Source organism: Pseudonaja textilis, chromosome 1 (genome assembly GCF_049901715.1).
Source record: "Pseudonaja textilis isolate UNSWEBS1 chromosome 1, rPseTex1.2, whole genome shotgun sequence".
Taxonomy (NCBI): Eukaryota; Metazoa; Chordata; class Lepidosauria; order Squamata; family Elapidae; genus Pseudonaja; species Pseudonaja textilis.
Genome location: NC_141990.1, coordinates 180,411,030 through 180,555,208, shown reverse-complemented (window position 1 = coordinate 180,555,208; position 144,179 = coordinate 180,411,030). Strand labels below are relative to the sequence as shown.

At 38.0% G+C, this 144,179-nt stretch overlaps 1 pseudogene; it reads right to left on the bottom strand.

Annotated features, from left to right (window-relative positions):
• Window positions 1-38,472: 38,472 nt before the first annotated feature.
• On the bottom strand, window positions 38,473-114,258 carry LOC148127950 (uncharacterized; annotated as a pseudogene).
• Between the last annotated feature and the right edge of the window lie 29,921 nt (window positions 114,259-144,179).

Genomic DNA, 144,179 nt, shown 5'->3' with positions numbered 1-144,179 from the left:
ACCAATCGCCATTTCTAAGAATTGAAAAATGGAGCCAAAGGAGCCCTTTCCTTCTTGTTCCTCTTCTTTATATTTTTTAAATTCAATTTTCAATTCATCCAATTCATTCAGTTCATCCAGAGGTGATGCCATTGTAGAGTTTTATTTTTTAAAAAAACAACAACAACCACCCAATTGTTTTTAGTCATTCAAATATGATTTCCAAAAGTCCCAAAATCATAAGCAATCCAAATACACACAAACTATTTCTTTTAACACTTTCTTCTTTTTTCACTTTCTCTTCTTGGGGTTACCATTTTGCAAAGTTCCAGTTAAAATGTATCCTTTAGAAGTCTTGTTAAGATTTAACTTTAAATTCTTTTGAATTCCAAGCAGCCTCCTCCTTCCAAGTCCTGCCCTTATTCTTTTCCTCTCCCTTCCCACTTATAGCAAAAAAAGGATTTTTTAGTGTTCAGAAATCTTTTTTGTCCCTTTGGCACTTAATTATATTTCCAGTTTAATTACCTGTTGGTGCCAAAGCAGATTTTTCCAATTTTTTTATTCAGATCTTCTCGTTATCAGCGTGAGGAAGGAGAGTGAAGGAAAGAAAAAAAAACTTTCCCTTTTCACTTTCGTTCACTGCTTCTGACTCTTCTTTGGGAGCGATGTATCTTTTGCAAAATTTAAATTCCAGGGTACCTTGGTTGTTACTTTTTGTCCCGGTCAGCCAAAAACTTTCATTTCTTAACTTCCTCCTGCACTTTCTTTTCCAGCTGAGTGCTTCTTTGAGGCAGACATTTCTGACCGCTGCTCTTACCACCTTTGGGAAAGGGAGTTTAGCCAGCTGAGGAGGAGTGGTGCGGCTCCCCTCAAACCCTGCTGTGTCTCCCTTATCTTCACCACATCTACGGGGTGGCTTAGTCCTGAAGCCAGATGGCTCAGGACGCTCTAGTGGCGAGCCCAGGCGGAAACTATGCACCATCGCAGATTCCTGCCTGCCTCTGAAGCCCTGCAAACTGGAACTCTCACAGGGGTTTTGTTTTGAGAAAAATAGGAGGGAACATTAGATATGTTCACTGACAAAGAAAAGAAGGGAGGAAGGAAGGAAGGAAGGAAGGAAGGAAGGAAGGAAGGAAGGAAGGAAGGAAGGAAGGAAGGAAGGAAGGAAGGAAGGAAGAATACCCCCAACCTGACTGCATTTCTCTTACTTGAAGACATAGACTTCCCATTGAGATTCAGCAGGGATGTGAATAGATTGTTTATTGGCTAGATTCATTCTAATTTTTCTTCTGCTGCTGTTTTGGCACCTGACTAATCTTGGCCTTCACCCTGGAAAAAAAAAACTTAGTACGGTTTTTTTTTTTTGGGGGGGGGGGGGAGCTGAATTCTAAAACTACAAACTATATTTGTGATATGTGCCTGATAAGTTATTTGGCAGAACTGTGATCAAAAGAGATCAAGAGGTAACAACAAGTAGAATTTGTAAAGTATACTTTCAGGCAGAGGATGTACAAAAAGTGGATGTTTATTCTTCATCAGATACTTGAGATGTACATGAATTTTATATAGGATGTATATTGTACATTGTTGACTGAGTGAAAGCCTATAATAAAGTGAATAAGCACAAATTATGGAATTATTTGTAACAATATGAAGTTGAAGGTTATAACTGAATAGCAACAGTACTGTATATGATGAAGGTAAAAAACATGCTTGAAATAAAAATGCTGCTATGAAAATGGTGTAAAATAAGGATTTATTCTCTTTGTTGCTTAATGTGCTTAACAATGTGCTTAATAAAGCTTGTGGTGATATTGGACATACAGTTGGAAGCAAAAAGGTTGGTATACTGTTGAGTATATTTGTATGCTGTATTGTTGGCTGAGAACCTAAACATTTAATGTACAAAGCAAATAGAAGTAATTATAAGATTTATGTATTCATTTATACTATGTATTTAGGGACACACAATTAAGGGATATTTAATAGTAATAAGAACCATGGTGTAATGAGGTGTAGAGTTGTGAAAAATAATCAGTGGAAAATCACAACAGTTGTGTTTGATAAATAAAATGCAATGAATGAGTCACACTATAGGAAGTCCTTGACTTAACAACTATTCATTTAGCTGCTGTTTGAATTTAGAATGGCACTGTGTGGTGGTCTGACATTTGAAAATGAGACGCAGGGAAAACGTCTGAGCTTATGCCAGCCCCGAGTAGACCCAGGTACCAGCTTTTATTGAGAACAAAATGCACATACAGAAAACAAGTGACCTCAACAGGATGTTATTTCCACAGGATATATAGGAAGAGAATAAACAGGATGAGAATATACATCTGCGGAAATTCCCATGGGAATGGCTCAGCTATTCCCATGGGAATGGCTCAACTATATACTATGACCTTTCACCGACATATCTGGTCCTCTAAACCGCAGGTCCTAACAGGACAAAAACACCCATAGCAGGCGGAAATGCCCCCACCAGAGGCATTTTTAGTCCCTAGATCTATGCAAAGCTATACAAGGACCCACAGAATAAAATATATTACCACATTCCCTCCTTTTTTATTTATTCAAAGATAGGGGGTGTTTTAGTGGCATAATACACAGTTCCTTCAGCGACTTTCGCGACTTGGTCCCATACGTTGAAAAGCTGAGGTACACATTTGAAATAGATTAGGAATACATTGAATACAGCAACATAACATAATAAGTATAATAACAATTGTCACAACTAATTGAAGCAATGAACGTAACCATGAGCTGTCAGGAAGCCAATCCCATAGCAAAGCCCAAGGTGACTTATCAAAGCCATCTTTTCCTGCTTGTGTTCAGCTATGCGGTCTTCCATATCATGAACAGTTTTTTGTAATGTTAGGCTCATAATTATGTATGAAAATACAACAATGTGAATGAATTAAGGCACAAACTCCTCCTTTAGCAGCTAATATTATGTCTAAAGCATAACGATTTTGTAAAGTAATTTGGCGAATTTCAGACACTTCTTCATTTAACATCTTAATGCTCTTAACAGTATTATTAAACATAGCAACAGTGAAATTATTTAAAATATGAATATCTCTATAGTTCATAGCTATTCCCAAAGGTGGGATAGAGAGTCTGTGTAAGGTAACTTAGGTAACTCCAATTGACATCTATATTGTCCATAGTCTGAAACAGAAACATTAAACAGGATCAGAGTTGTAGCACAGGCTGAAGATATAATATCCTTATCAGGTCCCGAGTAAAGAATGTCTTGACCCTTATGCCAGGACCAATATGCTGGAAAAGTCAAAGGATGCCGCTGTTTGCAGATTAATTTAGTCTGATTCCCCAAAGGAACCTGCTGCATACAAGTTGGCAATCTCAGATAAGCAGTCATCTTTTCCCAGCCTTCACAGCACCACGCCTGGACTGCCGGCATCAAGAGAATCAGGAACCACGGAACGCCATCCTGAGAATCAGGAACCTCCCTCACTGGCACCTGCGAAGACGCCTGTGAATGATCAGGCGAATACATCGACCAGGAACCCAACGAATTTGACCAAGATGTTCTACTGCTGCATAACCACGTCCCCACGTAATCAGCTCAGCGGGAACCCATGCCGGATCCGGAAGGAATTGCACCAACACTCGAGGCCTCACTGCATCTGTAGAAGGAGAAGAAAAATGCCTGCTGGCCGCACTCGCAGGGGTTACAGACAAATTTAAAAATTTAAAGTATACAAGGCTAGATTTAATTGATCTTGAATTGCGGAAGCCCCAGGAGCTTCCCTCCTTTGTATTTAATTTAGCTAACATGTTCTTGAGCGTGCCATTATAACGCTCCACAATAGCCTGTCCTGTGGAATTGTATGGAATTCCAAATTTATGTTCCACAGACCACTGTTTGCAAAACTGATCAAAGACTGTGCTCCGATAAGCTGCACCATTGTCTGTTTTTAAAGTTTGAGGCGTACCAGCAACTGAAAATGTCTTAATGCAATGATTGATGACATGTTTAACCGCTTCACCTCTTTGAGGAGTAGCCATTAGAAATCCTGAGTAAGTATCACAGTCACATGTATATACTTCCAAGGTGCAAATGATGGATACTGAGTAACATCCATTTGCCAAATCATTGAAGGTTTCAACCCCTGGGGTTGACTCCCATAGGAATAGCCGTGCCCTGTTTTGAACAAGTTGGACATTGCTGAATTATGGCAGCAGCTTCTGCAGCAGTAAGCTTGAATTGATGTGCCAATGCTTTAGCATTTTGATGAAAATAACTATGGCTGTCCCATGGCTGGACAGTGAGAACTGAAGTTACAGCACTGTCAGCTTTGGCATTGCCTTGTGATAAAATTCCAGGTAAATTACTATGGATACGAATATGGACAACAAAACACACATTCACACGCTGCTCCAAACATCCTTGCAACAACAAAAGCAAGCGTAGAATATTAGGTGATATTCCAGGAGACAAATAAGAACCTGCTACAAAGGGTAACAAGTTATATACATTACAAAGAATCCACTATTAGATTAAAATCCTGATTTTGAAAATTTTGAAAAGCCAAAACTACAGCAGCAAGTTCTGCCTGCTGGGCAGACTTCTGCTCTGATGTCACTTTTGTATGCCAAATTCCAGATTTATCTTTCCAAACACAAGCACCAAACACAAAAAAATTTTCTCCATCAGTAAAAACTTTAGGAGCATCTGATATACTGATTTAGGTCACACTCTGTCCCATTGATCTCTTTTTTTGCTGACTTTGATCCTCCAGGAGCCCAACATTGCGCTTTAAAATGTCCAGGCTTCCCACAATTAAAAAAGTTTCTTTTTAGCATTTCCTGCCTGGAGAGCCAGAGCTAAAGTTTCTATGTTAAAAGTCTGACTCCCCACCTTTTTGCAATCTGCGTTAGCCTGATCTACTGCTAACTTCAAAAGCAATTCATTCCGGGCAAATTGGTTGTCAATTTGCCTTTCAATAGCCAATTTCAATCTGCTAATGAAATTTTCATAGGGTTCATTGTTCCCTTGTTTGATGTTAGTAAAGGTCTTCTCACCACCTTCGCCGTCAGGGAGAACCCCAGGGCTTGTAAAATTAACTGTGGGAGAAGAGCGAATCCCTCTTCTGGCATTCCATCTCGCTGTCGTTCCACTGTTGTAAAATCACCAGCTCCATAAAGCTGATCTGCAGTAACATTTGCTGTTCCCCTCTGAACTGCCAGCTGTCTCCATTTCTGATCTAACACCAAAAATTGAGCTGGGGTTAGAATCATATTTAACAGAGCTTTCCAGTCAGCTGGAATCATTTTATTTCCATAACCGACTGCTTCTAGCAATGCCTGAGCAAATGGCGATCTAACTCCATATTCTTTTACTGCTTGCTTAATTTCCTTTAAAACACTGAGAGGCAGAGGCTTCCATACTCTCTGTGGATTTAAAGCAGCATCTACACCAATTTCTATTGGATTAAGTTGAATCTCCACTCCAAATTCTACCAAATCATCTCCTGATAATTCCCCTCTATTTGTTGCTTCCTGAATAGCTGCAGTAACTGCATCTACTTGAACTCTTAAAGGCAAACTCTTCTCTTCTGACAAAGTATTTTCAGTGCCTGACAGTCCTCTGGATTTATCTGGAGGTGCTGTCGGTGGCAATATACGTACCGCATGGTAAGGCGGCAAACCTTCTTCGGGGGTGCTAGGAGCGGTTGTTCATGAGTAGCTAATGCATCCATAACTACCCTCCAGGTTAACAAAATTGAAGAAGGGCACGAGGCTCCTCGTGCAAAAATTTCCTATCTTTCTCCAGGACTCTACTTTAATACTACCTCCCTCTGGATAACACGGAATATGTTTCCAAACATACTGTAATAAGTCCTCAATTTCTTTCTTTCCTACTGCATGTCCTCTACTATGAACTCCAAACTTAAACCTATTCCCAGTGATTTCTCTCATTTCCCTAAGGTGCTTTGTCTGAGCTTTCAGAAATCTCCCCCATACTCACGAAAAGAATCTATCTCCGTCCAGCGAAGAAGATGAGGGCCCAGTCGACGTCCACGACGATGAGTATAGGATGCGGGAAACGTATAGCTTTTCAAAGCTATCACGTCGGGGTCACCACTTGTGGTGGTCTGACATTTGAAAATGAGACGCAGGGAAACGTCTGAGCTTATGCCAGCCCCGAGTAGACCCAGGTACCAGCTTTTATTGAGAACAAAATGCACATACAGAAAACAAGTGACCTCAACAGGATGTTATTTCCACAGGATATATAGGAAGAGAATAAACAGGATGAGAATATACATCTGCGGAAATTCCATGGGAATGGCTCAGCTATTCCCATGGGAATGGCTCAGCTATATACTATGACCTTTCACCGACATATCTGGTCCTCTAAGCCGCAGGTCCTAACAGGACAAAAACACCCATAGCAGGCGGAAATGCCCCCCACCAGAGGCATTTTTAGTCCCTAGATCTATGCAAAGCTATACAAGGACCCACAGAATAAAATATATTACCACACACTGAAAAAAAGTGGGCTGCAACCAGTCCTTACACTTACAATTGTTGAACCATTCATATAGTCAGATGATGAAAATTTGATGCTTGGAAGTTGGAAATTGTAATCACAACTATGATTATAAGGGCTATCTATATATGTAAGCTGTGGAAAATTAGAGCAAAAAATATGCTTTACTAGAATGTTTATGGGGAAATTGACAGAGAAATTTTAAGAGAGTCAAACACTGATAGAGAGGTGATTGCTTCTATGTGGGCTACAGCGAGAAGTTAATATTTCTTGAAAACTGAAAATGACTATATATAAGGACATACAATGTGATATGAAAATGGGAGTTGTATATGTCAGAAGAAACAAAACTAAGTTGAAGGGAATGGAATGACCTAAAAATGTGTAGAATAAAAGGTGAAGAAACATGGAGAAGAATAAAGTGGCGCTGCATGAATGAGGATTGAATATGTGTGAAAATGTGTGTGTGTGTGTGTGTGTGTGTGTGTGTGTAAGGAGATGGTTTGATGATGTGGAGAGTATGAATAAAGATCAAACTATAAAACAAATATGTGAAGAAATGGGTTGAGAGGAAAGGAAAGATGGAGATAATTGGATGGGATTGATGGGATCCTGAAAAAGAAAGGGGAACTAAGGCAATATATGAAGCAGTTTGTGCACGTGATAGGAATAGGAATGGTTCACAATGAGAAAAAGATATGGAGACATACTGAATCTTGTTGGTGTAAACTAATTTTATTTATCTTTCCCTCCCTTTTTCATGGCTTTGATATATTTGGCTTTCTGCTACTTATACTTTTCTTAGCCTCTGTAATGTTACTTCTCCTCCTTATCAGATGATACTTCCAGCAGCCAGGAAACTTTATTTGATGCTTCTTTGGATCAGATGCTGCCACTAAGATACATCGGACCTGTTTCTGATTGTAGGAGAAAGGAAACAAGGGAAGCAATTCAAAACCATCACAATGGATCCTTGGTAAGACAGAAATTTTTAGTGGTACAATTCATCCTGGTTTGGGGATATTGGACATTTTTTCTGGGCTTCACAGCTGTCACCTGAATCTCATGGTCAGCATCTTCACCCCAAAGAAATTGTTTTTAAGTACACAAGAAAGAAAATTCTACAAAATCATCCTTCTCTTTCCCTACACATTTATGGCTTGTGTCATTCAGTTCATAGCCTGAAGGAGAAATACAGGATTTCGCTCAGTAGAAGGTAGGCTTAAAGATTGTAAACTCTTCTAATTTAATGGCAAATTGCAGCCACATATAATTAACAGAGCACTAAAAATTTGGAAAATATCTACCAAATGACTTTAAGACTGCTCTTTCTATCTATTCTAAGGCTTGAGATTGTGGCTCACCATAAGATGTAATTAGATGCTCATTGTTAAGCCAAATTGGAATAGATGCATAATAACACCATCATTCTTACTTATTCAATTGCACTTAATTAAAATGCTTGATAAGAAAATTTTCAGGTGTATGGCTTTGAAAACAGTAATTTTAAGCCAGGGTCTCTATGTCTTTAAATAGGGAACAGAATACAGTAATATTAGAATCCAACATGAAAAAAAAACCCCAAAACAAATGTCAAAGATTATTCCACCTCCACTTTCCCCATGGTTAGATTAGCCAGAAAAATTTGCCTCTGATATAATACAGGTAGTCCTTGACTTACAACCACAATTCAGCCAAAAATTTCTGTTACAAAGTAATACATTTGTTAAGTGAGTTTGCCCCATGTTACAATCTTTCTCGTCATGATTCTTAAGTGAATCATTGTAGTTGATAAAATAATCAAACTGTTACGTAAATTCCACATTGACTTTGCTTGTCAGAAGATCTATGATCCAGGGATTCCCATGACCCAGGGACATTGCAATTGTCATAAATATGAGTCAATTGCCAAGTGTCTGAATTTTGATCACATGACCATGGGAATGCTACAACAGTCATAAGCGTGAAAACTGGTCACAAGCTACTTTTTTCAGTGCCATTGTAACTTTGAATGATCATTAAATGAACTGTTGTAAAATGAACTGTTGTAAATCGAGGACTACCTGTATTCTCTATCTTTCTAAAATAATACATTATAAAGGTAAATTGTTAATTTAAAAATCCAGTCTTTTCCCCGGGAAATGATAGCAAAACAACAATTGAGAACAGAGCATATCCAGCTTAAATATTTGCTGGGATAGCTGGACAAGGTATTGTGTCAGTAGAGTCACTTGGGGACAAAACCTAAAATGTGGAAACCCTTTGTCAAAGGAGGCACTGGCATAGAAAGATGTGACCACTTCCTACCTTGTTTTCTGTATTTCAATGAAGAGTCAAGTACCTAACTCTCTAGAAAAACTTCATAGCAATTAGACATCACAGTGACACATTTCTCTTTGAAAACTTCATGCTGCTGTTTCAGTCTGAAGAATGGGAGATATTCCATAATGGGGAGAAACGGTATAATAAATCCTCTGACATGACGGTCACAAAACTAAATCTACTTAGGTGGAAAAAAAGAATATGAAAATGATACTCTCCTTTCTTAAAAGGGCCATGGCTGAGGATGATACTAATTTTCAAAATGTAATAGACTGTTACACTGGCAAAGTTTCTGTCATCTTTCAGGTAATCATCTTTCAGGTAACAGTCTGGAAGGTGTTATTTAAATTCGACTAATGCGGGAGAAAGAAAGAAAAAAACACCATGGGCACTATTTAATTTTACTTGCCAGAGATATTCCTTGCTAAAAAGAATAAATATACAAAGGATGTATGTGAGTGTGGCTGAGAAAAAACTTTCATAAAAGTTTATGGATCCAGTAAGTGCCTTTTATACATTATTCATACATTATTAGACTGAGGATGGGCAACTTACAGTCTATTATGGTAACCTTGGTGCCTTTATAAAAGGCCTCTGCAATCACTTGTTTAGGAGAGAAGAAGATGAAGTCAAAAAGACATAAATGGGCAGAGGAATTGATATTAACATCAATATTCTCACCCATTTGGATCCTTTCAGCCATCTCTGCTCACTTAAGCACAGTTTCCCATACTTCTTTGACAAATCAGTCCTGAAAAAAATGCAGCCATTGAAAAATAAAAAGTTTGCCCATTTCTGTCCTAGATATTGGATTGCCATTGATTCATTTGTTTGATTCATATAGTACCCTAGTGTCATCAGAGCAATTTATAAGCACCCAGGAGGGGGCATAACAGGACAATCAAGCATTTTCAGTTTTCTGATAATAGCATCACAATTTTTACCAGGCCAGTTAGAAGAATGACATATTTGTAACCTCAAATAAAAGGAAACAACTGAGGGGCTTCCATACTCCGGAACCAAAGCAGTTGGCTCATTCTGTTTAATATGATAGTCAATCCTACATGTCCACCAATTTAAAGAAATATTGAGAAGCAGCTAATAAAAAAAATACAGAATTTTCCAAGCTGTTCTATTGTCATAATGGAAAGTCCTTTATCTCCAGACTTTCTTGTCTGACTAAATTCCAAAACTGTACAGCATTTATTGTTTTTGAGGATATATGTAGGAAACTGAAGAGATTTATATAGTGAGTATTCTGCTGGAGCTTTGCGTTTGGTTTGACTTCTTCTGATATAAGAGAATTGTGTCAGTTGGACCTCTTTCAATGCTTATGGAAAGCCAAAATTATATATCATTATTCAGTTGTATAATTTGATCTCAATTATATTCTCCCTTCATGTAATCCATTTCTTTCCAAGAAGTGCATGCACGTGCATATATGAAATGGCCAATTTATATGCACATTGCACAGATAAATGGAGAAACAAGATTTGATTTTAAATATAGCTGCAAAGGCTTTGCAAACTCAGAACAATTAAACACGAGAGAACTAATTTTACCTCATTTCTGGTAAGCAAAAATATTAGAGGAGCAAATGCAAATGACATCCACAAAGCAAAGAAGTGTCAATGTTTTCTCCATCCAACAGAAATCTTTATTTCATTGCCATGCCAATTTATTCAAACTAAACTGTGAATAAATGATAAACTATGTTTAATAGAAATATAAAATATTCATACAGGCTGACATGATTTGTTTCATCAGTGAAAGGCCAAAACAATCTCATTTTAATCTTTTCCCCCTTGTTTGACAGCTCCCTTAAAAGAAGGGAGCTCTTTTCAAAAGAAATTAGGGAGCAAATTGGAGGGTGGAAAGAATAATAAAAGTAATTCCATCAAAAGGCTAGTTACCTACTGATTTTGCACATTTTTATTTTTATTTTCAATAGTAGTCGTTAAATAACATTCCAGTAATTGTATTGCTACTCTACACTGACCTGTTTTTATATGAAGGTCAGCATGATTAACTCAGTTATGGATTTGCAGTGAATTTTCAGAAGTCTAAAATTGGGACGAATTTTTATTTAAAAGATTAAAATACCTTTTATGTATGTATGTAAGGACAAATTTATATTGTTTTTGCTCTGGCCAGCAGTAAAAACTCTGGTTTAGTAACATACATGTGACCACAGTCATGGTTGTGATCTGCAAATAGTCAAAACAGTTTGATTAATCTTGTCTTCATCCTAAACTGAATTCATAAGGGTTTGTAGGCAGAAATTTACAAATTGATATTGCAGAGGATATTTGACCATGTTATCAAAAGAAATGTTCTACCTGTCACTGAATACTTCAGTTTCAACCATAACAATACAAGAGCACACAATAGATACAAATTCAAGGTAAACTGCACCAAACTTGATTGCAGGACTTCAGCAACAGAGTGGTCAATGTCTGGAATACTCTACCTGACTCTGGGGTTTCTTCCCCAAACACCAAAAACTTTACCCTTAGATTGTCTACTATTGACCTCACCCCTTTCCTAAGAGGTCTGAAGGGGGCGTGTATAAGCGCACCAACGTGCCTACCGTCCCTGTCCTATTGTTTCTTTTATTTTTCTTATATGTACCCATTTCATGTATTGATAACTATGTTTATACTTATACCTGTTATCTTATAATTGCTTGACAAATAAAAATAAATAAATAAATAAATAACATCTGAAAGACTAAACAAGAAAATAGGAATGTATATTTGAATGACTCTAAACTTCCTGTCACATTTACACATCATGAAATAGTTCCAATTCAACATCCTTCATCCATCATTCTTTATAAGGATTGGTGATAACTTTATTTGGTTCATTCTATAATGATAAGCTGTTGGAATTTTCACATTTCTTTATAATTCAGGATCAAAAATATATTTTAAAATAACGAAAGTAGAAGAAGCAAACATGAGAGAGTTAAAGAGGACTCACTTTTTTAAGTTTGTTAAAGAGCTTGGAACTTCTATGTTCAAGCTGGTTTCATGGACCTCAATTAAATTTGTTTTCTTTTTCTGATGAGGCTTCCAAGGATAACATGATCCTCTTCATGATGAAAATGGATTTGATGTTGAATTTGATAGTGAGGCTGTTGTGCATTTTAAAAACAAGAATTTACTAACATTTCTTCATAGACAAAATAGAAAGAACTTTAAAGTTAAAGTATATGAAAAAGCAAATTGGTCAAGGGCATCCAACCCTACTCTAGCTACTTCAAATTCCCACCAGACAGTGCATCATGAAGCTGAACCAAAATATGTATCTCTTTTGTACTGTGGGCGGTAGTGCTTCCCTAAGGACAATTATAGTTGAAATGTAGGACAGCCTTCATTTACATTCCCAATCTATCTAGACTCCATTGCATACATGTCTGTTTGTATGTATGCGTGTATACATGTAAGAATTGTAACTAATGTAATGATTTGCTCTTTTTTTCTGGAATGAAAGAACTTCTAACTATGCCAAGGATTGTGTTCTTTCTTTCATTTTATTTTTAAGTTCTGAATTGCTAGAGGAATGTTTACATAGTTCACATCTTTACTAGGAGTGTGTGCAAATTAATAAAATCTGGTGGAAAGGAGCTGAGGAGAAAGGAAAGATAAGAACCTCTGGAGAAGAGCTGGTATTTAGCCAGGACAACTAACTATCGGCTTCCAACAACTAAACAACTTGGAACCAATATGCTGAGCTTGAAGGGGATTGGATTCTACTCTCCTTGCAAATAAATAGCAGAAATCTAAATCTGTGATGGGAAAGCAACATGCAGTAGCAAAAATACAATAAATTCATTAAATAGTTTGAGGTCATTGGCTTTTTATATTCTTAATAATGTGGGATAAAGGCTGCTTCTCATTCTTGAAAATCTGAACTACTCTCCATTGCCATCCCAGTTTTTGTCTCAGGAAAGGTCCATATATATACCATCTATCTTCAGGTTGGTGCTTTGGGCTTCATGCATGTGAATGAAGGGCTGGGATATTTAGCCAGCTGAATGCACTTTGTGTTCCTGTAAGTGAACATATACATCAGCCCTCTTCAAGAAAGAAAATAGCTAACAAGAAGATAATGTGTTCCAGCTTTTTTACTGCATTTTTGTGTTCATCCAGGTGGGTACTTATTCTTCTATTGGTCTGTCCAATGTATGTGGTATCATGCCCTGCCACATACATTGGACAGACCAATAGAAGAATAAGTACCCACCTGGATGAACACAAAAATGCAGTAAAAAAGCTGGAACGCACTTCCTCACTAGTCCAACACATGAAAGCCACAGGTCATAGCATCGACTTCAATGGCACCAAAACCCTAGCCACTATAGAAAACCCCAGCCACAGAATTATCAGAGAAGCCATAGAGATTGAAAAAGACCTGAAAGCATGAATAGAAGAGCTGATTTCACCAGGCTGTCAATTATTTGGAAGCCTGCACTCACAAACAAAAAAAATCTCCACACCACAAGCCAGGCAAACACCTTGGCACAAACAGATCCCCCCTGATGCCTCCAGCTCAAACACACCCCAACCAGACACCCAAATGAAACCTAGCTTCCTAATAAATGATAGCCTTCTGTTTACTCAGAGCCAAGCCACACTAAAAACTCAAACACAGCCCAATCAGGCACCCAGATGAAACCTAGCTTCCTAATAAATGATAGCCTTCTGTTTACTCAGAGCCAAGCCACACTAAAAACCTCAAACACAGCCCAATCAGGCACCCAGATGAAACCTAGCTTCCTAATAAATGATAGCCGTCCATTTACTCAGAGCCAAGCCGCACTAAAAGCCTCCAATACAGGAAACACAATGTTGCCAGCCAATCAAGACAAAAATGCTACAAAACAGCACCAAATTTAAAACAGAAATGGCTGTGAAAGTCTGACTCACAGACGAACACTATACAAAAGCCTGTATATATATATATATATATATATATATATATATATATGTGTGTGTGTGTGTGTGTGTGTGTGTGTATATGGGGGTGTGGGGGTGTGGGGGTGTGTGTGTGGGTGTGGGTGTGGGTGTGGTGTGTGTCTAGGTGTGTTCGGGTCTTTTCCCGTGTAAGATTAAGAGTATCTTGGTGACCCTCATTAATGTCCTTCATGAAATATTAATTGATTATTGCAGTTGGTTATTAATTGTTTTACAATAAAATAATATTTTCATATTTCTGTCTAATCACATTTTTGCTTTCTTCTTCCTTGAAAATATAGCATAAGCCATAGTTTTATATTTTTAAAAAACCTGGCTTGTGAAGTTGGATCATAATAATTCAAAATAACATAGCATTAGACTGTTTTGCTTCTAAGGCAAATTAATTTTAATAATATAATTGACATTTTTTTTTGCATCACTGTAGTTACAACCTTTTACATAAGTCATCATGACAATCTATTAAAACACAATCTACTAATACCATTATAAATATTATGAGGCTTTGTATTTAACAGGAATAAACATGAGCAAAGATAAACAAACAAAATTACATGCGATCTTCAGTTTATGGCCATTCATTCAGTGACCATTAAAAGGTACGACAAGTTTGAATGACTTGTACTTATGACCAGTCTTCAGAGGTTCAGCTCTCCATGGTCATGTGATTGTGATTCAGCTTTTGGTGCCCAGCTTGTGGCTACAACATTACAGCAAGTTGCATTCATGTCATCATGAATTACATTGTTCCCTGCCAGCTTCCTCCAAGTGAAGTCAATGGGGAAGCCAACATGAAGTCAGATGCAACAGTCATGTGAGCTCTTCACTTAATTGCCTGCATGGTCCTTGCTTAATGGTAATGGATTGAGAAAATTGCCATCACTAAATGGCACAATCACATAATCTGCTTTAGGATCGCATTGCTTAGCAATGGCAATTCTGGTCCCAATTGCCATGGACTGTCTACCTATCTATCATGCTTGTATAAAGAAATTGAATATAACAAGTGCAGTATTAATAAAGTGAACACTGGTTTGAATGTCTGGTGGATGTACGCAACAATGATCACACTATAATTAAAATAGAAGTAAAAAAAAACAAGTATGGCAAAATGTCATAGTTCTAACAGGATAAAGTTATACATTCTGTTTTTTTATAATCTACACAATTATGTATAAACATAAGGAAGATCTTTGGAAATCCTACAAATTAGAATTCTATCACTTGAAAACAATACTTGCCACTGTATCATCCTATTCAATTGTATGCAAACTTACTTTTTTATTTTTATTTTTTTGCAATTGTATATATGCCAGTTTCTCTCAACTAAGATCTCATTGTATTTCTGTAAGCCTAATCTGTATCCAAACTACTGTGTCATGTGTTAACATTAATAGCCCAAGAAAGATATTAAGGCCCAAGCTTTTATAAGCAGGAACATAGTTTACCCAATATCTTTTATGCTGTCGTAACATATTATAAATAAACTATATTGAATAAAGAAATTCAAATTTTCCTGGATGCATTATGCACTCGAATGCACTCTACTTCCCAGTGGGCTCTTTATTCTACTTTTCTCATAAATATTCCATATCAGAGGCTGTCATAAGGGAAAAAAAAACAGATTTACAACAATTTAGCAATGAAAATGTACCCATCCTGTACTCTTAAGATCAATCTAGGTTGATCCTGAATCATGCAAAGCTAGTTTTAGAAAAAATTTGGATATGAAAAAGATGACATTATCATTTGATCCAGAATATTTATGCAAAATACCCAATAAAAATGTATCATGGGATGCAGATTGTTTGGATGATTTACTGAAGCAATATGCACATCATCATGTGGTTATATCTTTCAGTATTAATACTGCAGTAAAACATGTCAGGCTTTAAGAGAAGCTTGGTTCCCTACTTAGATGGAGAATAGAATACTTATTAAAATTTTGTAATAGTAGTCTCCCCATTCTTTGACACAAAAGAAGTCTGACAAGAGAGACTATTTGAAAAGAGACAAGCCCTAGTCATTTGTGAAGTGATACTTTGCCCCTCAAATCTTGATAGAGAAAGAGGCAGAACAACTCTACTGAACTTCCTCTGTAACACACACCTCTTTAAGAGGACGCCATCTTTAAAAGGAAGAAAAAAAAAACTATGAATATTCTTTTCTTGACTCTTTTTGATTCTTCCTCTCTGAATATTATTTGTAATATGTAACAATAGAAGTTATTTTACTCTTATGTCACTTTAGAGGAAACCAGTGGTTCCTAATGGACTCATCTCTCTAACCCAATTCATTCATTCTCTTCCCTCAAGTTATCATACGTTGATGAAAGGAGATGTGGGGTTGAAAAGATAACTTCAACCTCTCTCTGTCACACATTGATCCTCTAGCATAGCACTTCATTTGTTGGCCTGATGTCATACAAGTAAAGTCTGTTCTTCTCACAGAGCCTCATCAGATAAGATTATAACCCATGACAAATTCATCTCTAAGGTACAAAGAATTATAGGACTGACCTTAGGGGACATCAGGGAGAAGGTTTGGTCAACAGACATTTCTTTCTTTTTGTCAAACTATAACTAGATAACAGGAAGTGATTAGGTCTGATAGTTTTCTTGGAACGTCTTCAATTTAACAATTAGTGTATACCAGCAGATTGCTTGTAGTGGGAACTTTTCGTTTTGTGCCCATCAAACCTATTCTCAGTAGAAACAAGTCATCTGATTAGGAAACATGTTTAGAATACTGAATGACCAATGGGATAAAGATGGCAGGCAGAATTACAATATAAGCTTGCAGGCAATAGCTTACTAAACTATTCTGGAATAAAGTGCAGTACATTAAATATATAATATTAGAAATAAAACCATAATAAAAAATATAATAAAGCAGCTATAAAGCTTTGAGAAAAATATTCAAATGCTATGATATAACTATACTTACACAGATCAGAATGCTGCAAACCATGAAATTATCTGTGACATTCTATGGAAGCAAACATTGGACGTTGAAAAACAAAATAGGATAAGAAGAGAATTGATGCCTTTGAACTTTAGTTCTGGAGACTCCTCCTGAAAATATTGTGGACAGCCAACACACATGCATCACTGAACAAATTGATCCACAGTTCTCACTCAAGGCACAAATGACCAGGCTCAAATTAACCTCCTTTAGATATATTATGCAAAGTGTCAGCAGCTCTCTAGAAAAGTCTGCAATGCTGCGAAAAGAGAAGGAAAGAAAAGAAGTGGGTGACCAGTAGCAAGGTAGATGAACTCCATTAGAGTGGCAATAGGTGCACCATTAAGAAACCTGAAAGAACAGTTTACAGATAGATCATCATGGAATCTTTGTGGTTGCTTTGAGTTGAAAATGATTTGATAGTGCATTAAAAATAAATAAAACCACAACAGAATAAAAAATGTTAAGTAGTTTTTATAAATATTCTTTATAAGGTTTTTTTTTAATGAAATCATGGAAATAACAAAAGGGAAGGTTTACAGAGACACTCTTATCATGGTTGCATAGGACTGCTAGTTAAGCAAATACCGCATGGTCAAGAACAATAATTTCTTATTATTATGTTATATCCATTCTACAGAATTCACTGCTTCTTCCCACAAAACATTCCCCAGTATTTAGAACTGAAAAGGGTTGTTTTGGAACACAGCGACCCGCTTTCCTGGCAAATCCTATGAAGTTAGCAACACTATAATAAATGTGATATGATGCTAGAAACTATGATGTTCTTTACTCAAAAAAGACAGGTAAAAATAAAAAGCCTGGAAATCATTATAGTATTGTGACATTTCTTTTTCTTTATGGAAAAAGCTCCATAAAGCTATTTAAATATTAACAAGCATACTTCAGAAACAAAATAAGTGAGTTTGAAGAAAAGATAACCATTCAATCGAATTTCATCACTTTAATGAATTATTAGGCACTTATTGACCTCAAAAAGCATCTACTACACATGAATTCTCAGTTCTCCAAATAATTGTTCATTTCAGATGACAATATGGTATTCTTCATGTATACATAAAACAACTACCTAACCCACTGCTGAAATCCACATTGACAGAGAAAGCAAGGTATCATGTATCTTAAGAAATATCTGTGCCTCTTAAGACAAGAGATGGATTCTTTGCCTCTTGAGTTGTCCGATTTCTTGAGTCCCAGTGTTCGTCATTTATCAAAACCAGGAAGAATCATGCTAAATTAAATATAAACAAAAATTTTCACAAAGTATTGCTATGTTTGTACTGACTCTACATATGGAATATAAATGTGTGTGTGTGTGTGTGTGTGTGTGTGTGTGTGTGTGTGTATGTGTATGACTTAAGATTGTTTTACGTTGTGATACAATATGTGTTAAAAGGGCTGTTAGCTAAGGCTTATAAACTGAGCTGTGCATTGAACAATTTTCTCTTGTAAATTTTTATCACAAAGAATTTTTTTTACTGAAGTTCATGATGGCTTTTGTCTGAAGCATGAATGGAACATACATTTCTGCACTGATATAGTCAAAATTCTAGTTCTGAGGCTTTTCCATCTTCTGAACAGACCCTAAGAATTATCCATACATATCTTCATTTATAAAGAAAATACACATATATCATGAAGTGCAAAAGGGCATACTCTTCATGAAGAGACCCTTCAAAGATCTTGTTGATTCCCCTTCAGCCAATTTCCAAGAAACATCATTTTCTGCTAAATAATATATGTAAAAATAAACCCAAAGGCATATAAGGAGGCCAGGTTGTTGTGGGTTGCTTTTTATAGATCACTTCAGAATGACTTCCCTCTTTTCCTGACTTAATAATCACTTACCCAGCAGAGAATAGGACAGTTAATATCTAGATATATAATACAGTGGCAGAACTCGCAACTATTTATCTAATTAGAACCAATTTCATGTCCCTAATGAGATCATCTTTATGGAGGCCATCAATAAGAATTCCAGAAGCCTAAATGGGTATGAATCAGACAGAAAATGTATTTTTGAACGTATTCCAAGTCGCTTGTTCACAGTACTCTATTCTTTCAGAAATCAGACCAGTTTATTCAAATCTTACAAACATCTGCAGAAATGCAATTGAGCAAAGCTACTGAAGCATTCCTAAGACACAGCAATCTACAGGGTGATGAATCTGTCTCTAGTATTGTGCAGAATCAGTCAACCACCTTCAGTGAACGAGGAGCAAAAAAAATGACTGAACTTATCACCATTGCATTTCTACTATCAGGGAAACTTTTCTGTCTCAAGTGAGAAAATACTTTTTTGTCCACTATCTGCAAATTGTTTGGAGGGGGTGTGCCATTTACCGTGAAATAGGGACTGGCTGGATTCTTTCAGTAAGTATAGATATTTTGTATTTTAGTTTTTCTACATACCAATTATGCATCTACTATGAAATCAAAGTTTAAAAAAATCACAAAACCAGAGGGACACCATCAAGCCACCAGCACCCCCAGGGCTTAGAGCTCCCGTATTAATTAACAGTCTTCTGGAAATCTTGGAAGTTCACCTTACCTCTGGAGGTAAGATGCTCCAAAGGGCAGAGGCAGGGGCTGAGAAGGTCATCTTGCTAAACTCCAGTTTTAACCCTTTTATGTACATAACTGTTTTACAATAGAAAAGTAGGACACCAGGTGATTTGCGCCCCTCTTCCACCCCCCATATTATTCTGCACCATGAAACAAATTATTTGATGGATGGGGACCAGGTCTCCAACATCTAGAAAGCTGAACAACAGTGCTCAGTGCTATATCAAGGGAAATTGGATCATTCGGTTAAGGCAAAAAATGACAAAGATCAGACCTAATCTCTACCAGATGTATCCAGGGGTGGGATTCTACCAGTTCACACCTATTTGCTAGAACCGGTTGTTAACATTCTAAGCAGTTCGGAGAACCGGTTGTTAGAAGAAGTTACTGGCCTAATCCTATAAGGAAGGCAGGAAGGAAACATTCTGGTGTTGCTTACAGAAACTGCCTCTCCCTTAATCCTTATTACATTCTTGGCAGGACTAGACTTCCTCTCTCAGGAACTTCTCTGGAGTTTTTTTCCCCTCCTTTGCTGGTACTTTGCTTGTGTGGAGTGACCATTCAAAGTTACAATGGCACTGAAAAAAGTATGACCATTTTTCACACTTACGACTGTTGCAGCATCCCCACGGTCATGAGAGGCCAGGTGAGGAGATGCGTGCCTCGATGTGAGTGATATTGAGTTGGCCATACCCAGCCAATAACATGACCACCAAGCCATGACCACCAAGTCACGCCCACCACCTAAGCCACACCCACAGAACTGGTTGTTAAAAATTTTGAATCCCACCCCTGGATGTAACATAGATTACAAAGGAAAATTCAAAACTGAAATCAAATCACTTGTACTAGTATGTGGCTGGTATAGGGTTCTATGTAGTAACGGGTGCTTACATAGCATGGCAGTTTGTATCATAACCTCCACGAGATTTTAGAAAGCCAGGCCTGACCTTGAAAACTAATTCATCCTGACATCACGTGTCAGTTGCAGGCAAGCCTCCCAGGGGAATGTTCTGGCTTGTACTAGATTACAATTTCTTTGTCCTCCTCATCCAAAGCCTAGATATGCAAATGTGATTTACTTTCATAACCAAAATATTAAAGTACTTAGCTACAGAAATCTATAGAGCTTTGCTTCCTTTCCTCCAAATGATATTCTTCCGATTAGAGTCAAGGCATCCTCAGATCAGATCAGTGCTTTATCTCTGTTTTATTTTTTGGGTGGGTATGGATTGTTTTTGTTTTGCTTTTGCATGTAATTTTGAATAATTATACAGAAATACAATTCAGAAGTATTTTTGTACTGAGAATTAATCCTTAAAGGGTGGCCTGTCATGAACTTTTTCTCCATGCAAGTTAAAGACAGAACTGACATGCCACCCACTTCTCTTTGGGAAATCTTTTACCGTTCAAATGCTAAATTCCCACCAGAGAAATCTGACCAAAGCTACATTCTTGGCTAGACATTGTAGCTGAAACAGCATTCTCTTTTCTCTAGGACACCTTCTGTTCTTCCTTGATGTTCTCTCTCTAGGGTCTGTATTTTTTTGCTTGTCCCCAATTCACGCAGCAGGCTGCTACAGAAAGGAATGAATTAGTTTAGCTGGAGATCTACATTGCTTGGTTACCAAAGTGTTTTGAAAATGTCTGAGGGCAGCACAAAATTAGGATAAAGAACATATGTTGTCCCTTCCTTCTTATATAAATGCAAGAATTCAGGGTTTTTTCCTGTCTTTTTAAATTACATTTCATTTATTATATTAATTTCACAAATATTTTTTTTCTAATAATGGTACCTGTTTAAATGAGACATTGCCAAACTTCTCACTTATTTTATATTTATTACCTAGTTTTCAATTTCTTTTTGGAGTTACACCATGCCAACTCAATTAGTAACTTAAATTCTCTATACCTGAATCTTATTTCTAAGGGGTAATAAAAACTAATGGATTTTTATGCACTTTTTAATGTTTATTTTTGGGACAGACATTTGCCCAGATGTGTTCTTGAAATAATTATCAATACTATTTCATGGGTCAGAAAGTGGGCTGAGAAAATATCTACAGACCCCTCACATCCTTGATATAAACTGTTTCAACTCCTCATCTCAGGACACTGCTATAAGCGAATTGCACGCCAAAACAACTAGATACATGGATATTTTTTCTCTCATACCATCATTTGGTTAAACACCTAATTCTCACAATGCTGTCATATGTTTAAAGATATTTACCCCTAAATATATTTAATGTGTGTTTGTGTTGCTATTATCCTTTATATCTTTGCTACTATCTTTGGGTATTTGCATCTTATGATTGTTGTTTGCATGTACATTGAGAGCTTATGCACCAGAGACAAATTCCTTCTGTGTCCAGTTATACTTAGCCAATAAAGTATTCTATTCTATTCTGTTCTGTTCTGTTCTACTTTTGCTACTAGTATCGTTTCTTTACATTGTTAGAAAACAGAACATCTAGAAACAATGTACAAACTCAAAACAGTAGGGTCAGACTAGACTTTTGACAGTCAGAAATAATATTTTTGACACCTCAATGAGATATGGTTAGAGAGTGAAAAGAGGCTTCAAGTGCTTTCAAGTCATAGGGAATGCTTTCTCTTCTAATTTTATACCTAAAAAAGAAAGTGGTTTATTGCTGGAAGGAAATGGTGACTGATTTCTTCACTCCAAGGCCATTTATTCCAAAGCAACAGCTCCCAACCTTTTGAGCACCAAGGATTGCTTCTGTGGAAAGAGGTTTTTCTGCAGACTGGAGGGGGCATGATTTCAGGTGCTGCCTGCATACCACAGATAGGGCTTCATTTGTTTGCACGACCCAATTTCTGGCATGCCGCAGCCTGGTGCCAGTCCATGGACCAGGGATTTGGGACCCCTGCCCCATAGGTCCTCTTGAAATGAAAACTATTGCAAATTGTGTCCTTTATGGTCTGTTGTATATGAGGAAGGGGTGAGAAGGATCATAGTTATAAGTGGTCCTCAATCTATGACCGGAATTGAGCCTGGAATTATGGTTGTAAGTAATGCTTACTTGATTGCAGGAAATACAACTTCAGCAACAAAGTGGTCAATGTTTGGAATACTCTACCTGACTCTGTGATTTCTTCATCAAACCCCAAAAACTTTAACCTTAGACTGTCTACTATTGACCTCACCCGCTTCCTAAGAGGCCTATAGGGGGTGTGCATAAGTGCACCAATTGTGTCTACCATCCCTGTCCTATAGTTTCTTTTTATTTTTTCTTATAAGTATCCATCTCATGTATTCAAAACTATGTTTATTCTTATACCTGTATCTTGTAAGCGATTGACAAATCAAATAAATAAATAAAATAAATAAATTAAGTGTGTCATCAACCCAATTTTATGACATTTTGCAGTGGCCATTAAGTGAATCATCATGGACATTACACAAATGCCATAGTTATTAACTGAACCCATTGTCCACAATGGGTTGTTGTTGTTTTGCTGGGAACCAGAAGTAAACACAAGTTTCCAACGAGGAATGTCATAAATCATGATGATGTGACCACAGGATGCTGCAAACAAACTGGTTGCCGAGCACACACAATGTGATCACCTGACCATTGGGAGAGAAGGCTGGCTACTGGAACTTCAGATCCATAGCATAAATACCTCTTTTCAGGTCTCTTTCTAAGAGACTGGTTGCAAGTTGGGAGTTACCTATATTTCATTGCCCTTCTCACAGCCTCAAAGGGTAGTACTGTTTCTATACATACTGTAGGTTCATATAAGAAAACATGATGAAAAAATGCTTGTTATGATGTAGCTTCCATTCTGATGTCTTTGGTGGGTGAGATTTCTCATTAAGGCATGAACAATAAAATAAAAAAAAGATCTAGGGAAGAATGATAAAGCTATAATCACTTTAACAGTTAATCGGTTTATATAGTCTTTTTTATTACGAGTCCATACTTCAAAATCATACAAATTGGATCTTTATAACAGCAGGACCGAGCCAGAACATACCATTTTTCCTTTAAACAAATTTTGAGCTAGTGAAAAAAAAATATTACTGTCATTGTTGGTGGAACTGCATTTAGAGTTTTATGGATCCATTCAGTAATGTCTTCAGTTTGTTTCTTCTACTTCATCCTTTCAAGGATGATTGTAAGATAATTTCTAGATATCTAAAAAAAAAAAGACTTAATCAATATTGATGTTGTTAATCCAGCAGCTGCACCTACAGTTTGGTCATCAAATTGATTTCTCTTCAGATGGTATAAATCTTTTGTTTTTTACAAAAGAGAAGAAGATAATTCAGAATAATCAAGAAATGCAAAATCAGATGAAATAAAATTCCCAGATAAACTATTTTCTGGAAATGTCCTATCATTATTTACTACATTTTTCCCATAATTCAAGCGCCTCACCACATAAATTATTTTTTAATAGGTTTCCTTATGTAATCTCCATTATTACACATTGGAGCTTTAATTTAATTAGAAACTGTTGTATTCTGTTACACTTGTGTAATAATCATAATATAGAGCAGAAAAGTGTTCATTATGTCTTCAAACTAATAACCTGTTGGCTTAGGTAAGTGAGCTGTTAAGTTTAGAAACTCAATATTTTAGCTTTGTGACACATTAACTAGTCATTAACATACACACAGCATGCTGCTAAAACTACAGAAGCTATGGCAGTAATTGTGGAAAATAAAGGGGTCTTTCATTCACAGAAATGTGAACCCTGACATAAGGGCTCATTGAAATGTCTTCTGAGGCATTGGACTGTCTTCTGATTTATTGAGAGAAAGATTATTTTTCTTAAAATCTCCTTCCTGTAATATTTCCAGCATAATTTCTTTCTATTCTTTATTTTGAAGTGAGCTGCTAGTCTCTGAATAAACCAGGATGAGAGCTTAGAAAATGCTGACACATAATTTGATATTATTATTGATTTTTCAATATGATCTTATCAACCTGTGTCCTTGAAAAATGCAGTAAAATATTGCAAATTATGAGAATATAATTAACTACGGGAAGACTCTTGTGATTCAGGCATACAGAAGACACCTTAGTGCTGAAGACTTATAATGATTACTGACATCATGTCATAATACCAAAGAGCCTGGATGGTTTAGTAGTTAAGATGCTGGATTAAAAGTAGAGAGATCCAGGTTCCAATCCATGACATTCTTTGGATCACAAGGGGCCATCCAATTTATCTAATAGGGCTGTGAGGGAAAACTGAAATTTATGTATGTTCCCATACATAAATACAGTACAGGGAATACTGAAGGAAATACGGAATCTAAATCTAAACAACAAATAAATATGTGGAACAAAGGAACACTGGTTGATAGAGGAGATAGAAGGAGTTGGTCAGGTTAAGACTGCTAGTTGAGGCCTAGGCCATCCACCCCACTTTTTTCCCACCAGGATCACTTGAATCCTCAGCACCTAAACTGTCTTTGGCCAATTTTGAAAAAGCTGAACAGGTTTGGTCCAGATTAAGGATTGGTTGAGAGATCCAAGGCTATGGAACAGACTAGGAAGTCAAAAAGACATTTCTGAAGAAGGCAACAGGAATGCACTTCCATGCTTATGCCAAGAAAACAGCATGGATATATTGTACCCACCTAGTCTGTAGGCATCAAGTTCAACTCAAAGAATTTACCCAGCTTGTATCAGGAATACCCAATAAAAGTCCGACTCAAGAACTTCCCCTCCCATCAGCATCAGCAAATATGACCAATGGGTAGGAATGGATAGAATTAGTATCCAACAATAGCTGAAGGCCATAAGTTGTTCTTTGGATCAACATTCATTTCCTACTTTTGACTTGACCATCACAAAAATTCTCTACCAAAGTGTTTATCCCTGTTCCGAGTTTCATACAAATAAATAAACCAGAGATGAAAGATTTAAAACACCTGTGTCATTGTGCAATTTTTGTATAGGAAAATATTGGGGAAAGTTATCCATGCTTCATTGAATTCTCAGTACATCTTTCAGTTTCATTTTTAACACTAGTAATTTTAATCCTAATAAGATAAAATGAGAATCTGTGTTCATTTTAATGATTCCTGGAATAATAATTGTACTGAATCACCATTTTTATTCAATATTGATTTGCTGTCATAGGTTCCATTCTTTTTATAATCATTTTACTTTATCTACAGAATATACCATCCTGTTCACCATCACCATCATTCTATCTCCAAGCTGAAGCAATTACAATTATTCATTCTACATTATTTCAAATTTTTCTAATGTTTCTGTCAGCCACCTTTTCACAAAGCTATTTTGCTGTCTTTGTTTCATGACATCAAGTAATATTAGTGTTTAGTGAATGTAATTATGTCATTTTCATTCTACAGTCCTTTAGATGTAAGGACTTGTGTAAAAGCTTTGGTTATCTAGAATTTTAAGTATAATATTAAAAACAGAGTTATTGCTAATTTTAATAGACAAGCTTTATTAATAAGCACATACAATTGCAAGATGTCAGGAAAAGTTCAACTGTATTAATTTTCTCCTTGGCAGCACACAGAATTAGAAACATAATTAATCCTTTGTTTCTCTCCCAACCCAACTCCTTTCAAACCCAGGAATACCTAAGGTAGAAACATTCATCTATTTAAAATCTATTACAGATACCACCATCTATTGAAAGGCAACCACTGGCAAAGTGATTCATATCTTATGGACAAAGGTAGCATTATAGTTGAAAATTATGGAGGACCACCAAACACTAAGATATTCCTTCCATGTGATGAATTGTGATTGAATTTCCAGGAATTTCAAATCACAGATATAAAGACCATACATTTCCTCTTAAATATAGCATGTCTTTAGAATATCATGCTTTGAAGATTGCAGTAGGACCTTAGGATCTTACCATGCTATTTTCTAAAAAAATACTGGAAGTCAGAAAAAACTGTAGGTTCCAAGAATGTTATGATTGTCAGTAAAAGCATTCATCACGATTAACCAAAAAGAAGAGCTTTTCCCAGAAGATAGAATATATTATTGAGGCCAAATATATAATTAAACTAGACTTTTATATGGAACAGTCTAGTTATATATCTGGTATTATTAGTGGGAACATGACTCAAGCTAGCTGATTCCAGTAGAACATGACTTGAGCTACATTATACATTGTATATTTTGTATATTATATACTGTATTGGATATGCAGTATATACTGGATTTTCTGTTTGCATGTTGCAATGATGCAGCTATTTGTAGAATGCTTTAGTGTAGTTTATTACTATTTTATCACACGACTTTATCAATTATGAACCAAACCCAATTACAGTTGACTTTTTTTTTCCAGCAGCAGATGGGAATATGCTATCTTATATTTCTGTGGGGTTTTTATGCTATTGACTAGCTAAGCAAATACACATATCTCTTTCTGTCACTTAGACACATACAAGAGACCGATTGGCTGCAGAAAATTTCATTCAGCAACTGCCAGTCAAATTCCTTCCTCTACAATTTTGATTCAAAATGTTCTAAGAAGATTATTTAAAAATCAGGCTCCCTTATGTGATGCTCATATTCAAATCACAACTTTGACATTCAGCTCTTTTTCCTCCTCCTCAGACTTAACCATATGTTCACATCATCCTTTTTGACCCCCTTCCTGCAAACAGCTTGTAAAGAGTAAGAGCAGACATCCTCCTAGGAAATTCCTCCTAGTATCTGTGGACCAAAAGGGAACAGTATGAATCTAGAAGATTTAGAAAAATTAGTGAGATTCCATCATATTGTACAGATTTAATTTTTATGCTCTCCAGACTTATAAAAGAACTGAGATATACATGCATGCTGAAAACTACACATGATGTAATTTTCAGTGCAGCTGTGACTAAAAGTATACAAAAGGGTGTTTATTTAAAATAACACACAAAATGAATATTAGAGAGAAACACAATATATTCATTGTATCTGGGTTAAGGAAATGCTTGAAAAGTGTATTGTCAAGGAATAATGTACAAAAAAGGGTGTGTATTAGGAAAAATGCAAATGAAAATGCCAATCTTCTGGGGAAACCAATCCTCAAAATGATACATAAATAGGGTTCATTAGAACTTGTAGGTTATAAAATAAAACAAAGATCAATATCTGTAAGCATGTCTCCTTTCCCATTGTTTATTTAGTAAACTAAATATAATATAAAAAATATATAACTAATCTTAAAATTTTGGCCCAGATTATTCAGATTAATCTAACATGGAAAAGTCTCAGAATGTCTGCATTGTCAAAATTGACAAGAGGAGGTTGTAGATGGTATAAAAGCCTGTATGATTAGTATTATGACCTCTGCAAGCTTCCTAACAGATGGCTATATCTTTGAAGATTCTTTTATTAAAAAAAACTAGGGATAATCTTGATTGATACTGGAAGCTGGGAGGGCTAGACTTGAATCATAACTAGCAAGTACTTAGTTTGCATTTGCCTGAAAGGAGGAGGCAAGACACTTCTATATTGTTTCCCAAGAGAACTACTTGGATTTCTCCAAAGAGTCATCAGAAACTCAACTGACCGCACAAATACTATATATTTGTAAATAATGCACAAAAGTATAAGATGAATGTCACAAACTCTTGATCTTTTAAGACATATTTCTTGTTGTTTGTCTTTTTAAAATTATAAAAAGATTAATAAAGTTTATTTTAAAAAAAGAAACTCAACTGAACTTGGGACATCTGAGGAAGTGAAGATGGTTTGGCTAAATAAAACAAATAATTGTAGCAGAATGGTGAGTAGGCTGCTGTTTGTAATTAGTTTAGATAAACAGAGAGGAGACTGCAAGACTCCAGTCTCCAGTGGATTTAGAGTTCTGGGAGATGAAGGAATAGCCATTTTCATTAAACCACAGTCTACACTTTTAAAGACATTGGATTTGCATATTCTTTTTTCTAATCACTTTGGAAATTGTTTGTTAACTGTTTTTCATCTATTGGGAATCTTTGAATTGACTAGTTTTATATCACTGAGCAACTTTCCTTCAATCCTTAGCAAAAGAAGTTTTAAATACAAATTTAAGGGGGATATTTCTTTCTGAAAAGAAATCAAGTTTGAACACATTATTTGAAGGGACTGGGACTAAGAGTATTAGAGGAATGTTAAAGGAAAAGGAAGGAATATAAAGTCGATTGATTTGACCAATATTGCAATAGTTATGTTGCTATCTCTGGTATTTCTTAAATGAAATTTTGCCCATCAGCACTGAAATAATGAGGTTTTAAAATATTTGTTTACTTTATAGGTAAGAGATGGGATATGGAAAGAAGAGATCAATTCTTGTATTTTAAGAGAATGTTATCACTTATTAAAATTGTTGATATTTGTGATGAAGGGGGGAATCACTTCTTTATATATTTCTTTTCTTTTTATGTACTACATTATTTTTCTTTCTTTTCTATTATCTTTTTTTTATTTTGTGCACCTTCTACTTTTTATAGCTTTTATTAGCTTTTTTATCATTGTCATTGTAATTTTTAATAAAATTACTATATAAAAAAATCAAACTTAACTTGAAGGAGACATTAGTTACTATTGTTAGAATTAAGGCAGGTTTACTTGGAGGAAGGTTGAAGACAAAATGAAAGATTCCATTTATTGTGCTACTATTTTTTAAAAAAGAAGAATTTGTTCGTTCTTCTTTGATCTGCTACCTTTCTCCAAATCCATATCCTTTTATCCTCATTCTTCCTTAACTCTCAAACAGTTTGTCTGACCTACAGCATATCCCCTGCTTATTTTTGTGTCCAACGTGTCTTTAGTTCTTCAGATCTTTCCGCTTCCATTCCCATTCATCTTTTATTCTCTCCTGTTATTCTACTCCTTTTATTCTCTCCAACATTTAAATGACCCCCCATTCCTGAACTCTGTTTTCTTTCTATTACGGAGTTCCCCCCTGCCCCCACAACTTTCTTTTTTGCTACATCAGCGCTTGAGTACTTATGATATTATGCTATAGTTACATTCTTTGGTGTAACACAGCCTTCTTGCATTTGGTGGAATGTTATATACTGTACTAAAGAATAATAATACCATTTTCAGATAAAAAAATGTTACACAAGTGGCACATAATACATCATTCAAGGAAGAGGGCTATCTTCCCAATAAACAGTGACTAAAACTTTGCCTGGAAATCCAGTGTTCAGAGGATGATATACTTTGTAATCTTTGGTAAGAACTAGAGCTTTTAAACAGTTGTTGAACTTTTTTTTTTTAAACGATTAACTTGGAGTAGGAGACCTTTTTTGCTCAGTACACCTCGTCTTTACTGGACAATTTGAAGGCTGTATACAGTCTTTTTTTCCAATCCCTGCTTCAAAAAATGGTCAGGGGACTATTTAAAAAAATACCACACTGAAACTTTTGAAGCTATCCAGTGGATTAATGGGTTCTCAAAGGTCTATGGTCCCTGCTATTTTCATCCCATTTTGCCAAGAAATGAAGTCTATGTTACAAGAGTATTTGCAATGCTGAAAAAAACACACAGAAAATCAATTGATTTGCCATCAGGTTGGTGATGCGTGCTATTGTGAGGAAAACATGCAGTGTTGTGTGCTAAGGGGAATATATATATATTGGGGTGGGGAGGGCTGGGATATTTAGCCAGCTGAATGCACTTTGTGTTCCTGTAAGTGAACATATACATAAGCCCTCTTCAAGAAAGAAAATAGCTACCAAGAAGATAATGTGTTCCAGCTTTTTTACTGCATTTTTGTGTTCATCCAGATGGGTACTTATTATTCTATTGGTCTGTCCAATGTATGTGGTATCATGCCCTGCCACATACATTGGACAGACCAATAGAAGAATAAGTACCCACCTGGATGAACACAAAAATGCAGTCAAAAAGCTGGAACACACTTCCTCACTAGTCCAACACATGAAAGCCACAGGTCATAGCATTGACTTCAATGGCACCAAAACCCTAGCCACTATAGAAAACCCCAGCCACAGAATTATCAAGAAGCCATAGAGATTGAAAAAAGACCTGAAAGCATGAATAGAAGAGATGACTCCACCAGAATGTCAATTATTTGGAAGCCTGTACTCACAACAAAAATATCTCCACACCACTAGCCAAGCAAATACCTGGGCAGATATCAGATCCCCCCTGATACCTCCAGCTCAAACACACCCCAACCAGGCACCCAGATGAAACCTAGCTTCCTAATAAATGATAGCCATCTGTTTACTCAGAGCCAAGCTGCATTAAAAGCTCAAACACAGCCCAATCAGGCACCCAGATGAAATCTAGCTTCCTAATAAATGATAGCCGTCCATTTACGTGAAAGCTAAAAGCCTCCAATACAGGAACACAATGTTGCCATTCAATCAAGACAAAAAAAAAAAAGCCACAAAACAGACAGAAGATATTAGAAACACTAATCAAGTAGAACACAGCAAACTCCAAGACTAATAAACAAAGACCAAGACTCCCAACCAAACAGGATGAAGAAAAAACCATTCTGGCACAGCGTAGGCTAGCCCCAAATTTAAAACTGAAACAACTGTAAAAGTCTGACTCACAGACAAACACAATACAGAAGCCTGATGATGGCAGATGAGATTCTGCCGAAATGTTGCTACAACTTTAAAAGTACAACTATAATGACGTGGGAAAATACCCGAACAAAGCTGAATACTATCTATCTATCTATCTATCTATCTATCTATCTATCTATCTATCTATCTATCTATCTATGGATCTTTGGTTGTTCGGGTTTTCTCCCGCGTAAGATTCAAATTATCTAGGCAACGTTTCGATGAAGTCTCATTCATCATCATCAGGCCTCTGTCTTTGGCTCTTGCTTTTCAGAGTGAAATATATATATATATAAATATATATATATACACACACACCATATACCATATACCATATACCATATACCATATACATACATACATACATACATACATACATACATACATATAGTGTGTGTGTGTGTGTGTGTGTGTGTGTGTATGTGTGTGTGTGTGTGTGTGTAAGATTCTTTCTTCCTTTTGCCTCAGAAGTGGAAAACTCATCTAAGAAACTTAACTCCTGTGTTAACAAGAGAAGGATAAGGAGGTGAAAGAAAATCATAATCTTATGAAAAGTGAGTTTCTTTTTAACAAAAGGAAAGAGTGCCAGAAGATTGGCAATGGTGTTCTTACATAGGGATATAGAGATTAAAAGTTAGCATACATATACTCATTTTATCATAGGCAAAAAACTGATTGAAGAGATACAGATGGGTTACTGAGGAAGCCAGGATCTCTGTGCCCTGAAAGTAAACACTTTGTAGTATAAGATGTTTAGCTTTTGAAAAGTATGAAGGTTTATGTTCTAAGTATTGTTCTAGCATTTTCACCCTATGTCCTATCATGAATGAAAGGAATTATAAATATACTGATTATTGGTGTCCTTGAAAATGTTGCAATTTATGACATATTTATTCATTTATCAAATTTCTAAGTTGGCTGACTCATAATGATTCTTTGCAATTTTACAATGAAATAAAGAAACAAGTAAGCACACATACATGTGCACATCCCAGCTGCTACTGAGACAGCAAATTAACCCATCCCCTAACTTGAAGTGATTCAATCTCAGCAAAAGAGTTCTAAAGATTTGTTTAAAGGCAGATAGGATAGGAGAAACAAAACAGAAGGTTCATTTCCAGGGTCCTTTTAGATGACATTGTCTAATCAACAGAAGCAAACAGATTCTGACAATGGTGTAGGATGGTCAGAGGCTGGAGATAGCCACTCCCTTAGATCACTAGGTCGTATGCCATGTAGAGATATAGAAGTAATAACCAGCAGCTTATAGGTAACTAATGCATCTCATGAAACTTTGGAAAAGTGACTCTTGAAGGTTGCTTCAGAGCTTTGATGCAAGATTTTTTTAAAAAAAATATATGGAGACTTGCCAGAGACAGTATATCAAAAATTGTACAAAAGCTTTGGGATATCCCCATCAAATTTTTGTACAAGAGAACAAGAGTTGCTATTTTAAAATATTAAATTGAAGCCCCTTCCTTATAGAAGGAAGGCAAACACAACTATTTAAAGACATTTCTGCAAGAATGCTAAGAAAAAAGAAAGAATTTGTACCAAGAGCAAAACAAATCAGATACAGATGGAAAATTCAATTTGCATTGGAAGTCTTATTAGAAACAAAAAACATAATCATGACAATGACTTCAGAGGCTTCTTCTCTACATGAAAAATTAATTGTTTAAAACTCTTCAAATAAGGAACTTCTCAGCATTGGAAAGGATATTGGAGATGAAGGAAAAAAGAAAATTAGGAAGAGTAGCAGCATTAAATTAGCATTCAAAACAGAAAGGAAGGTATTTATCTCACTGGACCTAAAATAGTTTAATTAATCTAATAAAAGGAAGACAATTTTTAATAAACTCAAAAGGCAAATGCTGATATTGTTTGCTTACAAGAAATGCATATAAAAACAGGCCATGTTAATGGTTTTTTTAAAGTACCAGAATATTTAGCAGCAGGAAAGACAAATATATGTATGTATGTATGTATGTATGTATGTATGTATGTATGTATATAGCAGCCAGATATATTGGTCTTTATATTATATAGACAAGCAAATACAGAAAACGCCCAGACTACATTTTGGAAATAACAATTTCTTCTTTCTAAAAAATAAAAGAATAAAAATAATTATGTTTCCTGGCCTCCATATTGATAATCTTCTTACACATGGAACCTATGACAAAGGGTACAAGGGATAATTCCAGTGAGAAAACACAAAAATATTGGAAATCATTGTGGTGTGTCTCAGATGGACACGTTGTCAAGCTTGCTGCAACCTGCTCTAGGGTAGATAGAAGAAGCCATGCAAATCCACAATGCATTCATGGTAATCCAGAAACCACTTTAAATGCCAAAGTGAATTCCTAGTCCAATTTGCTATGCTTTTCTTTTACACTAAGGTTCCAATGAGAGCTCACATTTCCATCTAAGGTTATAAAGGAATCTGTTTCAAAAACATTGAACTGGATTGCAATTTCACTGGAGTCTTTTCAATTTGTCTGCTTAAAACAACAAGTACCTTTCCCCATAATGGCTAAAAGTGCTTAATTGGTTAGAGGTGATGTTGCTTAGCAACCACTTCATTTTATTATTCTATTTCCTCTTTTTTTAAAAAAAATAAAACACAATATGTTACTATTTTACTTCAAACATGCATACATACATACATCGACACAGTAAAAGATCTGAAACTGAATACTAAAATAAATACTATTTGCTAATATAGATGATTGTTTACTATGCCTATATTAGGATGTTTTTTAAAAAAATATTTTTATTATTTTCTTTCTAGAGCTGCCCAACTCAAACAAGTGAGTCTGGGCAACTTACAACTCTTATAAAATAATTGAAACATTTTAAAAAATCCATTGAAAGAATAAAACACCCACAAAATAAATAAGTATAAACAGCAGCTGGGATGGTTGATCAGCTAACAGTAAAGCCAAATAACAAGGCACTTAACACATTCCGAGTCCCAGGCCTGGATACATAGCCAAGTTTTTAAAGCTTTAAAAAAAGCCAACAGGGTGGGGACATTCTAATCTCCATGGGAAGAATAGTCCATAAGGCAAGGACTACATCAGAGAAAAGGCCATCTTCTAGTTCCCACCAAGCAAATTCCCAAGAAGACAAAGGGTGTTTGAAGGAAAGATGTGCAATGTTTATACTGAAAAAATCCAGGTGACAAAATAAAATAAAATAAAATAAAATAATGAAATGAAATAAAATTAAATAAAATTAAATAATAAATAATAAAATAAAAATAAAATAATAAATAAAATAAAATAAAATAAAATAAAGCTGTTTGGTAAAACAAAAAGTGAACTGAATTCACTAATTGAAAACACAAAATAATTTAGCCAGGACATCGGCATGCACTTTAGAATTGACAAACGTGCAACAATGGCAATCAAAGCAGGCAAGGTCATAGAAGATGACGGAATAGAACTTGAAAATGAAGAAATGATAAAGGCAATGAAACCAGAAGCATCCAAATACATTCAAAGAATTCACAAGATTTTAAAGTCCAGATTGAGTGGTGGAAACATCATAAAAGCAATAAGTACCTGGGCTATACCTGTAATTTGATACTCTGCAGGAATAATTGACTGGGCCCATATTGAGCTGGACAATTTGGACAGAAAAACAAGGAAGCTTATGACTATGAATCATGCCTTGCACCATAAAAGTGATGTTGATTTATTTACCAAGAGCAGAAATTGCTCAAGATCACCTACCAGTAAAGCAGACTGTAGAAGAAGAAAGACACACCTTGAATAACATCCAGAAAAGTGAAGAGCCAATGATTAAGGAAGTACTGTACATAAAGGAGGCCTTTTGAAGGCAACCAAGTCAAAAGCTGAATACAAAAAATAAGTAATTAAGAAGCAAACTGAAAATTGGAAAAGCAAAGCTATGCATGGCTAATACCTGAAAAGTATTGAAGGCAAAGATGACCAAAAGCTTATGTGGAACTGGCTAAAATCAGGAATACTGAAAAAAGAAACTGAAGGCTTTATTTTGGCTGTTCAAGAACAAACCTTAGCCACAAATTGCATGAAGGCAAAGATTCAGCATGTCATCACCAACAGCATATGCTGCCTCTGTAATGAGAGATGAAACAGTTGACCATTTAATCAGTGGGTGAAGCAAAATCTAAACTGACTACCTAGAACAGGGGTTGCCAACCTTTTGGACCACCAAACTCATAATTTTAGATCCCAGGGACCACTAACTTGTTCTGTGGGTGTGGCCTAATTTGTGGGTGTGGCTTGGTGGTCATGTGACTGGCTGGGCATGGCTTATATGTAAATATTATAAATATTTATATAAATATTGGGGGTTTTTATTTAAAAAAGAGCAACTTTTACCCCAAATCAGGCAAAGCAGGCAGGTAGATTGAGTTGCTCACAGAATCACAGATTCATTCAGAGATCTATCTATCTGCCATTGGCTAGCTCAATCTGTCATATAAAATTTGCTCGCAAGCAAACTCATAAAATTTGCTAGCAAGTAAACTCACAAAATTAACTCACAACACACCATGCATGTAAATATTGATTTTTTTTATAAAAAAGAGCAACTTTTATACCCAAAATCAGGCAAAGCAGGCAGAATGAGTTGCTCACAGAATCATTCAATTATCTATCTATCTATCTATCTATCTATCTATCTATCTATCTATCTATCTATCTATCTGCCATCGGCTAGCTCAGTCCCTCAAATTTGCTTGCTGTGAGTCTACACTCAATTTGTTTGCAAGCAAACCTTCAGTCCTAAGGGAGGTCCGGCTGTACTTAAAAGCAGAGCCGAAGATCTAAAGACTAGCTGGAAAGCAAGAAATCCAACCATTTTCTGCTTCCTAACTAATCTAAATCTCCTGGCACAGAAAACAGATGATGGTCAGAAAAAGGAAAAATAGAAATTTAGCAGGCAAGTTTATCAGGTAAGGAGTGAGTGGGCAGGGAGGGTTTCCGCAGTCCATGTGGGCAGCGCAGGCACTTTTGTTTCTGCACAGCCTGGATTAATTGCTTTTGGGGGGGTGCTCTTGGGGTGAGATTTCTCTGCGGCCCACCAAAATTTACTCATGGCCCATCGGTTGGCGACCGCTGACCTAGAATGCCATAACTGAGTTGCTAAAATCATTCACTGAAAACTGTGCCAAAAGTTTGAATTTGAGTATAGTAAAATCTACTGGGAACATCAGGTTGAGAAAGTTCTGAAGAATGAAAAAGCCAAGATCTTGTGGGAGTTCAGAATTCAGACTGACAGGCACTTGGCCCACAACACACCTGACATAACAATAGTTGAAAAGAAAAAAGATTGGTTCACTGACATTGCAATACCTAGTGATGCACAAATTGAAGACAAGCAGCAAGAAAAAATCACAAAGTACAAATTAAAGTTGAGCGACTTTGGAAAAAGAAATAATGTGTTATCCGAATTGTAATTGGGCCCTTGGAGCAATAACTAAAGGCTACTTCACTATTTGGAAATTCTGAATTTATCAGACTTGAATACCTGGATTCTACAAAAAAAACCACCCTACTTGGAACAACTTATATTCTCCGATGCTACCTTAAAAGTTCCTAGGTCCTTGATGATTCATTCATGATAGTTTCAGTTTTCCAAGTTATTGGTACCATTCAGTGGTGGGATTCAATTTGTTTTAACTACTGGTTCTGTGGACGTGGCTTGGTGGTCATGGCAGGGGAAGGATACCGTAAAATCTCCAGTCAGAAGTGGTATTTGCCAGTTCTCTGAACTACTCAAAATTTCCACTACTGGTTCTCCAGAACTGGTCAGAACCTGCTGAATACCACCTCTGGTATCATTGCTTTATGATTTCCAAAGCTTCTTCAATTTTCTGGTGCTAAGCAATATTTTTAACTAGGAGGACTTCATTCTTTCTGAGGAGATGGGTTGAAGAAAGGGTGCTTGGTATGGGAATGAGAACTCTTCAATAGTGATGCAGGCTTTACCAAATCCTTCTGGTTTGCCTTTATAGCAGGGGTGTCAAACTTGCAATGACACATTGTCATCACATGACGTATCGCAGCTCCCCCCTGCCCTTTGCTAAACCGGGGTGAGCGTGGCTAGCATGTGATGCATCTGGCCTGCAGGCCGCGAGTTTGACACCCTTGCTTTACAGTCTGAGCTATTTCTTACAAGGCTTCAATTTTTTTTGCCCTGGATAGAGCTTGGCAGTTTTCTGGGTTTTGCTTCTGTGAATACGTTATTTCATATTATAAATTGTCATTGATCTGTAGCTTCTGTTCTGTTATTTCTAATTCTGAAAGTTGTTCTTTCCAGAACTGGCGCATTCTTTTGAGATATCCTCTTCTTGTTGACGAAACAACTTTTCTTCTAGTATGCCCTCAATTGCTATTATTCATAGTACCTTTAGTTTAATAGGTATTTATCAAATTATTTTAATATAATAAATATATGGGGGTCAATGACCAATCTGAAACCTCCTGAAAGGATCCATGAGCTGAAGAGTTTGAGGATCTCTGGTGTAATGGCAGTCTTGTCAGTGATCTTCAATTTCTCTGGTATCCTGGATTTCAAATAAAACTGAAAGGAAGTTTTAATGAAATAACTCATCTCTTGAATCCCATTTTTGGAAGTGCAAGCTGCTTAGGAAGTTGGAGAGTAACGGAGAGATGTATGACAGAACACAAAAGCACCATAATCAAAAGAGAACCCTAAAAATGAGGCAATTTTTTTTATGACTCATGGAGGTCATAAAAAATCTTTCAGAAAATTGAAAGGCAATCATACTAATACAGGTAGTCCTCGACTTAACAACAGTTCATTTATTACAATGGTTACAATTTGTAACCATTCAAAGTTAAAACGGAACTGAAAAAAGTGACTTATGGCCATTTTTCACACTTATGACTGTTGCCGCATCCTCATGATCACCCAATTTACCTTTGGATGCTTGACAACTGACTCATATTTACGATGGTTGCAGTGTTCTGGGGCCATGTGATCTCCTTTTGCAACTTTCTGACAAGCAAATTCAAAAGCCAGATTTATTTAATAACCATGTTACTAACTTAACAACTGCAATGATTCACTTAACAAATATGGCATGAAATGTCACAAGATGGGATAAACTCATTTAACGAATGTTTCACTTAGCAACAAAAAAATTGGGCTCAATAATGGTTGTAAGTCAAAGCCTACCTGGAATGATTTCTTTGATTTCAGATAGAAACAGGAACTGATGCCTTTGTCTTCTTCCAGAAGAGGAGGGGGAGTGGCCTGTAAAAATTTATTTTAGGAATATAATATTTCAGATTATGATTAAGAAGAAAAGAAACATCATAGTTTTTTGATAGAAGAAAACCCCACCATTTCTGCTTGGGAGGGAAAGTAACTCTCCACAACAAAAGGAAAAAAAAATCCAGGTAAATGTGCTATTATCAGACTGAAAATTACCTAGAATGGCATCTTTCTTTTCCACCTCTTGAACATGCTTGCATGTTACCTTCATACATTCAGGAATCTATCTGGGTTGTTGTTCATTGTTCTTTCCTCAAATCATCATTCATTTTTGTGCCTTAATCATGTTGGTCTCTACATCAGCTTGCTTGCTCACAATATCGTAAACTGTTAGGTGTTGCATAGGCTCACTCTCCTCCTCCTCCTCCTCCTCCTCCTCCATCCATCCATTATAGCAAAAGTATTCCTATTAACAATCATTTTAAGGAAATAAAATACACATACAATGCAAAGGTATCCATAGTTAAGTAGAAAACAGGCTCAGTGTAATCCTAGGTATTTTCTCAGAAATAAGTCCCACTGAGTTCTTGGAGACATATTTCCTGGTAAGTGTTTATAGGATTTCAATTTTAGCTAATGTAAATACTTCTGGTGACTGAAAGTATAAATCAGCAGCACAAAATTAAGATGTGTCATGTGCAATCTTTGAGAATCAAAATACTGCAGATCATCCTATTGGAATTCTCCTACAGAGTTCTAAGAATTCATGTTCCAAGCATTCAAATTTCAAAAATGACATTTTCTCAGAATTCAAGGGAACGTAACCATTACATGAGCTGGGAAGTCTCAGGTATCAGGGGATTTTTTTTTGGGGGGGGAGGGTGATATATAAAGTACATGGAGCAACATCCATTCAGAAGTCTACCCCAGGGTTTTTCTCTGCATGCAACAATATGGATACATGGAATGTTTTGCCATTGCTACAATTCCTGCCAGCAGCTCAGCTGCAGGTAGATGGTTGAGTTCATGGGACAGCATTGTGTACCAAATGGTGCACACCATGGGCCAACAGAATTGGATCCTGATAGCTTTGCGCAACATGGTAAAGCTCTGTGGTGTCATGGTTTTAGATTACAATTGGAAAGAGGATCAAATTCATCCACCACATCCAGGAAGCTTCTTTTTGATCATGATCTAGTCACTACCTCCCAGTCCAATAAGCATGAATGGTAGCAAAATTGGAGTGGGAAGGACTATGCATCTTTCCTTGAGCTTTCGGAGGAAAGTTGGGGTATAAATTGTAAATTAACTTTGAACAAACTCAGTTGTTCAAACAGCTGTGGGTTTGTTTGGTTTTCGTTTTTAGCTGTTTACTTTTTTTACGTTTTATTGGTTTTTAAGACAAACATAGACAAACAAAACATAAAAACATCAAGCCATCTTCCATATATATATGCATACATACAGTGTGTCAATTGCTTTACAAATTGTTTTGTGCTTCCATTTCATAGTCTTCAATTACAATTACATTGCATATCTTCTCATATTTTCAATCAAATATTAAATACATTAATATCATTGTTAATCAATCATTTGACTATACTTTTATTCATTCATGTTTTATGAAATAATCCATATTTGATTTAATTTGTTTTATGACTGTTCATATTATCATCTCAAATCTATCCTACAATCATTTTGTAGATAAAATAAGAAAAGAATACATCTTTATATATTTATTATTTTCTAAGAATCTACATATTTCATTACTATGTTTTATTGTCTAACCATTGATAGAATAAATCCCAAATTTTATAAAATTGTTTATCATCTTGTTCTCTAATTTCAAATGTCAATCTACTCATTTCAGCACATTCCAATATTTTCTGAATGATTTCCTCCTGTAACGGTATTTTCTCATTTTTCCAATTTTTGGCAAACACAATCCTAGCTATTGTTAATACATTTACAATCAGGTATTTCAATTCTTTACTATATATTTCAGGTAAAATTTCCAATAAAAATATCTCTGGTTTCAAGTCTATACGCTTTTTTGTCATTTTTTCCAACCACGTGTGGATTGTAGTCCAGTATTTTTTAGCATCCGCACAAGTCCACCACATATGGTAATATGAGCCAGGTGTCTGATGACATTTCCAACATTTTTCAGATTTGTGCTTGAACATTCTTTCTATTCTTGTTGGGGGGAAATGCCACCTGTAAAACATCTTATACAATTTTTCTTTATATGCTGTTGATATTGTCATTTTATAATTTTGAGACCACAATTTTTGCCATTTCTCTAAATCAATCCCATATCCAAAATTCTTCCCCCAAGCAATCATTGTTTCTTTAACTTGTTCTTCTTCTAGTTTAATTTGTAATAATTTTTAAATCGCCTTTTCATCAGTACCTGTCAAAATCTTATCTAAGTCAGTCAGTTTATCATAGAAACCTTCTGTTTTAGAATCTTTATCATACCTTGAATGTATTTGCGCATATGAAAACCAATTCATCTTTATACCGTGTTCCTCTAGTTTTTGTATAGATTTAAGTTCACCCCTTTCATTCAATATTTCACCATATCTAACTGTTTGTTCCTTTTTATATATTATAGGATAAGGAAATGCTTCAATAATCGATAGCCAAAGTGGAATTTTCAAATAACATTGTCTTTTAATCTTTTCCCAGTTTAACCACAGAGACTCCCATATATAATGTCTTCTAAAGTACCCCTGTGTTTTAGTTCCTTTATACCATAGAAAAGCATGCCACCCCAACAACAGATCATGTCCTTCTAATGTCAACAATCTAGTATTTCTTAAAGTTATTCATTCCTTAACCCACATCAAATTGGCACCATGTTTCTCCAACAATAGACCTCCCCCAATAGGAAGACCCAGCATGTTTTCTAGGCATAAAAAGAAATTAAGCCCCTCCCCCCAAATTTAGGCCTATTTTAAAACATGCAAAATGGGGGGAAGGGCAGGGGGACTTGCCATTAGGAGTGCCCAGCAGGCAGCAATTCCTCGCCACCAGCTGCTCCTAATGGGTGATCATGGCAGAGCACGGAGAGCTCCCTACTCCTGCCAAGCACCTTTGCGGCAGACCCAAGACTTTCAGCACCCGCCGCTGTTGATTTCCCTTCTGCCCATGCTGCCGCTGCGTGTGGAGCTGCCACTTCCACGTTTAGAGCACCACTGCCATTTGGAGTTGCTGCTTCCACGTTTGGAGCACTGCCGCCTTTTGGAGTTGCCATGGTCGCATTTGGAGCTGTCGCCGCATTTGGAGCTGCTGCTTTTGTGTTTGGAGCACTGCCGCTGTTTGGAGCACCACCGCCATTTGGAGCACCGCCGCCACTCCAAACATGGCAGCAGCTCCAAATGTGGAAGTGGCAGCTTCAAACATGATGGCGGTGCTCCAAATGGCAGCGGCACTCCAAATGGCAGTGGCACTCCAAACACCGAAGCGGCAGCTCCAAACATGGCGGCGGAATGGGCAGAAGGGAAAGCAACAGCAGTGGGTGCCAAAGGTCTTGGGTCTGCAGCAAAGGTGTTTGGTGGGAGTAGGGAGCTCTCTGCGCTTTGTCATGATCACCCGTTAGGAGTGGCTGGTGGCGAGGCTGCCTGCAGGACGCTCTAGATGAGGATGCAAGGGGGGGAATTAAGTCACTCCTGAAAAGATGGCCTAGCCATTTTGGGGGGGCTTAAAAAAATATAAGACCTGGCCTTATTTTATGAGAAACACGGTAGCTTGGTAATACAACTCCCAATTAGGCAAACCAAATCCTCCTCTTATTCTAGCATCTTGCAAAAGTTTTAACTTTATTCTCGCTTTCTTACCTTGCCATATATATTTCAACACAATTTTATTTAAATCTTCAAAATAATCTTTTCCAAGCCTAACTGGAATTGTTTGGAACAAATATAAAATTCTGGGTAATATATTCATCTCGATTGTTGATATTCTCCCTATTAATGACAGATATAAATTTGCCCATTTCACCAAATCTAGCACTATCTTCTGCTTAAGTTTGATATAATTATATATAATTATTATAATATATAATTATTCTCTTTTAGTGTACTGCATCTTGCTGTCAAGTGTATCCACAAATACTTGACCTGGATTTTCGTGACCTGGATTTTCAATAGATCCTCCAGTTCTTCCTTTTGTCTTGATAGCATATTCTTTGTCACGATCTTTGTTTTATCTTTATTTATTTTCAAACCAGCCACCTTTCCATATGTCTATCTTTTCTATCAATTTTGATGCTGTTTCTAGTGGGTATTCTAAGATGAAAACCTGTGAATGTTTGCAATTTAAATTCTTCCTTTTTAATTTTCACCCCTTTTATATCCTTTTCATCTCTAATATTTCTGTTTAGCACTTCCAAGGTTAACACAAACAACAGAGGTGATAGTGGGCACCCTTGTCTTGTTCCTTTTCTTATATCAATAGAGTCTGTCAGTTCTCCCTCTATCATTACCTTTGCCATTTGCTTATGATATATAGCTTCTATTGCTTGAATAAATTTTTTACCAAAGCCCATCTGTTCCAGCTTTAATAACATGAATCGCCAATTCACATTATCAAATGCCTTCTGTGCATCTAAAAATATCAAAGCCATTTGTTTTTCAGGGTGTGCCTCATAGTATTTCAAAGTGTCCAAGATTACTCTCATATTATCTTTAATTTTTCTCTTTTGCAGAAATCCATTTTGATCAGGATGGATACAATTGTTTAAGTATTCTTTAAAGTCTTTCTGCCAATATTGAAGCAAAAATTTTATAATCTGAGTTTAGTAAGAAAATGGGTCTATAATTCTTGATTTGTAATGGATCGCCCTCCTCTTTTGGAACAAGTGTAATATAAGCTTCTGACCATGATTTGGGTATCTTCTTCTTTAACATTGGGTATCTTCTTCTTTAACTTCATTCATGACTTCTAGCAATGGAAGGTTCAATGATTCTTGTAGTGTTTTATAAAACTCTGCCAGAAGTCCATCTGGGCCTGGTGCCTTTCCATTGTTTTGTTTCTTGAGTGATTCAATTAACTCATCGTTATATTGCTTTCTAATATTGTTTCAATCTCTTTAGGTATCTGGGTTAGATTAGCATTCTGTAAATACTGTTTAACTCTTTCCTCATCAATGTTCTCTTGTGTGTAGAGTTTCCCATAATAGTCTCGTATGATTTCCTTCTTCTCTTTACTACCATAGCAAATTTGGCCTTGGTCATCTATTAATTGCAATATTTTCCTTGATTCTTTCTCCTTTCTCAGTTTATATGCTAACCATCTATTTGCATCTTCAAAGTAGTTCTGTTTCGCACCTCTGATTTACGTCTTTTTCTATTAGACCCATTTTATGTTTAGTTATATCCATTTTTAACTTAATGTCCTTTTTCTGTGGTATTTTCTGTAGCTCTTTTTCAAGTCCTTTGTACTCATCCTCTAATGCCTTTAGAGGCTAGTCTTTTCATGGTGTTTCTTTTTCTTGTATAGTCTATTATCAAGCCTCTGACATATGCCTTCATTGTATCCCATACATTCTGCATTAATGTATCTTCTTTTTTGTTTTCTCTAAAGAAGAAAGCCAGTTCTTTCTCCATCCACTGTGTGAAGTCTTTTTCCTTTAATATAATATTATTTAACGTCCATCTAGATCTTCTTCTTTGTCCTTTCCATTTAATTGTCATTGGATTGTGATCTGTCCAAGTACTTGTTTCAATATTTATTTCTTGAATATTAGCTAACAATTCTGTTGACATCCATATCATTCTGGACCATGATAAATGTCTATTTGAATAGAAGGTGTATTGTTTAGTCTTAGCATTTTTTTCTCTCCATGTATCTTTTACATTTATTTCATCTATCATTTTAAAAAAGGATTTAGGGAGAGTCTTTCTGCTTTGCTTTGTTGGTTTTTGTGCTGTATAGTCCAGTTTATTATCTACAATTCCATTAAAATCTTCCATCATAACTATATTAGCATAGTCCAGTTCAATTATTTTCATATGTAAGCTGTTTCCTTTTTTTGTCATAAGAAGAGTTATAGGGTATGTATGCAATACCATATGCAATACATTTTATGGTAAATTGATTTAATTTATTTTTCTTTTCTTTGGGGATCGTTTCATTAATGAAAATCAGATTGTACATTTTATTTTATAAATAAATAAAACTTCCACCATAATTATCATGGCTGTTGGAACAGAAAGAAAAGGATTACACGGAAGAACATTTTTGTATTCTTTCATTTGATTGTGCTGCAATTTCTATTTTCATCTACTATTATCTTATATTTGGAATTAATGTAATTAGCAGACGTTCAGGCAGTGCTGGGGAAGGCTATTATAAAAAATGTGAGGATCTCCAAAGAATCCAAGGAAAGTTACAATAAAGAATCCAGGGCTGGTATTAATATTGCCACAAAAAACCTTCCCACAAGATAATCTTTATTTCTTTCAACAGATCAGTTTGTAGTACATATAAAGGGTAATTATGAGGCTTTTATCATTTCTCTGGAGTAATTGTGAGCCTATTTAAGGGCAAACTTTTCCATCTTACCCAATTAAAAAAAATACAAAATTCTTTTCCAGTGTTTGCATATGAGCTAATTTCAATAAAGGAACAGTGCAACTAGTTTTAAGAGGGTTATTTCTGAAGTTCCACTAATTTCAAAAATGTCTACCACAAGAAATTAAGCAATTGTCTGATACTGAAAGCAATTGCAGATTAAAAATCTTCCTGACGCTAGCAACACAATTGATTTTTGTGTGCTGGAGGTGAAGGAGATAAGCACATAAAGTATTCTTTGCCACTTTCATATACATCTTGCTTCATGCCTGAGTGCTGGGAATTAGCCGTTGGTTTGGGTTGCAAGACTATGAGGTTTATGTGTCACTTGTATTACTTTGTGGGAGTTACTTTCATTAATTGTTCTGCATGTTAATGGTCATTTAATCCCATGTTCGACAATCCAGCAAGTACCATTTTATAAAGGTTAATGAAGCCTTTAGGCAATTATGATCTTTATAATACTCCCTGACCTTTGTGAAATAGTTTGGTGGTTCTTCTTTTTAATTGCTATTGGCAGTGAATATTTCTTTGAGTGTATGGGGAATGGTGGAAGGAGGGAGCAGAGAATCTTGCCACTATAAATGTTGGATGTAGAAAAGCTATGCACCAGTTTCATTTAGGTAAATATTTGTAGTGTGTTATTTCCCACCTAAAACCTGGCAACATCAAGAATGAGTTTAGCCCACCTCTTTCCCGGAGCAGAAATAGACAATGCCTGAGATTGCTGAACTTCAGCTCTTATAAACTCCCAAATTAATACATTATTTTGCAACATCTGGAGCATCCCATCACATTCTCGGGGTTCATAATGGTGTTGGCATTTGGGGCATAGTGGATAATCAGGAAAGCCAAGGCAGACTCTTTGTTATAATGTGCTGTGATGTCATATTAATTTATCAGTGTTTCCAATCAGGCTGTATAGATTTGGGGCAACTGAGATTGTTCTAGCCACTGTACCGATCTCGAGAAAAATGTGGTTCCTAATTAACAAAATGTGTTCCATTACCTTCCTTTAAAGGTTTGCATCTGACAGTTTTAATATATTGTTAAACATACCCCCATTCAGATATTTTTAAGACATCTATGCAAAGGCAACATTACAAGAAGAATACATTGATAGTATCTACCCAAGTATTTAAGAACTCCGCAAACACAATTTATAAAGATGATATCCTCCATAGGGGAGGTTATAAATGATTGTCATATTTCAAGAAAGCTGATAAACCTCTAGTGGGATAAGACATCACATGTTCAATTTATTGACTTAATCTGTTCATTGCATATGTTTTCTAAAAGAAAATTTAAAATTGTGTGATTTATATCAGAATTTGACTAGTGTTTGTTTATAGACAGAATTTATCATTTCAGTAATATCTGATATGAATAATATGACTTTAGAAGATCAAGAAAGAGTCAATCAGCTTGCATGGTAGGATAAAGTAGACTAAATCCCCCCATGCTTCAATTCTCAGGTGAAAAATAGCACTTTCAGAAATCATGAACGCATATGTTGAAAGTGTATTTTGAATACTTTTACAAAAGTATACAAGTGGGGTTTTTTTTACTAATTTGTTTTCTTCAGCTAGTTTCTCTTGCCTCTCTTAGCCTTAATTATATGGATGAATCCAATCAAGCAAGAGCAAATTGTACGATATGAACAACTTCACCTTATGTAAAGTACTATTACTGTATATAGAGATTAGGAGATGCTGGATCTAGGAAGGCTGTCTTTCATTCCAGACACAATTGACCAAACTGAAATCATTATATCAAGAGAAAACAAAGACCACTAACCAACATTTCACACAATAGACTACAAATAATGAACTGAAGCAGTCATAGAACAGTTGTAACTCAAAACAAAAGTATATGTGTTTAATGCAAAAAGGGTTCTAAGGTATAGATGAAAAAGCTGCTGTCCAAAACACTGGAAAGCTAAAAATACAAAAAACAAAAAAATGAACTCCAGGAGTGAGCAGAGAGTTAGCCTGCACTACTGCATTCTAACCACCATTACTCCATTTAAATAAATATCTGTAACATGATAGTATTTATCCATCATGAGCAAAGTGTGTCCTGGTTGTGACACAAGATGAATGAATTTGCCTGCTTATGCAGCAAGCATAAAAGATGCACTCACGTTGTATCTTTGATTGATTCCCATCCTTTCTGCTTTCAGAAAGAACATTGAGTGGCATGATATAAATTAGTTTTAATATGATTTTAAAAAAACATTATTATTTTTTAATTTCTATAAATTATTGGTGTATGTTCATTGTGTTTTTTTAAAAGGTTTAAATTATATTTAATATGTTGTCCACTTTTTTCTAGCTAACCTGAGTATTTTGATAGAAATAATTATAATTCTTGTATTTCTGTGTATTGAGGACTGATAATAAATGTCATTAATTGTTTAATTAATAAAGTGCTGTGAAATCAGTGTCAACTCCAAATGACCACGAACATATTCTTCAGAATGATGTATTTGCAACCTCACCTTTTAGATCTCTAATGACATATTCATTGCTATTGTAATCTCTTACTGTTGGTCATCTTTCTCTTTCTTTCTTTCTTTCTTTCTTTCTTTCTTTCTTTCTTTCTTTCTTTCTTTCTTTCTTTCTTTCTTTCTTTCTTCTTTTCTCCCTCCCTCCCTTCCTTTCATTCCTTCCATCTTTCCCAGTGTTATAAACCTCTCCACAAAGGTAGGCCTTCCTATAATATGTCCAAAATAAAATTTGAACCTAGTCATTTGTGCTTTGAGTGAGAACTCTGAATTGTTTTGTTCTATTATTCATTTGTGTATTTTCTTGGCAATTTGGATTGACAAGACGATTTAGGAGTTTTCTCCAACAGCAAAGTTGAAAGAATCAAGACTCATTCTACCTTGTTTGTTCAATATTCAACTTTCAATTCTATAGCATGTCACAGGGAAAACAATTCAATGTTTTATAGGAAATATGTGCCTACATACATGGAAACATCTAGCATATATACATCATAACATCTATATTTTCCAAGGCTTTGGAGTGGAGTTTCTGAATACCAACTTGCATCTATTTTAACAGATAGTTCCCTTAGTGTTGATAATCAATCCTAAAAGGCAGAAATTATCCACCACTTCAATAACACCACTGTCAGTTTTAGTTGGTTGCTACAGTTATTGTCATTTATATTTGGTCTTTATATTTAATCTTAATCTCATTTCTCTATGTACTTAATATTTATTATTTGCATTTTCAGCTATTACAATAATGTAATTAGTATACCACAAAGTGATGTTTCTCCAATTTTAAGCCATATTTGTTTTGCAATCCATGTTTCTTTACCACATATTTAGCATATAGATGTTACTTCATTGTTGACTTGGAGGCAGTCCATTTCACCATATTTTCTCCAGACTACAACTTTCTGTTCTGTGTATTGGTTTTGTAGGAGGACAATGAAATATTCAAGGATGACCATTTTCCTAAGGCCATTCCACAGCTTGACAAGGTCAATACAATAAAACACCTGTATACAGTATACTCAATGAAGTACGTATTGACATCCTTTTGATATTCTGTGGTATTCTCAATTATCCCAAAGATGCTCTTGAAAAAAATACCTTTGGGACCACCATGACTTGACTGAAAATCTCCATAGACATTTTCTCAATTATCCAACATACAAGAACAGTAATGTCTCATGTTCTTGGGCATTTTCTAAAGTCAGATTGAACACATTCCGTGTATTCACCCTTAAGAATTTTGATTTTATTCTATAGGTATTCTGGTTCCTTATCAATAAGGTTCAATAGGTCAAAATAATTCCTAATGTTGTCTTTGAAAATAGTAGGAGTATGTTTAACATTGCAGTATATTGTGGAAATTGTTTACCTTTCATCTTTTTTTGCATGACTAGTATTATTAAGATTAGTCACATAAAACTTTGACAACTATATAGGCAGAATATATTCACATTATAAATACCACTACTATTCTGAAAGATCCCCAGCTCTTCGAAAATAGATATTGAGTGCTATATGAACTCAAAGGTCCATTATCCAGCACTATATCATCAGCCATTGTATGTTGTCTATTTAACTTGTTGGTAAAATAGAGAAATATTTTAGCATTGTCTCTTTGGGCAATATAGCAATAGCACTTAGACTTATATATCACTTCACTATGCTTTACAGCCCTCTCTAAGCAGTTTACAGAGTCAGCATATTGCCCCCAATAATCTGGGTCCTCATTTTACACCTCAGAAGGATGGAAGGCTGAGTCAACCTTGAGCCTGGTGAGATTTGAATTGCCAAATTGCAGGCAGTCAGCAGTCAGCTGCCACCATGCTTGTATAAAATGATATCTTAGTTATTTCCAGTAAAGTAATTATCTATCTCCAATAACTTCCTACATCATTGCGGGCTGGTTTAGATAACTAAACTTTAAACTTTACTTTAACTTAAACAGTTGTGATGACTTTCATTCCCAGTGTTTTTCACTTATGTCCCTGGAAAATTTGAGGGGCAAATTCAATGAATAAATATCAATAAATAAATTCAGATGTTCCATGTCCTCATAATTTTAAATAATCTGTATGAACATTAATATACAATTTTAATTGTTTTTCTTCTCTTGTTCATGTTCATGTAAAGCAATTCAATATACACCTTTTTACAAGAACTTTGCTCTAATATAAAGCATTTTATATGCTTTTTACCATCGCTATCTATTTTGATCAGTTCTCTTACAAAACTTGAAAATATGTCAGCAGTGATATGGAAGTTCACTTCAACCCTCAAATTGGTTTTTGGAAATACTCTAAAATTTTGGTCCACTGACCCAATTAATTTCATTTAATTGGTGTATTATCAGATAATATCTGTTATGAGAAAGCATAGTCTTACGATGAATGACAGATTGCACTAAATTATTAGAACACTCTAATGATTAGACTTCAATGGTTGGGAAAATCTTGTTTACATCATAAATAGTCTACATAAAATACTTGAATAAGTACACATTGGTCTTAAAACTGCAATCTGTTAGAAGGTTCTAGTTTCTATCATAAAATTCAGGCAGTAAACACATTTCTCAGTTCTCTCTGTATACATATCAACAGCAGTCAAGAAAACAAAACTGCTATAAAACCTGTGGGGTTTTAATTTTCATTTTATATAATTATTCTTTGTTCTTAGTAATTATATTTGTTAATAATACTGAAACCAGTTTTCATGTCTTGCATTACTCTTCTCAAAAAGCCATTTGAAATGAATTAAATCTCTTTTGGGAATAAATACAATACAGTATATTAGTTCATTTCAAGCTCCAGTAATAGTCAGAATCCCAACAATGGAATTTGATGAGGCAAGACAACCTTTGTGAACTTTAAAAGGCATTTATATTCTGTCATTTATTTTAATGTGATAAATTGTATTTGTCATTGACAGGATGAATGCTTTAACAATTGTTTGAGATTTTTAACAAAACAAAACAAAACAAAACAACCGTAGTAAGATAAACTGAATATGTTAGGCATTGCTTCTGTGAAGTCAAATAGAGTTATCTGCTTACAATGATTAGTGGACTCTCTTCTTTGTCAGTAGATGTATAAATAAAAAGATAGAAAAGAAAGAGGTTGTTTTCAAATGGTATTGATTGATGCTGTTGCTTAGTGCTCACAAAATCAACTCAGCAATAAGTCATTCCTGGGCTACTTATGCATTAAGAAATCTTCCCTGGCAAGGAAAGTACCATGCCAAATATTTTCGCTCTCTTCCCCCACCCCTATCATTTGCACTGAAAGTTGTGCAGTGGAAGGCATCGGTGTATTTATGTACAAAGAAGTCAAGACTGCAAAATCAATAATCTTTTTTTCCTCTTTAAAATACAGATATATTGGCTTTAACGGCAGTTCCTGGAATATAGTATGTACATTTTTTTTTCTTTTTACGGCCCTGTAATTCCTTTATTCAGAGTGGAGTCGGGGTGACTGAATGGAGCTGAGCATTTACTGGCCAGATATTTTAACACTTTATAACAAGGAATAAATGATCAGATTTTGATGAGCTGTTACTAGTAAAAATACATGTTATATTTTATTTATGTTTGATTTTTAATTTCCAATTGACCTCACGTGGGCCAGACAGGGATGGCTAAAGGGTTGGATTTGGCCCAGGAGTTGTAAAATACCCAGGTCTGTTGTATATAATATAGTAAATAAACTAACAAACAGAAATATGAAATGTTTAACAAATCTCTTCAGATTTATATGTAGAATTTCACTTATCCCATTATCCAATAAAAGGAATATACTATGTAATATTGAAATGTAAAAATATTTGCTCTACAGTTTTATTTACAATTGCACTCCTATCTTAAAATAGCTGGTCTAATTAATGGACCCATTTATGGAATTATTCAGACTATGCCATAGTTTTAAGTTGTGTGATGTCTTTATTTCAAGCTGAGCAAATGCACTGTTTCATCTCCTTCTGTTGGTTTAAAGGAGGTGAAACATAGGGAAGGGGGGTACCAAGGGGAAAACAGAAACAATAGGCAGTATTTTGTGTATTTTTCCCTTAAACTTTTAGGGGATGAAGAAAAGTAAGTGAGAAAAAATAAGTTTTGTTCCAACTTATCAAAGGGAGAAAGCAAAAGAAAAAACACCCATTCCAAACAGATTGGGTAGGGAAGACAAAAAGTAATAATTCAAATTAATTTAAACATCAAAAGGGAAAGGAGAATAAGCAGGATTAACAACAGATGAAAACAAGGAATGGGACATTCCAGACTATTATAAACACTGTTTATAAAAATAGGGATTGTTCCCATAAAGACTCTATGAGGCAGCATGCTGCTACTGAGTGAATAAATCATGATCTATATCTGTTCTGTTCCAACTAAACACTTCCTTCTGGCCTTGTATTTTATTGAAAGGCCATGGTTCTGTGGAACTTCTGGAGGAATGCCTGCCTCATCCTGCTTCAACTTCAGATTTCTTAGCAGGTATTTCAGGGGGAAAGGTGGCCTGATAGCTTTGCTGATCGTTTTTGTTAAGTTTGGGTAATGAGAGGCTGAACCAGGGCATGGGTGCAACAAATACTTTATTAAGATAATAAAGGACTGACGTGCTAGCCAAGCCTGGAACTGGCTCGCAGCGATCAGCAACTGGTTGGACCCCGCAGCCTGCTTTTATAGCTGGCTGCTGGGGAGAACCAACCAATGAGCGAGGGGGCAGCTGCCCCCGCAGCGCAAACGGACCTGAGTGGGAACTCCTTAGAGTTCCAGGGACATAACACCCCTTTCCCCCAGATGCGAACACGCATAGTCTTTAAGGTAGGCCGGAGGTTTATGCTGGCGCCCAGAACGGCGCAACTCTGGTGGGTTGTCTGTCGGTTCAGAGTCCGTAGGGGAAGGCTGGATCGGTAGGGAGTCACGAACGCGTCCCTCGGTCTGGGTTGGCTCGGGACTCGTAGGGCTGGTCACTGGGGACGTGCTCCCATTGACTGGTTCGGACTGGTCAGCCATCTGGAAGTCGCTGTCCGTGTTCGGATTCCCTGGATCGGCTGCTGGTGTAAACAGGTCACCGGAATTGGTGCCGATGTGGGGTTGATGCTGTGGCCTCGCCCCGGTCTGTAATTCTGAGTCACTGCTGATGAGAGTGCTGTGGCGCCTCCGCAGCTGGTCCAGGTGCCTTCTCCAGACTCGGCCGTCCTCCAGTCTGACCCGATATGACCTGGGTCCGGTGATGGCCACGATCTCGCCCGGGATCCACAGAGGGTCTCCAGCGAAGTTCCTCGCGAACACGGTTTCCTGTAAGACAAAATGCCTAACCCCGATGTGGAAGCGAGGGAGAGTCAGGGCAGTAATGTGGGTGAAGCCTGTCCAATACAGTCCGCAGGCGTCTGCCCATCAGGAGCTCAGCTGGGGACTTATTAGTGACTGTGCACGGGGTTGAGTGTTGGCTCATCAAGAAACGGGAGAGTTTGTGGTGCCAGTCTTCCTTGCTGAATCTAGCTAGAGCTTCTTTAGTGGTCCTAACGGCTCTTTCAGCCAATCCGTTACTGGCAGGATGAAATGGGGCCGTGAAGATGTGGCGGATGCCCAGGTTGGCAGCGAAACGGCTGAACTTGGCTGATGCGAACTGGGGGCCATTGTCGGAAACAATAGAGTCTGGAAGCCCGTGTGTTACAAACAGGTGAGTCAATATCTTGGTAATCGCTTGTGTGGTGGTTGTGGATAATTGTGCCACGTCTATCCACTTCGAATAGGAGTCCACGACCACCAGGAACATTTTTCCGTGCAACGGGCCGTCTAGGTCGATGTGAATTCTGGACCACTGAGCGCTGGCGCTTTCCCACTTAGTGGGGGTGGCAATTGGGGGGGCTGGACGGGATTCCTGGCAGGGATGGCAGGAGCTTACCCATCTGATGATGTCTTCGTCGAGGCCTGGCCACCATACGTAGCTGCGTGCTAATGCCTTCATTCTGACGATGCCAGGGTGCCCCTCGTGCAACGCCTCCAGAACTCGGGTACGCAGTGAGGTCGGGATGACCACTCGTGTGCCCCACAGCAAACAGCCCTGCAAACTGGATAATTCCTGTAGGCGGGTCTTGAAAGGTGTAAATTTGGTTTCAACATCACCACCCGGCCACCCCCTCCTCACCCAGTCCAGTACCTGGGCGATCGTTGTGTCAGTCTTGGATTTGGCCGCAATGTCAAGGGCAGTGATGGGGAGGTCCAATTGGGTGACCTCAAAGATAGCATGGACCGGTGCAGGGTCTTCAGCTGGAGCAGGCAGGGGGCAGCGGCTGAGGGCGTCTGCGTGGGACAATGTTTTACCTGGACGGTGTGTGAGTCTATAAGAGTATGCCGCTAGGAAAAGAGTCCATCTCGTCATTCTAGGAGACAGGACTTGAGGGGTCTGTTTGTCCCCAGCTAGTAGACCCAGGAGAGGCTTATGATCCGTGACCAGCTCGAAAAAGTGGCCAAAGAGAAATTCGTGAAATTTCTTCACTGCTGCGACAGCTGCTAGAGCTTCCTTATCGATTTGGCTATAATTTCGCTCTGTCGCAGAGAGCGTCCTGGAAAAAAAAGCGATGGGAGCCTCAGAGCCATTGGGGAGCCTGTGGCTTAACACTGCCCCAATTCCAAAAGGGGATGCGTCTGCTGCTAGCACTAATGGAAGGTTGGGGTCGAACTGAATAAGGACCGCCTCTGACGTGAGTAGTGATTTGACTGCGCGAAAAGCGGAGTCTTCTTTGTGTCCCCAGTGCCAAGGCGATTTTTTATCCAAAAGTCTGTGCAGGGGTTCTGCCACTGATGCTTTATGGGGCAGGAAGGATACGTAAAAATTCAATAGCCCCAAGAAGGCCTGCAGTTCCGCTTTGGAGGTTGGAGTGGGTGCCTCGTGAATTGCCTTAACCTTGGACTCCAGGGGGTGAATGCCTGAGGCGTCAATTTTATAACCCAGAAAGTCCACCTGTCTAGTGGCAATGGCACATTTTTCTTTTTTTAATTTGAGGCCATGCTGTCTGAACCTCTCTAACACTGCTCAAACTCTCTGGAAGAGTTGGGGTCTGTCCCTGGCCGAGACTAAGATGTCGTCGAAGTAGGGTACTACACCAGGGAGGCCCTGCAAAATCCGCTCCATGAGGGATTGAAAAATGCCTGGGGCAACACTTACGCCAAATTGGAGACACTTGCACCGGAAAGCACCCCTGTGGGTGACAATGGTCTGGAGTTCTGCTGTTTGGTTGTCAACAGGGAACTGTTGATACGCTTGAGACATGTCCAATTTGGCAAAAATGCTGCCAGGTTCAAAAGTGTGTAATAAATGCTGAATGACGGGCACTGGGTAAGCGCTAACTTGTAAAAACTTATTAATTGTGGTCTTGTAGTCCGAGCAAATTCTCAGGCTACCGTCTTTTTTGAGGGGTGTGACAATGGGCGTCTCCCATTTGGCGAAATCTGTTGGCTCAATGACCCCTTGTTTTAGTAATTTATCCAATTCCGCATCTAATTTAGGCCGAATAGCGAATGGGACTCTACGTGGTTTTAGCCTGATTGGGACTGCTTGGGGGTCGACTGAGAATGAGATAGGGGTACCGTTATAACACCCCAGCTCATCGCTGAATACATCTGAGTAGTCAGCGAATAAGGAGTCAGTGTCAGAGGTTGAGACAGCATGGACTCCTGTTAGCCCTAGGCCGAGATGGGGAAACCAATCAAGCCCCAAGAGTGTGGGGAGGTTGCCGTTAACTACCACTAGAGGGAGGTGGCCTTTGAAAGTTTTAAAATTGACAAGGAACTTGCCTCTGCCGATTACAGGAATGTCCTTCCCCTGGTAGTCCTTCAGGCTAAACTGGCACTTCTGGAGCCGGCTTCTTGATAGACTGGGCTGTAGCCTCTTGAGGGTGCTCCACGAGATAATTGAGAGCGCTGACCCCGTGTCAACCTCCATGCGACAAGGTTTACCTTCTAACAAAACGGAGAGAGAGATTTTACTAATGGTATGGCAAGTGTGCTTGGCATGGTGGTGAGTGCGACAGTTCAATACTTGCTTCTGGGGTCCAGACTGTGAGAAGGGAGGGTGCCTTTGTGCCGAGTTGTGAGAGGCTTGGCAGACTCTAGCGATGTGCCCCTTTTTGTGGCAGATGTTGCAGGTGGCTCCTTTGAATTTGCAGGTGGCCCTCGGGTGAGATCCACCACAGGATAGGCACAGGGTGATGTGCTTGGGTGGACTGATGCTTTCTTGCTTGGCTCCTACCTGTGGTTGTCTGGCGTTGGCGAGGCGGTGGATGTCGGTTGCCTCACTGGAGTCTTCTTCTATGACCACCTCTTCGGAGTGGACTGGAACTGCCCTTAGCTTGGAAGTAGGACCTTGGATTTCGGTGGCTGAGTGTGCTGCCAGTTCTGCTGCCAGGGCCTCCTCGACGGCTTGTGCGAGGTTGAGGTCCTTCTTAGCGAGTAGGCGCCTTTGAAGGTGAAGATCCTTGACTCCGCAGACTAGCTGATCGAGGAGCATGTCCTCCAGGTAGGTTCCAAACCCACAATGGAGTGCTGCAGTCCTGAGGGCGGCCATGTACTGGTTGATGGTCTCTTTGTCTGATTGCTTCCTCATACGGAAGGTGAATCGCCTGGCAATCTGTGAGGGTCTGGGAGAATAGTGGTTAGTAAGGATTTCTAACAGTTCTGACCATGGAACGTTTTTTAACTCATGTGGAGCCACGAGTGCTGTGGCAGTGTCAAAGACGATGGCTCCACAGTAGATCAGGAAATATGATTTTTTCCGGTGCTCCCCTGCATCAGCCAGCCCAATTGCGTCGATGTAATGGTTAAAGCGGTTCTTGTATGACTCCCACTTCTCCTCATCCGGTTTGAACGCTGGGAAGACTGGGTTGGAACTCATAGTGAGGAATTCAGGTTGTATAATCTGTTGGAAAAAATCTCTCTGGGGCAGCAGCAGGAAGGTTTCTTGTGCCTGTGGCAGTCAAGTGACTTCAGCTCTGGAGAGGCTTTTCACAACTCTCTCTCTCTCTCTCTCTGGGCTAACACGAGGTTAGGCTGCACGGCCGTTGGCAGCGTTTTGAAATTCGCGCCTGCGTGGGCGTCAGTGACTTTGAATTACAGCACTGCGCTGTACTTTTAGGGCAGAATTCAAATGACAGCCGTTTGAATTTCGCGCCTAAAGAAACGAGCGGCTGCGGCTCGCAGCGCTTCACTTTCCCTGTAGCTTGGCTAACAAGCGGCTACAAACGCTTCTCACTCTCGCTGCTTGCTGACCGCTCTCTCTGGCTGCGGATCAGCGTTCGCTTCGTTGTTTGCTGATCGTTCTCTCTAGCTGTGGATCAGCGTTTTGCTCTTATTGCCTGCTGATCGCTCTCTCTGGCTGCGGATCAGCGGCTAGTGACTCAGCGGTTGCAATGTGCCTCTGGTAGCCATCCCACCTTCGTCGCCAGTGTTAAGTTTGGGTAATGAGAGGCTGAACCAGGGCATGGGTGCAACAAATACTTCATTAAGATAATAAAGGACTGACGTGCTAGCCAAGCCTGGAACTGGCTCGCAGCGATCAGCAACTGGTTGGACCCCGCAGCCTGCTTTTATAGCTGGCTGCTGGGGAGAACCAACCAATGAGTGAGGGGGCAGCTGCCCCCGCAGCGCGAACGGACCTGAGTGGGAACTCCTTAGAGTTCCAGGGACATAACAGTTTTCTTTAGCTTATTTCAATCTCAAGCTTTGTTCTTTTTTTTTTTTTAACAGTACAATGTCAACAGAAAGTCCATTATCACGGATCATCTTCAAGATGCTTTGGGGGACTAGAGATGATGGCAATGTGGAAATGCTGAACAGTTTATTAAAAGATGAAGACCATAATACATTCCATATTCTCCGAGAAAAGAAAGAAAGGGATCAAGACATTTAATCTGTTTCCAAAATTTGACTGCAAATTTTTTAATGATAAGCAGATGTATTCCACTCTCTATCTTCTTCCATGGTGCAAAAAACTGAGATCCATCTCTCATAGTAACTTCACTGTGCTGACCAGCATGCTTCATATTGTGATATTAAGCCTTACCAAATTAACAGTGCACACAAATGTTTTATTTCTGCATTATTTGAATACAGTCAGAATTGCTCATCTCGAAGCAGGAAACTTGAATAGGAGTTGATATATTAAGCAAAAAGCTCTATTAGACATGGTTACATGCTGCCAGCATTATCAGCTAGTTAGCATTCAGGGTAACAAGGGCAGTTCATGTGAATCAATGTTCAAATTCCAAACTTCATATTCAGGTAATTGTAACTCATTTTTTTCTGAGTAATTCTACCTGTACAAGGACAGTATTTTACACTGTAGTAATTACAATTTAGGACTTTAACATTCCCTTCCCCATTTTATAGTTTTAAGGCAACCTTAAATTACAGGGATAGAACAGTGGTTTTTACTTAGCCAAAATGTCAGAGGTGGTATTCAGCAGGTTCTGACCAGTTCTGGAGAACCGGTAGTGGAAATTTTGAGTAGTTTAGAGAATTGGCAAATACCACCTCTGACTGGAGATTTTACAGTATCCTTCCCCTGACACACTCACCAAGCCACACCCTCAGAACCGGTAGTAAAAAATTTTGAATCCTACCACTACTGTTCCTGAGCTATACCAAAACTGGAGATTCACAGTATTTCTCTTTAGTGGCCTGAACTTTGTGAAATAGTCTCCTTCTGGTGGTCCAATTGGCACCAAGCCTGGCATGCTTTTTTGTAAGGCTGCCAAGCCAGAGTTATATTACTTTATTATAGTGCTGGCATGTGGTTTATGGGCTATTTTTTATTTATTGTGCTCATTTTATTACTATATTATGGCTATCATTGTTTGGGAGTGTAGTTACAGTATATTTGACTGTTATAAGAGTTTATTCTAAACAACCATGACTTGCCAAATTGAGTAGTACATTTATGTGTGTGTGTGAGTGTGTGTGTGTGTGTGTCCCTTCGAGTCAGTTTTCATTTTTCTTTTGTAATTCCTGCAGATTTCTTGGCAAGGCTTTTTGGAAGTGGTTTTCCCTAGTCTGCTTCCTAAGGCTGAGAGACAGTGACTAGGAGGCAACCGGAACTCATAGTCTCCCAGTTTCTACCCTGGTGCCTTAACCAGTACAACAAACTGGCTCTGAGGTAATATAGTAACATAATAGTTCTGTTTTTGCTCTGCATATTATTTTATTAGTCCCTTTTGAATGTATGATTCTATGCTCCATTTTCTATTATTTTTTCCTGTTTTTATTTTCTGAATCAGAAAGCATGGGGAGGAGGGACTACAAATTTAATAAATAAAGTATCCACTTATTTTCTATAGTACATTTTTGGCAAAAGACTAGTACAAAATGGTCATCAACATTTTTGTTCTCTCTCTCCCCCCCCCATGTGTGTGTGTGTGTGTGTCTGTGTGTGTGTGTTTTGAGAACAACAATTCCCAAGTTTATTTCAGCTCCTGATGCTACTGCCCTGGTAGGGCTAATCTGATATCGCTAAAAATGAAACCTGCCTAGAATACAGCAGAATATAGAATTGGAAAGGCCACATTCAAAATGTCTCCATTCTGATTGGAAGGAAGAAAAAAATCATGAGTGTTAAGCAATTGTTTAAAAAACAAACAAAGCCCTAAAGCATAATCTTATCCTGCCCCATTTAGGAATATTTTATTCTCTCTCTTGTCTTGGATCTTCCCTCTCTACAACAATAAATCTCTCTGCTAAATTTAGAAAACTCCCAAAAGGGATCCTCACTTCCAAAGGAAAGCAATAGGCTTTCAATGAATCATTTTAACTATTTTAATATTTTCCCTGGAAATCAGCCCTATATAATTTTTGTTGTGTTGGTTTTTTTCTCTCAAGGGATACTTTAAATTATGTAATATCTGGAAAGTGGTAAGCTATTTCACATGCCCATTATATAGCCCTGCCTTTAGAAGTTAAAAAAAAAAGGGGGGTGGGGGTGGAGATGACTTGCAGAAGAGGAATATGTACAATCCTAAATGTTATTATTATCTCGAATGGAAGGGCAATCAATCAGTTGTAATCACTCTTCTAAATCCCCTCCCCATTCTTTACAAGTATATTTCCATATTTATATCATGGTTTCACTTGTGACTCACAGTTACCAAAGGCACACCTCTATGCCTTTGGTAACGTTAATATGTACTTCTAAAATAATGGTGGTACTTTACCATCTGCAGCCACATTAGTGCTTTTATGTAATGTAGAAAGAAACAGGTGCTTGATTATTTAGCTGGTCATCAGAGCAATGTTTTGAACCGCAGTGTGATCTGTGGTAAATCCCATTATTATAGGTGGACTCAGAACTGCTAGCATCAAGATGAATGAAACAGAACAGTGCTGTGTTCTATGAAGTCTGCAGAAGTATATCTGATAAGCCTTACAAGAACAAACTAAAAAGGACAAAGGGGAGATAAATAAGTATATAGAGATCTCATAGAATAACTGGAGTTTATTGCAGATAACTTCAAAATTTCTTCAAAAAATTCCCCACCTTTTCCTTACAAAGCAACTGAATTTTCTGGGTGTACAATGGTTGCCCAGTAAGTTTTAATCAAGTATGCATCATGATATATCAAACCTAACTTAAGATTGGTGGCTCTGGCTATTGTTAGATTCCAGGCTTGTTAAGCATTGGCCATGCAGTCAAATACAGGCTATGGTGCTGGGAATTAAAGCTTTGTGGTATCTGCATCATCATTTCCAGCTGGAAAATTGAATGATTCATTGCAAGTCTTCAAACATGTAAGGTTGTTCTTTGTTGCTTCCAGATGTGCACTACATATGTTTTCTTGATGCCTTCTATGGGTAAGCAGTACAATAATCACACTTCAAAGCATTTATAGCACAAGTATAATTATGTAATAATAATGAAATGTATTAGATCTCACAGGAGGTGTGATGGCTCAGTGGTGAAAGACATTGAATTTGTCAGTTGAAAAGCTGGCAGCCCAGTTAGAGAGCCAAGTGTGATGCAATGGGATGAGCTCGCATTATTTACCTCAACTCCTGCCTACCTAGCAGTTTGGAAGCATGCAAATGCAAATAGATAAATAGGTACCGCTTTGGTGCATCTTGGTGTATAGTCATGCTGGCCACATGATCACAGAAGTGTCTTTGGACAATTCTGGGTTCCTCAGTTAAGAAATGGAGATGAGCATGTCCTCTTAGAGTTGGACATGATCAGATAGAAGAAACCTTTACCTTATTAGATCTCTCACAAGGGACAATAAAGCATATGGATAGTGAAGAAATAACAGAAATCATGTGAAAAGGAATAGTTGTGCTCAGTAGATTCAGCAATTAACAGCAAAGACAGGGCTAAGTACAATGGTCCACATATTTATTGAGATATAGCACTTAACAAAAATACCAGTGTATGATTGTTATCAATAAAAGTAACTCTGAACTGAATTCCATCTGAGAGACTTAATCTGTGGGGTGGGAAAATAACCAGTAGAGTTGAGGATTTGAATTGGAATAACAATGGAAAAACAGAGATGGAAATTCAAGGGGGAAGGAAGGAAATAAGGAAATACAATAAACTGGTCCTTTTCTAAAATCCAAGAAAGCCATGAGTAAAGGAAAAAGAGAAGATGAGAAATTTATCTAAATTTATCTGGTAATACAGTGGTTTGAATACAGTATACAGACAAATTCTGTCCAAAGTCTGGAGTTTGATTCTCATCATCTCAGGTTGACTCAGCATCTTCCATCCTTCCAAGGCCAGTAAAATCAGGACCCAGCTTTTTTTTTGCAGGGGGCAAAAAAAAAACCAACACCATTTGTAAACCACTCAGAGAGAGCTGTAAAGCACTATATAGTGGTACTATAAGTCTAAGTCTTATTGCTATTGCTAAATGGGGTACTTAGTAAAAAAAATGTACAAGCTGAAGCTAGTTATAAAAACAGAGTTCTACGAAATCAGATCTCATTGATTATGAACCCGAATGGGAGAGAAGAGTCTCCTACACAAATACAGAAGGAGAAAAAGTCATTTCTGGAAGTTTGTACATATGTGAGTTTGCATTATAACACCTACTGAGACCAGAGGATAGAAGCCAGTTTTCAGAGAAAGTTATTTTTTTCCTCCTTTTGTCTCCCTCCTGGCCCAAACAAACTCAATAAATATATAAATAATCAGGATTTCCACTCAGTCAATCTGAGCTGGAGTATATTCTGAGCAAGAGACAATTTTCACTGATGACACTTCGTGGGTAATGGAAGTGTAAACACTTCCATTACCCACAAAGTGTCATCAGTGAAAATTGAAAATAGGAAAGAATAACCTGTGGCCTTCAGGCTAGTTCAACGCCACTTGTTAGCTATGTTAAAAAGAAAAATTAGAGGGGTGGGAATCAAGAAGCACTCTTGACATAGTCTCAAGGGCTTTGTTAGCTATGCAGGATAATGAACACGGCAATATTTAGAGTTTGTGGTTGGCTAATTAATAATCACATAATTATCCCCTACTCATCTGAGGAAAGGAGCAATGTATAAGTAGCTTTCTTTGGATAAAGTACTTCAATATGCATGCCATTAATTTAGGACTCACCTACTGAGGCAGATTCTGCTGAAGATATGTGCCTTGATTTGTATGGTTGACAACAGTTGAAAGGGAAACCAGATGTTTGAATAACTAGGAGTACTTGCCTCAAACCTAGGGGATTAAAATATTTCGAGTTCTTTAACATTCTTAATAGGAAGAAAGAATGGGTGACAGACTATCACAGCCCTTTTCTATCCATCAAAAAGTTTATTCCTTTGAACAACAATTATTTGACAGTCTTATATACACTATGTGCAGGGGAGGGATTGTACTGGTTCGGATTGTACTGGTTAGAACCAGTTGTTATAATTCTGTGCAGTTCAGAGAACTGGCAAATCATTCCCGGGCTGGCCCCACCCCTCTCTGCCTGCCCCTCCCCTCCCAACATTGTGCACATGCCTGACATCTCTGACTGCCAATCACTCCTTAAGGTATTTTACCCTCTCAACAATCAGCTGTTCCAATGTTCAGCTGTGCTGGGATCATCCTCGCTGTCTAAAAGCTTCGCCCAGGTGGCTTCCCTGAGGCCATTTTTTTTCCCCTTCCTGGGAGCAAAAATGCCCCCCGGAGGCTCCCCTGAGGCCCAGAAGGCTCAAAAATGGAGTGCAGGGAGGAGCTGCGCCCGCCCCCCCAGGCTCTGCTCTTTGCCTTCCTGAGCCCCAGGGAAGTCTTCTGGAAGCAAAAATGTCCCCCCCCCAAAGGCTCCCATGAGGCCCTGGAGGCAAAAAAAACATGTGTGTGTGTGTGTGTGTGCGTGTGTGTATTACAAAAAAAGCCACCCCCACCCAGCTATGCCTACCTAGACACACCCACAGAACTGACTATGTGGAAATTGGCCTACTGAACATCTTTAAAATCATGGCTTCTTAGTGTCTTTCTTAGGTCCAAACATCTGAAAATTTGTAATTGACAAGTCATGAGTATTTTTTTAACTAATTCACTGAGACAACTGATATAAATTGTGAGATTAGGAGTTGAGATTATTAGCTAGGAACTTTCTAGCTCCTGAGAGTTACAGGACACTCCAGAATGGAGTGAAAATTTCAGTAGAAGAAGAGAAATGGATTGGAAATGAAATTGGAACTTACGTTATATGAGTTGACACAGGACTCCATCTAACTTGGTATTGTTCACATGAATTGGTAATGATTCTCTAAGACTGCAAATTGTAGAATTTGCCAAGCACCTGGAACACTTTACAGGGCACATTAGCATTGTTCAGATACAATTCTTCTGTTATTGCATATCCACAAATGTCTTAATTCGGGAAAGAGTGACAGAGTTTCGGGAAAGAGTGAAAGAGTTTCATATTTCATAATATGAAATGGCGACAGATTCAGCCTACCATCAATATTTGGTTTATCAAGCACTTTTACCAAACGTATTTCAACTTGCAGTCCTTTGAGTGAAGAAAGCTATGCTGGTTTAGTTTTTAGTTTAGTTTTCATACTATAATTGCTTCTTTTTGCCATCCCAAGGGGAACAGATTACTGCAATCAATCTATTACTACCATCATCCACAAACACAATACAAATGGAAATATTACAGAACTAATGTAGAGCTGTGTGACCTGCTTTATTCTGTTGAGGACTGGCTTGTTTTAATGCAATGGCAAAGCATTCCCATTTCAAATGATATAGGTGGTGTTTACCATCCATTAACCTAAAAGTGGCAATAATTTCTCAGGTTGTAATTAGTTACAGTGAATGATGTGGATTGAGCATTAGCCTGTCAGCTGTCTTGTATTATGAATGCAAGTCACCTCACCCGCTATCTTTTCCTCTGTCCTTTCCTCTTTTCCTCAGTCATGGCAATTCATTAGTTCTGCTGTCTGAGAGCAGCTGTACCATTTGAGATGTAATTTATTCAGATTCCCCGCAATATTACTAGAGAAGCGTGAGGAGATAAGTGATTTGATGAGGCTAGGTATTTACTGTCAGATAACATTATAGATGGAATGTGAGTCAGAAATTATAGAAGAAGTGGGGGGGGGGGAAATAGCTCCTCCTCCCTGTTCAGAAATAGTGCTCCCTTTTTACTGCAAAATATTATATTTCAAGAAGTAAAGACAAAAATCAGAAAGAACACCGTAGAAGGCTATAAAGAGCTAAGTTGGACAACACTGGAACCAGCCATCTCCATGCTACAGAGAAACTTACAGACAGATCCCTCAGTTGCATGCAAGAAAAACCTTTCCTCACTCTGCCTGCCTCACTTTATATTAAGATTGAAACTCCTGATGAATGTTTGTAAGGCTCAGGTCATTACAAAAAGCAGGTGAAACCTGTATAGTTCACTATTGGTATTCTTCAGGAGTGATAACTGTACTTAGCCTCTCTTTTACATTTGTCAATAGCCTTTAGAAGAGTCACAATCTGCGTTGCTATTGAATCCACCACAATGGCAGCATTGTGCTGACCTGGAATACAAAACTCATAGCCGAACTAGGCTTTACCATCCTACCACTCAGCAAAGACCACCTTTCTACTGTTGCTGCCAAATATGAAGTGCATTTTCTCAAAAAGGACAGCTTAGTCTCTCACTGCCATAGGTTCTGTTGCTACACAATGAGTCTTATCTCTGGAGCTCCCATTCCAAGAAAGCAAAAACAAAAACAAAACAGACACAATATAGAACTTAGAACAAGAGGTGTGTGTGTGTGTGTTTGTGTGTGTGTGTTGGATAATCAAGTAGAAGAAATGGAAATACTGTTCTTCCTACTATCAGTTGGAAGGACGGGTAAAGAGACTTCAAAGGCAGAAAAGCAAAAATGGAGAGAGAACTAAAATGCTTCCAGCTTCCCATGATGAAAAGGAAGGAAGAAAGATTTGGTGCTTCCAGATTCAGGATGACAGGAGGAGAAAACAGAAAAGGGACCAACATACCCAACAGTTTGTGCACCAGCAAGGACTCTTACGTAAACATGTCTCAAGGTTCCAAGGGCATCAAATGATTCATCAACTATGGTACTGTACATCATTCAAAGTTACTTTTTTTGTGTTAAATTTCATAAATAAATTTAAAAAACAAACAAACAAACAAACTATCCATTAGTTCAGAAGGTTGTTTGGAAGAAATCCAGAATCTAAACCCTGGGGAAGTTGTCTATATCGGTCTGCCTTTGGTACCTTCATATTTCATTGGTCAACTTAACTAATGTTTTAGTGTTATCTGTAATAAATGTAACTAAATACAGTAGTATCTAGATGTTTTCTGCCCAGTCTGGCCAAGAGCTAAACTAAGGGTTAAGTAATTGGAGAGCCATAATTTCCTGATGAACTGGGTCTGAAAAATTCTGCCTATTTCATTACCAGCTTCACTACTTTTTTCTCTATGTACTAATGACTTTTGTAAAATCAGCCACTTTATTAGAAATGTTCATGGAAACTAAAAAAAAATCCATTATCTTGCATTTAATCACTATGAAGTCTCAGATATATAATCTGAATATTGGCAGGGAGCTGGGTGTGACAGAAAGGCAAATTTTGTGCATGGGGGTCATGGCTGCTGCTGGGGGGGGGATATCTGCAACTATTTCCATTGTGCACATTGCTCTCAGCTGGAATTATGAATCATGCCATGAGAATCAGAATGAGAAGCTACTAAATCGGAAGGCATTAGAGAAATATTAGGAATTATGCCTTGGTAGTTCTCCAGAGGCAACAAAGATGGGTTCAGGTTAACCTGAATCTGAGGATTGGGGGAAGAGGGGGATTGTACATGCTGTTGAAAAGCAAGTCAGATTGCTGCTGTCATAGTTGAAATGGAGGAGTTGGAGGAGATTGGACAGCCATTCTCCAAATGAAGGATGTGGAATGGATGAAGTGTGCTTCCCCTGGAATGAACATACACACAGAGGACAGCTCCCCACCCCTTTAACACAAATAAGAACAGGGTGAAGGGATCTGAAGGTAGCTATAAAATGTTAGGCACAGTTAGGTATGCAATGCAGTATTGGAAGCCTGTCAAAGAGCAGCCTTAGAAACATTGAAATGAAAGAGGTGGAATTTTATTGGTGGATGATTGCACAGCCTCTCTGAAACTATGGCCTTGTCTTCAACTGACCTCTTGGTGGTTGCCAAAAATCTTGAATTACTGATTTTCCATTGACTTAGTTATACCCAGCCGTTCTTGGACCAAAATAGTTGTGGGCTGCCAATGCGAGGCCAACTCATTTCCTCCTCAGTCTTCTAAAACTGTTGCTGTAGAACACAAGAAATTCCCTGTTTGACTCCATTGGTTCTCCTCCCACTAAATATTTTATTTTCCCTGTTAGCTTTTTAAAAGATCTTAGCTATATATGACTTTCAATTAAATAGCCAGATATATCCCACAGCTCCAGTACTAGATCTCAATTGACATTGAGAATGCACCTAAATTGACTGGCTGTTGCGGGGGAAAAGAGGGGAGATGGCAGAGAAGCCTGAATAATAATGAAATTTTTTAGCAAAAATATAAAAATGTTAACAGGATCCATGCTTATACTGCAACTATACTTTTTATGAGTCTGATATGTGCTACTCAATTAACATTAAATAACAGGCTGGACTTTTTAAGTATTTCATAGAAAGAGCAATTTGGCATGACCTGATTTAGTTTGGGAAATCTTTACTTCTGGAGAATGTTTTATTAATGGGATGGATTGAGTTTCTTTCACCTCTTAGCTTTGTAAGAAAGAACCCAATGCTACTGTGTTTCTCATATAAGGCCGGGTCTTATTTTTTTTTTTTGAGCCCCGAAAAAATGGCTAGGCCGTCTTTCCGGGGGTGACTTAATTCCCCCCCCCCTTGCATCTTCGGGAGGGTGGGTGGCGACGGCTTGGATGTTGACCTCGGCGTTGGTGGGGCACTTCGTATCGGGGTCAACGCAGGCAGCACCATATCCGGGTGTGCCACAAAAGTACTTCCTAACGGCAAGCCCCCCCCCACCATTCCCCCCCATTTCATATGTTTTAATATAGGCCTTAATTTGGGAGGAGGGGCTTAATTTCATTTCATGCCTATAAAACATGCTGGGACTTCCTATTGGAGGAGGCCGTATTGTTGGAGAAACAGGATAGTAATAAAATAGCTTGGAACTTCTCTTACTAGTCTCTCTGGATCAACCTTCAAATCTGAGGCACAAATGATCTTGGTTGCTGCCTACTTCATTCCTTGCTACTGAAACTGACTTTGGCAACAGAGAGGAAACTCAGAAAAACTGGCTATTCATAATCTGTCTGGATTTCATATTTAATTTATTGGAAGAAATCAGAGTAAACAGTTTGACTGACATGCTGTTTGCTTGCTTGCAAAAATCTCATAATTAATTTGTAACACTTGTCATGCTAGAAAAAGTAGGGAGAAAGGGTCATGGAAAAGAACATAAGAAAAGAGAAAGATGTATGTATGAGCTGGTATTGTTGAAGCTACATAGCAGAAACTCAGCTAATTAAATGATCTTCTGAAGGATTAAATAACAGAAGTGAAACTAATTACAGCTCTTAAAAACATCTGTTAACACAGGGGTATAATTAAATAATTGAGAACAAAACAGCCTTTTGCATTCAGATACAGGTGAATGGCTTGAAATAAATAGATTGGCAGTAGACCTTTACCTCTTCCTTAGCAGAACTTAAATCATTGTACTGTAGATAGAAGGAAGAGATGTTCCTTGGAGGAACACATATATGATATTGGAGGAAAAAGAAAGAAGGGAAAATAAGCACCAGAATGAAAATAGAAATCCATGAAAAGTTTTCAAAGTTAGATTGCTGTCCCAATAAAATGAATTTAAATTGGACATAAAAATATATGAAATTTGCTTGGAACAAAGTAAAAAAAAATGTTTAGAAGGAAGTGTGTTGAGTTACACTAGTAAGATTAATTATGTGGAAAGAAACTGGAAAATCACATTTGGTGGAATGGCAAGATGAAAAGGGTTGAAGATGGAAAAAACACAAATAAGAAAATAATTACTATACAAATGAGGATTAGAAAAAGATATGGTATAATTGGTTCATAAATAATAGTTACAAACATGTAGCCAAAGAAAGCAAAGAAGATTAAGGTTGGTAGAAAAAACGCAAAGATGATTTGGATGGATATAAAAGTTGTTTGAGCAATGGATGAAAAAAGCAAAATAATAAATCCCTGGAATAGTAAAGACAATTCAAAAATGAAAATGAAAGTGAAACTTCATTGTATGAAGTATGAAATGCTAGGAACATTTTAGAGATTAGAAATGGAATGATAGTGATACATCAAGAAAATGATGAAATTGTCTGAGAATGTCAAAAAATACCAGGGCTTCAGTTTGATGTAACTGAAGAAATGATAAAATACCTCAAAGTACTGAATGCATATAACTGAAGCAATGCTAAAGTAAAAAATAGCCATGCAGCTTCTTTAATGTCTGACGCTTGCAATCTATACTAGATAAGTGGAAGAATTCAGCTATAGTTTTCTCATAGAAAATTAAATGTGGCATGAGAGTGAATGCAAATACTAGAGGAAGTTTGCTAGGTATGATTGGGAAGGGTGTGACAGGCCATGAGCAAAATTTGTAAAATAGAGGCAGTTTTATATTGGGCAAGTGAATATATAAAGCAGAGTTTTGCTTTTCGTCATTTCATGCCTTTCAACAAAAAGATGTTGAGATTCTAGAAAGAGTACAGAGAAAAGCAGTAAAGATGATTGAAGGGTCTGGAGGCTAAAACATATGAAGAATGGTTGCAGGAACTTAGTATGCCTAGTGATAGAAAGATTAGAGGAGACATAATAGTAATGTTCCAATATTTGAGGGGCTGCCACAAAGAAGAAGGAGTCAAGCTATTCTCCAAAGCACCTGAAGTTAGGACAAGAGGCAATGGGTGGAAACTAATCAGGGAGAGAAGCAACCTAGAACTAAGAAGAAATTTCCTGACAGAACAATTAATCAGTGGAACAACCTGCCTCCAGAAGTTGTGGATGCTCCAACACTGAAGATTTAAGAAGAGATTGGACAGCCATTTGTCTGAAATGGTATAGGGTTTCCTAACTGAGCAAGGGGTTAGAGTAGAAGAGGGGTTGGTCCTTTTGAACTCTGTTATTATATTATTCTGTTATCATGCCATTAAGAAACATACAAATGTGACAAAGCTGATTGTAAGAATGTAAGAAAAAACATCTGTTAAGGGGAATAAGCTTGAGCTATGGAATTTTATATGTATTTGAATATTTTTTATGATCCAGTTGACTGCTGGATGTAATGAGAATGGTATGATTAACCAAAAATGGTTGAACACTGAAACTGGTGTAAGACCAAAATATGTGGGTTTTAATACATTTACAAATTAATGTATAAAAAATACTCATGGCAACATTAGTAATGTCTAATATAGACAGGAATATGTTTATTTGTTTGTATGCAGATAATGCTGTAGGATAATTTTGAAAACCGAAATAATTTGCAGCAAATGTTAAATAGATTGTAGTGCAGTATGATCTCAGAAATTAATGCATCAATTATGAAGAAAATTGCCTTTGCAGGAAAATGGTGTGAAAAATTGCAAAGTGTACATAAATGATTAAAAAAAAATCCTAAAGTAGATAGGTATGTACCTTAATTGAAGGTTTATAAAAGACAGTGGAAATGGAGAATGGAAACAGAGAAATGGAGAAAGTTTAAGTTATGAAAATCAGAGGTGGTATTCAGCAGATTCTGACCAGTTCTGGAGAATCGGTAGCAGAAATTTTGAGTAGTTCAGAGAACCGGCAAATACTTCCTCTGACTGGAGATTTTAAAGTATCCTTCCCTTGCCACACCTACCAAGCCACTCCCACAGAACCAGTAGCAAAAAAATTTGAATCCCACCCTGTTGAAAATGCCAGTAAAAAGATATCCGGTCATACATGTCCTGAAATGATCATAAAAAATAATGTATAATAAGAATAAGAATATGCATGCTTCTCACTTTGTCACTTGAGGATGTTAGAAAAAAACATAAATGTTAGTTGAATTACATGAGAAGGGGTGACTTAAGAAATATGTGTGAAAAAACAAGAAGAGATGGAGTCAGCAACAAATTCATTTAAGGGCTGAATACTGATTATTATCAGTTCGAAAGAGGTGTGTGAGGATTAGGATCATATAGAGAGAAATGAAGACTGAATTACACAAGTGCCTCAAATATACTGTATGAAGCAAAAATAAATTGGTCAAGAGAAAGGGAAAGATCCAAAAGTTGTGGATGAAGTTAATGAGATCCTTGAAAAATATATTTCCATAAGGATTTGGGCCAGGCGAGTAGGTGAGCTCTGCATTTTTTGTGATAGGCATCATTTTTTCCACCTTGGTTGCCATGGATTATATGCTGTAGTTTTTGATTTACTCTTATAAGCTGTCCAGAATCACTGTAATGAGATGGGTGATGTTGTTTAAATAAGCAGACAAACAAAAACCGATGAAACATTTAAAGAACAAAAGGAATGTATGGATTGCTTATGGTTGTCGTGGAAATAAGGATGTTCCAAAAAGGTAGAAAGATAAAGAGTAATATAGGATACAGACTTTTTTAAAAATAGGCTTCCCGTGAATTATGGCAGACCTCTCTTTCTTTGCTCCACTATTTCTTACACTTTTTCTGGGCTATGTATAATGTTGCATTCCCTGCAAGGGAATGATGTGATGGGGATGGATTGATACAACCCTAGTCAAAATTGCCTGGACAGGAAAACAAGAGGCACAGAATAGAGGAAAGGTACATTCATATATTTTCTGAAAAAAATATAATAGAAGTTTGTCGTTAAATATTCCCCAAGAATTAAAACCTGAGATTAATGATAATGCACTCCAGGTATGCTGTGGCACTTTGTCTTGTAATGCCATCTCATTGTGCAGCCATTTGACATTAAATGTGGTATGCATATATCACCACTGACAACCCGACTAGCATTGATTAACTCATACATCCCATGTGAATCTTTTAAAAATTTATAGTGTATACAAATTATTTTTAGATCTCATTTGTAGGAAAGGGGATGCTCTTTGATGTGCAGAAACCCCTAGGCCTACAAAGTAAACTCCGTAGTTGATGAATATTTATTATTGATGTGACCTGGACAAACATCAAGATTGATTTGCAGAAAAAGGGTGATGAATATACAGGCAGTCACTGCCCCAGCTTAATCCAGGGCCATTAAAATCAGAGGACAATTTAGAAGGGAACATTCACGTTCTCTTGTCATCTCCTGGAAAGCACACATTCTAAATAATGGAGGACGTTTTTGTTTTCATGGAAGCTTATGAGGCTTATCTTTGCACTTAAGAATTTGTTACCAGCTGCAGTCTGAGGAACTTAAGTGGAGAGTCTCCAAAACTTGCATCAAATTGTGGGTTATAACATCCAATAATGACAACAGTGATGAGCTGCCTTTCACAAAAAATATCACCAAGGAGTCAAGAGAGTATTGTTGTCAAAAGTAGTTCTGAATAAAGTAGGGACATCTTAATTAACACTGGGGTGATTTACTGAGTTAATATGTCAATTCAATTATTCATATTTCCTGTATGAATTACAAAGAAGCAGGCTTGCTGGATATTTGTGCAACTGGTAGAATCTCTTATGTAGCTATACTCAACTGAATTTATATTTTTCCTATTCTCAGAGCTATTCATGACACTATGCATGAAGGGGTTTCCCTTTAGATATGCAGAATTTTATACAGAATTATAAAATTAGATTTGCAGCTAATATATAGGCAATGGAGAAATCTATCATCCATGCCTTACAACTTGTTTCTTTGACCCTGTTGAGAATTTTGCACATGTTTCTTAGGTCTGTGCAACAAATTTAGTCAAAACTCAATTCAAAAAATTAGGGATAATTTTCAATGGCCCAGGACATACTTATATTCAAGCAGCATTTTCTTCAATGAATTAAATCCTTATTTTCCAAAAGCTTCATTTACAAACCAGGGAAGCAAAGAAACAACGATAAGCAAAATGCCAAGAATATGAAGAAGGTGGTGATATTCCTTTCTGTATTCAATATCTTTTCCTCAGATTCAATGGTTTGGTGAAGAGTTATATCCCAGCACTGGATTATTCCAATTTCCAGTGTTCCTCTTGAATTTTCTATCTCAGCCCAAAATATTTTAGTGTTAACTGTTAGATATCTAAAACCTTCTATTTCTCCCATTGCCTCTCCTTTTAAATGAACCACTTACTACACTTTGTGGCCAATTGAACCAAACATATACAGTATTAGATGTTTTGAACATTTTTTTTTTGCCTTTTTCCTTGGTTCATTATACTGGTCTGTCTAACTGCCTACTTATCGATCTACTGTATATGAAAGTGCATCTTTTTTGGTCTCCTATGTCCATGATTTATTCCATTGTCATACATTTGTCAAATACAAAGAAGAAAAAACGAGCTACTTCTCCTTAAAATAGAAGGCGTGGTAATAGTGAATCTGCAATGGCTTCTCAAATTTTGTTTATTTATCTAAAATAAATTAGTATGCTATATAATCAAGCCAGACCTTCCTTCCATTCCTTGTTCTCCATTTTCTAGTGCTCTAGGTTTTCAGAACGTGTACATTTGTATCTGTTCCTTGTATAATGGGGCAAATGGCAAATAATTTAGACAAAGGATACATTCAGAAATAATTGGGATTGTAAAAAGGATTTCTCTCATAGCTCCATTAGATGTGATGAGTATAGAGTATACTAGTGTTTTGTTTGCTTTGATAAGAAGTTTTCTGTGAGAGGGGTATCAAAAAATGATATATATTCCTCCACTTAAGCCCTGAATATGATCTTGCATTTTCACCTTCTACCATCTGAAAATAGTCTGCCTCACCCACTGAGTCTAAACACATTCATTGCTAGCATTCACTAGGCACACTTGGGATGTCCCATTTCCATCTGATATTTTTCTTATATATCTTTCATTTCTCCATCTGCACACTATCCCACCAAATGCAGTCAACTGCCACTCTCTCCATCCCTCTAAATTTGTCTTTCTTTGCTCTTCATTCACTTGCCCTTCAATCCCATGTATGAATATCCAGTTAAAATGATGACACTACTTTCATAAGACATTGAAAATAGAGAGACCATCCATCCATAGTTGTGCAATATCTCATTAATGTTGCCATCTCTGCAGAATACATAACTCAAACAAGCTTTTATGGCACCTTAATTTTGGGAATTCCAAATTTATGAAGCTTTGAATTGAAATGTAAGGAATTAATATGTATTTGTTATAAAAGGCAGGTGAACACCAAATGCCTTTCCCACAGTAAGCAAAGAAAATATCAACCATGCACATTAGAACCGTGATTCAGTGGACTTCTCATTCCTAACTTTTAGCTTTCAATACTCAACAGTACAAGGTTTAATAATGATGAAAATGACAGAATTAGTTAATGGGACTCTCTCATTAAACTAATTGATGTCAGAACTAATGATTTGGAGCAGGAAATAGCACATTAATGAAAAGCCTAATTTAAGTGGGTTGCAAATAGATTACAGTGTGTTACTGAATAGCATAGAGAATAAAGACAGCTCTAGAAAAATTAAACAAAAGAGAAAATAATTTATGATATCATCACCATCATCTGAAATATCTGGATGGCAATAAAACATTTAAAGGCTGCGTCAAGATTTTATTGCCATTATCTGCCCAGAATAAGAATGTGCAAATTTCTAAAGAAAGAAAATATAGTCATGTTGTCCCCTGAGAGAACAGGACATGCCAGCAAACCAAAATTCATTTTAGTATACAAAATTTATCTGAAAACAGAAAGTCCAGTTTGGGTGGCATGCAAAATAAAGTATTTCTGGATTCCTAACTAATACCAAGAGTGCCAAGGACTCTTAAGCAAGTTACTAACAGCTTTAAGTTGCTCCTTCTCAACATTAAGGTTACATTAACTGCCACAATTAACAAAGGGCAACTTTATCACTAGTTACAAGAATATTCATGGTTCAGTCATGATATTTTCTGAAACCTAATTATTGAAACATGTATATATTGTGTGTGTGTGTGTATACTATATACTCTCTGTGTTTGTGTATGTGTGTGTGTGTGTATGTGTATATATAGAGAGAGAGACAGACAGAGAGAGAAAGAGACAGAGACAGAGAGAGACAGAGAGATGGAGAGACAGAGAGAGAGAGAGAGACAGAGACAGAGACAAAGACAATAAGAGGGTTTCAAATTTCATTGTCCTTTTGAAGTTAAAGTGTTTGGGGAAGATGTATCTTTATCTAGTTAAATTTTGTGCAAGCAATCTCCGGTATTTAATATGCATGTATGATTATGGTACCATCAAAGCAAATCTTATGGGTAGGCTGGATAAAGATGAGAGCATGGATCATATTAACAGTAAGAAGCTAATTTTTTTACCCTATTTCATTTTTGAAGTTTTTCCCTCCTTAAAAAAGGTTTTAGCTGATTATTTCTCTGGTATAATTTTGGGCTCCAGTGAGCTGGTATAACTGTTCACTTTTAATCAGGAACTCAATAAAGTGAAATTTTCCTTTTTTAAAAAAAATAAATAAAAATCTGCTATCACTATCTTGCTCATTTATAAGAAACCTTAAATACATATAAAATGTCAATTCTAAAGATTTTTTTAAAGTAATCAATACATGTGAGGTTGAGAAAAAGGGAGAGAAATTATGATTTTTGAATAAAATGTGAAGGGCGGTGTTTGGGATATACCAGTTCACTGGATCCAGAACTTTTTCAACTACGGTATCTTTTTGGCAACTGAGAGCCTAGTGTAGGCCCATAAAACTCTTTGCCCATAGCACCACACATCAATTTAGGAGAGTGTTTCCCGGTTAGAAAGAGGGTTATGGAGAAATGAATGCTTTAAACACTGCATTAAACACTATGTGTATATTTTCCTAAAGATTTTGATATTTTATGTATTAATTCATAAATTGTCCCAAATCAACATAATATTGGAAATAAATAAAACTGAAATTCATGGATTCAGTTGTCATATCCAAGAAACCATTAATTGTATTTATTTGTCATGTTTTTATGGCCCATCTTACTTAATGACTTTTGCCTATATTATCTAACTAATAGTTAGCCAGGATGATTTTAGCCTCCATTCATTCATTTCCTTATATCTCATTTGTGTCAAAAGCACCTTTTAAGGCAGTTCCATGTTGAAAGAATTAGCCAAAGATATCACTGTTGCCTGGAGGATGCCCAGTTGGGGTCATCTTTCGTGTCTCTGTTAAGGAGCTGGAGCAAATGATGTGAGTTTATCCCATCATGCAGCAGCAGCACTTGGATCTCAAACATGAATTGCTAACTTCCAATCCAGCATCCTAACTGTGTGAGCCAATGTGTGCCTTTCTCTTATATTGAATTAAACACGAAGATAAATGGTTCAAGAACGGAGGCAAAACTCAGATAACAACAGCTCTTTATTAGTGACTTCAGATCTGAGCAAAGAATCCCAGCCGCAGCAGCCCCTTATATAGGGCTGGCTGCGGCTAGGCAGCCAATGAAGGCGATTTGAGTTTGCCGCTCTTGGCTGGGCCAATCGCGGCAGCCCATTTACTAGCCAATCGGATCAGTCTGCGGTGACCAATCACGATCTGCTATTTGCAGGCCAATCAGAGTTGCAGGCTTTCGAGCCTGCTAGTCCGGAACACCCCTCCCCTCTCGGTTCTGTTTAAGGGGTGGAGTTATATAGTCTCGCAGGTAGGCAGGTCTTTGTACCTGTCTACCTGACTTACGTAATTCCAATTGTTCGTGTTCAAATTTGGGTTCAGATGGACTGTTAGCTGGATCTAGTTGGAGTGGTGAACCGGTGCTATAGTTGGGACTCTCTCCTGATGCCCTCGGAGTGATTGAGTCCTCAGCTTCATTGCTACCGCTATGGTTCCCCGGACTCGCTGAACCTGCTTGGCTGCTGCTTCTTGGTGAAGTGTTCGTCTGCCCAGGTTCAACTACAGCTGGTGAGTATTGCAAGTTATGGTGTGGTGATCTCGAGGTTAGTTCTGAAGGAACAACAGGTGTTGGTTCTATTTCCGGGCTCGCGGCTTCCCCTCCCCCCCTGGTGTCGATGCTGGGGTCAGGGATGGGAGTTGTGGTCAGTCTGGAGCGTAGCTGGTCAATGTGGCATTTCCACGCTCTGCCATCAGTGGTCAGTAGATAGTAGGAGCGGGGACCCATGACTTGAGTTATTTGAGCAGGAATCCAGAGATGATCCTCTGAAAATTTTTTTGCAAATACAAGGTCTCCTACCTTAAAGGTGCGATGCTTGCTGCTGGAACACAGGGGCTTTTCCGGGGTGTAGGCAGGGTGTAAACGGTCTAGAGGCGATCTGAGTTTCCTGGCCATGAGGAGTTCAGCTGGGCTTTGTTAGTCGTGCTGTTAGGTGTGATGTGCTGGAGAAGCAGCATTCTAGTGACTTTATCGTGGATGTTACTTTGTTCAATTTTCTGTACGGTTTTCTTTGTGAACTGAACCATTCGTTCAGCCCTACCATTTGCCGCTGGATGTATCAGTGATGTGAGTGTGTGTCGGATGCCCCCTTCAGCTAGGTATTGTTTGAAAGCTAAAGCAGTAAATTGGGGGCCATTGTCGGAAACCAGGACAACGGGTAGGCCGTGTGTGGCAAAGAGTCTGTTTAATTTCTTGATGACTGCATCTGTAGTGGTTGTTTTCATTTTATTGACCTCGAGCCAGTTAGAATATGCATCTACAGTTATTAGGAAAGTGTGCCCTTTGGTAGGTCCCGCAAAGTCAATATGAATGCGTGACCAGGGACCTCTGGGCGTTTCCCATTCTGCTGGTGGAGCTTTTGGTGGGGCTGAGTGGTTTTCCTGGCATCTGTTACAGGAGGTGACCCAGGTTTCAATTTGTTTGTCCATACCTGGCTACCAGGCGTAGCTCCTTGCCAGCGCTTTCATACGCACGATGCCCGGGTGTCCATCGTGTAGCATTTGTAGGACTTTTTTTTGTAGTTTAGTTGGTATGACAACTCGGTCTCCCCATAAAACACACCCTCTTTGTGAGAAAAGTTCTGTCTGTCTGTTTTTGAATGGCTTAAAGGTTTCCTTAGGCTCGTATTCTGGCCATCCCCTCTCCACCCAGCCAAGAACTCGTGCCAAACATGAGTCTTTTTTGGTTTCAAAGGCGATGTCCTGGGCCGTTAGTGGAGGTGAGGGAATTGTCTCAATTTGTAGTATTGGTAGCATGGGAGCTGGGTCATCCTGTAGTTCAGGTAGTGGAGAGCAGCTCAAGGCATCAGCGTGAGGAATAGATTTTCCAGGACGATGTCTTAGTTGATAGTCGTAGGCAGCTAGGAATTCCGACCATCATGTCATTCTGGGGGAAAGAATGTGTGGGGTTGGTTTGTCGCCCACCAGAATGCCAAGTAATGGCTTATGATCTGTGATAATGGAAAATGACCTCCCATATACATATACATGAAACCTTTTAATCGCAGAAACAATAGCAAGGGCTTCCTTATCTAGATGGCTATAGTTTCTTTCTGTTTTTGACAAAGTTCTCGAAAAAAATGCAATTGGTGCTTCAGAACCGTTTGGTAGGACGTGGCTCAGAATGGCCCCCATCCTAAAAGGTGAGGCATCACAAGTAACAGTCAATGGGAGTGTCTCGTTATATTGTATTAGCACTGCATCAGAAGTGAGAAGGTCCTTTACTTGCTGGAAAGCATGTTCCTCCCATCGTCCCCAAATCCAGGAGGCCCTTTTATCGAGTAGTCTATGAAGGGGTTCAGCAACAGTCGCCTTCTGGGGTAGGAAAATGTTATAAAAGTTAATGAGTCCCAGGAAGGCTTGAAGGTCAGTTTTGTTTTTGGGTCTTGGGGCATTTTTGAAAGCTGCCAATTTCTTTTCTGTAGGGTGGATTCCTTGTTTGTCAAGAAGGTAGCCAAGAAATTCTACCCTTTCTGTGCATCACTGGCACTTTTCCTTCTTAACCTTGAGGCCAGCATCTTTGAACCTTTGTAGGACTATTCTGAGGCGTTTCTCTAATTGACTTTTTGTTGGGGCTGCTATTAATACGTCATCAAAATAGGGCACGACCCCTTTTATGCCTTGTAATAGTCTCTCCATCAGGCTTTGAAAAATGCCTGGTGCTACGCTTACTCCAAACTGGAGCCTGTTACATTTGAAGGCACCACGATGTGTAACTATAGTTTGGGCTTCTGCAGTTTTGGTATCAACTGGCAGCTGTTGATACGCTTGGGCCAGATCTAGTTTTGCGAATATTCTGCCACCCCCAAGTGAATGTAGGAGATGCTGAACGACTGGTACTGGATAGGCGCTCTGTTGCAGTGCGTGATTGAGGGTGGCCTTGTAGTCTCCACAGATTCTCAAGGACCCGTCAGGCTTTATGGGGGTGACAATTGGTGTCTCCCATCGGGCGTGGTCAATGGGCTCTAACACGCCTTGTGCAATTAATTTGTCCAGTTGCTGGTCAATTTTGGGTTTGAGAGCAAAAGGAACTCAGCGTGGTTTTAGGCGAATGGGCGCAATGTCAGGGCGCAGATTAAACGAAATAGGGGACCCCTTGTACTTGCCTAACTTTTTGCTGAAAACTTCTCAGAAATCGTGGACGAGGGCTGCTTCCCAGTCATCGTCTTCAGTATGATGGATGCCAGCCATTCCGATTCCTAATGGCACGAACCACTGAAGGCCCAATAGACTTGGCCGGTCTCTGTCGACAATGGTGCGTGGTAGTATTGCATTATGTCCTTTAAAAGAGACCTGGAAATGGCTGGTACCTGCGACTGGAATCCGGTTGCCTTGATAATCTCTTAGTATGAGTCTCTGACTGCTGAGGTCTTGGCGTCGGATGTTGGGAATCAGTTGCTTGAGGGTTTTCCAGGATACCATGGATAGGGACGACCCAGAGTCTACTTCCATGATGCAAGGTTTATTTTCAATGGTGACTTCTACACGAATTTTCTTTGTATCAAGCGATGAAGCATGGCCGATGGTGATGGTTTGATGAGCCTCTTCTCGTCTGGGCATGGCATTAAACCTTCGGGGTCTGTTGTATTGGTTCCACTGGTTGCTAGGGTGGTCCCTCTGTGTGGTGGGGTTGCCATCGGTTCTTTTCAGACTGCTCCCTCTCCTTCTGGGGCTGGAACCTCTTTTGTTTCTGCATACTTTAGCAATATGCCCACGTTTTTCACAAAAACGACAAATGGCGTGAAGGAATCTGCACTCGGATCGTGGATGGTTCCCACCACATCCGGCACATTGGTAGTTCAATTTACGACCCCGCTGGTCCCATTGCTCACGTTCTGACCGGAGTCTGTGGACTTCTTCCTCCTCTCTGTCTGAGGATGACTCGATATCTTCATGATGGGTGGCCGATGTGTATTTGTCTGATGGTTTCCCATCATCATTGGTGGGTTGGCGGTTGGTCCCGCTGGTTCGGTGCATTCGTGCTGCTGATTTATGATTGGCTTCAGCTGCGGTGGCGTCTGCTATGGAATCTGCAAGCGAGATGTCTCCTTTGGCCATGATCTTGCTTTGGACAGTTGGATTTCTAAGGCCAAGGACAATTCTGTCTCTCATGGCTTCTTCAAGATTAGTGAAGCCACATAAACCGCCCAGGTTTCTCAGGTCTGCCAAAAAATCCCCGACGCTCTCACCTTCACGCTGGTCCCTCTGATAGAACTCGTGTCTGCAAATGAGAGTCGGTACTGTTGGGTCGTAGTGGTTACGCAGGATGGGAGCAAGGGTGTCTCAATCCATTGTTTTAACTTCAGCTGTTTTCGCTAGTGCTTTAGCCATTTTAAAAACAGCAGGTCCGCAATGCATTAGAAAAATGGCTTGTTTCTTGCTGGGCGTGGCATCTTTGAGGTTGTTGGACTCTAGGAACATTTGAAACCTGTCCATATATGAGTCCCAGTCCTCGCTAGCTGGATCGAATGGGGCGGGTGGTATAGCGCTGCTGGCCATGTCGCCAATGTTGCGCTCTGTCAGCCACGTGCTCCTTCAGCTAGCTTGTGTTCAATAGACTTTGTTGTCTCCGCATCCCATCCTCGTTGCCAGAGTTAGATCTGGGAGGATGGTTCAAGAACAGAGGCAAGACTCAGATAACAACAACAGCTCTTTATTAGTGACTTCAGATCTGAGCAAAGAATCCCAGCCACAGCAGCCCCTTATATAGGGCTGGCTGCGGCTAGGCAGCCAATGAAGGTGATTTGAGTTTGCCGCTCTTGGTTGGGCCAATCACGGCAGCCCGTTTACTAGCCAATCGGATCAGTCTGCGGTGACCAATCACAATCTGCTATTCACGAGCCAATCAGAGTTGCAGGCTTTCGAGCCTGCTACTCTGGAACAATAAAAAAAAAGTATATAACTTAAAATATAGCAACCTGGAATCGATGTGATGTAATTTTGATATAAGTGCTAAAATGTTACTGTGCATTACTATACTAGATTTTAAGGATGGACTGATTATATTTTCTCAGCATGTTGGATGTCCAAGTATTAGTTCAGATTTTAGGTGAATTATGAGCTCAGCTCACACAATTTATTTCTTATTTTGCTTATTTCATAATAGGAAACTATTTATAAACAAAATTAGTGCCATCATCAGTTCGTAAGAAAACCAATTAAAAATACTGTCTAGTTGTTGAAGATAATAAACTACATAAATCTTCAGTGATGCTGCATCAGCACAGATAGATGGCTACATTTTCACACTTTGTCTAGGCTTCTGGGAGGAAAAAAATGAATTATATTTCTGTAATATAGTACCCAACAAAAGCCACTGAAATTCAAAGCAAATCTAATTCAAAGCACTTTGAATTTGTTTTTGGTGTTTTTTTTTGGTATGAAGATACCAACAGAAACAATTACATTAACAGTTCCAATTTTAAGGACATTTTGGCATTTTGTAAGATTCATTTCATCCAAATTATGCCACCAACTTGAAAGAAAAAACTTGAACTAACAAAGAGAATTATTTGTTTTCAATCAATCAGGTTAGATAGATCTGGAATGGACCTTGAAGGTCAACTAGTCTAACCCCTTGCTCAAGCAGGAGGCCCTATACCATTTCTGTCCAGTCTTTTCTTTAAGACCTCCAGTGAAGAAGTACCTACAACTTCTGAAGGCAAGCTGTTCCACTGTTTAATTGTTTTCAATGTTAGGAGGTTTTTCCTTAATTTCAGGTTGGTTCTGTCCTTGATCAGTTTCCTTCCATTGTTTTGTCTTGCCTTCTGGTGATTTGGAAAATAAGTTGACCACCCTCTTCTTTGTGGCAGCCACTCAGATACTGGAATACTATTATCATGTTACTCCTAGTCCTTCTTTTCTCTAGACCGGCAATACCCAATTCCAATCACAGATGGGTCTTGGTGGATTAAGATATGCAGAAGACAAAAGGATTTGCTGCATGTTGCACAACTATTTTTGTACCAAAAATGTGCTTTCCAAAAGGAAACTGGACATTTTTTGGGGGGTGGGGTTGAAAAACATTTCACTTCCCATCCAAGAAGTGAAACTTTTTTCAAAGGAAAACAAAAACAAGAATGTCCAGTTGCCTTTTGGAAAAAGCACCTTTGGGACAATCATGATGTGGATGATTGAGAATCTCCATCAACAGCTACTTTTGTAGTCAATGCAGAATCATGTAAGAATCTGTTCACTTTTGAATAACAAAGGATTCTTCTTTTTTACTGCCTCTTCCTCAGAAACAGCACACGTATTTGAATCACTAGTGACCTGTTAGGGATTAACTCAGGGGTGGGATTCCATTAGTATAACAACAATCGCGCATTCCACAAAAAGCCCACACCTATCTTCAATTGCAGCCTCTGTGACTCAAACAGCTGAGGAGCAGCAAAACGCTCTGCTGGGCAAATCAGCTGTGTTCTAAACAAAGGAAATAAATCACAGAAAGGAGCAGAGGTGGGCGGGTAGGCCCACATGCTCATTGCAGTGAAGCGGTTTGGAGCCAGATGATCATTGGAACAAGGGGTTTGCCCAAACCAGTCTGAACTGGTGGAATCCCACCCCTGGATTAACTCTAGAGTCTAGGTGTAGGAATTGATGTAAAGAAGACTCCTCCATGTATCTTTGAATCCCACAGCAAGCCTTTCAGTTACTACACTTATTACTGCACTCTTTCTGTTTGAATCTCTGTAAGTTTATACATATCCAGATATTTTTATTTATTAATTTATTTATTTTGTAAACCTGATAGACTACCCCTGTATGCCAGGGGATCAACAAAGAAATTGATTAGAGGATCATTTAGAAAAGATCCTCCTTGCCTGCTTCATGGTCATGATCTCACTTGATCCCGAACATGCATTTTAATACCTTCCTTATACTAGCAATATATTTGAACTTTCCTTGCAGATAAAATGAGAAAATAAGGTAGCCTCTCTTTACTTTATCGCTTTGTGAAATCGTTAGGAAGGGGTTTTTTTCATATTGTTTTATTAATGGAAAAGAAAAGACAGAAAGGAACAAAACACAAAGATACAAAAATTATCCAAAAGTATGTAACAAGTGCTTAAAAATAAATGGAAAAACACAACGGAAAAAGATGAAATAGTAAGATACAGAGTATCATATGTTGTGTTATGTATTGTAATAAACAGTTACAGTTCATTAGGATCTTGTTGCAATTATACTTGTTGCTAAAGTTATTAGAAAGTAAGGGGAAAAAAAACAAATGACAATTCAATGTCCTCCTCTTCTCCTAGAAAGAATAAAACAGAAAATGGGCCTGTCATATCTCAATGATATGGGATAAGTTGATTATTTCAACAGCCTTTGGTTCATAGCTTGTAATATCTGATGCATAAAGGTGTGGTTAGCTGAGTTCTTCCTATGTATTCAAAGTTGCTGAAAACCTCCTGTCAGATTAAATGAGGGTAAAATGTTTAAAGTTATTAGTCCATTATTAGTCCATTAATTGGTGGAATCAACAAATTACACATAGATATATAATAGATAATTGAAAATGTAGTGCAGAGTGAAATACAATTGCAATTATGCTACAGATGCTACAAGGATAGGCAATGTACTCATTTCTGAATTGTGTCACTTTCACACAAAAATCCATATACAGTGGTACCATGGTACTCAACTGCTTTGAAATTTGGTACTCAACACATTTTGATCCAAATTTTTGTCCAGGTACTCATCATTTGTTTGGTACTCAATACACAAGCTAGAATCTATTGATGTTGTATTCACTGCATTATTCCTTATCAGAAAAATGTTTGGTACTCACCATCTTTGGTATTCATAGTACTTCCTGGAACTAATTAACATTGAGTACTGAGGCACCACTGTATTTTGTCTAGTTCTGCTTCACTTTTGTTTTAAACAGTGGTTCCCTTTTTATTTTTTTTAAACTCACCTAAAAGATGTGTAGTAAATACATATTAAAAAACAAATTTTCTTTGATTGCCATTTCTAAATTTATATTCCTGACAAGCTATTCACTTCTAAATGCACATTCTCTCAAAACAAGCATTTTAAATGTATCAGATTTCTTTTCTTTTTTTTTCTTTTTTAGTTCAAAATAGTAACAGAACATTTAGGAAGTGTGAAAGCTGGTGGATCAGCCTTCCCCAGCCTGGAGAAATATTTGGAACTGAAGTGCATGAGAATTCAGGAAACAGACATTTTAGCCCACTAGAGGGTGGTAGGCTGGAAAACCTGAAGTGATTAAATAACTTCTAATCCCCAGATTAGTCTAGGAGTTTCAGAATGGGTCAATCCATATTGAAATCTGCAGAGATCGAATTCTTTGAGCATCTTTAGTTCAACATTATCACAACATAAAATGGCATAATGAATTTTTAGAAATTGAAGCACTGAGGCAAGATTCTCTTAATTAAGAGCATTTGGCATCTAGGAAATAACTGACTTCTTAACCTGAGCAGCAGTTGCAGTGCTATTAAAAGCATCTTCCTGCAAACTCCCAAATATGGCAGAAGCCCACAATGAGATTAGATTTAAAAGAGTTTCACAAAGACATTCTTACATTGCAAATGCATTTATAATAGCATGTATATTAGCCATGCCTCACCAATAAATCATTAGCTTAATATCCCATTATAGATAATTTATGCAATTTTTATTTGAAAGGCTGTTTAATTTAATTGATCATAAATGAATGCAGTAAAATTATTTATACTGAATAGGCACAAACTGTTTGATTTCCCATTGCAAATTAATTAGAAAAACTGAAATGCTACTCAACTCTATTTTGAGCTTGGAGATTCAGAGTTCAGTGTAAGCTCGATTGAATAGAAGAAGTTAGTCTCTAATTTCCTGAGAATCAAGGGGGACTTATGTAAAGTGATAGGTTCCCTGGAAGTAAAATAGCGATATTTTGGAATATAACCTGAATCTAAGCGAATCAAGAAAACAGAAATCAAAATAATGTCATACATGTTCCTACTTGGAGTATGCATTACAGATATACAGATTAGGCCAAACTTAGTCCAGTATGGCATGCTCTTAGGTAATAAAAGAGGATTCCTTGAAGTATCTGAACAGCAGAAATATCTTCTACTCATAGAAGGAGAAAAAGATTCCTTCCTACTCCTTAGAGCAAGGATGTCAAACTCACGTTGTCATGGATGCATCACATGACATATCAGGATGTTTTCCCCACTCTTTAAACCCGGTGTGGGTGTGGCCAGAATGTGATGCATCCAGCCCACGGGCCTGGAGTTTGACAGCCCTGACTTAGAGCTTCCTGTGCACCTTCAAAAGCAGCTCCTCAAAAAACTTCCAGTCCTCGAAAGCAGGTTCTGTGGGAGGACAAGAAATGAAGGGGAACCTCATTACATAAGTTTGGTTTATGGAATATCATCATATTTTTGTCAAAAAAATTTTTTTTATTGCTTCTAAAATAATAAATAGAAAACAATACACAAACGTAACTATATTATATAAAAAACCCTAACAATTTTTTTTAAGTAGAAAAATAGAATATAAAAAAAAATAACATAAAATGTGGTCATTACAAAAGTAAACAGTTACAATTCTATATATAATTATCAATGCAAACACACACACAGACACACACACATACATAATATTTAATTTCTAATACATATATAACTATCATGCTTTCTTAACCTACTGTGTTTAATGTAAATGAGCCCCATATTTCATTATGCTTATCCACTTTTATGTTTATAGGCAATCTGTTCATGAGTAGCAAGTATAATAAGGTCATTAGTCCACTGAATAAACAGAGACATACATTTATCTTTCAAATTTGCAATATGTGTCTTTTGGCCAGCGTAAGAGCATAAAATTCACTTACATTTTTTGATTGTCAATTTCCATGTATTAGGTATGTAACTCAAGAAAACATTATCCTCTGAAATTTTGCACACTGGTATTTATATAGTCCACTAATTTTTCCACTAATCTAGTAACTAATATATATGACATTGTAAGAACATGTTTTAAAGAAATATTGTCCATATTGAATCTCCAGAAAAATGCTGTCCTAGATAATCCTTCTCTATACAAATATAATGGAGTCCAATAAATTCTAAATATTATTATTGTTGTATAAATCAGGAGTCCCCAACCCCTAAAATCTGGCCTACTATTTGGGCCATTTGGAACTGGGCCGTGAAAGTGGCATGTGAGTGTGGAACCATTCCCTCCCACCCCTGCCGGTCCACAAAGCTGGAAAGATTGGGGAACTCTGGTAGAAATCACAGTTCAAGATGCACTGACATTCTTGCTATAGAAAATAAGTTTCTCCCATTTCTAGGGAATATAGCAACTTCTAATTAACTATTTCATTCATCTCTTAACATGTACACATATACTGATTTATTTATAACAAATATCTATAGAAATTAATAATAGGGTGGGGTAGGGTTTTTTAGTTTTTTGTACTTTTAAAGGATTTAACAAGTAATTCTGGAAAACTGGCAGCCCAGTTTCGAGACTTGAGCTCCACATGATAAGGTGAGCTCCCGTCTTCATCTCAGGTTCTGCCAATTTAGCAGTTCAAAAGCATGCAAATGCAAATAGATAAATATGTACCGGTATCACTTTGGTGGGAAGGTAACAGTGCAATGATGTACATGGCTGTAGAAATGTCTTTGAACGGTGCTGGCTCAATGACCTTGAAATGGAGATGAGCACTGCTCCCTTTAGCGGCAACAACTAGCAGAGTAAAATCCATAGAGACTCCTTTACCTGTTTTCCTCCTTTACCTTTTTATCTCAAGTGTCTCAGAAGTTGAAAATGCTGCTAGCCCAAACAGTTAACCAATGTAGCAATTAATATTGCCCCTAAGTTACATCGGATCGATTATGTTTGACTCTTAGTACAGCATATGTTAAAAGTTCATCCTCATCATCTATCAGTTGGTCCAAAGTCACCTCTTTCATTTTGATTTTACATCTCCTTAGCTTTCTAACTGATATAATAGTTTCCAGAGATATTAGAATTCTGCTGTATTTAGATCCAAAGTACTATCCATCCAACCAAAGGTACTATATGTGTGCATTCCAAAATTGTCCAAATCAGAAAATGAACACCAATTGTTGGTTTCCAGAATTTAATACTTGACGATAGATATGCATGATGACATAATTTCAGATTTGGAAAACCAAACTCTCCCCCAAATAATTAATTTAAAAAATAATTGCATTTTCTGTAAAGATAGTCTTGGAATCTAAGAATCCCATAAAAATTTCTAAACAATGATTTTATTTTCTGAAAATATACATTACTTTATTATTATTGGTATGTATATGTATATGTGTATGTGTATGTATGCGTATGTGTATGTGTATGTATGTATTTATGTATGTATGCATATGTGTGTGTGTGTGTATGTGTGTGTGTATATGTGTGTGTGTGTGTGTGTGTGTGTGTTTGTAGATTTTCACGGGTACAGGTATGCAGGCTCACACAAGCACAAAGCCGAAAGCATCAGCCTGAAGATGGCAAGTGGGACCTCATCGAAACATTGCCAAGATACTCTCAATCTTACACGGGAAAAGACCCAAACACGCCAAGACCTGCAGATAGATAGATAGATAGATAGATAGATAGATAGATAGATAGAGATAGAGGTATACAGTATGTTTGTGTGTGTGTGTGTGTGTGTGTGTGTGTGTGTGTGTGTGTTATACAGGTCACTAGATCTTCAAATATGAATACTGTTTGTTTCTCTATGTAGGCAGAACAAATCCTACAGTTTTCTATAAATAAAAAAAAACTATGTGTGTGTTCGGGTCTTTTCCTGTGTAAGATAAAGAGTGTCTTGGTGACGTTTTGGCGTGGTCCCACTCGCCATCCTCAGGCTGGTGCGTTCAGCTTCATGCCAGTGCAAGCAGTGTGTGATCGGAGCTGCCGTCTCTCTATAAATACTGGTGGGGGGGGGCTGGTGTGCTGGGCTGGTTGGCTGCGCTGCTGCCTCTTGATTGGTTGATGGAGTTGATGTTGGTATAATGGGCTGTGTGATGGCCTTGTGAGTTTTGCTGTGGAGATATCCTGGATCTTGTGCTGTAATCTCCTGGGTCATTTGTTTTATAGTGATCTTTTTTCCATTAGCCTCTTGTGTTTTAATGGCTTGGATAATGGGTTGTGTGATGGGCCTGTGAGTTCTTTTGTTGTGGTATCCTGGGTCCTGCATTGTAATCTCCCCTGGCTGTTTGTGTTTTGATCTCTTTTCCATTAGCCTCCTGTGTAGTAACGGCTTGGGTAATGGGTTGTGTGATGACCTTGTGAGACTTATTGCTGTGGTATCCTTGGTCTTGTGCTGTAATATCCTGGGTCATTTGCTGTGTTGCAACTTCTTGAGTTCTTGTGGTGTAATTTCCTGAGTTTTCTGATGTGATACCCTAGAGTGGGTGGCTGTGATGTAGCATTCTGGGTTTTAGTCTGGCTTCGAGTTTGGGGTCTGGGTCTGTGTTCTTGGCATGTGTCAGCTTGTTTGGTTTTGGGGTCGGGGGGTGCGACAGCTGATGAGGCAGCCATAGTCTGTTTTCTGGATGGTGGTTGTCCTTCGTTTATAGGATGGGCTTGGGCCTGGGTCTGATGAGGGGGATTGGCGGTGGTGTCCCATGTTGTTTCGGGTCTGGTGTTGGTTTTTGTGGCTGAGACTTGTTTGTTGGTGAGGGCTAGCTTCCAGATTTCTGGTAGGGGCAGATATCATCCCATCTATTCATGTTATGGGGGTGTTTCTCTATCTCAGGACCTCGCCGAAACATCACCAAGATACTCTTAATCTTACATGGGAAAAAGACCCAAACACACCGAGACCTACATACCTGTACCCGTGAAAATCTATGAAATATATATATGTATGTATGTATGTATGTATGTATGTGTATATATATATATATATATATATATATATATATATATATATATATATATATATATGGATCTTTGGTTGTTCAGGTTTTCTCCCGCGTAAGATTCCAAGTATCTAGGCAACGTTTCGATGAAGTCTCATTCATCATCTTCAGGCTTCTGTCTCCGGCTCTGTGCTTCTCAGAGTAATGTGAGATTGCAGCTGTTTCCTCCTTTTAACTGCCAGTGGGGGTGGGACTTGATTGGGTGGGGGCTTGGCTGTGTTCTGATTGGGTGGGGGTGTGTTCTCATTGGTAGGGGGTTTGGCTGTGTTCTGATTGGTTGGGGGGTTGGCCGTGTTCTGATTGGTTGGAGGCATGTTCTGTTCAGGTGGGGGCTTGGTTGTGCTCAGGTTAGTCTTAGTTGCTGGGGGATTTGAGTTGGTGAGCTGTGGTCTTGCTGTTTGGCTTCGAGTTCGTGGTCGTGCTGCATCTTCATAGTGGGTGTCGGTTTGCTTCATGTATGGCTCAGAGGGGTTTGAAGTGGGTAGTGATGCAGCTGCAGTGCAGATTCTGGTCCATGGTCGTGTCTCATCTTCTGAGTGGGTGTGAGTCTGTTTTCTACATGGAAGTGTGGTGGTTGCATCTTGTGTGGCTCTCATGGGTGTGGGTCCGGTGTCCTTCTTCATGTTAGGTACTCGTCTGTTCATGAGGGCGGGTTTCCAAATGGCTGGAAGGCGGGAGGTGTCATCTCGTTTGTTCATGCTGTGTGGGCGTTTTTCTATCTCTATGGCTTCTCTGATTATTCTGCTGTTGAAGTGTTCGGTTTTGGCGATAGTTCTGGTATTTTTAAAATCAATTTCATGTCCTGTGGCTTTGAGGTGTTGGACCAGGGAAGAGGTCGTTTCTTCTTTTTTGATTGAGTTCTTATGTTCTTCAATGCGTGCACTTATTCTTCTGTTAGTTTGTCCAATGTATGTGGTAGGGCAGGCAGTGCAGGGGATTTCGTATACTCCTTGGTTTTCTAATTCGATTTTGTCTTTGGGGTTTCTTAGGATGGTGGATATTTTTCTGTTTGTGCAGAATGCTGTTTTGATGTTGTGTTTTTGGAGGATCTTGCTAATTTTGTCTGTAGTGCCTTTTATATATGGGAGGAGGGCTTTGCCGTTTTCTTGTTCTCTGTCTTGGATTTTGGTTGGGGTTTCTTTTTGGATTAGGTGGGTAATCTTCTTTCTTTGGAATCCATTGGCTGTAAGTACGTTGGTGAGAGTGTGTAGTTCGGTTTTTGGTGTTGTTCATCGGCTAAGCATTTTGTTCTGGAGATGAGTGTCTTGGCTACGGAATTGATCTGCGCTGGGTGGTGGTGTGAGAGTGCATGTAGATAGCGGTTAGTATGTGTTTTCTTCTGGTAGATGGTGTGTCCTAGGGAGCCATTGGATCTTTTGTATACCAAGACATCTAGGAAGGGAAGTTGATTGTTGGCTTCTGTTTCCATGGTGAATTGTATTTTGGGGTGTAGGCTGTTGAGGTATGTGAGGAAGTTGTTCAGTTTTTCTTTCCCGTGTGGCCAGATTATGAAGGTGTCATCTACGTATCTGAGCCAGAGTTTGGGTTTGTGGTCGTATTTTTCTAAAGCTTGTGTTTCAAAGTGTTCCATGTAGAGGTTTGCGATGACAGGTGAGAGGGGTGATCCCATGGGTGCTCCTTCTATTTGTTTGTATTTTTGTCCATTGTAGGTGAAGTATGTATTGGATAGGCAGTGGTTGGTTAGATCTAGGATGTGCTTGGGGGTTGTATTTGTTTTTTGCTGTCAGGCTTCTTTTATTGGCACTTGGGTGAAGAGGGATATGACATGAAGCTACTAGTAGGTCACTAGTAAGCTGTTCTTTATGATTGATGAACTGGAATGAGTTTCTTGTGAGTTGATGGATTCTGCATAGGGTGTAGTTGTTGGGAATTTGGCCAGGTTTTGTAGAGGTGAGCCATGGAGCTGACTATTGGTCGTGGTTCCTTCTTTGTGTATTTTGGGAGACCATAAAGCTATCTGGATATTTTCTCTGGGGATTCCTTGCTGGATTTCTTCACTGATGGGGAGGCTTTTATTTTGGATTTGGTGTTTTTCTAAGGTGGTGGGTCTGTCTTTAGGGGTTTGTATGTGGGTCTTTTCTTGGTTTGTAGTGATGTGTTCATGCAAACCTCTACATGGAACACTTTGAAACACAAGCTCTAGAAAATCGACCACAACCCAAACTCTGGCTCAGATACGTAGATGACACCTTCATAATCTGGCCACACGGGAAAGAAAAACTGAACAACTTCCTCACATACCTCAACAGCCTACACCCCAAAATACAATTCACCATGGAAACAGAAGCCAACAATCAACTTCCCTTCCTAGATGTCTTGGTATACAAAAGATCCAATGGCTCCCTAGGACACACCATCTACCAGAAGAAAACACATACTAACCGCTATCTACATGCACTCTCACACCACCACCCAGCGCAGATCAATTCCGTAGCCAAGACACTCATCTCCAGAACAAAATGCTTAGCCGATGAACAACACCAAAAACCGAACTACACACTCTCACCAACGTACTTACAGCCAATGGATTCCAAAGAAAGAAGATTACCCACCTAATCCAAAAAGAAACCCCAACCAAAATCCAAGACAGAGAACAAGAAAACGGCAAAGCCCTCCTCCCATATATAAAAGGCACTACAGACAAAATTAGCAAGATCCTCCAAAAACACAACATCAAAACAGCATTCTGCACAAACAGAAAAATATCCACCATCCTAAGAAACCCCAAAGACAAAATCGAATTAGAAAACCAAGGAGTATACGAAATCCCCTGCACTGCCTGCCCTACCACATACATTGGACAAACTAACAGAAGAATAAGTGCACGCATTGAAGAACATAAGAACTCAATCAAAAAAGAAGAAACGACCTCTTCCCTGGTCCAACACCTCAAAGCCACAGGACATGAAATTGATTTTAAAAAATACCAGAACTATCGCCAAAACCGAACACTTCAACAGCAGAATAATCAGAGAAGCCATAGAGATAGAAAAACGCCCACACAGCATGAACAAACGAGATGACACCTCCCGCCTTCCAGCCATTTGGAAACCCGCCCTCATGAACAGACGAGTACCTAACATGAAGAAGGACACCAGACCCACACCCATGAGAGCCACACAAGATGCAACCACCACACTTCCATGTAGAAAACAGACTCACACCCACTCAGAAGATGAGACACGACCATGGACCAGAATCTGCACTGCAGCTGCATCACTACCCACTTCAAACCCTCTGAGCCATACATGAAGCAAACCGACACCCACTATGAAGATGCAGCACGACCACGAACTCGAAGCCAAACAGCAAGACCACAGCTCACCAACTCAAATCCCCCAGCAACTAAGACTAACCTGAGCACAACCAAGCCCCCACCTGAACAGAACATGCCTCCAACCAATCAGAACACGGCCAACCCCCAACCAATCAGAACACAGCCAAAACCCCTACCAATGAGAACACACCCCCACCCAATCAGAACACAGCCAAGCCCCCACCCAATCAAGTCCCACCCCACTGGCAGTTAAAAGGAGGAAGCAGCTGCAATCTCACATTACTCTGAGAAGCACAGAGCCGGAGACAGAAGCCTGAAGATGATGAATGAGACTTCATCGAAACGCTGCCTAGATACTTGAATCTTACGCGGGAGAAAACCCGAACAACCAAAGATCCACATACAAATACCCGAGAACCTCAGAAAACAAATATATATATATATATATATATATATATATATATATATATATATATATATATATATATATATATATATATATATATATATATATATATAGGATTCAGCTTTGTTTGGGTATTTTCCCACGTCATTATAGTTGTGCTTTAAAGTTGTAGCAACGTTTCAGCAGAATCTCATCTGCCATCATCAGGCTTCTGTTTTCGTCTATACGGAAGCCTGATGATGGCAGATGAGATTCTGCCGAAATGTTGCTACAACTTTAAAAGCATAACCACAACTATAATGATGTGGGAAAATACCCAAACAAAGCTGAATACCATACATGTAAGTACCTGCAAAAACTTAAGAATATACATATACATATACATATAAATGGACAGATGAATAGAAGAATAAGTACCCGTCTGGATGAACACAAAAATGCAGTCAAAAAGCTGGAACACACTTCCTCACTAGTCCAATACATGGAAGCCACAGGTCATAGCATCAGCTTCAATGGCACCAAAACCCTAGCCACTATAGAAAACCCCAGCCACAGAATCATCAGAGAAGCCATAGAGATTGAAAAAAGACCAGAAAGCATGAATAGAAGAGATGATTCCACCAGACTGTCAATTATTTGGAAGCCTGCACTCACAAACAAAAAAATCTCCACACCACTAGCCAGACAGATCCACCCTGATATCTCCAGCTCAAACACACCCTAACCAGGCTCCCAGATGAAACCTAGCTTCCTAACAAATGATAGCCATCCATTTACTCGGAGCCAAGCTGCACTAAAGGCCTCCAATAAAGGAATACAAAGTTGCCAGCCAATCAAGGTACAAAAAGAGCCCCCAAACAGACAAAAGACATTAGAAACACCAATCAAGCAGAACACAGCAAACTCCAAGACCAATAAACACAGACCAAGACTCCCAGCCAATCAGGATGAAGAAAAAACCATTCTGGCATAGCAATAGGCTGCCCCAAATTTAAATCTGAAACCACTATAAAAGTCTGACTCACAGATGAACACTATATAGAAGCCTGATGATGGTAGATGAAATTCTGCCGAAATGTTGCTACAACTTTAAAAGCACAACTACAATGACATGGGAAAATACCCGAACAAAGCTGAATACCATACATATGAGTACCCACCAAAAGAAAACATATACATATACATATACATATACATATACATATATATATTCCAAAAATAGTTTCTCTGGATGAAAATTTATCTGCACGGAAACTTGTTTTTATTGTTAATAGATAGGTTTTTTTATTTATAGAACACTGTAGGATTTGCTCTGCCTACATAGAGAAACAAACAGTATTCATATATGAAGATCTAGTGACCTGTATTTAATTGAGGTTATGCTTCAACTGTTCTTGCCAGCACTGTAAGCAAAGGTTGAAACTGATAAGAGTTCTGTTATTTCCCACATCTCTGGGCAGGAGGCTGGCACCGCAAAGCATCAGATTTCTTTTTGCAATTGCAAGGTGCTAGCAATTTATTTCCTATATTTAGAAGGCAGGAGGAAAGGTAGCTTTCTTCCTCCGGGACCATTTTCTCCCCATCCTGTTTCAGTATCCTGTTTCTGATGCCAGTTGTAGGCACTGTATATATTTTATACAGAGCCTACAACAGGCATCAGAAACAGGATAAATATATATAAAATATTTAAACTATATAAATATATAGTTTATATAAACTATATAATTATAAACAATATAAATATATAGTTAGGGCTTTAGGGCAAAGCCTCTAATAGCTGGACAGTAGCTCTCCTTGCACCATAAAAATTGTATAAAAGCAATAAGCTTTTAAACACAACTGAGGAAATGTCTTTGGGTGGCTTTATAGCAGGAGTGTCAAACTCAAGGGCTGGGAGCTGGATCTGGCCCACTGTTGTGGTTAGCCAGCAGCAGGTGCAGATGGTGGAGGAGAGTGAGGACCATTAGGGAGTGAATTGCTGCCTTCAGATATTATGGGGGCTGGCAGCAGTGATGAAGAGGTTCCCGAGGAGCCTGTGCCAAGTGCATGTACATGCAGGATTTCTCATAGGAAAGAGCAATTACAGCAGCACGGGTGACTCAGGAGTAAGGCTGCAAGGTAAGGTCCCCTCCCTCAAGAAGAAGAAAGCCAGGTTTGAAGAAGCGTTCTTTGCAGAAGGCAAAGACACTCTGAAACTCAGCCTCGTGGATATTATAGTTAGTATTTGAAAACTCTTGTAAACTATTTCTTATCTGTGGGTTTTTGGCAGCCTTGAAAAACAACTTGGCAAGGCTCTTTCTTGTCGGAGCTAATTAGTCAGAAGCAGCCTTTTATCTGTGAAGAAACAGAATTTGTAGATGAAACCTTAAAAAGTGGGGGCTGCTGCCTTTGTCTGATGTTGGCTCTCTTGGAACCAGGTTGGGTCAGAACACACACGGGGTGCTTACTTCTGGCCCATGGGGCACTCTGGAAACTGTGAAGGACCAGCCTGCAGTGCCTCTGCCAGTGAAAATGGAGCTCAGGAGAGCTCTCCCGAGCTCTGTTTTCACTGGCAGAAGGCTTCAGGAGGCCATCACATTTAGATTTATATCCTTTCAATGATGCCCCAAGATGTGCTCTGATTGCCCCAATCATACCCAAACATGAGGGCCATTCAGATACATTTTATGTTTAATGTTTTTAAGAGATGCTGACCCTAGTCTTACATATCAGATGGCCAAATATTTTCACCAAGTTATACAACTGCACAAAAGTTTTATTTAGATATCCTGTTCTATTGTCCTATTTTCCCCTTCCCTGATAACTAATTGCTGTATTAAATTATTTCTCCTTTTATTGTACTCTTTTCTTGTAAAAGTTGGCCAAAGACCATACTAAAGGTATACGGTTTGATTTGCTCCTAAATGTAAATATCCTTTATGTCAGCTGCAGTACACTAAACAAATGCTGGTCCATGTCCAGAACAAAATACCCCAAATTTCATGTTTCAGTTCATGCACAGACCATCTAAAAAAACAGCTGCTTGATGCACAAACCAATTTGTGTGCAACCTGCTTTCACATCTGGTATACTAATCCCTAGCCTTGGGCCACAGAGGCCACTTAATTCTTATTGAGACAAAACAGCAAGCCAATTTGCCTCAGTGAGAAGATCACTTGTAGTTGCTGACAATTGGCAATGCCAGAGGAGACCCTGAAGCAAAGCCAGGCAAAACAACATGGGTGCTTCATTTTACTTCATTTTATTGTTATCTGTGAAGCTTTTACACAGCCTGGAACATTTTCCACTTGTGCAGAAAATCTGAAACAGCCATTCCGATATTTGCCACTATTTGGTTTTATTTGTTTCTTGTCACATTACTAATCTGTATCATTAATCTGTATGGTGCATTCAAACACTAGTCCTAGTCAATTCTAGAGAGGCTATACAGCCTGACATCGTCCTTCAGGGTAGGACCTTTATAGACTGTCTTGTGCCAGATATTTGCTGGCAGCGTATCCCAGCTGGCTCAGTCAATTCTGAACAAATTTAGCCCTTAAAGTTTGGAAATCCTTTTTTTTTATGCCATGCCTTGAATTATATCAAGGAGCAATAAAAGTTCTGATCCCAGTTGATCCTTTTAGTTTGCAATTTTTTTTTCCTGATGGTATTTCCCAAGATAATGCCAGAAGTGGGACAAAAGAAGATCCACTTTGCTTAGAGAATTTGATGCTGCTTTAGAGATACCTGAGATTTTTAACAGCTTTATTGATGAAGACATTTCAGTAAGTGCAGGTTGTCATACAAGCCAGATGGTGCTTTTCTTCACGGTGGTTAAAAGTAGAAGACTCCTTATCTCTTTTGAATTTGATCATTCTGCTAAGGTTGAGGTATGCTATTTAAAACTACCATTCTCTGCTGGCCTACCTAAGAGTAAATCACAATGAACTTGGTGGGAATCCCTTCTGAGCAAACATATGCAAGCCATTCATCTGAAGGTCTCATTAAAAGTTGCAGGAAACATCTGGTAAATTGCATTTTGTGGGATCACTTACAAAATGCTTTAATGACTCAAATTACTCACACATACTGTAATGTATTATTTAAAAATAGTCTCCACACAACACTGCTAGCAAAACCAACTGCCTGTATTGCATCTTCTTTTCTCCCATCCCACCAATGGAAGAGCTACTATATCAAATTATAATCCACCTAGCATATCTTGTTTTCCCAGGTGTAATAAATCTGGACAAGCTCTATGCAGGCCAATCTGTTGCTATCTATCGTGCATCATTTCTTCTGTGCATCAAAATTTTTACAGTAGTTCTATCATGGAATATGCCAACTCATTCTTGATAGTATTTATTAGTAACCCTATTCTGAAAGATGACAGACCCTTTTTTAAACCCTATCAGGATTTTACAGGATTTTAACTGATTATTACCAAAATCTATTGGAATATTATTTTGGGAACCCACACTTTAATTAGCAACCGTGTTGCTTATCTAGAGGCTGTAGTGACTCACGTGATAAGACACTGGGCCTGTGCACCACTGAGGTTTGCGGCTCAATTCCTGTGAGCAAATAAACCATGTAGGCACAAGAAAGAAGCTCTCCAATTGCCTACAGGCATCCCGCGGTTACATCGCCCAAGAAAGTTCCTTTCACAGAGGCAGCCAGGCACCTCAGTGATCCCTGGCTAACATGTGCCATACACTAAAAAAAAAAAAAAATGTTGCTTCTCAGTAAATAGCCGTCAACATTTTGAGAAGGTATGTGTTTTATGGTTTCCTGAAAGATCACTCTCTCTCTTTCTGCCTTTTTCACATTCACACACACATAAACACAAGCTTTACTCAGTATGACTGTAAAGGCAGCACACTATGATAATACTTTCACATTATTATCAGTGATATGCTAATTACAGTAAAAATATTTATCTAAACCTTGCTAGTTTATATTTGTGCTGCTCCAGATGCACTACTGGGAAAATGAATTAGTGTAATAACATTATTGATATTCTATGTATGCAAAAAAACATTAAGATATGACAGACAGCTGAATAGGAACACAAAGGATATTTCCCTAAGGTATGTTTGGATGAGCACCTTGTTCTAAGCTAGATATCCCCATAGTAGCTTCACTAAGTAAGAAGTTCTTGCTGAATACATTATTTGCCCTTTTCAGTATTCTTCATTACTAGATTTTTTTAATAGGAGAAATTTCCAAAACCATTCTAAAAATAGGAGAAAATTTCATTTTTTAAAATGAGATAGGTTAAACACTATTAATATTAGAAGAAATATTTATCCAGTGGAGGAACTGTTTCATTTTATAGGACAAACCTTGTAAAAAATAAAATATCCCTGGAATTGAGTGTACTACTTTATAGTGTCCAAATACCTACTGGTATATATTTTTCTTGGTAGTGAAGTTCCTCCCATCTTCCCAATAGAACAAGCAGAGTTATTTATAGGCAAACCTATAAATTGCATTGTTCAAAAGTCAATCTTTCTTTGATCCAGTTTCTTGTGTGTTGTAATCCTGTGCTGGGATTCCCCTTTCTGTCTTATTGCTTAGCCCAGGAGGCTTCCCTGAGGCCCAGGAGGCAAAAAGGGGTGCATGGGGGGGGTACTGCACCCCCACTCTGATTTTTTTTCCTTTCTTGGCCTCAGGGAAGTTTCCTGGAAGCAAGAACACCCCCACCCCCAGGAGGCTTCCTTGAGGCCCAGGAGGCCAAAAAATGGAGTGTGGCAGGTGCTGCAGAAGAAGAAGGAGGAGGAGGAGGAGGAGGAGGAGAAGAAGAAGAAGAAGAAGAAGAAGAAGAAGAAGAAGAAGAAGAAGAAGAAGAAGAAGAAGAAGAAGAAGAAGACACGCCCACCCAATCACATGGCCATGCCCATATAACCACGCCCACCTAGTCATGCCCACAGAACCAGTTGTTAAAAAAATTGAATCCCACCTCCTGAGCACTGCCATTTCAGATATTAGAGAGCTATATATTTGGATTGGTATTTCTGAGTATTGCTGCAGTGAAAAAAAAATAAGTGTGGGGTATTTCTTTATTTGGTGGCAAACTGAGAGAACACCTAGAATATATGTCTTTAGTATCCCCTTCCCCAAAAGATAAAGGAGAATTCCTACAATTTGCCTGCCAGTGTTGTAAGATCCTGGAAAAGGGGAAGAACCTCTAAACATGTCGGCTTCCACAGGATCCACTCTGGGTTGGTCACCAGGACCAGTGGTTTTGTCTTCTGAGCTTTCAGACTCATGCAGCAGCCCATCTTCAGGGAACTTCTCTCACACCAGAATGTGTGCTAGAGAGAAATTCCCTGAGGATCGGCCCCAGTGTGAGTTCAAACACTCAGAAGCAAACCCTCTGATCCCAGTGTCTGACCCAGATTGGATCCTGCAACATTATCCCAGGATACATATATTCACCTTCATTCATGAGATCAGATTCTTTGAATTATGAAAAGGCTTAAAAAGCTTAAGACAGCAAAGTTCGGCATTGGAAAGTATAGACAAGAAGGCAACTACTCTTAAATTATAGTCTCTCTGAAATGAAGTTTGGATTGAAGTCGTATGCAGCAGATCTCCTTGATATAAAGTAATATAGTTCCAACAAGTTCATGGAAAGTAATATGCTAATTCACTTACAGAACCACTTTGGAAAACACGAAAGGTGGATAACTAAAGAAATTTACACCTGAGCAATGATATTGCTCTCCTGTTTCAACAGGAGATTGGATTAGAAGACTTCCAAGGTCCCTGCCAATTCTACTATTGTATGTTTTATGAGTAAAAGTGAAATAACTATCTATTTAAATATGCACTTGAGCCATTTGTTACATTTCATGTGAAATCGTTTGACTCCATGTTTTGTTTAGCAAAAATGGCACTTCTCTCCAGTTTCAACTTTCTTACAGAATCCTTACATTTCATTACCCAATAAGGAGTACTCTTTAGAAGCAATGTTTTCCCCCCCAATTTTTCTCTTTCTGGTTGATATTGCCAATTGATTATATAAATATGGAATGCATCACATATATTAGTAGAGGGTGACATTTGACTGGCGATGTTGCGGACTCTAAAAATAACATGAAGTCATTAGCTGTATAACTAAATAGCAAGTTCAGGTATCTCCAAGAAAGAGCTTCATGCATTCATTCCAGAGAGGCCTTTTCAAATTAGTGCTCCTCAAACAAAAGTGAAATAATAGTAACAGTTTAATATGCAAGTTAATTAAATTGTAACCAAATGTAACCAAGCAGCTAGAAGAAGACTTCCAGTAGCTATTTTAGTATAGCAAACAGGAAATTATTAACCCAGATTGTTTTAATGGTAAACAATAGATAATGCTTGATATTAGTATCATCCTCTAATACTAAGAACAATTGTAGACAATTTCTCTAACACATTAATATATAGGTGTCTTGCTCTAAAACTCCAGAATTTGATATTGGTATATCAAATAATGGAATTTTGATAGAATTTCTTAATTCTACCTATCTTAATTTTGCAAATTGTTCCAAAGAGACAAGGAGTGACAAAGCAATTTCATTTTACCAAAAAAAATATTAGAGCCCTTGCAATTACTGACTCAGGTCAAGGCATGTTCTTGCCTCGGTGAGGCAGCCAATGCATTTTGTTCATCAGCGAAAAAGAAATACACCAACCAAGTGGATGGGAGCCTTAAGATAATATAACTTGGAAAAGAGCTCTTTGGAAGTGGAACATAACATCTGGACTATGCTTTGATCATGAGTGGTGGATTAATGGAAGGTGATATTTGTTTGTAACCTCCAAAAATATTTACTGGTCCATTGTGATGATGGGACAAAATATGATGCCCAGATTTTTATATGCTTATATTAAATGCTTGCAGGCAGTTTTATCTTGTATGCTTCAACTCCTTACAAGGAAAAAGAAGGAGGAAGAAGCCTATATCTTGTTTTTGCTACTTGTGGGACTCAATTCACAAGCACGAGAAAAATCATTCCTCATTTTCTCCCAAAGCAAGATTCAAACTGAGTTACCTAATGACCTATCACATTTCTTAACATTTTGTCACTCCTGACTAGAGATGGATAAATCTGTCATGTTAGTTCAATTTATTCATTTTCAGTCTTAATCAAATTCCATCCCATTTCCTCATTGGCCCTTGATTTTTTGAGAAAAGAAGTTTGGATATAAAGTTTGTTATTATTTTTGCATTAATTTCTTTAACTATGCAGTTTCCTAGATGCTTTTCCTAATAAAAATATTTTTGTAATATTTTCAGCCATAGAGATATGGTTTGGTTGTTAAGAATTTCCCTAACATACATATTTCTATATTGAAAATGCACACATATTGAGTGATGTTTCTGTTTTGGTTCACGAATTGGTTCAGAGAGTGTAAATTAAGGTAAGGTCACATTAAAATGTAAACTGAATGAATTACTCCCCAGTTCCTGGTCTTGTACTTTTTACATTAAAAAAAAAATCAATCCTTCCCTGACTTTCACTGCATGGAAAATCACAATGAATTAGCATTTTTATCAGAGTGCTGATCCCTTGGGGATTTCTTTCAAGTTCTATGATAGAAACTAATAATTCACAGGTCTGATGTTTTCTCACTTCTGTGTGGCTTCGCCAAGGGAGCCTCATAGGAGAGGTTTCAACAGACTGAAGACTTGGCACAGTGAATGTTCCTCTTGAACCTCCTTAGAATTCATGACTTTTGTGTGTTAATTCAACATGGTGGCCAATCCTTATTACTGCCATAATAATAACAGAAAAGCTACCTTCCCTCAATTCACAAGAGACCAATAATTCATCTGGAAGCAGGTGCTCAAAGATCATTACAGACTAGCAATGTTTGTTAATGAGGCACCAAAAGTGCTTATGTTTTGTAAAACATATAAAGGCATATGGTGCTCTGCCAAGATTGCTTATGAAGTCCTCTTTGAAGATCTGGCTACTGATAAGACTTGGGAGTGAAGAATCTCAAAGGAAAATTGCCCTTGGATGGCTGGGCCTTTCCAGGATTCTAGTAACAAGCACAAAAAGGAAATATATGAATTGCAAAAGCTTTATTTTGTATCCTTTTTCATGATAAATATATTTGATGGTTGCTCCTAAGTAATAAACTGACAATAATCCAACTGTCTCCCATCAACTTTATTTTATGACTGTGTTGGCTGATGGGTAAGAAGAAATGTGCTGACTTCCCATAGAGAGGAGTATCTTTCTGAACACCAGAAAATTATGCTACTAATGGTTGAGGTATATATTATGGCTTTTTCTCTTTTCCCTCCCCCCCACACCATCAGTGTATCAAAACTCATCGTTTTCTTTTTATAGGCCATCTGTTGTGATTGTTTCCTTGATTTGTGTGCTTTTATTGTATATGAATTATGCACTTTTATCTAAAAAGCAAGTTATGAGTTGCTTTCAATTGCCCCATTCAGCAAACTAACTTGGAGGCAGTACAAATATTATTGTATTCAGCCTGCCAACTGAAATATCTCCTTATCTAATATGACTCCTCTCACAAGATTGAGATTTGTTTGTGGGTCCCCCCGCCACTTCATTCCAGAAGAGTTGTGATTATTACATAACTTAATGTTGTTTTCTTTGTCCTGGTTAGAGTGCTCATGTGAGTTGTGCATGCAGCCATTTTGAAAGGTTAACAACAGAGCCACTTCTTGTTTTTATAATTGAAGGAAGAGGGATGTAGAAAGAGATATAATAAAAGGCTTTGCATATACTACAGATTTACCATATTTTGTCAGATATGTAGTAAATAATGCCAGGCTTATCATCCTTAAGAATCAGGGTTTTTTCTTTCTTTCCTTCTATAAAAAAAATAGTTAGATAAAAGTTAATGAACTTTCAGAATTTAGTAGAAATTTATAATCAGAATAATTTTAACACACACACACACATCACTTCCCAATTGCTCTGAATGGAGTCCAATCCTAGGGAAGACCAAATTGTCTTTGCAGCGGTTGTACCAAAAGATCATACAAAAATTGTGGATGCTCAGCACTGTACTCTTTCATCGCTTTCATCAGAGAGATGTGCTCCACTTGACTTGGAAGGTGGTGATTTTTCTACCTTCCAGGAACTGAGAGGAAACCTGTTCTGCCTCTTGCACAGCTAGATTCATAGTTGTGCAGATGCAGATAGATAACTCAACAAAGCTTCCATAACAAAGTTCATTTATTGGTACATCAGGTATCTTCATAACTCACATTTATAACAAAGTTCTTCTTTAATGACCAATCATTTGTATATCTGCCTTGTATGTGAAATATGGTTATGTCCTAACCCATCTCGTAGCGATAGAAGGAAGATGCCATGTGGTAGAGAGTTCAGACAAAGAATGAGGAAAACTCCCTTAACCCACCAAGAATCAATTCAGTGACCAATCAGGATTACAGATGTAGGCATGTGAGATGAACTACATTTCCCAGGATACCTTTAACTACATCTACCAAGATGCATTCCCTTAAGGGGACAGCTCACAATTCCTAAGTAACTATCCAATTCCCATAGACTGGCTGGGACAGCACAAAACCAAACCCAGTTCCAATGATGAGATGGGTGGCAAATAAATCTAATGCATAAATAAATAAATATTCCATAGTCCAGGGATGATGCAGGAGGGAATCTTCTCCTGCAAGCTTTGTAGGCAGCTTTCAGAAGAAGGTTCCTGCAAGCTGTCTACTTGGCAAAGTACTTGGCAAAAATTATCAAGATGTTAAAGGTGGAGTTTCAACTGTGCATCCACCATTACCATCTTGACCCTCTTGCCTTCTGCTGGTGACATTATATTGAATATGTAGATGAGCCACCAGGCAGGAATACAAGTTGTTTCCTTTATGGAGGGGCTACTGGTTGTAGCAGATTAGCTTTCCTTCCATTTCTATGTTGCCTCAAAACCTACTTTGTATATGCCAGGTTCCTAAGTCATGATGATGCTGGGATGCATTACTAGGAATAGCAATAGCATTAAACATTAGACTTATATATTGCTTCACAGTGCTTTACAGTCCTTTCTAAACAATTTACAGAGTCAGTCTATTGCCCCCAACAATCTGGGTCTTCATTTTACCAATCTCGGAAGGATGAAAGGCTGAGTCAACCTTGAACCAGTCAGGATTGAAGTGCTGGCAGATGGCATAATTAGCCTAAAATAGTGCATTCTAACCACTGTGCCACCAGGATTCTCTATCTACTATCTTAATTCACATTTGGAAGGTGAACAAGACACTTCCTTTTTCCAATTAGGGTGGCAGCTTTATTATTTACCCCATGTACCAAAATTGCAGCTACCATGAAAGTCTTTCAAAGTTATTTGGCTTGTGCTATAATGTAATGAGAAGTGATTATTTTCATTTAGAAAAAAACAAAACAAAAATCCAACCCAAATCCCCTGTTACAGAATTTAGGAATAACTCATAAGAAGACACAAGCAGAACAGAAGCCTCGACTGAACAATATCAGTTGCAGTTCCCAGAATCACAGATATATTAATTGCCTCCTGGGAAGTTTTATCATCTAAAGTTTCAAACCACTTAGCAATTTTTGCCCTCAGAACACTCTCAGTTAGTTCTGTAGTTGTAAGCTCATGTGCTTAGTTATCTCTGGTTGCCTTTCCAGGGAATGTATTTTATTTACTTTGAGAAGATTAAATGAAAGGCAAAAGGAGATTAAAATTTTTTACTATAAGCAACGAGGAATGGCTATCACTTGTGGATTATATGTTATAAATCTCTAATGTACATGGCAGTACCTATGTGCATAAACTTGGAATTATAACTCTACTCCTAAATATTTAAACATACCCTTATGTCATTTAGACATTATTTCCAACCTTGGGTCTTTAATTTAAACTAACCAAGAACATCCCCCAATCACCTTCATCTATTAATTCTCTGTTATCTTCTGAATTCATTTGCAAGCTGATTTAATACATAAAAACCAGCTTGGTGTAGTGATTAAGGTGCTGGCCTGATCACTAGGAGACCCTGAGTTCTAGTCCCATCTAGGCAAGAAAGTTGGCTGTGTGACTTTGGACCAGTTACTCTCTGTCACACCTACCCCACATCACAGTGTTGTTGTGCAGATAGGAAGAGAAGGAACATTATGTAGGTTTGCTACCTTGAGTTGCTTATAAAGTAATAAAAGGCAAGATAAAATGAAACAATGATTTATAAATTATAATCTATTCTTGTTCAGGAGGAGAAGGTGTGATTCTTAGATGCTCCTCTTTTGATGTTGGATGTGAATCTGAATGCTGTATACCATGTGTGTCAAACTTGTCATGTCACAGTTATGTCACGTGATGTATCACAACATTTTTTTGTCATTTTGCGGAACTGGGGTGGGCATGGCCTGTGTGTGATGCATCCAGCCCGCAGGCCGCCATTTGACACCTCTGCAGTGTATACCATGGCTTGAGGAAAATAGGAAAGGCCATCATTTGCTAATCTCCCTCAGAAACCTAAATGTCAAATGTTACGGGTTACTTTTCATCAGATACATTAAACTCAAAGAGATGATGATTCTACTAAACATATCCCACAAAGAGCCAGAAAAAGAAAAGATGAGCTGGCCCTTATTGTATTTTTTTCCACTTCTAATTGGTTCACTCTCATTACTGCTATAAAGTTGGTCCTCAAAGTAGAATCTCTGTTCTTCTTGGCAATAAAAAGTACCACTACAAGATTTACTCTGTTAAATTCAATATAGATGACCTTCTAAGTCAATTAAAGGGCACTTGTCTGAAAATGGTAGTGGCCTTTAAAGGCTGGAGAGTTCATATTCTCATATTAAGCCCATTTGCCAGCCTTCAGCAGGATTAATTTCATTTCAGAATGTTCTTAAATCTGAATACTGATTTAAAAGGCTGCTTCTTTGTCACATGTGTTGCTCCAAATTGAGTACAAGGCCCCTATTTAATAGAGCCAATGTAGTCCAATAATTAGAACATTGCCCTGGATGTTTGCTTTATTCCTGACTTTATCAGATGGTTGGGTTCATTTATAAAACAATAAAAGTAGCATATATATCTGTAAATATTAAAAGAGAAACTCCCTGCCAGCAGACTTCATTCTAAGAGCCAAGAATCATAGAGCATAAAGCACATCAGATGTAGTTAAGATGCTGTTAGCCTTTTTTTAAAGTAGCGATGGGTAGGAGAGCTTAAAATATTTCCTAGTCTAGACTTGAGTCCACATTAATGTTTTGTTGAAAACAGAACAACTCTGGTTGCTGACCTCCCCTGCCCAAAACATATTAGCTATCCTCCAAAAGTGGCATTTTTATTTGAAAATTCAAATGAATAGAATACATTTAAAAAATAATAATTGGATGCCATGTGGCATAATGATATCTTCTCTAGGGAGGAATCTCTTAGATAGCACAGGGGAGGGGGTACCTTTAGGGTGACAATAACATGTCCTTACTCACTCTTTGTTTTTTTATAAAAAGATATTTCCCATGGAAATAGCTCAATTATACAAAAAGCTGTGAAGGCTTTACTCTCTAGGTTTCTTCAACTGAAACTTTGGTGTGGGAAAAAATTGGAGGTCTAAATGATTCAAAATAAAACTACTTATCACTACAGCTTCAAAGAAAGGTTTCATTCAGAGAAATTTGGATCATAGATCCCATTCAGTGAGGACCCTGAATTAAAGAAATACTTGCCTTGGAAGTACTGGATTGAAACAGCTGCACTTTTTTTTCTTCCAGAATAAAGCAGTTTTGCAGGTAAATGGTGCATATACACTCCTTTTCCACTACAATGAAAAGCTGGCTAAATCAAGTCAAGCCACTTGGATGCTTCCGTTTAAGAAGTTAAGGTAGGGTGACTTACTTTTCCAAGGTGAAGCACTGCTTTAATTCAGACTGAATTTCTGCAATGGTCCAGAATCAGACATTATCCTGAAGCAGACTACTGCCAAATCATACAGAGGCATAAGTGGGAAGGATTGCATGGGAAAGGAAATATTCACATATTAAGTTCCCACAAGACTAGATGGAGGGCAAACAATAAATTAAACAAATATCTTGAAGAAATGTAAGGGTAGGAATGGGATAGAATTGATTTAGGAATTGATTTAGTATGGGTTTAAAAACTGAACACAGATAGTCCTCGACATGACTACAATTAAGCCCAAAATTTACGCTGTTAAGTGAGTTTTGCCCCATTTTACAACTTTTCTTGCCACAGTCATTAAGTGAATCACTGCAATTGTTAAGTTAGTAACCCGGTTGTTAATTGAATCTGGCTTCCCCATTAAATTTGCTTGTCAGAATGTGGTGGTCTCTCATGAAAAGAAGACATTACGCAAAGTTGTCTTGGGATGAGAGCGCAGAGAGAACTCCGAAACCCTATTTTATTAGAAGCAATCTTTGTTAACGTAGCAATTTTGTTAACGTCCTATCACAAACGCATTACATCACACAACATGCACTGATTCACATAAAGCATACAAGGCTGCAGAGTTTAAGTTTGCTATAGTTCTGGTGAAGAAATGGCAACAGTTTGTCCTTGCTCCTTGCTCCGTGTTCCAGCCAACCACCAGAAGGCTCCGTTGTCCTAGCACGTACACAAAGAACAAAGAATCATAGTTCCCACATCTCCCCTGTTTTTCCTTTTTAAGAGACAGGGAGTGTTTTAGTCCCAATAACAGTCTTTGTCAGGCCCGTAGGCAAGAGTGCTGTGCATGCTGATGTTATCCACGGCGTTCGTGACTTCTTCAACCATCACAAACATCTTGTCCTCGTCTGGGTCATCACATGTTGGCTCTCCTATGTCATCTTCGGATGGCAGTGGTTCATATGTGTTAGTTATTTGCTGATTCCAGAGAGCCATTACCTGTGCAGTGGCTTTTTTCTCAGCCAAGAGGGATAAACTGTTAGAAATAGTGCGTACAAAGATGGGTAATACACAAGGCAATACAACACATCCCGCAGCAATCATACCAATGAGCGCTACAATAGCTTGCAAACCAGGGAATTTTGGGAACCAGGATCCAAACATGTCTCTAAAATCAAGACCTAAAAAACGATATTGTACCCCCTTAGATTCAGGTAAGTGAGTGTACAAGCAAATGGGATTACATTTGTCAGTGGTACATGAAGTAGAGCTTGATTTAACAGTGATATTAATATTTTGAGGGCCTCTTACTTGAGCAGAGTCAATAGGTGGGGTGTACCAGTAGTTGTAAACAGTGGTGGCCCCCACGTTAGTCCCAGACACCTTTTGAAAGAGATATTTCTTTTCCTGTAGATAAGATCTCTGCCAGCTGTGTGAGCCGCAGGTAACTCCTGCAGTGTCGTTAGGACCTTGACCTTTGCTGATGGCAAGGCAAGCATCAAAGCATACTGAGGTGTTGGTACCCCCCTGAGTGACATTATGGGTTATGTACCCATTTTTTGTTTGACTGGTAGAGAACATTCCTGCAAGATCAGAACTGGAGCCACCTTTGTATGCATAGACATATAGGAATACTGTAATGGGTCCCACTGCCTTGGGCTCATAGCACTGAATGCCTTCGGCAGTGTAACATCGTGCATATTGAGTGTTGTTATGCAGACAAGGGGAGACCGTCATGGAGTTGCACTCAGGCTTCAAGGTATCAGGGTGGATTGGGTTTTCGTTCCGCTGCGAGTAGTTTTGATGCAGGCATCGCAGGAGGATGGGGTGGCTGTCGTATCGGCAGGAACGATGTGGAAACCCAGGAGGCAAATGATGAATGCAGTGGGCAGCTTCATGATGCTGATGTAGGCAAGGCTGGTTTGGGTAGAAAAGGCCTCACTTGTCATCCGGGGACCCAGGTGGTGGCGTTGTTGTAGGAAACAGCTGCGTACCCTCATCCCCAAGTTATAAGTTCAGCTGGCCTGTGCCATGTGGGATCTGGCAACTGTTGAAAGTAGACTGGAGGTCTAGGAGCATCCTTGGATGGAGAGCAAAAGTGTCGAGAGGCGGCAGAAGAAGCAGGTGTGCCAGACTCATTCAGGAAATTCAGTGTAAATAAGCACAAGTTAAGCTTGTTTTGCAGCGTGGGTAGCCCTGGGGTGAGTTTCCCCATCGAGTTTTGAACTTTGTCAAGAGCATTCTTTAGGGTCAGATTGGCTCTTTCTACTATGGCCTGCCCTTGAGAATTGTATGGAATGCCAAATTTGTGCAAAATGCCCCATTGTTTACAAAAGGTAGCAAAGTTGGTACTAGTATAGGCGGGGCCATTATCAGTTTTTAATTCCGAGGGCTTTCCCAGGCACGCAAATGACCGGATGCAGTGGTTAATGACATATTTTTTGGTCTCTCCTCTTTGCGGGGAGGCCATGATGAACCCTGAGTATGTGTCCACTGAAACATGGATATATTTCCATGGTGCAAAAGGCGCATACTGGGTTACATCCCTTTGCCAAATTTGTCAAGCTTTTAAGCTTCTGGGATTTACTCCCATTGGCAGGGCAGGGGCTTGCTTGCTGCAAGTAGGGCATTGTTGAATAATTGCAGCAGCCTCTTGGGCGGTGATTTGGAATTCCTTCATAAGAGCCCTTTTATTTTGATGAAAATAGTTATGACTGTCCCAAGGGGTTAGGGGAGAAAGAGAGAAAGCAGATAGAATACAGGAGAGGAAGGCACAGAAGGGAGAGCAAGAGAAGAAGAAGAGGGATTGGGTGAGGGGGGGGTCAGGAGAAGGGGGGAAGGTTTACCGACCCCATTTGCCTCCAGGGGGGCAGTCGGTTTAAGAGACACAGGCACCACGGAGGGGGGCAAGAGTTGTACAGCAGGATTCACATAGGGAGGGGGTCCAGAAAGGGGGCCAAGTAGGGGCTGCTCTAGAGAGGAGAGAGCCTCAAAAACCACCCTCCAAGCAATTAATATAGACGAAGGGGAGCCCCCCTTTTTAAAGGTAAAAAAAATTTGTTTGGTCAATTCTCTGATTTCCTGAATGTGAGCTGCCTGCTCCTTAGAGAATCTACCACCCATACTCACGAGGGATCCGTTGTCACCAGCTATTCAAGCGGATGGGGTGCACCAAGTCTATTCCAGACAATGAGAATGGGTGTGCCAAAGACGTATCACTTTTGAGTGGATCACATCGGGATCACCAGTTGTGGTGGTCTCTCATGAAAAGAAGACATTACGCAAAGTTGTCTTGGGATGAGAGCGCAGAGAGAACTCCGAAACCCTCTTTTATTAGAAGCAATCTTTGTTAACGTAGCAATTTTGTTAACGTCCTATCACAAACGCATTACATCACACAGCATGCACTGATCATTCGCATAAAGCATACAAGGCTGCAGAGTTTAAGTTTGCTACAGTTCTGGTTAAGAAATGGCAACAATTTGTCCTTGCTCCTTGCTCCGTGTTCCAGCCAACCACCAGAAGGCTCCGTTGTCCTAGCATGTACACAAAGAACAAAGAATCATAGTTCCCACATCAGAAAGTTGCAAAAGGCGATCACATGACCTTGGGAACCTGCAACGATCATTTAATATGACTCAGTTGCCAAGCATCTCAGTTTTGATCACATGATTATGGGGATAACCGCAAAGGTCCTAACTGTGAAAAATGGTCATAAGTCATTTTTTGACAGACACTAAATGAACTGTCGTAAGTAGAGGACTACCTATATTAATTTGGAGGATAAAAAATCAGGAGGTGACATAAAGCATTAATTATTTCTGTTTATGTGAGTCGTATCAGGCAATGTAGAGTTGCAAAACATATCTCTCTGCCAGAATATTGCTATAAACATTTTATGGTTATCCTGTCCCCTGTCAAGTTACACCTGTCAGATACCATTTGGGGAAAATCCCACCTGACTTCGAAGAGCCAGAAATTTCCCCCAAAGTGACCTAATTTGATTCAGGATTTAGATTTCAGGCGAGCCCAATGGAATATGGCTAAAAGTTTGCATATATTGTATAAATAAGTCTTCTGATTTAAATCACATGTTGTCGGTTTTGACCTGCTCTGTTTGCTAAAATAAATTTTAAGGAAAAACCAAACCGTATGGATGCATCTATTTGAAAAATAGATGTGAAATTAAGTTTTTGGCATTTCAAAGCTTGAAATAATCATGGCAATCGAAGGTACTCTCTGGCTTTGTTCTCAAAGTATTATCTAATCAAAATGTGGATCTCTTCATCAAAGTAAAAATAAACAAAAAGACCCTCCTGCTGTGTGGCTCCTGCTTTTTTTCTTCCATCTAGATTTTACACAGCTTTCCTCAGCACAAATAATTGCAGCCCAGAAACGCTGAATCAGGAACAGTAGCAGGGGATGTTATTAGGAGAACAAAATAACTTTGAGTATGTGTGTGTTTAATCTATGCCACCCTCCTTATTACTTCATATTTCAAGGATGAAAATAAATATTTGCCCTATGGGAAATATGATGCATTACTATATGGCACCTTATGGTAGATAACCAATAGAGCTGCAATTCTGAATTAAAGAATTGGCTGCTTCAGCATTCTGTGATGGGATTCAGGATGTTTAGAAGGTCTCTGTTAAAAAAAATATTCAGAAAGAAAAGTCCCATATTGAATTAACACACGATTTCATACCTTTGAAGTTCTGAGGGTCTAATCCCATACAATTCCTGGATGATTTTCCAGGCTTGTTCATACAATAGCCCCATGTTGATGGAGGACTGGGCTACACATTTAGCAATAGTATATAGTTTCACAGTGCTTCTCAGCACTCACTCTCTCAGCAGTTTACAAAGGTCAGCATATTGCCCCCCCCCCCCAATAATTTGGGTCTTTATTTTACCGACCTCAGAAGAATGGAAGCTGAATCAACCTTGAGCCCCAGAATCGAACTCCGGGAAGTAGGAAGAATTAACATTCTAACCACTGTTCATTTAACTCAACATTCCTTCCTGAAGTTGTGCCTCAGGTGTCTAGTAACCATATGTGAAGCTCAATTTTTTTCCCAACGCAACCATTAGAATACTTGGTTGCAGAGGTATCCTTTTTAAGTGAGGCTGTGTGTCAGTGGTGGGATTCAATTTTTTTTACTACCGGTTCTGTGGGGGTGGCTTGGTGGGCGTGGCATGGTTGGTGGATGTGGCTTGGTGGGTGTGGCAGGGGAAGGATACTGTAAAAATCTCTATCCCCTCCCCACTCCTGGGGGAAGGTTACTGCACTAACCTGCTTTCCAGCTCCGTTCTCCTGTGCAGGGCAACAAAAGAAGACCCAGCCGATCAGATGGGACTCGGGAGCAGAGAATAGATTGGGCAGGGCCAGTCAGAGGTGGTATTTGCTGGTTCTCCAAACTACTCAAAATTTCCGCTACCAGTTCTCCAGAACTGGTCAGAACCTGGAGAATACCACCTCTGCTGTGTATCCTCAACAGCTCTTCAGTTTTATAAGATGGAGAGGTGGATTCCTCTACAAACTCAACAATGAGATGAGAATGTTTGGCAGGAAAGATGCCATATTGAGCTATAGCTAATATTGTACACCTTCAAGGGTGGTGGATTTTCTTTTACTGGATGCCAACTCTTGAGGATGCCTTGGTAATAGATTCTACAGTATAATTGATCTAATCTTGCTGATCACTAACATACCTTTGAATCCTTATACCTTTGGAAACTATGATTGTAAAATTAAAGCAGTCTTTAAAACAAAAACAAAAAAAGCTAAGAAAATTTTAATGAAAAATAATATTATAAGCAAATTTAGGCAAACATACTTGAGTTATTAATGAAAAACTTTCTTAATCACATTGAATTAAATGTGCTTAAAGTGAGTAAATTTCACCACTTTTGCAAACATTATTGTAGCAAACATGTGGAAGACTCCATTTTGAGCAGTTTTTTTGGAATAATAACTGAAGTGAGCTGACTTACTGTTGTAAAAAAGTGGGAAAATAAATACAGATTCATTATTCACAGTTGGTCTTTTGGGGGATAAACAAGCTGTAGATTCTGGATAGAATCAATCCAAAGATAAGTATCTTTATGTCATATTAAATTCAAGAGCAGGCTTAACCATGCGCTTACTGTACATTTTTTCTCTCTTTAGGCAACCGAAGAAATATGTTTGCCTTTTGATAGCCCTTGCTATGCTTATTTTTTTTGTTACAAATTATTTTAATCTATTGTATGGAATAAGAATGATGTTATCAATAAAAATACATCCCAGGCTTTGATGAATAAAATAATTCTATTGAAGTAAATGTGATTCCTGTAAAATCAGTTAATTAGGACTAAAGCCATATGGTCTATTGCTGAAATTCATATAAAAACCACTGCTACAAACACAACTAACTCTATTGAGAGTAATACATTTGGAAAAGCAAGTAATTAAGGTATACCATAGACTGTCAACATTCATATATCACTTCCCCAGAAATCAAAAATATGGGTTTAATTCTAGTACCCTAAACTTCATGTATACATTAGGCTAGCATGTTGGGATCTCTTAAATGAAAGAGATAAGGACCCCCACTAAGAGGTTCAATTCACTACAACAGAGGTGTCTTCTAATCTAGCAAGTTAAAAGACAGGGTTTTTCTTACTCCTTTATCATTCCTTCAATGAATCAGATGTGTAAAAACCACAAGGTATTATATTGTCTGTCTCCTTCCCCCACATCCCACCCTCCCTCCCCTCTGTCTTTCCAAGGTAGCTGGTAGGGTGGCATAATACTCAATATTTAATGAGAAAAAATATCAAGATATTTCACAATGCTAACAGATGCTGTGGAAATGTCCTACACCTTTTCCCCTTCAAAGCCATAATATACATATTTTCTAAAATATAAGACAAAGCAGATTTAGTCTGCTAGTCATTGCCAACTCTAGGGGGTGGTATTAATCTTCATTTCAAGGCCATTGAACCAGTGCTGTCTGAAAACATTTCCATGGCCATGTGACCAGCATGATATCATGGAACACTGTTACTTTTACTATTTGTTGCCTGTTTGACAGGAACACATTAATTCATTTATGAAGGGATCTGGAAATGCCGTAAGAGTTTTAACAGTAGTTTGTTATGTACCACTGAATCAAAAGCTTTCCAGAAGTCTATATAAATTGCATCTATAGCTTTACCCTGTACTCTACTCAAGTAGAGTAGTCCATATGTTTTTGCAGTGTAGAAGTTGAAGACTGCAGGACATTTTTTTCCTGAAACCAAATAGGTTTTTTTGTAGAGTAGATTGTTGACTCTAAGTGGAGGGTGATGCATTGGTTAATGATTGATTCCATGACTTTACACGTGACACAACACAGTGAGATTGGTCTGTAGTTTTCAACCAGGCTGAGGTCACCTTTTTTGAAGATTGGGATGACCATAGCTAAGGACCATAGGTCCTAAGCTATGGTAAGGAGCTGGTTCTGAACGATATCTCATATATACTGCTTAGGGGTTCTGCTATGGCAGAGGAGAGCTTTTTAAAGAAGTATGCACATAATCCATTGGGGCCAATAGATAGGGATGGTTTTAGGTTACATAGTGTCTTTTCTATGTTATCTTCTGTAAAATCAATATGTAGTAGATCATTACAATTAGCTGTGGTACAACTAGGAAATGTGGGGCATGAGCCATTGCTGTTTACAAAGACCGAACTGAAGAATGTGTTGAAGAGGTTGGCCTTAATGGCTTCATTGTTGCAGTCTTTCCCATTTGGTCCTTTTAGAGGTGAGATGGTTCTTGAGTCTTTAAGTTTGGTGTTTACAAAATTGTAGAAGGCATGGGTGGATTTTGTATGTAGGAGGTTTTCCTCTTGCTTGCAGTGGTAATTTGTGCATTCTGCTTTTATCTGTCGGCATCAAATGTGTTGGTTTTTAAAATTTGCTATGTCGTTAGTTTTGCTTTTATGCCATAGTGACCTTTTTTATTGAAGTTTCCTTATTGTTATAGGTAATTTGTTTTTGGGGTGTGTGTGTGTGTTACTAATAGTACATATAGTTTCATAACTCTTTCAAATTCAAACAAGAATGCATTATAATGGTCTTCTGCAGTATTACAGCTAGAAAAAAGAATGTGCCGATCAAGAGATGATAGGTCAGCATCTATGAAATCATAGTTGGCCTTTTTGAAGTTGTATTTTGGGGATTCATCATTATGATCCTCTTTGTGAGGGTGTAAATTGAGACAAAAGTCAATCATACTGTGATCACTGTTTAAAAAGGGTTCTTGTATTTGTAGGCCATATATTGAGTTTGAGCTGTTGCAGAAGATGAGGTTGAGGCAGTTGTTGAGTCTAGTATTGTTAGTTACTAATTGATCCAGTCCCAGTGTAGTAACAGCAATGTACAGGGTTGCATGTATGGGTTTGGATGTACATCCATTTAGGGTCCAATTTATAAGAGGTAGATGGAGGTCACCAAGGAAAATAAGAGGGTATGGGCAAGAGGCAGCCCACATTAGCAGTGAAGTTAGCTTGTTTGCATGAACTATGTCATAATCAGAGGCTCTGTAGCATAGTAAGAAGCGGATTGTGGTATTTGAGGACAGTTCACAGACGATGGTCTCTGGAAGAGCAAGTTCCTGTGTAATTCGAATCTTTTTTAAATTTAGGGATTTTTTTTTTATAGAAGATAGTAACTCCACCTCCTCTACGGATTTCGTGATCTGACATTTACATTTGCATGCTTTTGAACTGCTAGGCAAGCAGGACCTGGGGAGAGGTTGGGAGCTACCCTGTTGTGTGGCACTCGGGTCATGGACCTAGGCTTCTGACTTTCCAGCTGACAAGCCCAGTGTCTTAACCACTCCAATAATATCTAAAGACAGCTTAGAAATACCTATGGGAACAATGCACATAAACCATTCTTCGCTGTGTATTTCCACGCTATTGGCTTTAAGGAGTTGATGAATGCAAAAACATTAGAAGCCAGAAATCACTTCTTTGTTTAGCATTTGGATCCAGTCCTTAAAAAGTCAACTCCTACAATTTAGGAAGTAATCAGGAAATAGAAAGAATACTGCCGTGCAGGATTTAATTTGGAGCTATGTTTCATGTAGTCCTCCAGTTATGAAAGTAGCTTAAGTCTGTCTTTCAATGTGCATTAAAGGATTGTCACTGAGCTTCTCTATATGAAGAAGATTCTCTATTGGCTCCATTGTTAGAAATGCATAGTACATGCATGCCCTTTTTTGTCATAAAACTGTCCAGTACTTCAGGGCCAATTACTGTGTCTACCACCTAGCTGGTAGCTTTGAATATGTTAATTGTCCAAGAAAACCTACCTATTAACCTACCCTGCCCTTGAATTATGAATATTGATAACTATGAAGAAAGGGAGAAAAAGTTGCTTCCCTTCTGAATCCTAATTGGAGGTTTTTTTAAATTAAATATCAGTTGGAAAAGCATTTCTTCTCCCCAGCTTTCTCTGTCACTAACTGGAAAGGCACAAGAGTAAATACAGCCTACCAAATTTTATAAAGTATTCTGAAAGGATTAAAGAAAATCTGTTTGAGTGAACATAACATTGTTATTCATTTTCTTGAGAAGCAGGAAGGATTATTAAAGGCTGTAGGGTTTTCTGACTAAAGGAGCTAGATGTCACAGTCTACATTAATGGGATGTTTAAACATTTGCTTCATCAGTTGAATTATAAAATTAAGCAAGCTCATTTAAAAGCTGCCAATCTGTTCCATTCAAGATTTCCTAGAAACACTATCACAAGAACTGGGAAGCTAAATGATTTCCCCTACCCTTCCTCTGGATTTCCTTTTTATTACCTGCTATTATTAAAGCTCTTTTTCTCCTGCATAGTCTTCTACCAAACTAACATCCAAACCAGAGATGGTATTCAGCAGGTTCTGACCAGTTCTGGAGAACCAGGAGTGGAAATTTTGAGTATTTCAGAGAACCGGCAAATACCACCTCTGACTGGAGATTTTACAGTATCCTTCCCCTGCCACGCCCACCAATCCACACCCACAAAATCGGTAGTAAAAAGTTTTGAATCCCACCACTGATCTGAACCCAAAATTTCTATTGATAAGTGAGACAATTGTTAAGTGAATTTTGGCCCACTTTATGACCTTTTGTGCCACTGTTGTTCAGTGACTCACTGCAGCTGTTAAGTTAGTAACATGGTTGTTAAGTGAACCTGGCTTCCCCACTGACTTTGCTTGTCAGAAGGTCGCAAAAGGGGTTCACATGATCCAGGGACATAGGAACCATCATAAATATGAGTCAATAGCTAAGCATCTGAATTCTGATCACCATGGGAATGCTGCAATGATTGTAAGTGTGAAAAATGATCATCAGTCATGTTTTTCAGTGATGTTGTAACTTAGAACAGTCATTAAATGAACTGTTTTAAGTTGAGGATTAGCTGTGCTTTCACTCATGTCTTTTGTATCAGGTTAAATCAGGGGTCTCTAAACTTGGCAACTTTAAGACGCGTGGACTTCAACATATGGCCTGGGGAATTCTTAAACTTGAAGTCCACAAGCCTTAAAGTTGTCAAGTTTAGAAACTCGTGACTTAACCTGATATAAAAGTCATGAGTGAAAGTATGTGGTTTGTACAGGAGCATCATTGCAATCATCCTTGACTTCTCAGTTCCAAACTCTCCCAGTTTGGAATAGAAGGACCTTGGAACAAAGTATATCTGCCCGATTGGTAATCCTGTTTTATTAAAATTCTTGACAGCAGGGAAGAGTCTTCTGGCCACCACACACACAGTTGCTGTAGGTAACTCATTTAAGTATGGAATGACCAGAAGACTGATCAGACACGGAAGTGGAAATCTTGTTCTGTTTCTATGTTCTTGTCCTTTTTGGTTCCAAACACGTTGAAATTGGCACATCCAGGAATTATGTTAGAGATTTTATACACATCTCACATCAGAAGTTTTGCGTCAACAGGAATGATGGATGGTGTCCTCCATAGCCAGAGGAGAGTGCATTGTGAAATGTTAACCTAATATTTCCTCATCTACCCTGAAAATACATGGAGTGATTAGATTTGTTTTTTCATCCTTGCCCTTCCATGAAATGATGACTACAGATGGGTTCTTTAAATTTCTGAAATTTTGACTGTATTTTCCTGGCTACACTGTTAATCTATAATCTAACCCCACAGGCGTTGCTTTAATAACTTCCTAAGGTTAACATAAGAAAAAGTTTCTGATAGATTAGTCCAAAGGCTTAGGAAATTGAACATCACTATTTTCTCTTGTGGCTAACCTAGAGGCTCTCTCTCTCTCTCTCTCTCTCTCTCTCTCTCTCTCTCTCTCTCTCTCTCTCTCCCTCCCTCCCTCCCTCCCTCCCTCCCTCCCTCCCTCCCCCTCTCTCTGTATGTCTGTCTATCTATCTATCTATCTATCTATCTATCTATCTATCTATCTATCTATCTATCTACCTACCTTTGGTTATTTGGGTTTGCTCCTGCGTAAAATTGGAAGTATCCTGGCAACGTTTCGACGAAATCTCATTCATCATCTTCAGGCTTGTGTCTTTGGCTTTGTGCTTCTCGGAGTAATGTGAGCTTGCAGCTGCTTCTTCCTTTTAACTGCTAGTGGGGGTGTGACTTGATTGGGTGGGGGCTTGGCTGTGTTCTGATTGGCTGGGGGTGTGTTCTCATTGGTTGGGGGTTTGGCTGTGTTCTGTTCAGGTGGGGGCTTGGTTGTGCTCAGGTTAGTCTTAATTGCTGGGGGATTTGAGCTGGTGAGCTGTGATCCTGTTGTTTGGCTTCGTGTTCGTGGTCGTGCTACATCTTCATGGTGGGCGTCCATTCGCTTCATGTATGGGTCGGAGGGGTTTGAAGCAGGTAGTGATGTAGCTGCGGTACGGCTTCTGGTCCATGGTCGTGTCTCATCACCTGTGTGGGTGTGAGTCTGCTTTCTATGTGGAAGTGTGGTGATAGCATCTTGTGTGGCCCTTGTGGGTGTGGGTCTGGTGTCATTCTTCATGTTAGGTACTCATATATTAATGAGGGCAGGTTTCCAAATGGCTGGTAGGCAGGAGGTATCATCTCATTTATTCATGCTGTGTGGGCATTTTTCTATCTCTATGGCTTCTCTGATTATTCTGTTGTTGAAGTGTTCGGTTTTGGTGATAGTTCTGGTATTTTTAAAGTCAATTTCATGTCCTGTGGCTTTGAGGTGTTGGACCAGGGAAGAGGTCATTTCTTCTTTTTTGATTGAGTTCTTATGTTCTTCAATGCGTGCATTTATTCTTCTGTTAGTTTGTCCAATGTATGTGGTAGGGCAGGCAGTGCAGGGGATTTCGTATACTCCTTGGTTTTCTAATTTGATTTTGTCTTTGGGGCTTCTTAGGATGGTGGATATTTTTCTGTTTGTGCAGAATGCTGTTTTAATGTTGTGTTTTTGGAGGATCTTGCTGATTTTGTCTGTAGTGCCTTTTATATATGGGAGGAGGGCTTTGCCGTTTTCTTGTTCTCTGTCTTGGATTTTGGTTGGGGTTTCTTTTTGGATTAGGTGGGTAATCTTGTGTCTTTGGAATCCATTGGCTGTAAGTACGTTGGTGAGAGTGTGTAGTTTGTTTTTTTGGTGTTGTTCATCGGCTAAGCATTTTGTTCTGGAGATGAGTGTTTTGGCTACGGAATTGATCTGTGCTGGGTGGTGGTGTGAGAGTGCATGTAGATAGCGGTTTGTATATGTTTTCTTCTGGTAGATGGTGTGTCCTAGGGAGCCATTGGATCTTTTGTATACCAAGACATCTAGGAAGGGAGTTGATTGTTGGCTTCTGTTTCCATGGTGAATTGTATTTTGGGGTGTAGGCTGTTGAGGTGTGTGAGGAAGTTGTTCAGTTTTTCTTTCCCGTGTGGCCAGATTATGAAGGTGTCATCTACGTATCTGAGCCAGAGTTTGGGTTTGTGGTCGTATTTTTCTAGAGCTTGTGTTTCAAAGTGTTCCATGTAGAGGTTTGTGATGACAGGTGAGAGGGGTGATCCCATGGGTGCTCCTTCTATTTGTTTGTATTTTTGTCCATTGTAGGTGAAGTATGTATTGGATAGGCAGTGGTTGGTCAGATCTAGGATGTGCTTGGAGGGGTTGTATTTGTTTTGGATGGCTGTCAAGGCTTCTTTTATTGGTACTTGGGTGAAGAGGGATATGACATCGAAGCTTACTAGTAGGTCACTGGGTTGTAAGTTTTGTTTCTTTATGATCTCGATGAACTGGAATGAGTTTCTTACATGTGAGTTGATGGATTCTGCATAGGGTTGTAGTTGTTTGGTGAGAAATTTGGCCAGGTTTTGTAGAGGTGAGCCTATGGAGCTGACTATTGGTCTGAGTGGGGTTCCTTCTTTGTGTATCTTGGGGAGACCATAAAGCTTAGGGCATCTGGATGATTTCTCTCTGGGTATGATTCTTTGCTGGATTTCTTCACTGATGGGGGAGGCTTTTATTTTGGATTTGGTAGTTTTTTCTAGGTAGGTGGTGGGGTCTGTCTTTAGGGGTTTGTATGTGGGGTCTTGGAGTAGGCTGGTTAACTTGGTTTGGTAGTCAGATGTGTTCATAACCACTGTCGCATTGCCTTTGTCTGCTGGTAGGATTATTATGTTGGTGTCTTCTTTCAGGTTAAGTAGTGCAGTTTGTTCTTCTTTGGATAAGTTGCTTTTGGGTGGTTTGCTAGTGCAGAGGATGTTGGTGATTTCGAGTCTGATTTTGTTAGCATCATCAGGGTTGGTTTTGGTCAGGCTGGTTTCAACTCCGCATATGATGTTTTCTGTGGGGATGTGTTTGGGAGCGACAGCAAAGTTGAATCCTTTTGAAAGGACCTTGGTTTCAGCTTCAGTGAGGATCTTGTCTGAGATGTTGTGCACTGTTTGTTTCATGTGTGGCTGTGGGGGAGGAGTTGGTTTCTGGCATTGTTGTAGTTTCCTGAGTTTGTTGGTGTGTGTGTCTGTCTTGAGGGTGGTCTGTGTTTGGCTCTCCAGACAGCAAGTTGTTTGGATTTGTCCCAAAGTCGGGGTGAATCTTGTTGCTGAGTCTGAGGTGGAGTGTGAGGAGATCTTTGTTGATTTGGTCTAGGAGAAACCTTTTTGTGTGAAGTTCATTTCTAATTAGGGCCAATCCTGTTCTTTTTAGGATGCGTTTGGTGGCTGCTGTGTTGGTGTGGAATTTCAATTGGAAGCTTGTGGGAATTAAATTTTGATCTCGGCAGTTGCATAGGAATGCAAGGTCACATAAAATGGAAGCTCTTTGGACTTCAAGTTTTTCATAAGTCCTGGTCAGATGGTGGGTTTCCTCCCCGTAGAGGTGTAATATTTGTTTTCTGAGGTTCTCGCGGGTATTTGTATGTGGATCTTTGGTTGTTTGGGTTTTCTCCCACGTAAGATTCAAAGTATCTAGGCAACATTTCGATGAAGTCTCATTCATCATCATCAGGCCTCTGTCTTTGGCTCTTGCTTCTCGGAGTGATGTGAGATTGCAGCTGCTTCTTCCTTCCAACTGCCAGTGGGGGTGGGAGTTGATTGGGTGGGGGCTTGGCTGTGTTCTGATTGGGTGGGGGTGTGTTCTCATTGGTAGGGGGTTTGGCTGTGTTCTGATTGGTTGGGGGGTTGGCCGTGTTCTGATTGGTTGGAGGCATGTTCTGTTCAGGTGGGGGCTTGGTTGTGCTCAGGTTAGTCTTAGTTCTTCATGTTAGGTACTCGTCTGTTCATGAGGGCGGGTTTCCAAATGGCTGGAAGGCGGGAGGTGTCATCTCGTTTGTTCATGCTGTGTGGGCGTTTTTCTATTTCTATGGCTTCTCTGATTATTCTGCTGTTGAAGTGTTTCCATTTGGAAACCTGCCCTCATGAACGAGTACTTAACATGAAGAATGACACCAGACCCACACCCATGAGAGCCACACAAGATGCCACCACCACACTTCCATGTAGAAAACAGACTCACACCCACTCAGAAGATGAGACACGACCATGGACCAGAAGCTACACTGCAGCTGCATCACTGCCCACTTCAAACCCCTCCGAGCCATACATGAAGCAGGCCGACACCCACTATGGAGATGCAGCGCGACCACGAACTTGAAGCCGGGCAGCAGGAAATCCAGCCAATCAGAACACGGCCAACCCCCCAACCAATCAAAACACAGCCAGGCCCCTTACCAATGAGAAGACACCCCCACCCAATCAGAACATAGCCAAGCCCCCACCCAATCAAGTCCCACCCCCACTGGCAGTTGGAAGGAAGAAGCAGCTGCAATCTCACATCACTCCGAGAAGCAAGAGCCAAAGACAGAGGCCTGATGATGATGAATGAGACTTCATCGAAACGTTGCCTAGATACTTTGAATCTTACGCGGGAGAAAACCCGAACAACCAAAGATCCATATATATATATATATATATAATTTTGTCTCCCACACATCATCTCCTGGCATGACCACACACAAGCTCAACTACAATGAGAATAAAATATAGCAAGGCATGTAATGGGGAATAAACTATTTATCAAAGCACAGTACAAGCTTCTTGTTAAAATGTTAAAAAGAATGAAGGGGAAATGGAATGTCATTTGAAATCAGAAAAATGACAAGACCAACCTCTTTGGAAAGTATGTAATTATTTATTAGCCATTAAGTTGTATCAGAATACAAAATATAAAACAGAAGAATAATAAGGGCATGTGTTAAAAATAGAATAAAAGAAATAAATAAAAGAAATGCGAATCACAGTTCTATGTCACCCCTACAATTTAGCCCGATCAGATGCACATATCCAGTTCTCAGCTGTACTATATTATTTAAATAATCAGCCATATTATACATAACTTTTAGATTCTGAACACACATGAAATATGATGTTTTAATATAAGGATCCCAGTAGGCTGTTCATCTAACGTGCACTCCAAGATACTGATCTTTCCCTTTCTTATACAATTGCCATTCATATAATATGTCTTTAATCTTCTGCCTCTGGGAATCTGCAAATACAAGTATATTCATTATAAGGGACTTGGTTAAATCTTCCATAGTTAACCACTGTTTCCAGCTGCTTAAATCTTGATTGAGTAAAATATATACCTAAGCTGCTTGGACATTTCTACATTTAAATGCTTAGGAATTTGGAAAGCACATTTGTAGTGACTTATCCATGTCAATATGCCATTCTTACTAAGGGTGACTATATTCTTCTGAGCTTTGGTATCCAGAATTTTTGTGCAGGAATCTATTAAACTTATTTTTTAGAAAAAGTTGGACAAGAAACAGAGAGACCACAGTTCCTGATATACTTTGTCAGTTGTACAATCCAAGAGGTTGGTAATTGAGATTTTGTCTGTTCTAATAGATACAATTTTGGAGGTCTGTCAGTTTCCATACCATTGATTTTGCACAAATAATTGTATGCTCTGATTTTAGACAAAGAACAAAAAGTATATATTCCCAATCATCTCTAACTGCAGCAATTAAGATCATTTTATCCACATCTGAAAGTTTTCTCAGATGCTATGATTGTGTTTGTTCCAATAATGGTACATTATTATCAATAACATTATTAATGGCACATCATTTGAAGTGTTAATGCCACTCTATAATGACTTGGCAAGACCACACTGCATCCAGTTTTAGTCGGCATGATGTAAAAAAAGATGTTGAGATGCTAGAAAGAGTGCAGAGAAGAGCAACAAAGATGATTGGGGGACTCGAGACTAAAACTTATAAAGTTGCTGGAATTGGGTATGTCGAGTTTAATGAAAAGAAGGACTAGGGGTGACATGATAGCAATGTTCTAATAACTCAGGGGCTGCCACAAAGAAGAGGGAGTCAAGCTATTCTCCAAAGCACCTGAGAGCAGAACAAGAGGCAATGGATAGAAACTAATCAAGGAGAGAAGCAACTTAGAACTAAGGAGAAATTTCCTGACAGTTAGAACAATTAATGAGTGGAACAACTTGCCTCCAGAAGTTGTGAATGCTCCAACACTGGAAGTTTTAAAGAAAAGATTGGACAACCATTTGTCTGAAATGATATAGGTTTCCTGCCTAAGCAGGGGGTTGGACTAGAAGACTGCCAAGGTCTCTTCCAACTCGGTTATTGTATTCCATTCCATTCTATTCCTTTAAGCGACAAAGTTTATCTCCAATAATTGGAGCTAATTGTGGATAACTATCTGGATAACTGATTTATTAATCCAATTCAATTTTATTAATAATGGCAAAGTGTGCTAAGTACCTTAGACACATGTTCTTCAGGATCTTCATCATCAGCCCTTCTTAGTTATTGATATATAGACTAAACAGTAGCTGTGCAAGTATTCACTCTTGTCTTACCCATTTGTGAAGATCAATCCTATTTGTCATAGCTCCATTAATCCTAAAACATATTCTCAAACAAGTGTTTGGATAAAGATGTGTGTCAACAGTCTGGGTTCCATATTAAGGACAATTTCCTCCATATTATTTCCCTGTTTATTGTATTAAATGCTGCAACAAGATCTATAAAGCCAGCAAACAATTGTTTCCCCCTAGTGGCATATTTTATAGCTCAAGATTGATTTATCTATTGGAGACATCTAGAGGAAGAAATCTAAATATGGTGTCTGATGTTCTTATATCCTGCATCATCTGGTGCAATGGTTGAAATAAAGGCTAACTCTGCTCACAGCCAGAAGTTCAATCTGAACAAAGTTGACTCAACCATTCATCTTTCTGAGGTTAGTAAAATGAACACCCAGATTGTTAGAGGCAATATAGTAACTTCGTAAACCACTTAGAAAGTGCTGTAAAGCACTATGTGGCAGTATATAAGTTTAAGTTCTATTGCTATTATTGCTTTGGCATATATATATGCCTATTGTATTCCATCTTCTCCAGAGTGTGACAATTTTGGGGAAGAGACTTGGGTGAAGCTGAGTCAACTAGGCCATGAATTTAACCCCGATGCTAAGTGGAGTTACAAATCAACAATTCAGGAGATGCATTCATATAGTAATCTCACTATTCAAAGAGGGGATCAACCTCTAATAATTGCAGTGGCAGATTACTGAAGAGCTGGTTTCCATGGATACAGTAGGTTAGGCTGTAATGCGGAAACATTCCATGGACCATTCATTCATGCCATAGCACAGCTTTACAGAAGGAAGGAACTACTTTCCATTACTTGCTTGATCAGACATCTTGCCTGAACTAGCCTTATAAGGACACATAATATGAAAATCCTGATGAAAAGGAGATGAGTGGGATTTGGATGCTAGAGTGGACAGAGAACAGGAAAATGCAAGGACTCCTGTTCTCCAATTCCAATATCTAAAACCTTTATTAAAAGATAACTCTAGATTAATCCCTGATTAAGCAGAGACTACTCTGGCAGCTGTAGTAACCTTGATGTGGGGTAAGCCTTTTTTACTTCCTCTTAAAGATTGAATGAAGTTCTTAGATCAACATTACACTTCACAGGAGTATAATAATCCTATACAGCACCTAAATACCACTAAGCTGTAATCAGTTCTGACATTTCCAAGTGAATTACAACAGCTGCTCTATGTTAAAGGGAAATTTTAATCATATCCCCCACCTTTGATAAGCTGGAAAAATAAATATGACCAAGCTGCTAATGTGCATGCCATTCCATTAGGTTTCAAGCAGGATGGAAATGAGCCCCTGGCTATCAAATGTATGGTATATTTGGCTTTCAAACTGCCATGCCCACTAATCAGTCAGAGCAACTAGTCTCCTTCTGCCAATCCATCAAAAGGTAATCCATCATTTGGGTTGTGTTAAATCTTTCTCTCCCTCCCTGAATAAGAAAATGGAAAGTCCCAAGAAGAATGAGAGAGAAATTACAAATGAGAATTACACAGAAGCTGGAGTAGCAGTATATTTTCTCAAGATATTTCCTATCTTCCATTTTATTTATTTGCTTGCTTTGGGACATTAATGCCTTATCTCTAAGAAGCTACAAATAATATACTGGGAAGCTATGTGATGATGTTTTCTGTTTTTCACTCACCCAGTAGCATACAGCCAAAACATGTTTCACTTTCCAATTATTGTTAACTTACACCTAGCTGCCTATCAATAATGAAATATGCCATCCACGTATTATAGTCCACCAACACCTAGGAGCTTTCCAAACTTTATAGTAAACCAATTACAAACTAGAGGAACAAGAATTAAGTAGCTATTTAGCCATTTACGGTAATAATGGAAACAATCCTTTAATTTGCAATATCACACAAAACACAAAAATGGGTATAGGAAACAGCAAAGTAAGGACACAATGAAAATGTTTGAAAAGTTCTCTTTTTTTTTAAATGAAACTCTGTTCATAGAAGGGAAGGATTCATCAAGTTCTGGAAATTTGTTTATGAAGAAGTGAGATATATGTTCCCTTAGAGAAAAATCTCCTGCCTAGGTGTTGCTTCCAGAGTCTCTTTTATCCTAATCCTATTTAGAGATAACTCAGTGGGTGTTGGATGCAGAAGACAGACAGAGCATATTGCAATAGTCAAGGAGACTTGCTCCAGAGAAGACAGCCCCTTAAATATGACATTTATAATTTTTCAAGTTTTTAAGCTGAACATTTTTACTAGTCCACATCCCACTGAAAATTCAGAAATATCTCTTAACTTTCATAAATATAGAACAGAACCATCTTTGTTAAAGCTATAATACAATGTCATACATAAAAGACAGTGGCCCTCTGGCTCTTCAACGAATCCCCAAAAGTATACCTAAAGAGGATGATAAGCAGAGGGATCAAACGTTTAGGACTGATTTGGCTTATTTATTTATCAAAACATTTTTTTCTATGCTGCCTTTCATTTAAAAGTCTTGTGTTTTTTTTTCTTTCTTTAAGAAATTTGAATAATGTCATTCAATCCTATAGGGCAGAACAAGCCTTCCAACAGGGGTACTATTTAGAGGAGGATATTTATCTATTTATAATAGATATATGCTGACTCTGTAAACCTCTTAGAGAGAGCTATAAAGCACTGTGAAGAGGGATATAAGTCTAAGTGCTATTGCTAATGCTATTATTAATCTATTCTATTTGGTAGTGTGGTGGCCTAGAGGTGGAGCTCTCACCTCACAATAAGGGGGCTGTGAGTTCAATCCTAGGTAGAGGCAGATATTTCTCTCTCTGGGCACAATGAAAATGTATCTGCTGGAGAAAAAAAACCTCCACATTGGCGACAGGAAGGGCATCTGGCCAGTAAACAGCTCCATTCAGTTGCCCAGACTCCACCCTGATGCAAGGGATTATGTGGTTGTTAAAAGGGGATGATGATGATTTATCTAATTATAAAGTTAAAACAATCTATTTATTATCCCTAACTTTTAGTGATTAATGAATTATGATACTTAAAAATAAGTACTTATAATTTAAATGTATACTATATAATGCTATTATACCTCCTCTACAATCTATCCAATTTCCCCCCTCTTTCTCTTGCTCAGACTAAAATCATAATGATAAGTATTTCATTTGATTTAAATGAGCCATACTCTAACTCATAGTCAATAACTAAAAAATACTGTAGAAGGAAGGAATACTAATGCCTACAGAGTGCTATTCAAGTCATTTTTCCCCTCTCTTCTTATATTTTTTCTTTCCAAAACATTCTACTTTTCTCTTGCCCAGCAAGTGACAAAATCACCTTGACCTACTTTGGAAGAATGGTGGGGCTATCAGTCAGGTTTAAAAGAAGTCATTAAAAAGGGACTGAGGTTCCTCCTGTCAGCTTTGTGAAATCCCCTGTTGTACAAAGTTGCCCTTCAAAAGTGACACCGCAACTAATTAAAAGTAACTTGTTGAATCACAGCCATGACACTTATCAATCCAAACAACAGCTTGTTAAAGCATTCAGTTTCAGATCAGCAGGTTTTGCTTTCTCCATAGGTAAGCCCAAAAGAAAGAAGCAGACTGCAAAGGATTGTTGATCAGAAAAGTGAATTCCAGCAGTGCAATCCAAGCTGCCCAGCTGATTTCTGACAAGGAGAACAGAAGCTGTACATCCCTGAAAAAACAGGATTCTGATATCTGATGACAATAAAGATATCATAGGTTGTTCTGGGTAGAGATGAAAAGAAATACGCTCTTAGATTTCTGCAGGAGGAGATTTGTTCCAGAATGAACTCCACCATGGCACAAAAAGTGGTACTAAACTCAGCTTGGCAAATCTTGGGTTTATCTGGTTGAGAAATAAAGTCAAATAATTCAGTTTCCTTTTAAAAGACGCATGCAACAACAACAACAACAAAAAAACCCTATGGCAACACACACACAAAAATGATGAATTATGTAAGCAGCACTAAGAGAATTTTCATGTAAAAGCTCCAAAGAATGAAAATGGATGTTGATTTGCAGACACAATAAAAGCAGAGAAGTACTGGCACATTGCTGCCTTTACCACTGTTAGGCAGGCCTTAGTAATAACTCTAACTCAGGTTCCATAAAGTTTGTTGTTTGTTGTGTCAGCAATAGTCTCAACATCTCTTATCTTGTTTCATTTCTGTCAAATCTTCTATAAACCATGATGACTGCCAGAAACTCCAAGAAGGGAGAGATCACATGGGCACAATCTGATTTAAAGCTTCAACCACCTCTTATTCCATAGATGACCAAGGTTTTAGAAGAGCAGGAGCAACCCCCAGAAGCTCTCTCTCAAACCCATCTGGGTCCATTAATCACAAGTTATTAATCTGTCTAATGGGTCTAGTGTCTCTGCTGTGGATAGTGGGGATGCTAGAGAAGGTAATCAGAGCATGATCTGACTATGATAAAAGAGACATTAAAAGCATTAATTTCAGATAAGAGAGACATTGCTCTGATAGCAACTTCAGATCCATGTTGGCCTCTGGATGATCTGGGAGAGGCACATGGCTAACATGATGGGCATGAACCCCAGGCCATCTCCAATCCTAGATAAGGCAAATTAAAGTCCCCCAAGCCCACAGGTCTAGAGAAATCCACTGTGCATCCAGAAATGAAGTGAAGCTATTCAGGTAGAGAAGTTGATATGCAGCAGGGCAGCAGATACAAAAGCAAAAATCCCAATTAATCCCTGGAGCCCAATTTAATGAATAGGGTCTCCCATTTAGTGACCTGTGATGCAACATGTCTGAGCTTCCCAAAGGACAATCACCACAACTCTAAAATGTTAAAAGATAACATTTAACTTGATATCAGTCTTTATGGGCTTTATTGGAAATCTCATATGTATTTCTGTTAAGATCTTGGCAAATACTTGGATCAACATATAGCAAAAAGGGTTTTTTATTTCCTGGTTTGAGAAGAATTAGACTTATTTGAGCCCTATTGGAATGTTAATTGGATTTTGATGCTGAAACTCATGAATATTTATCTTTATGGAACAATTCCTCTCTAAAAATAGGTGGTAGGTATACTGGGAAGTATGACCAGAGTCTGGAATTGTAACTTTAAATTAATTGCTCTATAATGATTAGTTGAAGGATGTTCAATAACTTCAAGTAGAATTTTCATTGCTTAATGCACAACACTGGCAATATAACCCACTGTACAACAATGGCAATATGTATCCATTACTGCATGAATATTACACTGTAAAAAGCTGACTCTTATCCCAGGCAATGGGATAAGATGAGGTGGAGTCTGAGGATGGTTCTGTTAGATGCAGGTTTTGGTTTTATGGTTTTTAATTGTTTTATGGGTTTTATTATTGCTGAGAGTCATCCAGAATTGTCCTTTAAGATTGGTAGTCATGCAAATCTTTTATGCAAATAAATAAAAGAAAATAACTAATCAGCACAGGCAGGTTTTGATAGCTCAATATGGACCAAATGCTTTAGCTGCTTTGAAGAAACTTGAGATGCTTTCATTTTTGATGGAATCTCTTTTGAAGTAAAATCAATTTCATAGCTGTCTCAGAAGCTTAAAAATCTTGAAACTATCAATATTTATGATGAGTTAAAAAAAGAAATGGGATATCTAGTAATAGAACATAAGTGGATATAAATCTTGAAAAATATCAAGTTCAAAACCTGAGGTTGAGAACCAACCAAAATATCTTACTCCAAATCCTGTATCAGAAAGAATAGGGTATAGATTTTCTTTGTTTGTGATGTAAGAGATACATTAATTCATATTATCTGGTCTTTCCTCTCCCATTATGGATTGATTTTTTTTAAATGCTACTTTGAATTATACTCCAAAATTCTAGAATTTGACTATTTTTGAGAAATTTCAGTTTTGCTGGCATAGGGAATAGCTAACAACAACAACAACAACAACAACAACAACAACAATAATAATAATAATAATAATAAATTGAAGAACTGTAATAGTACTACTGTTCCTGACATCTAGGACTGGATTCAAGAAATGTATAATAATAATCTATTTTTAAAAGCCTGTTTTTCCATTAATTAAAAAGTGATATTATCCTCTGACATATTTTTAAATGACTTAAATGAATTTCATGTGTTGATTAATGGGTTTATGTTCTTTTTTCTTTATTCTTTTTCTCTGTTTTGGTAATAGCAATAGAACGTAGCACTTAGACTTATTTACTGCTTCACAATGCTTTACAACCCTCTCTAAGTAGTTTACAGACTCATATTGCCCCCAACAATCTGGGTCCTCATTTTACTGAACTTGAAAGGATGGAAGACTGGGTCAACCTTGAGTCAATTAGAATCGAACTGCCAAACTCCAGACAGCTGGCAGTCAGCAGAAGTAGTCTGCAATACTGCATTCTAACCACTGCACCACCACAACTCATAGAATTTAATAATTGTATTGTCTATTGAAAAGTTTATAATAACATTTTTAAATTTGTTTTTCTGACTCATTTGTACTTAGTGCGATTTTTATTATTGTTATAAGTTTTCTCTATATTTTCTCTAAACTGGCAATAAAGTATTAATTTTAAAGGCTCTCTTCCCATGAGATAGGAAAGGGATTATCAACTAATTATAAAATTCATAGGTGTTTACTTATGTTTTTTTTTAATCGTTGTATCAAGACATCTCCATCTTATCAATGCTTTATTACAGACTATTAAAGGAAGTGAGAAAGAACATAAAATTTAATAAATGAAAGCTATCACTGTGGTTAGCTATATTTTCATCAATATTTTTATTTACACATCCTATAACAGTTGCAAATAGGAAGGGCAAATGAGTTCAGAAAACAAACCACTGTGTCTATTTTCTTTCAGGCTCACCAATTAAAATTGGCCCCTAATGATTAATTAAGCAAACTTTCCCTGCTTTATTTTCTTCACTGCCTTAGGCTGACAGGAATGCTTTTATCCTTCCTATCTGCATGCAGCATCCATATGTCCATGTTTTAAGCAAAATGAGAAGGCCAAAAACATCTTCTGATCCTCAAAAAAATTCACACACAAGAAGTAGTAGTTCATGCAATTCAGTTTACTGAGACTTTGTTTGTTAAGAGGACATTGTTAAAATCTCACCTCACCTTATGTTTATAGTCCGCACATGAAGTTATCCTTACTCCCGGAAAATCTGGAACAACAAATACTTTTTAAAAAAATATATTTTATTAAGTTTCTTTTATTACATCATAAAATAACTCAATTCCAACAACATTCTTGGCATCCATACAGGTTCTTAAATTAAATATCATAATACATTACATTATGTTTAACTAATATTAAATAATAATTTCCACTATAATTGCTATCCTTATATCTTTATATAGTTTACATATTTACATTTTACTCTCATAAGGATTATTTCAATTAGATTTCTTGTCTCCCTTCTTAGTTCTGTTGGTTAGCCATTTATACCAGTTGGTACAACACATACTTTTGGCAATTTAAACACAGCTGAATTGTTATGGTCCTGTTCAGATGTATGTCTTGATTAAATTTTGCAATGGAAATATGAAGTTTCCTTCCTTCCTTCCTTCCTTCCTTCCTTCCTTCCTTCCTTCCTTCCTTCCTTGCTTCTTTCCTTCTTTCTTTTCTTTTCTATGCTGCTCATCTTGCAGCTCAAGACAACTCTGAGTAGCTTTGTTTATCTTTGTAACTGCACAGAATAACACAATACTGAGTAGGTAGGAGAATATTATACCTCATTCCCTAATAAATAGTAGTATAATGACAAGTTGTTTAGAAATCTTTCATATAAAAGGATATTTTCTGACACTTCCCTCTCATTGACATTTTTAATATTTCAGCTAAGCAGAAACAAAAAGTAAAGATTCCACAATTTTAGAAGAATATATATATTCTACACACACACACACACACACACACACACACACACACACGCACACCCACTGATACCTCGATACTCATCATTAATTGATTCTGGGAGGTGTGATGAGTACCAAAAACGATGAGTAACAAAGAAATTCTTCCCATAAGGAATAATGTAAATAAATTTAATGCATTCCTAAACCAAAGACCTATGATGAGAAAAAAAGCACAAAAACAAACAAAATGATCACAGAAGCTAAGGTAAGACCACAACAGGATGTGCACAGTCCAAGAGCTCCTGCATGACTAACTTGTGACCCTTATTTCTGCTGGAAAGGGTAACAACTCACAAAGAAACTGACACCGACAAATTCTAGGTTGCATGTAAAGTATCAAACAAACAAGTAATAGGACAAAATTTTTGTGTCAAAATGCATCAAGTACCAAATTCAATGAGTTTCAAAGAGAGAGAGAGAGAGAGAGGAGTCATTCAAAAGTGCTGAAAGGAATTGATTGATAATATGAGGATTAATTTAAATTAGAAGGGAAAGACTATAAGATTATGCACAAGTGATTTGTACCAACCGGCACACTGTATGTAACTGAAAGATAGTTTTATGTTTTATGTTTATGTCATGTCTATGTCTGTGTAAAAAAGAAAAAGTTTTTCAAAAAAAATGCTGAAAGGAAGAACTTATAATCTTTAGAATAAATGCAGTGATTCGAGAATTTGGGCTTGTAATATTTATTAAAAATTTGAACCAACATTTTTTTAAATGTTAGTGTATGTGAACTGTGTAATTTAATCTGAATGTCTAAGAATGGAATATTATCACATTGGGTACAAAGATATGAAGAAAAGGGATTCTGGAACTATAAGTTTGTTTCATGGGAATTTTGTCTCACTTGACTAATCTGATACCAAATTATAATAAACATGACTGCATATAATATATAGTAAATAAATAAACTGTATATAGTAAATATAACTGTATAAAAGATACATGTTTTCAGGCCATATCATTGTAACTGAGCTCCCAGTTCTCATTGCTTTTGGTGGCTATAAAATAGCTCTGAATACATAGGCAGCACCATATGTATCTAAAGAGGCTTTTGAATTATATGGAATTTCTTGTATTCATAGCCATGCTGTTCCTCTTGAAAGGTTTCCAAAAGCTCATGAAACTTTAACAGTATTTTTTGCATATAGGAATGTAATGAAACAAAGATAGATATCCTAAAGTCCTCTAGATGTTTTGAACCAAATCTCTTGCAATGAGTTTTTGCTAGCAGAGATTGATGGAAACATCAAGTGGAATTTGGAAAATTAATGTAGAGTTACAACTAGGCAATAGTTCAGCATCACATTTCAAAAGTCCTCTTCAGTCAATGTGTTCAAAAGAATGGCTATTAAGTGAAGTTGCTGGAAAAATAATAAACAGTGGTCCAAAATGATTAGTAAAATGTATAATTATTTATTAGAATATAAAATGGAAGAAGAAGCAGTGAAAGAAAATATGATAATCTGGGCCAAAATTTTTGGATATGGTATTGATTTGGAACAATGGGAAAAATTAAGGCAAGTAAATTATAAATTAACATTATTAGTTGCATACAAACAAGAACCTTTATAAAATGTTCTACTGCTGGCATCTCTCCGCAGTGAGGCTAGCCAAGATGTTTCCCAATATATCAGCAAAATGTTGGAGATGTAATCACAGCCAAGGAATGTATTTTCATATGTGGTAGACTTGTCCTAAAGCCCAAAAGTATTGACTTAAAATTAAAACATAGTTGGAAGAAATAATAAGACAAAGAATTGAATTAAGACCTGAATTGTTTGTATTAGGTATAATAGGATCAAAAGTTAGTAGGAACTTCCAATATACAGTATTATACTCCATATAGTAACTGCTGCCAGAATCTCTTTTGCACAAAATTGGAAACAGGACACTATCCCCTCTGAGACAGTAAAAATAAAGAAAATCCTTGAATGTGCTGAAATGGACAGGCTAGTAATGATATTAAAAGATAAAAAAAAAAGAAAGTACTATAAGATATAGAATGTTGGATATGAGTGGTTAGAAAGAAGGCGCAAAGGCGTCAATCAACAACAAAAATGAGAAAGTACTAATTAATGAGGTATATATATACATATATGTATATAGATGTTAATAGTTTTATAAGTTAGAATAGAATAGAATAGAATAGAATAGAATAGAATAGAATAGAATAGAATAGAATAGAATGGAATGGAATGGAATGGAATGGAATGGAATGGAATGGAATGGAATGGAATAGAATAGAATAGAATACTTTATTGGCCAAGTGTGATTGGACACACAAGGAATTTGTCTTGCTGTAAATACTCTCAGTATACATAAAGAAAAGGTACATTGGTTAAGAATCGAGAATCATAACGTACAACACTTAATGATAGTCATAGAGTACAATTAACAATCAGATTGAGAAATAAGAATATAAGTGAATAAGAATGGAGAAGTAATTGATATAATTTTAGACTTTATTAATTAGTGTTAACACCGTTATGGAATCATTGTAACAAGTGGAAATTGTCTCTTTTTAAATGTTGAAATGTTGAATAAATAAATTTAATAAAAAATAAAAATAAACAGTGGTCCAAAGCTTTACAGCCTTTCCTAAAATAGGAGTATCATTAACCAAGTTGTTGCAGAAAAAAATGCAGTCTCGTAGTCTACTAATCAATCTCATCTTGGTTTAGCAAAACATAGTCAGCGTACAAAGTAAAACAAGAAAGAGCAGCTGGCAAAGAAAATCAAAGAGTGATTTGCCCACACAACTCATAACACATCATTTATGAGTTCAGGAACTCTCTACATTGCCAGCAGACTATGGAGATGCTTTGCTTTTCAAGGGCTTTTGCCTTATACACCAAATGATAGCAACTGAGTAGATTACAAACACAATTCAATCAGAGGTGGTATTCAGAAGGTTCTGACCAGTTCTGGAGAACCAAAAGTGGAATTTTTGAGAAGTTTAGAGAACCGGCAAATATCACCTCTGACTAGAGATTTTGCAGTATTCTTTCTCTGCTACACCCACCAAGCCACGCCCACGGAACCGATAGTAAAAAAAATTGAATCCCACCACTGAATCCAATCCTTAGCATGTAGCTTTGTTGGGATCCTTTGTTACTTTTCTTCCAATGCTAGCATTCCTATCTGAAGGAAGGAAAAGGAAGAGGAAGAAGAAAACAGAAACAGAGAAAGGGAAGGGAGCATAAAAAAAATGGCTTTAGTCCTCCCTATCAGAGTTTATACAGTAAATCCTCATAAAAGACCTTCAATCTCAAAGACAGGTGGGGAAATGTTTGGTTCTGCTATGTAGTACCAAAGGTGCTTTCTCAAGATGCAATTGGACTTTCTGGTTTCTCTTTGAAGATGTTTCACTTCTCATCCAAAAAGCTTCTTCAGTTCTGATAGAAGCTGCTTGGATGAGAAGCAAAACATCTTCAAAGAAAAACCAGAAAGTCCAGTTGCCCCTTGAAAAAGCACTTTTGGGACAACCATAACCTGGATGACTCAGAATCTCCATAGACATTGTTAGGTAATAGTTTATGGAATCTGTTCTAAAACAGTTAGGTAGACTGCCCCTGGCATATTAGGATCAGACAGCTTCTGGTTCCCTCACAAAGTTACCAGTGAAAAGAAGCATTATTCTAACCCATTATCAACTTCTAATTGAAAAAGCAAGTTGAGGATCTGTGTATCTGTCAAATGACACAAGGTGGCTGATTTTTTTTCTTAATCAAAGGCTATTTTTATCAATTCACCACCTGTGAATTGATTGTAACAATAATAATAATAACAACAAGAAGTGCAATTATGTGCTTAAGGTGCAAGAAAGAAAACAAGCTGAACTGAAATCTAAAAGTCCAGGTATCCTCTTTTCCCAGGTGAAAGAATCTGAATTACTGTCGATGCTTCCCTTCTTCCCTTGCCACTTATCGGACAGTCAATTTAGGACTCAATGAGACTATTTTAAGGAGGCAGTTTGAAAATGTTATGCACAGGGACTGATCCAAACTGCCTTGCTCCCACCCGGTAATTATTTATATTGATTTCAGTGAGGTTATTGAACAAAGCCATCAGCGTCCAGCTGATTTTCGAAATGGGAGAAAGCACTCTATGGATCTAAACCAGCACACCACTTCAGCATATGAACAGCTTCTGTTCAGATCAATGGAGTCAAGCACACTGTTACATTAAAGCATAATCTTTCCATTCAGGTCTTTGTCACTTGCATTGTTAAAACTTTATTTTCCCAGCTGTGTGAGAAAACTATTTGTATTTGGGAAACTAGGCAATGGAAATGGCTTTTGGAACAAGACAAAAGCAACCCCAGAATAAAATGAGCAGAGCCAGGGGTGATGCTACCAGTCTCACACAATCGCCACAGTTTCAGAAGGCATTTAGAGTACCATTCCATCAAACTTCTAACATGAAGCAACGGCTCAGAAAAACCTCTGCTTTCAGCTCTCAGCAGTGAGAAAAGAGGTAAGGGAGAAGAGGCCAAAGAAAGAATCTAATGTTAATCTAATGAACACTAGTTGCCCTGTCTAGATCCTCTGATTGACAGCTCCAACATCCCCTATCTCTGGTCACATTGTCTAGATGCAATAGTTATTTATTAAAGCCAAAACAACTGGAGGGGCTCAGGCAGGGGAAGAGATACAGTATTTCTTCTCATTCCTGTGTAGCACCTCTGACTGAAGCTCAGCCTATCTATTTGGTGACTAAAAAAAGATGCCCGATACTGTTTCAATGTACTGGGTCATCATTATTTGCACTGACTGGACAAGGCCTTTCAAAGTCTGGAAGAAATTATTCTTCTACACTGCTATCTCTTCTGAAATCCATGGCTTTCATTGTCGACTAAAAAAGTGCCATTTTATGATATAGTGGGGATGGGTGGTGTGAGTTAGCAGGGCATACTGGCATAGAATTGTTCAGTTTGGTATATTCTGCTTTAAATACAACAATGATACATTCACATTTTGGCAAGTTCAAATGCTCCTCCATGCCTTTATCTGAAAGATCCAAACCAGATCCAGACAGGAAGTATAAAAGGGGAATAACTCTTTTACAATCACTGATAAACAACCAGAGCTATCACTGAGAATAGGAGAATCCTGATCCATTAAAAAGCTACTGTTTGTAAAGTCTGAAGTTTTATTTTTCTCAGCTGATAAATTCCTCCTATACTTTAGACTATATTATTTGTACTCACCAAATAATTGTATTTCTGTCTTTTTTAAAATGTAGATTGGGGAATACTGTGTGCAAAACATAGTTCATACTGGAGTAGTTTTGTTGCAAAACACGTTCATTGGAAAAAGGTACATGCAAAAAAAGGCATTTTTCTTGTCTTCTAACAGAACTTGTTATCACAGGCATCCACGGCAAACCACATTGATACCAAAACGGCAGCACATTAATAATGTCAATACATATTTGCATCCTGATTTCTGAAAGAGCATTGTAGCATTTGTGAGATAATACCATTTATTTTCCCCTTGCCACCTCTTGGGCATCCATCAATGTTGCTTTCCTTCTTTTTGGAGGAAGGTCTGCTATCTTAACCATTTGTATAGCTGTTGCACTTTTATGAAGAGATATTAAAGCCTTCCCTCTCCTAAATTTCTGCAAGACTTGTACTGTTTGTTAGATAATAGGTTTTCTTTTTCTGTCATTGCTCAAACTTCAGTTAGTTTTTTTGATGATGCAATTTTTCTAAAAAAATCTATTGTTTGAATTGCATAGCGTATTGGATATAAACGGAGTCGAATACATACCTCTGCATGGTGGCACAGTGATTAGAATGCAGTATAGTGGTCTAATTCTGCTCACAGCCAGGAGTTTGACTCAGCCTCCCATCCTTCCAAGATTGGTAAAATGTGGATCCAGATTGTTGGGGACAACGTACTGACATTATAAACTGCTCAGAGAGGGCTTTAAAGCACTGTGAAACGGAATATGTCTACGTGCTATTGTTATATATGCCTCATGATCTACATAGTTTTTTTTTAATTGTGTGAGAATCCACTTACCCATTCTTACCAGTGGTGTAAGATCAGGCTCCAAATAGGATGTATTTGCTGTTTTCACATTATTACTGAATTTAGGATTTGGGGAAAAGGCAAGGATTTTTCATAGTTTCTGAAGAGGAGAATTCATTTTGCCAGTTGGCTTTTCTTCTTCATTACTTGGTAGGTATAGAGGGGAGTAAGGAAATGTTGACTCTCAGAATAAATCAGAAAGATCTGGTTTGATCTTTCATTATATGAGCTGTGGTAATGCAGTGGTTAGAATGCAGTACTGCAAGCCACTTCTGCTGCCTGCTGGCTGCCTGCAGTTCAGCAGTTTGATTCTCATTGGCCTAAGGTTGACTCAGTGTTCCATCTTTCCAAGGTTGATAAAATGAGGACCCAGATTGCTGGAGACAATATGCTGACTCTTAAACTGCTTAGAGAGACTGCAAACCACCGTGAAGTGGTACATGTCTAAATGCTATTTGTATTCATTGCCAACAGATGGAGAAAATGGAAAACAATTACAATTGTTTGGGTTACTGGGCCATCAAATGCTAACCAGAGAAGTTGGATTGGATAGTGTGTTGACCCATCACCATGTGAGCAGTCAAGAAGTAAAATTAAACTATGTTTAAAAGGAGATTGAATAGAATAGAATTGAATTTCAGTTTATTATGATTGTAGACCAATACAAATAGAATGCTCTGTGAATAAAGTAAAAAGCAAAATAGTTCCAGGGTTAGTGGGAGTATTTGTGGCTATGACTCCTAAGCGGGGGAATATCTCCAACAGATCCCAGAAACAACATCAAAGCTCTCTGTCCAGAAGAGTACAGTGTTAGGAACAGCTAAGTGTGTGTGTGTGTGTGTGTGTGTGTGTGTGTGTGTGTGTATGTATGTATGTATGCCTGTCTCAGATCTTTTTGTAATTTAACAAGTTTGCAATCCTTTATTTACTCAAAACATGACTTTATCTTCTTCACAGGTGGTAGGTAAGTGAGAAAAACCATGCATGTTAGAGAAAGTTGTGAATGATAGTAAGTGCTCTATTTCATTAAGTTATTCAATCACACCTTCAAAATGCATAACGGAATAATATAAGGAATAACATAGCAAAGACATGGATTGGATTTGAACTGGTTACACATTCCTATTCCCACACTGTATAACCCAACCAGAAAGTGAGAAGAAAATAATAGTGACTATATAAATATCCAAACACGTTTTCCCCCCTAAATCAATTCTAATTGCTTCCCAAATACACATTGGAAAGAATTCATAGTATTTACTCTATTTACTTTATTTACTTCTATTTGTATTCTTGCAATGTACTAAGAATAGATTGGTTTCTTTGTCTCACCTATGTTCCTCTACCCACTTACTTCATCAATAAAGTTTCCAGTTACTGAAATTTAAAAAATGCCCTAATTTTGATAGGTGAACAAACAGGAACATTCTCTAAGCACATCCTTGAGTTCATTTGTTTTATTATTATAAAGTAAGGTGGTTTGCTCTTGTCCCCCTTCCCCCTTTTCCACTTCATTTTTTGGAGCGGGTAATATTATTTTTGGAGCATACTCAGAAAATGAACTGGCCTTAAGCTAACAGGAATCAGTTATTACTTTTGCTCCCTATGAAATCTTTGTAATTTCAAGAGCGATGCCTCCAATCTGCTTGAGCTCTACGAATATGTCCAGTGTTGCCACAAGTAAGATGAAAACAGGTGGATTTACTACTCGATTTTGATTTATCTAACTGCACTGTCCAAGCAACAGAGACTCTCAAGCATTCTAGTAAATGGACCTGCCAAAAAGATTTGGCCTTTGTTCATGAGCTGCCAACAGGCTGGATCTCATTATAGAAAATGCTTCAGGACCATCAGTTGCCCCCATGTCCTCAACAGCACCAAGGTTTCATTGCTTTGGAAGAAATCCACCTCAAGATGAGTTACAGCAAGGAGCAACATAAAACAGTATCATCAGGTAAATACCAATATTCATGGGCTGTTCATCATCTCTTTTGAGCATTAAGTATTTGGGGTAAGAGATCAGTCTTGTAAAAAAAATTCCGACATCAGGATACAACTGAAATGCAATATATCAAACAAACATACAGCATACATATAAACAATGTTATATAAAATATTTATTCTGCATATTTTGGACATTTTCCTTATGTTGCTTTCAACTTTTTTCCTCCAAGTGTATCACTGTTCAAGAACATAATCACTGTGCTTACGATTACTTCTGAGTTTTTCTTATCATTCAATGAGCAATCATTCACTCAGTGGTCTGTAGATCCCATGACTCGTCAAACTATAATTAAATCTGTTACCTTCCTCCACCCAGTGGTGTTTTCTAGCTTGTTAAGAGATAACAGATAATCGGAGTTGGAAAGGGACCTTGTAGGTCTTCTAGTCTAACCCGCTGCCCAAGTGGGAGACCCTACACCATTTCTGACAAATGGAAATCCAATCTCTTCTTGAAAGTCTCAAATGATGGTGCTCCAACAAGTTCTGAGGGCAAGGTGTTCATTGGTTGATTGTTCTCATGGTCAGAAAGTTTCTCATTATTTCCAGGTTAAATCTCTCCTTGTTCTGTTTCCAGCCATTATTCCTTGTCTGGCCTACAGGTGCTTTAGAAATTAGCTTGACCCCTTCCTCTCTGTGGCAGCCCCTCAAATATTAGAAGACTACTATCATGTCCCCTGGTTCTTCTCTTTACTAGACTAGCCAAGCCCAGTTCCTGTAACTGTTCTTCATATGTTTTAGTCTCCAGTCCCCTAATCATCCTGGTTGCTCTTCTCTGTACTTTTTCTAGAGTCTCAACATCTTTTTTGAGATGTGGTGAACAAAAGTGGATGCAGTACTCTAGGTGTGGTCTTACTAAGGCTTTATAGAGTGGTATTAGTACTTCCCTTGATCTTGATTGTATCCCTCTTCTAAAACAACTTAGAATTGCATTAGCTTTTTTTGGCTTCTGCTGAACACTGCTGGCTCATATTTAGCTGGTACTAAGACTCCAAGATCCCTCTCACAGTTACTACTATTGAACCTGGTTTCACCCAGTCTATATGTGTACTTTTGTTTTTTCTTGCATAAGTGTAGGACTTTACTTTTCTCTACATTGAATTTCATTTTGTTAGATACAGCTCAGTGTTCTAGTCTGTCAAGATCCATTTGGATCTTGAGCCTATCTTCTTGGGTGTTAGCTATTCCTGCCAACTTAGTATCATCTGCAAATTTGGTAAGTTCCCCTTCTATTCCCTCATCTAAGTCATTAATGAAGATATTGAAGAGTACTGGGCCTAAGACAGAACCTTGTGGCACCCCACTGCTTACTTCCCTCTATGTAGACTTACACCTATTAAGGACTACTCATTGAATATGATTTGTCAGCCAGTTGCGAGTCCATCTAGTGGTGGTGCTATCTATTCCACTTTTTTCTAGCTTACTAAGAAGTAGGTTGTGGTCTACTTTGTCGAATACCTTGCTGAAATCTAAATATATTATGTCCACAGTATTTTGCTGGTCTACTAATTTAGTCACTATGTTGAAGAATGAAATAAGATTGGTTTGGCATGATCTGTTTTTAACAAACCCCTGCTGACTGCTAGTTATTCCTTTACTTGTTTCTAGATGTTGGCAGATCTGTTTTTTTATTATCTTTTCCAGTATCTTCCCAGGTATTGATGTTAGGCTGATTGGTCTATAGTTTCCTGGATCTGTTTTTTCTCTCCTTTTTTTAAGATGGGAACCACATCAGCTCTTTTCCAGTCCTCTGGTAGTTTCCCGGTGCTCCAGGATTTTTGAAAGATATGGTGCAGTGGTTCTGAGATGACCTCTGCCGGCTCCTTTAAAACTCTGGGGTGTAATCCATCAGGCTCCGGTGATTTGTGTTCATGAAGATCAGACAGGTGTTCTCTTACTTTTTTTTTTTTTTTTGCTTATTTTAACTTTTATTTCTGGTCTGTCTTTTAGAGTTATGTTTTTGGTGGGTTGAGCTATAGTTTCTTTTTGTGTGAAGACAAATGCAAAGAATGAGTTAAGCAGTTCTGCTTTCTCTCTGTTGCCTGTTACTTCCTTGCCATCTTCTCTCTTTAGTGAACCAACTGTTTCCTTGATTTTTTTCTTGTTATTTATATGTTGGAAGAAACTTTTTTTATTATCTTTGACTTTTTTGCAAGTCTTTGTTTGTTCTGAGCCTTTGCTATCCTGACTTCGTCTTTGCAGATTCTGGCTATCTGCTGATATTCTGCCTTAGTTGTATGTCCTTCTTTCCATTTTTTGTACTTGTACTTTTTTTCTTTCAGTTTGCCAGAGATCTTTGTGTAGCCATGCTGGTTTCTTCTTGGATTTCTTGTTTTTCTTTCTCAGCGGTATTGTGCTGGTCTGGGCTTCTATGATCATACTTTTCAGAGTTTCCCAAGATTCTTGAGTTGTTTTCCCCTTTAGGATTTTCATCCATGGAATCTTTCCCAAGTTCTCTCTGAGTTTATTAAAATCACCTCTTTTAAAATCCAAGACTCTGGTGTCATTATGTGCTATTGCTTGTGTTTGTGTTATGTTGAATTCTAGTATGACATGGTTACTCTCACCCAAGATTTCTGCAGTTTCAATTCCCTCTATCATTTCTTCTCTGTTTGTAAGAATTAAGTCCAGTATGGCTGTCCCTCTAGTTTCACCCTCTACCTTTTGGACAACAAAGTTGTCAGCTAGGTTGGTTAGGAACTTATTTAATTTCTCACTTGGTGCAGAATTAGTTTTCCAATTGATATCAGGATAATTGAAGTCTCCCATTACTATTGTTGTGTTTCCTGCATATGTTTGTAGTTGGTTGGCAAAAAAGGACATCTATTTTTTCTGCGTGATTGGGTGGCCTATAATATACACGTATGGCCATGTCATTCTTGTGTGTGTGTGTTTGTGTGTATCTCCTCAGCAACTTCTCTAAAAGGTTTGGAGGAATCGACAGATTTCATTTCACCACTACATTAAAAAGATCATTGTATGTTCTAGGAATCTTCTGTCTGTGTGATAATAGAGAAGAAGGTATACTATAGCTGTCACCACATATTGTTCTCAGTAACTTCCTTGCAGAAGGTTGGAGCAGAGTGGGCAGGTGGACTAATTCTTAACACACTACCCTCCTTGTGAATGAACCACTGAAAATAGAATTGTTACCATGCTATCGATTTAGATTGCTAGCTGGGATTGATATGGGAGCAATTACAAATGGACACCACTCATACTACTTGACATAATATGCAAAATACAAATTTACACTGATTACAGGGGCTCTTCATGATAGTATTTTCTAAGCTGGAATTGTAGTGTCTGAACTAAACCAGTGATTTTAATAATATATTTCAAAGCAGGTGGATAAGAATGGTCTTGCAACAATTCAGATCAATGGTGGATAGATGGGAATCAAAGAAAACTTTGAATAAGAGAGCATTATGATTGGGCTAGTCATGTTTCTTCCATGATAGACTTTGATTAAGAACAAGCAACTAATTATTTTGTAATCCTCATCATCCTCATAGTATTTGCCATAAATGCTAGCTGTAGAGACAGGGAGCATGGATGAAAGAAAGCAAAAAAATGTGCTTAGAGACTACACAGCTTTGAAACACAATATTATATAAACTATATTTTATAAACATTATGTATATGTAGTAATAATGGTGGCAGATTAGTCATAGGCCATGGCTGCTGCTGCCAAGTACTAGTTTAGCGTTAAATGCCACAATATATCCTAATAGATAAAATAAACAAATGTGCCAACAAAACGTAAGAGTTTAAGTCTAGGAATTGGTGCATCGTTACACATGGTGGGAAATGATCATATGATTAAACCAACAGGATTATGCAAAATAAGTTTCTAATGAAATGTCTGTAATTAATCTTTCTTTGTACTAAAGCTTGCTTCTAATCATTCTTCCTGTGCATAATCTGATTCTACCAAAAGGTAATTCTATTCAAAGCATGTCTTACAACATCCATCCAATTTGTGGAGACACTACTGTTCCTAATCTCATTATGTATATGCTACAAAATCCATATCATTCAGTTCATGTTGGAAGCAAGTTGCTTTGTTTCTCTTAGACTGTTTTGTTTAAATTTTTGTCTCTTCCAAATATCAAAGAGGCAACGAATAAATCAAAATAAAACTTCTGATTTTTAAAGTAGGAAGATGGATAGAGCTTGCACTTAGTAAAATGAGAAATTCAGAAAAATGAAAAAATGACCCATTCCCATATTTTACATAGGAATTATCAACATGAAATTTTATAAATATTTATAATCCAGAATTACCTGTTTCCATGCCCTCCATATTCTCACTCCCTCAATTAAAAATTGCCTCTTTTTAATTTTCCAGTTTCAGAAGCTCCGAAACATACCAATGTGGAGAGAATTCGGATCAAAATATTTTAGAACTGTAGTATTTCTGGAAATAATTATGTCAATTAGAAAGTTATGAAACACAATATCTAATAAAAGAATATTTAATTCCTTTCCCAATGCTAAATTGACTTTATAGAGAAATGCTATATTAAAAATTGGGTGATGTGGAAAAATTGGATGGAAGCAGGGATGTTGACTATGGACCAACTGAAGAAAATGGATTTTTTAACATGTAATTAATTTATCAGATGTAACCCAATGGCAAAATTTACAGCTACATTTGTTAACATTGTTTGGACCAACTGCATTCTCAGGTTTTCAATCACTTTAGATACTAGAATAAATCTTTTAAAACTAACAAAAAATATTACTGGTTTGCATAGGTATTTATTATAATACATGAATTTGATATGCAGATGCTAAGGAATGAGTGGAATAAAGAATTAAAGGTCCTTATGTTCATGAAGATTCTCAGTCATCCAGGTTCCGGTTGTCCCAAATTTGCTTTTTTCAAGAGGCAACTGGATTTTCTGGTTTTTCTTTCATAAGAAAACAAACCCATCAGACTAGATTCAACAGTCCATCTGCATTTAAAAGACAAAGGCCACTCTTTTGAAGACAGCAAAGTCCACATTTTGGACAGAGAGGATTGCTGGTTTAAAAAAGGGGTCAAAGAGGCCATCTATGTCAAAACTGAACAGCCCTCTCTCAACAGAAGGGGAGGGATATGACATTATCTAT